This window comes from Hemiscyllium ocellatum, unplaced genomic scaffold (genome assembly GCF_020745735.1).
Source record: "Hemiscyllium ocellatum isolate sHemOce1 unplaced genomic scaffold, sHemOce1.pat.X.cur. scaffold_150_pat_ctg1, whole genome shotgun sequence".
Taxonomy (NCBI): Eukaryota; Metazoa; Chordata; class Chondrichthyes; order Orectolobiformes; family Hemiscylliidae; genus Hemiscyllium; species Hemiscyllium ocellatum.
Genome location: NW_026867794.1, coordinates 179,554 through 299,750, shown reverse-complemented (window position 1 = coordinate 299,750; position 120,197 = coordinate 179,554). Strand labels below are relative to the sequence as shown.

Here is a 120,197-nt window from a genome sequence, read left to right as displayed (position 1 = left end):
GGAGGGCGAGAGGAGGGGAAGGGGGAGAGTGTGGTGGGGAGGACAGGGCAGGACCTTGGTGGACAAATCTCTGGATGTCTGAATATGTCAGCACAAGCAGACAGGGTGGGGAAGACACCTGAACTGAGAGCAGGAGGGGGGACCCATATCCTGGTGGGGAGAGTTGCTGGAGCTGCTCGAGGGGATTTAAACTCATCTGGCAGGTGTGTGGGACCCCAAACAATCGTAAGGCCAGAAAGAAATTTGAGGTTGGTACTGATGTTCAAGAGAGCAATATAAATAGACAAGGCAGGCAAGAACATAGCAGACAATGAGGGAAAATTGATGAATTAAACTGCATTTATTTCAATGCAAAGGGCCGGACAGATAAGGCAGATGAACCCAGAGCATGGATGGGAACATGGGACTAGGATGTTGTAGGTATTACAGAAACACAGCTGAGGGAGTGACAGGACCAGCAGCTCAATGTTCCAGGGGACAGATGCTGCAGGAAGGATAGAACAGGAGGCAAAACAGGGGGAGAGCTGGTGGTTTTGAGTGGGGGGGAAATCCCAGCAGTACCTAGAGGGAGTATTCATGCAGGATCGCCCAGTTAAGCGATATTGGTGGAACTGAGAAATAGAAATTGGTCTTCAGTTTGTTACAGTCGTACTACAGCGATAGGCAATGGGAGATGGAGGAGCAAATATGTCAGGAGATCTCAGATATTAGAATAATAGGGTTGTAACGGTAGGGGATCTTAACCTTTCCAAACCTGGACTGGGATTGCTACTGCATTAAGCATTTGGATGGAAGGAATTTGTTAAGTCTGTTCCAGAAACTCCCAGTCATTATGTAAATGGCCCAACTGGAGAATGGGGCTAAACCTGAACTCCCCTTGGGAAACAAGGTCGGGAACGGGACTGAGCTGTTAGTGGGGGAGCACTTTGGAAAGTCACCACAATTGTATTAGTTTGAAAATAGCGATGGAAAAGGCCTGGTCCACAAGTTCAAGTTATACATTGGAGCAAGATAGGATTAGACAGGAATTTTTAAAATAGATATGGGGAGGCTATTTGCAGGTAAAGTGAAGTCTGACAAGTAGGAATATCTTAAAACCGAGATAAAAGGAGCGTTCAGCACCAACGTGTTCCTGTTAGTGTGCAGCTCAATGCTGACCGAATTAGGAAACACTGGCTGAGTTTCAAGGTAATGGTCAGGAAAAAGGGGGCACATGCCAGATATAACTGGCTGACTCAAGGGAATCCCCTCAGGAGCATCAGGGATGTAGAAATATGCTTAGCATTGAAATCAGGAATGCAAAAAGGGGACATGAGATAGCTTTGGCAGAGAAAGTTAAAGAGAACTGAAAGAGATTCTACAAGTGTATTAAGAGCAAAAGAAGAGCAAGGGACAAAACCGGTATCCTTAATGATCAATGAAGCCAACGATGTGTGGAATTACAAGATGCAAAACAAATATTTCACTTTGGAACTTACTGTGGATAAAGACTGGGGAGCTCAGGGAACTAAACAGTGTTTGGCCCGATTACTATTGGAATACTGTGTGCAATTGTGGTCTCAATTCCATGTTGTGGAACATGAAAGGGTTCAGAAAAAATGTTGCCAGGGTTGGTAGGTTTGCGCTACAGGGAAAAGCTGAATAAGCTGGGGCTGAACTCACCTGAATATGGGAAGCTGAGAAGTTAACTGATAAAGGTGTTTAAAATCATAATGATCATTGATAAGGTCAATAGACAAGGTCTTTTCCCAGGCTGAGGGATTCACAACCGACAGGACATAGCTTTAAACTGCGAGAGGAACTTTTTAAAGGGACCTAAAGGACAATTGCTTCCTGCAGAGTGTATAGAATAAGCTGCCAGAGGAAATAGTGGAGGATGATAGAAATACATTTAAAAGGCATGTGGGTGGGTGTATGAGTAGGAAGGGTTTAGAGGGATATTGGAAAAATTCTGGCAAATGTGACTAGATACGTCATTCAGGAGTTTGTCCAAAGGATCTGTTTCTGTGCTATACATCTCAATGGCTCAATGTCTTGAAATAATTCCACATTATACAAGAGGAGGTGATGGAGGTTTTAAAACACAAAGGTAGGTAAATCCCAAGAACCTGATCAAATGTATCTCAGGACATTGTGGGAAGCTGGTGAAGAATTTGTAGGGCCCCTAGCAGAGATATTTGTACCATAGAGAGCTGCATGTGTTAGGATGATAGACCGGAGGATGGCATTGTGGACAGTGAAGAAGGTTTTCTGAGATTACAAAAGGCATCCTGATGAAATGTGTGAATGGCTGAAAAACTGTAGATGGAGTTCAATCTGAATAAATGTGAGGGAATGCGTTTGGTACAACAAACACGGGCAGGGCTTATACAATTAATGGTAGGACCTTCGGGAGTGTTGTTGAACTCAGGGTTCAGGTATATAATTGTTTGAAGTTTGCAACTCAGAGAGACAGGATGGTTAAAAAAAAAATCTTGTTTGCCACACTTGCTATCATTGCTCAATCTTTTGGATACAGGAGTTGGGAAGTCGCATTGACATTATACAGGGCATTGGTGAGTCCACTTCTGGATTACTATGTCTAGTTCGGGTCACCCACTTATAGGAAGGATATTATTAAGCTGCAGAGGGTTCAGATGAGACTTACTGGGATGTGGCTGATTATGGAAGTTTTCAGTTATAAAGAAAGGCTGGATAGGTTGGCATTTTTTCATTGAAACTAAATGTTGACAGATGACATCATAGAAGTTTATAAAATAATGAGGGGGATAGATAGAGTTAATGGGAGTTGTCTTATCCCATGGACAGGGGAGTTTCAAGACAAAGCACTACATTCGGAGTGTTACAAGGGGACATAAATTTAAGGTGAAGGGTGGAAGGTATAGGGGAGATGTCAGGGGTGGGTTCTTTACTCAGAGTGGTGGGGGCATGGAATGCGCTGCCCGTGAGAGTGGTAGAGTCAGAATCATTGGCGACCTTTAAGCGGCATTTGGATAGGTACATGGATGGGTGCTTAATCTAGGATAGAAGTTCGGCACAACATCGTGGGCCGAAGGGCCTGTTCTGTGCTGTATTGTTCTATGTTCTATTCTTAAGTTTAGAGGAGAGATATTTTTTTAAAAAAAGCACATGGGGACACATTGTCACACAGAAGGTGGGATGCGTGTGGAATTAACTTCCCAAGGAAGGGGTCAATGTGGGGACAATTACAATGTTTATAGACATTTAGATTAGTACAGGAATAGGATAGGTTTGAAGGGACATGATCCAGCAACAGGCAGGTGGTATGAGATTGATGTGGGTTATGAAATTTCTGCAATTAAGGGTTAACTGTTAAGGGTAAACTGTCAGGGTCAGGCATTTGCAAAGTCAGCATTTTTTTTATAAATCAAGACAAAGAACCACAGAAAGGCTGAAACTAAGTAGCAAAAGTTTACACGAAAAGCGTGTATGACTCACAGACGATGGGTGTTTAGACCAATTAGCAAAAGCTTACAAAATATGGTGATCACAAAAAAGCATGTATGACTCATAGACGATGGGTGTTTGGACCAATAAGGACGCTACACAAGTGAAGGACGCGTGGTTCGACTGATAAGCGAAGAAAATAATGTATAAATATTCTGGCTGTAAAAAGCTTGTGTGTGTGCCAGCAGCTCCGCACACCCAATCTTTAAAGATTGAATAAACTTCGCTGAGAACCTCACTTATGGGTCTCGACTGTTTCGATCTGCTATGGGTAAGATTTAGATGGAGGGTATAAGGGTCGGCCCCTAGGCTGGTCGGTGTTCTCCTTCCAAGGGGGTTCTGAACAGACGTCTACCTTAGACCGGTTGTTAAGAGCAGAGATCTGCCACGCAAAGGTCAGGTTTTGAAAGACGTTCTATTCCCTTTATCGGATCTGACGGAGGAGAAACTGACTGGCCCTTGATGGGATCGCACCTATAGTATAGTGCAGTCAGGGGTTAGGGTATAAGGGCTGATCTCAGGACGGCATACAAACTGACTGGCTCCAAATAAGAGATCACGCCTATAAGAATAATAATAACAAGATCAGTTTTAGAGTATTGTTAACCAAACAGTGCGGTATGACTCTTATGATTATAATGTTGTGTCATTAATTAAGAAAGGTTGCAAGAGGAAGCCAGGGAACTACAGACTGATGACCAGACATCAGGGTGGGTCAGTTGTTGGATGTGATTCTGACAGGTAGGACTTACATGCATTTGGAAAGATGTGGAATGATTACGGACAGCCTTCATGGCTTTGTGCGTGGGAAAACTTGTCCCACAAACTTGACTGGAGTTTGCGCAAGATGTGACCAAAAAGATAGATCACGGCAGAGCAACAGACGTTGCTTCTGGCTTCAGCAAACCCTTGGTCAGGGTGTAGCATGATACATTGGTCAGTAAGTGTAGATCACAAGGGATCGGGAGAGCTTACCAACTGGATACACAATGGGATGACAGTGGGACACAGAGTGGTGAGTGAGGGTTGTTGTTCAGACTGGAGGCCTCTGACCAGCAGTGTGCTGTAAGGATTGGTGCTGGGACCACAGTTGTACATCATTTACATAAACGTTTTGAGTGAAAATATAGGAGTTCCTGTTATTATGTTTGTTGATACCAAGATTAGTGGAAGAGTGGGCATAGAATATAGTTATCGAAGGGGATGGTAATCAACTGGGCCAGAGGGTTAAGGAATGAAAGATAGAGTTTAATTCGGGTATTGAATTTAGTTCAGACAAACCAGGGAGGACTAACACAGTTAATGGTAGGGCCCTGGACAGTGTTGTCGAAAAGAGAGAGACCAAAGGGGTGCAGTTACTTTGTTCCTTGGAAGTGACATCACAGGTGGACAGGGTAGGGAAAGCAGCATTTGGCACACTTGTCATCAGTGGTCAGAGCATTGAGGACATGAGTTGGCGATATTTCTAACATTGTCGTCAATATTTCCCCCAGGCAGAGGAAGCCACGGGGTGACCTTATAAAGGTTTATGAAACAATGTAGAGCCGATGTAAGGTGAACTGCCAAGGGTAGGTGAGTCCAAAGCTGGAGGCATAAACGTGAGGTGAGAGAGCAAGGATTTAAAGAGGGAGTTGAGAGGCAACATTTCCCACAGAGGATGGTGCAAACAGATGGGCTGCCAGAGGAAATGGTGAAATCAAGTACAATTACAACATGGAAAAGACACTGGGGCAGGTACATGGAGACGGGAAGATTTGAAGGAGAAGGGATTATGGGCCAAACACAGGCAAAGGAAATCACGGCCAAAAAGTCATGCCGCACAGAAACAGACCCTATGTCTCCAGTTATTGGAGGAGGAGACTATCGAGACAAGGAATGTTGAAGAGACTGAAGCAAGTTCCAGCGATATGGATGGTCAACTGTGCTGGAGTTTTCAAATATGTGAAGTAATTGGTGAGAGGGGTGGAGATGACAGAGATAGGAACTGTTATAGAAGTTAGAATGATTGAAGACACTGGTCCACAAGGTAAGCCATTGATATAGTGTTGGAGGGAAATAGGGAACAGAAAGATACCAGGCATCATTACTACCCTCTCATGGAAGGCATGCTTTCCCCTCTGTTGTCCTGATGCTCACCAAGACAGTACACGCCTGGATTGAAAAATGGGAACTTCCTATGCTGTCCCAGTACAACAAAACTTAAAGTAAAGCTGGTGCTTGAGCCTGGGGTGTGTCTATACTGTCTTTCCCCTCCAGCACTATATCTATGTCATGTCCTGTTAGCTGATGTTTGGAGCCTCTCATTGCTCTCTGCTCTGTGCACTGTGAATGATCTTACCTGACAGCAGGATTTATTGAAGTCTCCCGACCTCCCTGACCTTTGTCTCTCTGGCTGACCAATCATCTTCCCAACCAGCAGTTGGCAAGTCTATTGAGTGAGGAACTCCCTGAGTACCTGTAGAAGACACAGAAATAAGCAGAATGGGAAATTAGACTGATGCTGTGAGGGTGACACATGTAGAATGGCAGTGAGCCCACAGAGATCTGGAAAATCCCAGTCTCCATTCCGGGCCTGTGCTGCCTCATCTCTCTGGAGTGGAGAATTTTATTGGCTCAGGATCTGGAGTAGCTGCAAGAGTGAGAGACGCTGACAGAGGCAGCAATTAGACCCACACAGTGAGGCATCCCACATGGAGAGATACTGAGTGATATCACCAGAGTTCAGGATCAAATAATTGTGCAGGAAGAAATGGTTTCACTGGGATGCTCAACCTGTGAGCAGGCGAAGTGATGGCCTAGTGGCATTATTGTGAGGCAATTTATCCAGAAACTCAGCAAATGTTCTCTGGACACAGGTTCAAATTCCACCATTGCAAATGATTGAATATGAATTAAATACTTCAAAAAAGATATAATTAAAAACCTGTAAGTGAGTATTAAACAATTGCTGATGTTAAGAGAAATCCATCGGGTGCATTGATGTCTTTAGTGAAGTAATCTAAGATGGGACTGGGATATTCCAGGTATTACAGAACAACAGCTGAGGGAGGGACAGGACAGGCAGCTCAATGCCCCAGGGGACAGATGCTGCAGGAAGGACAGAAGGGGAGCTGAGAGAGGAGGAGAGCTGCTGGTTGTGATTGGGGTGAAACATCACAGCAGGGACTGAGAGAGGAGATTCCTGCGGGACCGCCCAGTGACGCTGTGTTCATGGAATTCATCAGTAACAATGGGGCTTCCCTTTCCTCTGATTGTTCTACAGACCCCGATAGCCCCGCCCTCCTGCACCGTGACCTTCTCAAAATGGCGGCGCTTGGGGCCGCACTCCCTCTTCCCTCAAACAAATGGCGGCTGTGACCCTGGGTCCCTTCCCTGATCAGAGACCGCCACCTCCTTCCCCGGGCCTGGAGGGGCTTTTTTGTTTTTTTTTAACCTGTATCCGGGACTTGTGAATTCTCTCCGCTCCTTTCTCCCAGCGAGGCTCCCACACCCCGGCTCTGAGCGCCGCTCTCTGAAGCCGATCGCAGCCGCTGCCGGAGAAAGCAGCTCCATGTCTCTGTGTCCTGACCAATGTGACACTGCGCATGCTCCACATCGGAACCAAACTGCGCATGCGTCTGAGGTTATCAGTGTTTATAGAGAATATTCATAAATGCACGGAATCATGGGAGAAATATACATCATTAATAATTTTTCTGTCGAGATAGAGACATAGAGATGTCTAGCATCCAAGCAGATTGCTCGGTCTAACTTAACCATACTGGCCAGGTGTGTAAATTATCAATTGTTCTGGGAGTTTGAAAATAAGCTTCTTACTCTAGTTGTGTAAATCGATTGGAAATATGTACGTTATCAGACTTACATTTCAACTACTTCTTAAAATCTCACATTGATTAATGAGAGAGGTTTAATGCCCCACTATGGAGTGAGAATGATCACAATCGTGCAAAACAGTTTGCTTTCTGACCAATCATTCCCTTAGAATGTATTGGCCCCGCCCCTCACTCACTCTGGTTGGCGGACCGGCCTCTGTTCGGTCCTCCAGTTCCGCCCCTTCCTCCCAATTGCAGCGTTGATTCAGGCGTAACTCAGCAGGCTGAAGGACAAGGGAAGTGAGAACTGATGGCTTGTGATGTGAAAATATCCCGAATCTTTGACTGAGAGACCTGAGTTCAATTTACAGTTTGTGCAATAACAACTTTGAACAGGTTCATTTGGAAAAACAAGGGAAGTCAGGAACGGATTAAAAACAAAAGAAAGTGCATACAATGTCGTGGTGCTCTCAATGCTGACATGAGTTTAGTCTTTAGGGTTTCAGGGCCCCAGTGGGTCCCAGTACAGACAGTTCCACTCCTCGTGCACAGCCGGATACCACGACTGAGGGGCAAAGTGTTGTGGTGGGATATGGAGCTGCTTTTCTGGAACTCCCTCAGTTTTGGAGGTGAAAATAGATGAAAAGGAGCAGGGTTTTGTGTGCGGGATTACCTGTTCCCCACCTTTTGCAGCATCTTATTATTGCCCTGACTTTACCTCGTACATGTTTGGTAGAGATCAGTGATGTTTCGTAAGCCCACAATATAAGATCTGCCACTCTGTTTAAGATGGCAGAAATCTCTTGTAGCACAATAGTCATAGAACAATACAGCGTAGAGCAGGCCCTTCAGTCCTTGATGTTGCGCCGACCTGTGAACTGTTCTCAGCTCGTCCCTCTACACTATCCCAAAATCACACATGTGCTTATCTAAGGATTGTTTAAATCTTCCTGATGTGGCTGAGTTGTGTACATTAGCAAGTAGTACATTCCACGCCCTTACCATTCTCTGAGTAAAGAACCTGCCTCTGACATCTGTCTTAAATCTATCACTCCTCATTTGCAGTTATGCCCCTCATGCACACTGACATCATCATCCTAGAAAAACCCTTCCACTGTCTCCCCTATCTAAGCCTCTGATAATCTTGTATGTCTCTATCAAATTCACTCGTGGCCTTCTTCTTGCCAAGTAGAACAGTTTCAACTCTCTCAGCCGTTCCTCATAAGACCTCCTCTCCAGACTAGGCAACATCCTGGTTAGTCTCCTCTGCACCTTTTCCACTTCTTCCATGTCCTTCCCGAAATATGGGGACCAGAACTGCACACAATATTCCAAGTGTGGCCGCACCAGCGTTTTGTATATTTGCAGCATGATATTGCGGCTCTGGAACTCAATTACACTATGAATGAAACCTAACTCACCGTATGCCTTCTTAACAGTACTATCCACCTGGGTGGCAACTTTCAGGGATCTATGTACATGGATTCCAACATCCCTCTACACATCCACACTACCAAGAATCTTTCCATTGACCCAGTACTCTGCCTTCCTGTTATTCTTCTCAAAGTGCATCACCTCACTTTTAGCTGCATTGAACTCCATTTGCCACCTCTCAGCCCAATTCTTCAGTTTATCCAAGTCCCCCTGCAACCTGTAACACTCTTCCACACTGTCCACTACTCCACCGACTTTAGTGTCTTCCACCTATGCCTGCGACTAAGTCATTTCTAAAAGTGACAAACAGCTGTGGTCCCAAAACAGATTTTTATGGCACACCACTAGTAACTGGACTCCAGTTGAATATTTTCCATCAACCAGCACTCGCTGTCTTCCTTTAAAAAACCAGTTTCTAATCCAAACTGCTGAATCACCCTCATTTTCGTGTATCTGCATTTTCTCCAACAGCCTACGATGTGGAACCTTATCAAAAGCTTTACTGAAGTCCAGGTATACCATGTCAACTGCCCTACCCTCATCTACATGCTTAGTCACCTTCTCAAAAAACTCAATGAGGTTTGTGAGACATGACCTGCCCTTGACGTAACCATGTTGATTATCTGAAGTCAAATTGTTGTTTGCGAGATGATTATAAATCTTATCTCTTATAATCCTTTCAAAACCTTTCCTACAACAGAAATCAGGCACACTGGTCATTACCTGGGTCATCTCTACTGCCTTTCTTGAACAAAGGCACAACACTTGGAATTCTCCAGTCCTCTGGTACTAAACCTGTAGACAATGACGACTCAAATATCAAAGCCAAAGGCTCTGCTATCTCCTCCCTAGCTTCCCAGAGAATCCTTGGATAAATCCCATCCGGCCCAGGGGACTTGTCTACTTTCACTCCTTCTAGAACTGAAAACACCTGTTTCTAACTAATATCGATCCTTTCTAGTCTAATATCTCGTAACACATTCTTCTGCTCTACAATACTCTCCTTTTCCTGAGTGAAAACCGATGAGAAATATTCATTTGCACCTCTCTGAGCTCCACAGGGTACACACTCAACTTTCCTTTGATTGGATCTATTCCTACCCTATCCTCTTATTCCTCACATACGTATAGAAAACTTCAGTGTTCTCCTTTATTCTATTTGTTAAAGACTGCTCGTGTCCTCTCTTTGTTCTTCTTAACTCTCTCTTTAAATCCTTCCAGGCTGATCTGGAACACTCCACCTCCCCATCTGAACCAGTTTGCCTCATCAACACATAAGCCTCCTTCTTCTTCATATCAAGCGATGCAGTTTCTGTAGTAAACCATGGTTCCCTTACCTTATCACTTCCTCCTTGCCGGACAGGACGCACCTATCAAGAACATGCAATGTCTGTTCCTTAAACCAGCTCCACATTTCCATTGTCTGCATCCCCTGCATTTTGCTACCCTATTCTATGCATCCTAATTCCTGCCTAATTGCATTATAATTGTCCTTGCCCCATTGATAACTCTTGCTCTGTGACATGTACCTGTCCCTTTCCATCGCTAAACTAAACGCATCTGAATTATGGTCACTGTCTCCAAAGTGCTCACCTAAAACTAAATCAAACACCTGGTCTGGGTCATTACCAAGCACCAGATCCAATGTGGCCTCCCCACTTGTCGGCCCTTCGATATGGTGTGTCAGGAAACCCTCCTGTACACACTGGACAAAAACTAATCCATCCAACGTACTAGATTTATAGCATTCCCAACCAATGTTTGGGAAGCTAAAGTCCCCCATAATGACCACCCTGATATTTTTGCTCTTACCCAGAATAATTTTGCAAATCTTCTCTTCCACTTCCCTGCAACTCTGTGGAGGCTATAGAAAAATTCCAAGCAGTGTGACCTCTCCTCTCCTGTTCTAACCTCAGTCCACACTACCTCAGTAATCAAGTCCTTATCAAAAGTACTCTCAGCCACCGTTATACTATCCTTGACTAATATGACTTGCATGGACCCATTGCAGTGCTTCAAACTCCATGAGTAAAAAGTGAGGTCTGCAGATGCTGGAGATCAGAGCTGAAAATGTGTTGCTGGTTAAAGCGCAGCAGGTCAGGTAGCGTCCAAGGAACAGGAAATTCGACGTTTCGCGCAAAAGCCCTTCATCAGGAATCTCCCTGATGAAGGGCTTTTGCCCAAAACGTCGAATTTCCTGTTCCTTGGATGCTCGCTGTTCTGCTGCGCTTTAACCAGCAACACATTTTCAGCTTCAAACTCCATGAGGCAGCCATACTGTCTATGACCAACAGACTCAGTCTGGAACCTCCTCTGTCCTTAAGACCTTATACACTGCTTGCACTCCTCCATTTCCCCTTTGCATGTTCCCTTTCCAAACCACCCCACTTGCATGACTCTACAATTGGAGCTGTCAAGGGCAGAAATCTGTCAAATAGTCTCCCTAACATTTTCTATTCTCCTTTAAGATTTTTAAAAAATCATTCTCCTTAATCAATGTTTTGATCATCCATGAATCACCTTAGGAGATTTGCCATTGGGAAAGAATCAATACGATGCAAGTAGTTGTTGTTATTGCTGTACATTAGGAGAAACAGGAATGACACATTCAAAATTCTAACAAGGAAGTCGCTGATAGGTGCAGTGTATATGCCACCAAATAATAACATCACATTGGGATGGGCAATAAACAAAGAAATAACTAATGCCTGTAAAAATGATACGGTTATTATCATGGGTGATTTTAATCTACATGTAGATTGGTCAAGCCAGCTCAGTCAGGGTAGCCTTGAGGAGTTCTTTACGTGTATCCATGATAGTTTTTTTTTACCAGTATGAAATGGAACTGACAAGGGAGCAAGCTATCCAAGATCTGGCCCCTGTGCAATGAGACAGGAATAATTAGTACCTCAGAGTTAGGGATCCTCTCGGAAGAAGTGATCACTGTATGGTTGAATTTAATACATATGGAGAGTGTGAAGATAAAACCTAATACTTGGATCCTGTGCATGGACATGGGGAACTACACTAGAATGAGGAAGAACCTGGAAAACATAGACTGGAAACAAAGATTTTATGGTGGGACAGTTGATGAGCAGTGGAAGATTTTCAAAGACATTTTACAAAGTCCTCAGCAAAGGTATATTTCAGTCAATGGGAAGGACTGTAAGTAAATGTGTTCTCTGTAATGGGTATCTAAGGAAAGTGATCAAATGGAAAGGCATACAAGGTGGCCAAAACCAGCATGAAACTAGTACTGTGAAAACTTTATAGGTCAACAGAAAGCCACAGAAGAGCTACAAAGATATGTAAGATAAAACATGAGAAAAATAAACTAGCATAGACTATAAAGACAGATAGGAAAAGTTTATATTAACATACATAATGAGAAAAGAGTGGCTAAAGTAAATGTCGGTCCTTAGGAAAATGAGGAGAAGCATTTAGTAATGGGACATCACAGTGGAGGATACTAATATCTTGCCAGTAATTAACAAAGAAACAAACGTAAGTGAGGATTTGGAAACTATCATTTTAACAGAACACCTAGTGTTGGACTGTTGGAGGTAATTGACCTAATAATAGAAAATTCTCCTGGCCATGACAGAATGTATCCCAGGGTACTAAAAGAGATGCCAGGAGAAATAGCAAATTAACTGACAGCAATTTTCCAAAATTCACTGGACATTGTGGCAGTCCCAGCAGATTGGAAAGCAGCAAAAGTGACACCACTATTTTAAAAAGGAGGTGGACAAAAAATGGGGAATTATACCCCAGTTAGCTTCTTCTCTGTAGTGGGAAAGATGTTTGGGTCTATTATCAAGGAAGAAATAGAAGGGACTTGATAGAAATTGTCCCAAAGTGCAGGTCATGTTTGACAAATCTTTTGGAATTCTATGAAGACATTTCGAACAAGGTGGACAACGGAAACCAGTGAATGCAGTGTACCTGGATTTCCAAAAGGCCTTCAACAAGGTGCTGTGCAAGAGGCTGTTTCATAATATAAGGGTGCATGGTGTTAGGGGTAGGGTATTAGCATGGATAGAAGATTGGTTGACTAACAGGAAGCAAAGTGTGGGGTTAAATGCATATTTTTCTGGTTGGCAATCAGTGACTAGTAGTGTGCCTCAGGGATCAGTGTTGGGACTGTGATTATTTAGAATTGATACAGATGATTTGGAGTTGGGGACCACATGTAGGGTGTCAAAGTTTGCATATGAGACTAAGATTAGTAGCAGGACAAAGTGTGTGGAGGACTGTGATACTTTGCAGAGGAACATAGATACATTCAGTGAGTGGGCAATGGACGGTCATATGGAATATAATATTCATAAATGTAAAATCATACTGTTTGGCTGGAATAACAATAAAAAAGAGATTATTACTTGAATTTTAAAAAGTTGCATTATTTGCTATGCAGAGGCACCGGTGTATCCTACTGCATGACGATTGGTCACCAGGTACAAAAACCAATTCAGAAGGCAAATGCAATTTTGTCCTTCGTTGCTGAAGGGATTTTGCTCAAAAGCAGAGGTTATGTTCCAACTGTATTGGGTGCTGGTGAGGTCACACCTGGAGTACTCCATGTAGTTTTTATCTCCTTCGTGAAGAAAGGATGTACTGTTACTAGAGGGGGTGTAGAGGAGGTTAACTAGGTTGGTTTCAGAGTTGAGAGGGTTGGTTTAACAGAGACTGAGTAGATTGGGATTATACTCATTGGAATTCAGAAGAATGGAAACATATAAAATAATGAATGAAATGGATAAAATAGAAGTAGAGAGGATGTTTCCATTGGCAGGTGACCCTAGGACAAGATTAGAGGCAGCAAATTTAGGACTGAATTGAGAAGGAACTTCTTAACCTCAATGGAATTCATTGCGTAGGGAAGTAGTTGTTGCTAGTTCAGTAAACGTTTTTAAAGCTAAGATAGCTTTTTAAAAAAAAAATAATTAATGAATTAAGGAATACTGTGAGAACTTGGATAAATGGTCCTGCATCCATGAAATGTTCAGCCATGACCTTATTGAATGGCAGAGCAAGCTCAAAGGGCAGGATGGCCTTCTCCTGTTCCTAGTTCTTATGTTATACATTCCTCCCTCACTCGTGACTTGGAGATGCTGGTGTTGGATTAGGATGGACAAAATTAAAATTCCCAGAACACCAGGTTATAGTCCAACAGGTTTATTTGGAAGCACTAGCGCTGCTGCTGCTTCATCAGGTGGTTGTGTGTTTTTAACTTTGTCCCTCACTCTTGTAACTTATGTACAGCACCAAAAGCCAGGAAGCAGTGCGCATGCTCCAGCCAACAATGGTCCCCGGATGATTGATGTCAGCGGCGGACCAATGGAAGGACAGGGGCTGGTCTGGAGGACCAGGCGGGGCAGTTGGCCCTCCGACCAATCAGAGTGAATGAGAGGCGGGACCTGATTATACCACGTGATCATCCTCGCGGACAGCGCGGCTGTGCGGGCGGAGAGCTGTCGGTAAGGAAAGAAATAAACAGCAGGAAGCGGGAGGGAAATGGTGTTGGTCTGGGCTGAGAGGTTTTGCAAACGTTTGGTGCACATCGGAAAATACAAATTTGAAACTTACAGTCTCGTTTTTGCAGTAAACAGGAAAATGCCTCATCTCGCGATTGACTCGAGTAAATGCCGCCATCTTTATTCGGGGCAACGATTCACTGGACTCGTGCAGCCGCCATCTTTGTAGGGGGCAAAGTTCAGAGGGGAGTGTGTGGGAGAGTCATGGAGCAGGATTTACACAGAGCATTTTCTCTGGATTTGTTTTGTCATTCATTTAAATGATTTGGGTGTGAATAGAGACGGTACAGTTAGTAAGTTTGCAGGTGATACCAAAATTGTTGGTGTTGTGGTCAGTGATAAAGATTATTTCAGAATACAATGGGATATTGATCAGATGGGTTTAATTTAGATAAATGTGAGGTGCTGCATTTTAGAAAAGCAAATCAGAGCAGGACTGACACACTGAATTGTAAGGTCTTGGAGAGTCTTGTTGAACAAAGAGGCCTTGGAATGCAGGTTCACAGTTCCTTGAAAGTAGAGTCACAGGTCGATAGGACAGTGAAGAAGGCGTTTGGTATGCTTCCCTTTATTGGTCAGAGCGTTGAGTAAAGGAGCTGGACAGGACATTGGTTAGGTCACTTTTGGAATAGTTTCTGCAATTCTGGTCTCCCTCTTGTTAGAAGGAGGAACTGAAACTTGAAAGGTTTGAGAATTGATTTTCAAGGGTGTTCCCAGGGTTGGAGGATTTGAGTTGCAGGGAGAGGCATAATAGGCTAGGGCCATTTTCCCTGGAGTGTCATAGGCTGAGGTGATGTTGAAGAGGTTTATATAATAGTGAGGGGCATGGACAGCCTGAATAGACAAGGTGTTTACCCTAGGGTGGTGGAGCCCAGAACTAGAGGATATAGGTTTAGGGTGAGAGGTGACAGGAGCTGAAAGAGCAACAAAAATTGTAACATTTCAAAGACATTGGAATAGGAAGGGTTCAGAGGGGTGTTGGCCAAGTGCTGGCAAATAGGAATAGATTAGGTTAGAATATCTAGTTGGCATAGACTGGTTGGACTGAAGAGTCTGTTTCTGTGCTAGACGTCTCTGACTGTGGGATCATAAAAGTGAGCACTGCTCTGATTCGCCTCTGAGCTCCTTGATGTCTACTTGTTCACTATCTAGCTTCCTCAGTCTCTGAGTGTATTTTTGCTCTGTTTAGTATTTTACTATTATGTTCACAGACCTTTCTGTAAATGAATTGTCCACTGCTGCCTGGCCATATTACAGAGGAGGTAGTACTGGATGGTTAGGAAAGGCCAGGGAACAAGAGAACAGTGAGCCTGAAGTCAGTGGCAGGAAAGTTGTTGGAAAGAATTCTGAGGGATAGGATTTACATGTAGTTGGAAAGATGAGGAATGATTCGGGATAGTTAACATGGCTTTGTGTGTGGGAAATTTTCTCTCTCTCTCTCTCTCTCAAACTTGATTGAGTTTGATTGAAGATGTGACAAAGATGATTGATGAAGGCAGACTGTGGACGTTGTCTATATGGACACTGAATGATGTTCCACAAAGCAGACTGGTTCGTAAGGTTAGATAACGTGAAGTGTTGGGAGCACTATCCATTTGGATGCAAAACTGGCTTGAAGGTAGGAGGCAGAAGGTGTTGAAAGAGGTTTGCTTTGTGGACTGGAGGCCTGTGAGCAGCAGTGTGCTGCAGGAGTGGATATTGGGTACTTAAATAATTGACTTGGATGTGAATATATGAGATACGATCAGTAGGTTTACAGAAGACACCAAAATTGGAGGTGTAGTGGACAATGAAGAAGGTTAGTTCAGAATTCAACAGGATCTTGACCAGATGGGCCATTGGGGTGAGGAATGGCAAACTGGGTTCAATTTAGACAAATGTAAGCTGTTGGATTTTGGAAAGGCAAATGAGGGCAGGACTTACACACTTAATGGTAAAGTCCTTGGGAATGTTGCTGAACAGAGAGACCATGGAGTGCAGGTTCATTGTTCCTTGAAAGTAGAGTCGCAGGTAGGCAGACTAGTGAAGGTGGTGTTTGGTATCCTTATATTTATTGGTCAATGCGTTGTGAGTACAGAAGCTGGGACGTCAAACTGTGGCTGGGCAGGACATTGATTAAGCCATTTCAGGAATTCTGTTTTAAGTTCGAAATTCCCTATTCTGATATTGTGAATCTTGAGAGTTCAGACAAGATTTACAAAGACTTTGCTGGGTTGGAGGATTTGGGCTACAGGGAGAGGCTGAATTTCCCTGGAGAGTCAAAGGCTGAGAGGTGACTTCATGGAGATTTATAAAATCATGAGGGGCATGGATCAGGTGAACAGCCAGGGTCTTTTCCCCCAGGTTAGGTGGGTTCAAAACAAAATCGCATGGGCTTAAAATGAGAGGGCAAAGATTTAAAACGGATCTAAGGGGCAAAGTTTTCAAGCTGTGTGTGGTGTGTGTGTGGAATGAGCTGCCAGATGATGTAGTGGAGGCTGATACAATTACAACATTTGAAAGGCATCCGATTGGGTACATGAAGAGGAAGAGTTTTGAATGCTACGGACCAATTGCTGGCAAATGGGGCTCCATTTGTTGAGGATTCCTGGTTGGCATGGACAAATTGGACCAAAGATCTGTTTCTGTGCTGTACATCTCTGACACTAATAAATGAAAATTAGATGTGTTCCTCTTTTGTGGAAAGCTAGCAGTAGCACAGATAATTGTTCTTGGAGATGAGAAGGTTAAGCAGTGATTTTGACCCAGTACAAATTTGTTTCTAGGATATTTTCATTTGCAGAGAGAGGGGAATCGTTCACAATGTCACAATTTTAGTAACTATTTTCAGGTAATTAGCAAATAATATGTGAATATGTGAACATTATTTTATTCAGTATGTTCTGAGCATCTGGAACAGTCTGAATGGCAGCTGGACACAGACTCAGCAGTTATTCATAAACAGATTTGGAATTTTACATTTTAAGGGAAGATTTGGGAGGCTATGGGCAAATGGGAAGGGACTTGGGACCGATTTGCAGCATCTCCAGAGGGAGAGGATACATCCCAAATGGGCTGAATAGCCCCCAGCCTCTGTGCTTTGTGATACTGCTCCATTGTCTGTGAATGTTGAAGCTCATCCCAGGGCAGAGAGAGGGAGGATCCCACCACTCACCTCACAATCGGCCCCGGATGATCGATGTCAGCGCAGGCCAACAGGGCCAGAGGGCAGTACTGGAGGACCAATTCGTCCAACCAGTCGGAGTGAATGAGGGCATTCTCAAGGCTGGATCTAAAGAAAGGCACATATCGCAGAGATTTGAGAAACTGGAGACATGAGATAGGGAGTGTTCTGTGGCTGGAGAGGAATTATATAAATAAGGAAGAGTTGTGAGGCTGGATGAGGTGACCGTGATAGGGAGAGTTGAGGATGGAGGAATTTAGAGTTAGTGAGAATTGGAGTCATAATGTTATATAGCAAGGAAACAGGCTCTGTGGTCCAACTAGTCCATGCCGACCATAATTCCAAACTGAACTAATTGTACCGGCCTCCGCTTGGTCCACATCCATCTAAATATTTCCTATTTATGTACTTACCTGAAAGTTGTTGTGGTTCTGTTCGCCGAGCTGGGAGTTTTTGTTGCAAACGTTTCGTCCCCTTTCTAGGTGACACCTTCAGTGCTTGGGATGTCACCTAGAAAGGGGACGAAACGTTTGCAACAAAAACTCCCAGCTCGGCGAACAGAACCACAACAACAAGCAGCCGAGCTACAAATCTTCTCTCAAACTTATCTGAATGTCTTTTAAATATTGTAATTGTATTCACAGCTACCACTTCCTCTGGAAGTTCATTCCACACATTTTTTTTTGAAACCTTAATGTCTTTTCTCAAACCTTTCTCATCTCTTCGCAAAATGAATGCACCCGAGTTTTGAATCCCCCTCTCCCCTGGCCATTCACATTATCTACACTCTTTCCGATTTTAAAAAACTCTCATAAGGTCACCCCTCAACCTTCTGCACTCCATTGAAAAATTTCCCAGCCTATCCAGCCTCTCCTTAGAACACAATCCCTCCATTCATGGCAACATGCTGGTCAATCTCTTCTGAACCTGCTCCAATTTAAGAATATCCTTCCTATAACACCACAACCAGATCTGGACAGAGTATTCCAGAAGGGGCCATCCAATGTCCTGTACATCCTCAACATAACATCCCAACTCCTGTACTCCAAGGTCTGAACAATGAAGGTCAGTGTTCTAAACACCTTATTAACCACCCTGTCTACATGTAACACAAACTTCAAAGACGTGAAGCCCTCGGTCTCTTTGTTCCCACATCACTACTCAAGGCCCTACTTTTATTGAGTGTAAGTCCTGCCCTCGTTTGTTTTGTCAGGATGCTATATTTTGCATTTATTCCAATCCAAAAAGTCCTTTTGAGTATAAAGGCAATAGGAGTATAATTCAGAGGGAAATCAGCAGGCAAAAAAGGGACGTGAGATAGCTTTGGCGAATAGGGTTAAGGATAATCCAAAGGGCTTTTATAAATATATGAAGAACAAAAGGCTAACTAGGGAGAAAATAGAGACCCGCAAAGATCCGCAAGGCAGCTGTTGTGTGGAGCTGCAGGCGATGGGTGAGATAGGGAAACAAGTATTTTGCATCAGTGTTTACTATGAAGAAGTACACGGGAGATACAGAATGTGGGGAAATAAATGGTGACATCTTGAAAAATGTCCATATTATAGAGGAGGAGGTGGTGCTGGATGAGTGGCTAAGGAACTGGTGCAGGGGAAAAGGATTCACGTTTTTTGGATCGTTATGATCTCCTCTGGAGTAGAGTTGACCTGCATAAGAAGGATGGATTGTACCTGAATTGGAAGGTGTCTAATATCTAGGCAGGGAGACTTGCTGGTGATACTCGGGAGGCATTAAACCAGTGAGGGACTGGGTGTAAACCCAAGAAGATAGTGAGGAAAGAGTATGTCTGAGACTGGTACAGTTCAGAAGTCAAATAGTCAAGGCAGGCAAGGGCAAGGCACAGAATGAAGTCGGACTGAGCAGTTGCACTGCATTTACCTCAATAGAAGAGGCCTGACAGGGAAGGCAGATGGGCTCAGGGTATGGTTTTGGACATGGTACTGGGATATTATAGCAATTACAGATGCATCACTCAGGGATGGATAGGACTGGCAGCTTAATGTTCCAGGGTATAGATACTATTGGAAGAATAGAAAGGGGGACAGGAGAGGGGGAGGAGTGGCATTTTTGATTCTGGATAGCATTATGTTTTTGCTTAGGGAAGATATTCCTGGAGTATGCCCAGTGAAGTTATTAGCTGGAACTGGGAAATAAGAAAGGGATGACCACCTTATTGGGGTTTTCTGCATGGATTTTGTCCGGGTGCTCCGGTTTCCTCCCGTAGTCCAAAAAGGTGCAGGTTAGGTGGAATGTCCAGGCTGAATTGCCCATAATGTTCAGGGATGTGCAGGTTGGCTGGCCCTGGGAAATGCAATGTTTCAGGGGGAGGTTAGGAGGCTCTCCAGGTCAGTATCCATGTGATGGGCTGAATGACCTGCTTCCACACTTGGGATTCTCTGATTATTCTACTAGTTTTAAAATAGTTACAGAAAATAATAGACCAGATCTACAAGTTAAGGTTCTGAATTGGGCAAAGGCCAATTTTGATGGCACAAGGCAAGAACTTTCATCTGGCCCCTCCAGCCTGCTCAGCCATTCAATAAGATGAGGGCTGATCTTTTCATGGCCTCAGCTCCACTTTCCTGCTCTCTCACCATAACCCTTAATTCCTTTCCTGTTCACAAACCTACCTTTTGCCTTAAAGTCATTCAAGTTGGTAACATCAAATCCTGCACTCGGCAGGGAATTCCACAGATTCATAACCCTTTAGCTGAAGAAGCTCCTCCTGAACTCAGTCCTAAATCTGCTCCCCCTTATTTTGAGTTATGCTCTGTGGTTGGACCCGCTCCCAGGGGAAATAGCCTCCCTGCTTCTGTCGTATCTACTCCCTTCATAATTTTATTTGTTTCCTCTCCAACCTCCCATTCTTCTAAATTACAGTGACTATAGAACCAGCTTTCTCAATCTCTCCACATACACCAACCCTCAACTCCCAACTCTCACTAGTGACCCTCCTCTGCACTCCCTCCAGTGCCAGTACATCCTTGCTAATGTAAGGGGACAAACCTGTACACAGTACTCCAGGTGTGGCCTCCCCAACACCCTGTACAGCTGCAGCATAACCATCCCTCTAGCAATGAAGGACAATATTCCCTTCACTGCCTTAATTACCTGCTGTACCTGTAACCCAGCTTCCTGTGATTCATGCACAAGGACACCCAGCTCCCTCTGCACAGCAGCCTGCTGCATGTTTTCACCATTTCATCATCCAGTTTGCTGTTAGTCCGACCCAAATGGATGACCTCACATATCCCAACATTGTCCTCCATCTGCCAGATCCTTACCCACTCACGTAACCTCTCTGTATCCCTGTGCAGACTGACAGTGGCCTCTGCAGACATTGCTTTACTCATCTTTGTATCAAATGTGAACTCTGACACCGTACACTTGGTCCTCAACTCCAAAACATCTGTGTAAATTGCAAAAACCCATTTATCCCTATTCTTTATTTTTTGTTGGTGAACCGATCCTGTATCAATGATAATTACCCATAATGCTGTGCAACTTTACCTTATACAGCAGCCCTTTGTATGGCAACGTATCGAATACCTTCTGGAAATCCAGGTACACCACTTTCACCGATTTCCCCCTTGTCCAACGCTCTCGTATCCTCAAATAGCCCCCGTAAATGCGTTAGACATGACCTGCCTTTCATGAATCCATGCTGTGTCTGTTAAATGAGATAATTTCTACCTAAATATCTCACCACTACTTCCTTGAGAGATCAAGCATTTTCTCCACTACAGAAGTGAAGCGAACGGGTCCTTTTTGAAAACTAGTGGCACCACATTTGCAGCTTCCAGTCTGTCAAAACCACCCCAGAATCCAACAAATGTTAGTGATTTATCACGAGTCTATTTGTTGTTTCCCCCCCCCCCGCCCGCCATCTTCTTTAGTCGCTGGGATGCAATCCATCAGGGCCAGGAGACCCAGCTACCTTGAGGCTGTTATCTTTCCCAACATTACTTTTTTACTGAGAATGATTGCTTCTCTGTTCTCATCTGCCATTGCCTCCATAGGCCTGCGACAATGAGAGTATATAAACAGTATGTTCCTGTTAAGGCCAAGGCTGGGAAGTGGAGAGAATGCTGCCTGTTGAAAGAAATTGAGGGCCTGGTCAAGAAAATGAAGGAGGTATATGACAGGTACAGAGAGCTGTGTTTGTGAGAATCCCTAGAGGAGTATAGGGGCAGTAGGAGTATACTCGAGGTAAACCAGGAGGGCAAAAAGGGGACATGAGATAGCTTTAGGAAATAGGTTTAAGGAGAATCTAAAGTGATTGTACAAACACACTAAGGACAAATGAGTAACCAGGCAGAGAATAGGTACCCGCAAACATCAAGGCTGTCTGTGGAACCGCAGGAGGTGAGAGAGGTTCTGTGTGAGCGGAGAGGTTTTACAAACAAAATGTGCACATCGGAAAACACACATTTGAACGTCCCAGTCTCGTGTTTTCAGTAAACGGGGAATTGCCTCAGTGTGGCTGCAGGCATGAGTACGCGTCACCATCTTTATTCGGAGCAAGAATTCACTGGACACGTGCGGAGCCATCATCTTTGTAGGGGGCAAGGTGCAGCCAGACGCATGTGCAGCCTTTCTCTGGTACAGAGTCATTGGGCAGGATTTACACAGAGCACATTCAAACTCAGAGAAATGGATGTTTATTTCTGAATTTGTTTCGTCATTCGTTTAAATGGTTTGGTATTGTAAATGAGTTTGCAGGTCATACAAAATTGGAGGTATTGTGGATAATGTAGATAACGTTGCCTTAGATTACAATGAGATATTGATCAGATGGGGTTTAATTTAGATAAATGTGAGATGCTGCATTTTGGAAAAGCAAATCAGCGCAGGACTTATACACTGAATGGCAAGGCCCTGGAGACGTTTGCGGAACAAAGAGACCATAGTCCTTGCAAGTCAAGTTACAGGCAGATAGGATGATGAAGATGTTCAGTTTATATTCTTTTATTGGTTCGAGCGTTGAGTATAGGATGTGGTAGGTCATGTTGCTGTACAGGACGTTTGTTAGAATATTATGTGCAGTTCTGACCTGCCTCCGATCAGAAGGGTGCTGTGAAACTTGAAATGTTTCAAAAAAGAATGCTGTTAGGGTTGGAGGATTTGAGGTTGGAGGCTGGGGCTGTTTTCCCTGGAGTGCCATAGGCTGAGCGGTGATGTTATGGAGGTTTATACAATCATGGGGGACATGAATAGACTAAATGAACAAAGTCTTTTCCCTGGAGTGGTGGTGTCCAGAAGTAGAGGGCATTGCTTTATGGTGAACGGATAAAATTTCAAAGGGGCCTAAAGGACAACTCTTTCTTGGGTGGAATGAGCTCCCAGAGGAAGTGGTGGAGGCTAGTACAATTAAAACATGTTAAAGGCATCTAAATAGACACATGCTATGATTAGGAAGCATTTACAGGGATATGGGCCAAGTGCTGGCAAATGGGAATAGATTAGGTTCGGATACCTGGTTGGCATGGGTGAGTTAGACCGAAGGGTCTGTGTCGGTTCTATACATCTCTCTGACTGTGGGATCATAACAGCTTATACTGTTCTGCTCCATCTCTGGGCTCCCTCATGACCGCTTTGTCAATATCTAGCTTCCTCAGTCTCGAACAATGGGTGTATTTTTGGTCTGTTTAGTATTTTACTATTACTTTTTACAGACATTTTTGTATGTTAATTTTTCACTGCCGCCGAGCCCCTGACCATGTGCTGCTTATTAATACTGTTCTAGAAAATCTTTGACAGTCAAGAATTCTTTTTTCCAATAAACATGTGTATTTTCCTTCCATTTCTGACGATCAAATTCTGCACCATTTTCATCCCTGTAATCCGTTTTGCACTCCCTGAAACATCAACTGTGTTTCTCCTTCCACAGATCCCAGTGATTAATGCCAAATCCCTGTTGCCAGTGGAGAGGGTGATGTTTGACTTTCTTAAACAGCTGCAGTTTGTGTGGTGAAGGTGCTCCCACAATGTGGTTGGGTAAGAGACATTACAGAGTATTCATTACAGCAACAGTAAAGATCTGAAGATAATGTCCAAATCAACAACACTTTGCATTTTTATTATCATGCTTATAGTTTCACAAAAGTATTATTGAGAATTTGAGACATCAGGCCAGAGATGGTGATATTAGGTCAGCTGACCAAAAGCATTGCCAAGTAAGCAGGTTTTGAGGAATGTCTTCAAGGAGGAAAGCAGACCTGAGGCTTTGGCTGCGAATTTCAGACCTTGTTGCTTTGGCAACTGTAAAAGCAGCCACCCAGGTGAGGTAATGAATTACCAGATCATTGGGAGCTCGAACAGAATGGGTTGTCGAGGTCTCAAAGGGTGTGTGATGCAGCGAGCTAGGGATGATCACAACCAGGAATTACATCAAGGGTGAGAATTTTAAATTGAGGGATGTGGGCCGGATGCTGGCAGGTGAGACTAGATTGGGTTGGGATATCTGTTCGGCATGGACGGGTTGGATTGAAGGGTCTGTTTCCATGCTGTACATCGCTGTAGCTCTATGTTGTTGATTATGAATAGCAGCCTTTTGATGGATCAACAAGTTTTGGTACGAGGGAGTACTTGGGTAGCAGAGATTTAGTTTTTCTTGAGATTATTGGGATGTTGAATGTGGGAAGCTGGCCAGGAGTGTGTTTGGATAATGAAGTCTGAGAATATATGAGCTGAGATGAGGATAGAATCAGCTAGAAATAGTGGTGTTGGAGTGGGACTGGGCTGTCCCCCTCACCTCACCTCTGGGATTCAGCTGGTTGTCAGGTTGTGAATCAGGGTGTTAACACAATCGGGAGCTGAGTGGCCCTGGGGGAGCCTAAAATGGCTGTTGCTGAGCAGCTGCTGCTTGGTAGCCCTGTTGATAACATCTTCCATCACTTTACTGCTGATCGAGTGTGGACTGACAGAGGGAAATTTCCTGGGTTGGATTGCCCTGTGTTTTTGTGTTGAACATCCCTGGACAATGTTCCACATTGTCGGGTAGATGCCAGTGCTGGAGCGGTATGTGGCTTGGTGGATGGCAAGTTCTGGAACACAAGCCATCTGTATTATTGCCAGAATATTGGCAGGGCTCATAGCCTTTGTACTACTTAACCATTTCTTGATGTTATTCAAACTGAATAGAACTGGCTGAAAACTCACATCTGTGATGTTAGAAACCACTGGAGAAGGCTGAGATGGATCATCCCACTTTGCACTTCTGGCTGCAAATGCTGTTGTCTTATCTGGTGCATGGATGTGTGAGGGCCCTCCATCAGTAAGGGTGGGGATATCTGTGATGCTTCTTCCAGTGAGTTGTTTTATTGTCCATCACCGTTCACAACTGGTTGTGGCAGAACTGCAGAACTCTAATCTGATCCATTGGTTGTGGGATCACTTAGCTCTGTTGCTTGCTGCTGATGCTGTTTGAAATGCAGATAGTCCTGTTTGGTAGCTTCACCAGGTTGGCACTTCATTTTTAGGTATGCCTGGTGTTGCTCATGGCATGCCCTCCTTTCCTGCCCATTGTGATGGGTGAGTGCGGGATGTACAAACCCATGAGATTACAGATTGTGCTGGAGTACAGTTCTGTTGCTGTTGTTATCCCACAGTGCCTCAGAGATATCCATTTTGAATTCCTACATCTGTCCCATTTAACACGGTGATAGTACCACTCAACACAACAGAGGTTTTTCTCAGCTTTAAGGTGAGTCTTTGTCTCCAAAAGGACTGTGGGATGGTCGCTCTTACCGATACTGCAATGGACAGATGCATTTGCAGCTGGTAGATTCATAATGATAAGATGTAGGATCTTTTTCCCTCCTGCTGGTTCCCTCACCAGCTGCTGCAAACCCCATTTGAACAGTTCTGTCCTTGAGGACTGAGACAGCTCAGTCTGAGCTACTCTCTCAACTACTGAGTTAGACTCACCTTCCCAGAAGTCCTTCGCTCCTACCTCGCACCTCTAATATTCCATGTCTTTTTTTTCACTGGAGAAGGATGTGAAAGCTAGAGAGTTTGAAGAAATGAATAGTGATAACTTGAAAAGTGTCTGTTACAGAGGAGGAGTTTCAGGATGTCTGAAATTCCATCAAGGTGGATAAAGCCTTGGGACCTGATCAGGTGTTTTCCAGAAATTTGTGGGAAGCTCGGGAAGTGATTGCTGGGCCCCTCCCTGACATATTGGTATTATCGTTCGTGACAGGTGAGGTGCTGGAAGACGGGTGCCATTCTTTTTTTAAAAATAAAGGTGGTAACAAAAGGCCAAGGAACACGAGAACAGTGAGCCTGAAGTCAGTGGCAGGCAAGTTGTTGGAAGGGATTCTGAGGGACAGGATTTACATGTATTTGGAAAGACAAGGAATGATTAGAGAGTCAGCATGGCTTTGTGCGTGGGAAATTGTCGCTCTAACCTGATTGAGTATTTTTTTTTTGAAGAAGTGCTAGAAAGATTGATGAAGACAGACAGTGGACATTGTCTATATGGGCTTTGAACAAGGTTCCACAAAGCAGACTGGTTAGCAAGGTTAGATAACATGGAATGCAGGGAGAACTGTCTATTTGGATACAAAACAGGCTTGAAGGTAGGAGACAGTGGGTGGTGATGAAGGGTTGCTTTGTGGACTGGAAGTCTCTGAAAAGCAGTGTGCTGCAGGAATGGATATTGGGTCCTTAAATAAATGACTTTGAGAATATATGAGGTAGGTTTACAGAAAATACAAAATTGTAGGTGTAGTGGACAGTGAAGGAGGTTAGTTTAGAATACAACAGGATCTTGATCAGATGGGCCATTCGAGTGAGGAATGGCAGATGGAGTTCAATTTAGACAAATGTGAGCTGCTGCATTTTGGTAAGGCAAATCAGGACAGGGCTTAATGTATTTAATGGTAAGTTCCTGGGGAGTGTTGCTGAAAAAAGAGGTACATTGTTCCTTGAATGTAGAGTCGCAGGTCGGTAGTTGGTGAAGGTGGTGTTTGGTTTGCTTATATTTATTGGTCAACGCATTGAATACAGAAGCTGGGACGTTATATTGTGGCTGGATAGGACATTTGACAATGAGAACCTTTTTCCATGTATGGAGTCAGCTATTACGAGGGGGCATAGCTTTAAATTAAGGAGAGGTAGGTATAGGACAGATGTTAGGGGTAGATTCTTTACTCAGCGAGTCGTGAGTTCATGGAATACCCTGCCAGTAGCAGTGGTGGACTCTCCCTTTTTATGGGCATTTAAACGGGCATTGGATAGGCAAATGGAGGATAGTGGGCTCGTGTAGGTTAGGTGGTCTTGGGTCAGCGCAACATCGAGGGTCAAAGGGCCTGTACTGCGCTGTATTTTTCTATGTTCTTTGTTCTATGATAAAGCCATTTCTGGAATTCCGTTTTCAGTTCCAATGTTCCTGTTCTGAGAAGGATGTTGAGAAACTTGAAATGGTTCAGACAAGATTTACAGAGATTTGCTACAATTGGAGGATTTGGGCTACATGGAGAGGCTAAATAGGCTGGGGTTAATTTTCCTTGAGAATCAAAGACTGAGAGGTGACGTTTGGGAGATTTATAAAATCACGAGGGGCGTGGATATGGTGAACAGCTGGGGTCTTTTCTTCCCCCAGGTTAGGTGAGTCCAAAACAAGACCATGTGGGTTTAAGTTGAGAGGGCAAAGATTTAAAAGGGATCAAAAGGGCAACGTTTTCAAGCTGAGTGTGGTGTGTGGATGGAATGAGCTGCCAGATGAAGTAGTGGAGACTGATACAATTACAACATTTAAAAGGCATCCGATTGGGTACGTGATTAGGAAGGGTTTTGAGGAATTCAGACCAATAGCTGGCAAGTGGGACTCCATTAATTTAGGATTGCTAGTTGGCATGGGCGAATTGGTCCATTGTTTCTGAGCTGTACATCTCAGCACAGATAATTCTCCTTGGATCTGAGAAGGTTAAGCAGTGATTGCGACCAGGTGCAAATTTTTTTCTGGGATATTTTAATTTGCAGAGAGAGGGGAATTGTTAACAATGTCACAATGTTAGTAATTACTTTGTTAAATGGAAAGTAATGTGAATATGTGACCTATATTTTACTGAGTACCTTCTGAGCATCTGGAACAGTCTGAACAGCGGGTGGACACAGATTCAGCAGGTGTTCTCAAACAGATTTGCAATTTTACTTTCTATGGAAAGATTGGGAGGCTGTGGGTAAATGCGAGGGGAGTTGGGACGGATATGCAGCATCTGCAGAGGGAGAGCGTACAGCCTCAATGGGCTGAATAGCCCCCCAGCCCCTGTGCTCTGTGATACTGCCCTATTCACTGTGAAGTATGAAGCTCATCCCAAGGCAGAGAGAGCGAGGAGCCCACCACTCACCTCACAATGGGGGATGGCTTGATTGATGGCAGCTCCACACCAATGGGAGGTGAGTCTGTGTGGTCCTGCAGCCAATGGGAGTGAATGAGGGGTGTGGCCAGCAAGACGACACCTGTCCATGAGCTGTGCAGGTGCAGTGTCACTGGGTGGGGGTGGGAGAGACAGCAGAGACTGGGACAGAGGCTGTTGGACCTGAATTACAAACTCCCGGTAAATTAAAACCAAAAGAACTGCGGATGCTGTAAATCAGAAACAACAACCAGGAGGTTCTGGAGAAGCTCAGCAGGTCTGGCAGCATCTGTGACGAGAAATCAGAGTTAACGTTTCAGATCCGGTGTCCCTTCCTCACAGCTGATGTTACTGTGAGAACAAATGTTGGTTTATATGCAGAAGGTAGGGTTTAGGGAGGATGTAAGGAGTAAAGGATAGGTAGGGATAGAGCGAGAAGAACGGTTGGATAAAGGAGTAGATAACTATCTGGCTGGGGGAGGGTGACTAGCTGTTAATGGAGACTTAGTGGCAAACCATAGGTAGTGTGTAATGAGAACAAGGCCTGGTGTGTGGGGTAGGGGGCTAGGACATGGGATTGTTAAGCTATGGTTAACCACTCACTGTCTCCGTTGTAAGCTGTTCCCCACATACATCACTCCACGATTGGAGCTGCAGATGGGCGGCACAGTGGTTAGCACTATTATATCACAGCGTCAGAGACCTGCGTTCAATTCCCACTTCAGGCAACTGTCTGTGTGGAGTTAGCACATTCTCCCCGTGTCTGTGTGGGTTTCATCCGGGTGCTCCGGTTTCCTCCCACAGTCCAAAAGTGTGCAGATTAGGTGAATTGGCCATGCTAAATTGCCCGTAGTGTTAGATGTAGGGATTGGGTCTGGGTGGGTTGCTCTTAGAGGGTTGGTGTGGGCTTGTTGGGCCAAAGGGCCTGTTTCCACACTGTAAGTAATCTAATCTTTAAAAAACCTCTTGAATATCTTTCCTAATCCCCTCTGTCCTCCTTAAATATGTATCTTAAAGTTTTTCTCTTTAATCAATGTTTCCAGCATTCGTGAAACTCTTTCGGAGAATTGTCAATGTGAAAGGCTCCATACAATGCAGGTAGTTGTTGTTAATGTCTGACATCAGGAGAAACAGGAATGAACCCTCACTCTTCTCCCTCTTTTATAAGAAGATGGGGCTGGGACTGGAAGACCAGGCAGTGCCTGTCGGTCCTCCAACCAATCGGAGTGAATGAGGGGCGTGGCTATAAGCAACCACGTGATCAGCTTCACTGGCAGCACAGTGTGTGTTGTGACCAAGGCATTGGAAATGTGTGAAGGAGCAGGGCAGGGGAAAGGAAAGACATAGTGACCAGGAAGAGAAGGAAATTTTAATGGAACGTGCTGAGACGTTTTACAGAACTTAGTGCACATCCGAAAACACAAATTTGAAATTCCCAGGACCGTGTTTGTGGCAAACGGGAAAATGCTTCAAATGGTGAATGGTGCGAGTGAGCGCCGCCATCTTTATTGGGGGCAGTGGTTCATGGGACATGAGTGTGGCAGCCAACTTTGTGAGGGGCAAGCTGCAGGGGGACACATGCACAGCTTTGCCTGGCAGGGAGTGATAGGGCAGGATTTAGAGTGTCAGAGTCAGGGTGTTTTCAATGTCAGAGTGTGATGCTGGAAAAGCACAGCCGGTCAAGCAGCAGCCAATCGGTGGGAAGGAAGATGGACAAGAATGTGGTGCAGAGTTGTAAGGCTGGATCTGGGATAAGGTGGGGGGGAGGGGAAATGAGGAAACTGGTGAAATCCACATTGATCCCATGTGGTTGGAGGACCCGAACACAGAAGATGAGGCGTTCTTTCTCCAGGCATCAGATGTCTGGGATTTGGCGGTGGAGGTGGCCCAGGACCTGCATGTCCTTGGTGGAGCGGGAAGGGGAGTTAAAGTGTTGGGAAACAGGGTGTTTGGGTTGTTCAGTGTTTTACTGTTACTTTCATAGACCTTTTGTAAGTTAATTTTCCTCTGCTGCCCAACCCCTGACAACGTGCTGCTCTCTAAACGGACTAAATGTTCCACAATCACTTTACCAGTGAATAATTCCTTTTTACAACAGAAGAGTGCATTTTCCTTCCATTTCTGACCACCAAATTCTGCAACATTTTCATTCCCTGTAATGCATTTAGCACTCCCTGAAATATCAACTGTGTTTCTCCTTCCACAGATCCCAGTGATTAATGCCAAAGCCCCATTGCCTGGGGAGAGGGTGATGTTTGACTTCCTGTACAGCTGCAGTTTGTGTGGTGAAGGTGCTCCCACAATGTGGTTGGGTAAGAGACATTACAGATTATTCACTCAGCGACAGAGAAAAGTTGAAAATGTATGTGCAAATCAACAACAGTTTGTATTTTTATCATTTTTATAATTTCACAGAAATACATTTTGATAATTTCTGACATTAGGCAACAGATGGGTATATTAGGTCAGGTGATCAAAAGAATTTCCAAATAAGCAGGTTTTCGGGAATACCTTAAAGGAGTAAAACAGATATGAAAGGGTTAGGATAGGAATTCCAGACCGTGTTGCCTTGACAACAGTAGAAACAGCCAATCCAGTGAAGCAATGAATAAACACACCGTTGGGAGTCTGAAAGAAAATGAGTTGTTGAGGTCTCACAGGTTGTGTGGTGCAGGGAGACAGGGATGTTCACAGCCAGGAATTACATCAAGGTTGTGAATTTTAAGTTGCTTGTAAACGGGAGCCTTTTGTTGGATCAACAAGTTTTAGAGCAAGTGAGCACTTGGGCAGTAGATTTTAAGATATTCTTGAGATTATATGTAAGTTGAATGTGGGAGGCTGGCCAGGAGTGTGTTTGGATAATGAAGTCTGGAGATAACACAGGGATGGAGCAAGTATTTCAGTAAATGAGCTGAGACTAGGGTGGGGTTGGGTGATCTCACGAATGGAGAAATAGAATGTAGAGTCAGGCTCCTCCTCCTCATCATCATCATCATCACTCCCCCTCACCGATTCACAGATATTGTTCCTTGTTCTGTCTGTCTTTTCTGGTTACGTCCTGCTCACACATTCTGCTACCAACTAATATTTTACTTCAAGGTTGTTGGAAAATCCTTCTCCATCTCCACTCTCCCTTTCCTTTCTGAAGTCCTTGTATTCGGTGTCCCTCAAGGATCTATCCTTGGTCCCTCCAGTTTCTCACCTACATACTGCCAGGAGGTGACATCGTCCAAAAGCACTGTTAGGTTTCACATGTACACTGACCATGTCCAGCTCTACCTCCCCATCATCCCTCTCCATTGCTCCACTGTTATTCTGTTATCAAACTGCTAACCATGCTCCCACTACTCGATTAGCTGCAATTTCCTCCAATGAAACATTGCAATGGTTCAACCCATTGCCTTCAGTTGATGTTACAAATTCCTTTCCCTCACTGCTGAGCCCCTCTCTCACTGGGAACTGAGACAGAGCTACACTCTTCACAATATTGCTCTTCTATTCTGACGCCAAGGTGACCTTCTGATCAGACATCTACACAATCACCAGCACCAGGAATTCCAATCTGTAAAATGTTGCTTGTCTCCCCCTCGCCCCAGCTCCATTGCTACTGAAACCCCTTACCCGTGTTGGTGTTGCATTAAAGTTGACAAAACTAAAACAGAACCCTTGATTCTGCGACTGACCCAGAGTCTGGTTCTAGGTTCCCTCATGCTGGGACACATCCTGTCAGTCTTTACCTTGTCAAACCCCTGAGGAAGCCGATATGTTTGAAAGAGTTCACTTCTCATTCTTCCCAACTCGAGTGAGTAGAGTACCGACTTCTTCAACCTTTTCTTATAAGAGAATCCCTTCAAGCCAAGGATCATCCCAGTCAATCTTCTCTGAATGCCTCCGATGAAGTGATGTATTCCCTTAAATAAAGGGAGCAAAACTTCTCATTACTCCAGAAGTGGTCTCACTAGCACTTTATAAAGTTGTTCTCAGGTATATACTTCAAACACTTATACTGCAAATCCCTTGAAATCAGGAGCAATATTCCATTCCCCTTCCTGATGACCTGGTGTAACTTTGTGCTAGCTTGCTTTGTTTCCCGCACATTTACCTCTTGGTCCCTTTGTGGTGCAGCTTTCTACAGTTTCCACCAATTAAATAGTCCTCTGTTCTTTTATTATCTCCTCCAAAATGAACAACTTCACATTTTCCCAAGTGATACTCCATTTGCCAACTTGTTGCCCACTTCTCCAATGGATCCCTCTCTGTAAACTATTTATAATCCTTTTGGAACTTTACTGTTATGCCTTTCCTAGGAGATTTTCCCCATCATTCTTCTAAACTTTTCCTGGGAACACTGGGCAGTGGGAAGCATGCAGAGTTCCTGCCTTTTAAGGGATACTCTATGGAATGACTGGGAGGAGCTTGCTGCCTGTTTGGTCAGAATGGTGACAACTTGCCCATCAAGCTGCATGAGCCATTCACCCCCCTCCCCCCCCCCCCCCCCCCCCATGTCTTATTGCTGAGGCACAGCGGCAGCACGGAAGGAAAGCAGCAGCAGTAAATCCTGCTCTCCACATCTCACTAACACTTGGAAAATTCTCTCCCATGTGTCAAAGATCTGCCCTGTTTAGTCACATGAAGTCCCAAGATGGAAACTAATAGAAACCCAAGTAGATTTCCCCCTGAATGACAGCTGCCCTCCACAAGGGGTAATGTGTCCAGTCATCCTGGGCCAGGAGGAGGGGATGATGAGAGTTTCTAACCTGATCTGACAGTGACGGTTTTATAAACTTGTAATACCGGTGGGCATTCAGATGGTAACCTCAGTATTTGTAACACCACACTCTGACAGAATTACTCAATTCATCAGGACCTGGATATTTGCATTTAGTTGTGAGTATTGTGTTCCAGCTCATTCCTATTTGATGCATAAAAGTTCTCCTTTGAATCAAACCATCTTGTCAATAGATCTCCCTCCAAGTCTTTCATATATGTCTTGTCAACAGTGTATGATGAGCTGATGAGTGTAAGGTTGATTATTCTAATGTATAATTTCTGTAAACCCCTCTGTCACAGGGCAGCCACAATTTCCTCTGCTACAAGGAGAACAACCTCAGTTTCCCCAAACCCCTGATTCCCCAATGTCTGTTTGCTCTCTATAAGGTACACATCAGGATTGTGTTGGAACATTCTCCACTTGCCTGCATCAGTGCAGCCCCCAACAATATTAAAGAAAGTGAACATCCTCCAGGACAAAGCACTGTGCCTGAGTGGTGTCCCATCCCCCACCTTCAGCATTCCCTCTCCCCACCCCGGGGTACAGTGGCATCACTGTGTAAAAGGGAAAGGCAGCATTGTCCCCCCAGACCATAGGGCTGCTCTCTCATTAGGGAGAGATGGCTGGTGGGGGGTTTAACCTGAAGGTTACCACAGCCCAGGCAAGGGGAGAGGTTAGAAAGGAGAGTCCATCTATTGTAGATGGATATTCTTGACCTGTACCATTAACACCCATGTCCCTGCAACTAAAATCCGCCATTCCTTGTACCATCCTGGTAAATCTCCTGTACCCCCTCTCAGGGACCCTGCCATCCTTCCCAATGTATGGGCGCTCTCTGGTTTGCACAGACCCAGCTGCTCTGTGTTCCTGTGGGTGATGTCATCATAGAGCAACAGTTGCAATAAACCTCACTGTCTGTAAGGGTGGGAGACACAGAAATCCCGAAAACATTTGAGATGTTTTTAGTGTGCACTTGCGATGCCATGATAGATGAGACTTTTCCACAAGTACTGGAAAGTAGATCAGGATAGTTCGGTGGTAGTTTTCTTTCTCACAGATGGATCACCAGAGCCTTTTTCTGTTCTGTATACAGCTGAGATGTTTATTATAGGAATATGACAGGCTCCATTGGACATCAGGTCAGAAAAGGTGATACTAGAGTAGATGGCACATGGTTGGTCGATGTTTTTGGGAGGTAAGTGAGACAGAGTGTTTTAAGATGAAATTCAGAAGCTCAGCTCAGTGGTTTACAATGACATTGATTAGATACTCATTAAGAGAGATCAGCTGGCAATTATAAGCTGTTTGCAGGATTATTGAATTGATAAAGGAGACAGACGTGCAGAGATTTTTTTGGAAGGCATTGCTTTTTCATTCAAATATCTCGGATGTTCAAGAGGTCTATGTAGCTGTTCATTGGTTCTCTTGTCCAGACGCTAATTTATAATTCATATCGCTTTTATTGTGCCCGGAGTTTTGAGATTTGTATCGGATTAAGAAGAAAACGTGAAGCTATTAAAATGAGAACTTGAGTGAATAGAAAGCGCAGTAAATTTATATTACCGAGGAAACAGAGAGTATTTGCTCCAAATAAGCAGACAAATATTTTTTATATCGAAAGTGTGGTGGTGGAAAAGAGAGCCGACCAGGCAGCATCCATGGAGCCGGGGGATTCACGATAGAACATAGAACAATATAGCACAGAACAGGCCCTTCAGCCCACGATGTTGTGCTAAACATTTCCCCTAGATTAAGCACCCATCCATGTACCTATCCAATTGCCGCTTAAAGGTCACCAATGATTCTGACTCTGCCACTCCCACAGGCAGTGCATTCCATGCCCCCACCACTCTCTGGGTGAAGAACCTATCCCTGACATCCCCCCATACCTTCCCCCCTTCACCTTAAATTTATGTCCCCTTGTAACACTCTGTTGTACCTGGCGAAAAAGTCTCTGACTGTCTACTCTATCTATTCCTCTGATCATCTTATAAACCTCTATCAAGTCACCCCTCATCCTTCGCCGTTCCAACGAGAAAAGGCCGAGAACTCTCAACCTATCCTCGTACGACCTATTCTCCATTCCAGGCAACGTCCTGGTAAATCTTCTCTGCACCCTCTCCAAAGCTTCCACATCTTTCCTAATGTGAGGCGACCAGAACTGCACACAGTACTCCAAATGTGGCCTAACCAAAGTCCTGTACAGCTGCAACATCACTTCACGACTCTTGAATTCAATCCCTCTGCTAATGAACGCTAATACAACATAGGCCTTCTTACAAGCTCTATCCACCTGAGTGGCAACTTTCAAAGATCTATGTACATAGACCCCAAGATCCCTCTGTTCCTCCACCTGACTAAGAACCCGACTGTTAACTCTGTATTCCGCATTCTTATTTGTTCTTCCAAAATGGACAACCTTACACTTGACAGGGTTGAACTCCATCTGCCACTCCTCAGCCCAGCTCTGCATCATATCTGTTGCAGCTGACAACAGCCCTCCTCACTATCCACAGCTCCACCAATCTTCGTATCATCTGCAAATTTACTGACTCACCTTTTGACTACCTCTTCCAAGTCATTAACAAACAGCAGAGGACCCAGGACTGATCTGGGAACTCCACTTGTAACTGGGCTCCAGGCTGAATATTTACCATCTACTACCACTCTGACTTCAACCAGTTAGCCAGTTTTCTATCCAACTGGCCAAATTTCCCTCTATCCCATGCCTCCTGACTTTCTACATAAGCCTACCATGGGGAACCTTATCAAATGACTTACTAAAATCCATGTACACTACATCCACTGCTCTACCCTCATCCACATGCTTGGTCACCTCCTCAAAGAATTCAATAAGACGATGAAGGCTTATGCCTGAAACGTGGTTTCTGCTGCTCCTCAGATGCTGCCTGACATACTGTGCTATTCCAGCACCACATGCTTGTCTCTGATCTCCAGCATCTGCTTTCCCTCACTTTCTCCAAGTATTTGTAATGGACATGAACAGGAAATGTTAGCCTCGGCAGTTGAACAAAACTAAATTTACACTTTCTTTTTGCAATATTTGGACTGAAAACCTGTTTGTGACCATGCAACACATCAGGACATATGAACATCTCTTCTATTAAAATCCTTGGCCATTCATAATAAAGAATAACCACTGCTCTGAACAACCAGTATCGTGTGTAATTACTGAACTGAAATACCAGAGGACAGCTATTGCATTTATTGGAGGGAATAATAACAGATCCTTACTGTGGCAGTGGGGATTGATCTCAGGAACAATCAGATAATTACTCTGATTATTCCCCTGAACAGTAATTAGATGGTCATGGGGACCTTTGTGTGACCTCATGTTTAGTGTTTTGTGTGAGCATTGATTTCAAAAAACATTGAGATATTTTAAAAGATTTAGGAGCACATTGGTAATCAAGTATTAAACATATTAACTGACGTCAAATTTTGACAAAATGTTAGAATTGCTTAGAGAAACACAACTAAACGATTGTAGAATTCCTGTTAGCACAGTGTGGTAACAGGCCATTTGGTCGAAAAGAAAATGACCCTCCAAAGAGTAACCCAGCCAAACACATTTCCCGATCATATTCCTCTACATTTCCTGCTGACTAATTACACACATCCCTGAACACAATGTGCAATTTAGCATGGCCAGATCACCGAACCTACACATCTTTGGATTGTGGGAGGAAACCACAGCAAAGTCATGTCGACATGGGGATAACATGAAAATTCCACACAGGCAGTCACCCGAGAATGGAATCAAACTGAGGTCTCTGGTGCTGTGAGGCAGCAATGCTAACCACTGAGCCACCGTGCAACCATATGCTATAAGTAAAGTCAGTGATACATATGCAAAGACATATTTCAAATGAACACACTCCGATATTGTCAAAGGATGTCAAATTTACATTCAATATGAATAGATGAATGGAAAATAATAACAAACGAAAATTCACGAATGAACATTAATTAGAAATTTAATTTGATCAAAGGCCATAACAACATTTGGACGAATTGCAATTTTTTAATAACAAACGTAGGTAATTAGCTGACTAATGAATAATTGGAAGTGGCATATATTTATTTTACAAATGAAGAAAGCGACTTGTTTTACACGTTTGAAATACTGCAGAATGACAATGTATGGGTTCGAAATGTTTGAATCAAGCTCTTTTGAACAAAACAACCTGATCACTTACGATCACTTAGCCCTTTCACCTTTAAGACCACAACATTCTCAAATATTTTCCACGGATTTAGAACCAGCAGAACTAGTTAATTTCTTTTGTTGAGAACTGGAAGAGAATAAACAGCAGATACTGTGAATTAGTGATTCCATGCGAGCATTCGACTGAAGACAACATTCCTTCTTTCCAAAAATATATAACTTACAAAAATCCAAAATTTATTGTTATTTTTGAATGAAACAATAAAGAGATGTTAATTCTTTATCATTCGACTTTGTTGCATGAAAAATCCTTAAGTCTTATTGTGCTCCAAACATGATAAATCTTAGCATTGAAGTGAAATATAATTAAATGAATTCAACTATGTTTCCACAGGTAAAATAAAAATTAATATTAACAATGATTGTGACATTGTACCCTGCAAAATCTTTACAGTAGTTCATGTACTGTGTCGTAATTCCACATTTGCACAATGTACTGGATTGAATGAGTATTAAAAATTATTAGATAACAACAACAATTAAATCGTCAAAGTCTATCAATGTATTAAGTAATAACGAGAAACCTCATTTTGCTATGGGACTGAGCGATGTCTGGAAATGAACTGGAATTAATTCAGTGAAAAGTAATTACAGTTCCCTGTATTTTAAGGCTGAGATTAAGGCTGATCATTCTAATGAGCAAACATCAGATATTTGCAATGATGTTGGATGGAAAGTCATTGGTCCTGTTGTGGGATAGGTGACCTGCAAAATAAATGCATTTTCACACTGGAGTATTAGTACTAAGCAACAATGGATTAAATTTAAATGTGAATCTTACTATATTTGTTCAAAAGGCTTTCTTAAAAATTGTGCCATTATTGTAATGACAATGTCTTGCTAATTAGTGTTGGACATGAAGAATTAAAATGATTCAATATTTCAAAAGCACTTTGCTGTGATGTTGATTGAATATTTATTAAGATCAGTAAACTGAGGAATAGGACCTAGTTTTATGGATTGAAGATAGAAAAATGAGGCCATGCAGTGATTATTGAACAAGATTCTTCTTTTTAACACAAAAATATACATTATACAAGAATTGTGAATTTCCATCCACTGAACTCCTTGTAGAGATGTGTTACATTGATTTATATGATTAATATTATGATGAATGTTTAAACATTTGTGTCAGAATTAGGAAGAGAATTAGTAGATCATGAAAGTGAACAGGATTAGATTAGATTAGATTTACAGTGTGGAAACAGGCCCTTCGGAACAAGTCCACACCGACCCGCCGAAGCGAAACCCACCCATACCCTACATTTACCCCTTACCTAACACTACGGGCAATTTAGCATGGCCAATTCACCTGACCCGCACATCTTTGTGACTGTGGGAGGAAACCCACGCTGACACGGGGAGAACGTGCAAACTCCACACAGTCAGTCGCCTGAGTCGGGAATTGAACCCGGGTCTTCAAGCGCTGTGAGGCAGCAGTGCTAACCACTGTGCCACCGTGCCGCCCAAAGAAATTGAACAAACAATGTAGTCAACAACATGTGGTATACAAAGCAATTTTAATAATTTTGTCATTATTGTACAATGATGAATAACGTCAGAATAGAAACGGCAAAAAACAATCGACGTGATCAAAGCTGTTCTTTTCTTACAATGAAATGAAAGCAATAATCATTTTGTAGCACACATGATTTGAAAAAGCAGTCCTTTAATATGAAACATACCTTTTTGCAAAAATGTAGGAATTTCACAAATTTGAAATGAAGCGTTTGTTGAATTGCAACAAAATGGTTATAATTTGAATTGTCTGTTGCACACAACAAAAAGCTTAAAAATTGTTAGAATGACAAAACGTTTGTTCCCAATGTTCTTGAATTACAGTCAATGTCCATGATAAAGTAGAATTATTGGTTGAAACAATATAAATCATCATTGATGACTGGACTGAAACATAAGATATCAATTGCACTTACTGCAGGGAATAGTAGACAAATGCTTACTGTTGTTATTAGTCTCAGGAACAATAAGGTATTTACTCAGTAATCAGGTGGTGATAAGGACCTTTGTATTGCTTTATGTGCAATGTTTTGTGTTAACATTGATTTCAATAAAATAAAGGTATTTACATGAATTAGGAACAGACTGATATTTGGGTGTGAAGGATCTTATTTAAGATTAGACATTTCTAAATATTTACTAGAATTGCTGAGCAAAACACACTTAAGACATCATGCAATAAATGAGGTAATTGAGAAATATGTAAAGTCAATTTTCAAACGAACACACCCTGATATTTTCACAGCATTTCAATCTTACATTCAACATAAATAGGTGAGTGGAAAACTAAACATTTCACACAATTCACAAACAGATCAATAACTAAAAAATGATAAATAATAGCAAGTGGCATTTGTTTATTTTACTGAAGAAGAACAATATTATTTTCTAATATTTGTAGCACTGGAGCATCAAGTTCTATGTGTTGTCCGAACTAAGCTCTTCAGAACAAAACAAAATCAATGAATATAATTACTTCTTATATTTCATCCTTATGACTGCAATATTTTCAAATATTTTCCAAGGAATATTGATTGAGTGGAATTAGATACATTCTGTTATTAGTGACCTGAAAAAAGTAAATAACAAATACTGTGATTATTGGAATGAACAACAGATGTAAGCATATCGAATATTGATTTGGAAGGCAATTCAATTGATTTTTAGATATTTTCGAATCAGAATTCTGTACAAGGTGGGAATTGAAACTGTGCCTACTGGTGTGGTAGCAGAGACAATAACAGAGCTGCACAAGATTCCTTCATAACTTTCCCAACCATAATGGGCAAGGTGACAATCACACGCTTGTTACAAATTCTAAGCTAAAATGTTGTGTAATTACTGTAATTGATAATTGTTTCTAAAATCCTGATAGATAAGTTGACTTAATATTTTGAATGCGCTTTGCTCTGATATCGATTGTATATTCATTAATACTAATAAACTCAAAATTAACATTAAAAGGTGGCTTTAATAATTAAGAAACACTGACCAACAATCGATTTTTTTTGTAGAGTCATGTCCATTTAATTAATGCCATTTTTACCGTGACAAATGTTTCGACATTTATGTCAGAATTAGGAAGACAATAATCAGAGCTGAAAATGTGTTGCCAGTTAAAGCACAGCAGGTCAGACTAATTAGGCCAGGAAAGTGAGTATGATTGGGAAGGAAAGGTAGTGTTAATGACATTTGGTCCCAGGAGTCATTTCGTACCAAATGACTGATAATTGTGGGATTATTTTTCATTGACAACTAATGTTGGAAGAAAAAGAAACGATCTCAACATTTCAAAAGCAGTTTCTTTTTCTGCTTATGAAATTAAATAAATATTGTTTTGGAGGTCATAGGATTTGAAAAATAGAAACAGCCATTTAATGTGAGATTTGAGCTGAAGAATCGTTCTTTTCACCCCAGTGTAGTGTTTCCAATAAATTAAAATTTAGTGTTAGTTGAACTAAAGAACAAATGGATGTACCTACATTGTTTTTTTGCACACATAAAAAGTAAAACAATTTTAACATGGAAATTATTTTGCTCTGAAAGTAATAATTTCACACAAAGTAAGTGTTTATATTGAATTGAAGTGTCAGCATAACTGCAGGAGTGGTTTCCACTGAATGAAGACTCAGAAGGCAGGCAGAACTCTGGGAAGTGGAAGATGTTTATCTATGCTGCAACAAGTTAACATAGAACATAGAACATTACAGTGCAGTACAGGCCCTCCGGCCCTCAATGTTGTGCCGATCTGTCATACTAATCTGAAGCCCATCCAACCTACACTATTCCATGTACCTCCATATGCTTGTCCAATGACAACTTAAATGTACTTAAAGTTGGCGAATCTACTACAGTTCCAGGCAAAGCATTCCATAGGAGTAAGTGAGGACTGCAGATACTGGAGATCAGAGCTGCAAATGTGTTGCTGGAAAAGCGCAGCAGGTCAGGCAGCATCCAAAGAACAGGAGTATTGATGTTTTGGGCATAAGCCCTTCTTCAGAAATGAGGAAAGTGTGTCCAGCAGGCTAAGATAAAAGGTAAGAAGGAGGGACTTGGGGGAGGGGCATTGAAATTGCGATAGGTGGAAGGAGGTCAAGTTGAGGGTATAAGGCTGGAATGGGGTGGGGAGGAGAGGTCAGGAAAAGATTGCAGATTAGGAAGGCGGTGCTGAGTTCGAGGGATTTGACTGAGACAAGGTGGGGGAGGTGAAATGAGGAAACTGGAGAAATCTGAGTTTATCCCTTGTGGTTGGAGGGTTTCTAGGCGGGAGATGAGGCGCTCCTCCTCCAACTGTCGTGTTGCTATGGTCTGGCGATGGAGGAGTCAAAGGACCTGCATGCCCTTGGTGGAGTGGGAGGGGGATTTGAAGTGTTGAGTCACGGGGTGGTTGGGTTGGTTGGTCCGGGTGTCCTCTGAAACATTCCGCAAGTAAGCGGCCTGTCTCCCCATTATAGAGGAGGCCACATCGGGTGCAGCGGATGCAATAAATGATGTGTCTGGAGGTGGAGGTGAATTTGTGGCAGATATGGAATGATCCCTCGGGGCCTTGGAGGGAAGTAAGGGGGGAGGTCTGGGCGCATGTTTTGCATTTCTTGCGGTTTCAGGGGAAGGTGCCAGGAGTGGAGGTTGGGTTGGTAGGGGGTGTGGACCTGACGAGGGAGTCACGGAGGGAGTGGTCTTTTCGGAACACTGATAGGGGAGGGGAGGGAAATATATCCCTATGGTGGGTCCGTTTGGAGGTGGCAAAAAAGCATTCCATACCCTAACTACGCTCTGAGTAAAGAAACTACCTCTGACATCTGTTCTATATCTATCACCCCTCAATTTAAAGTTATGCCCCCTTGTGCTCCCCATCTTGGAAAATGCTCTCCCTGTCCACCCTATCTCACCCTCTGATTATCGTATATGTCTCTATTGTCACCTCTCAACCTTCTTCTCTCCAACGAAAACTGCCTCAAGTCCCTCAGCCTTTCCTTGTAGGACCTTCCCTCCATATCATCCTAGTAAATCTCCTCTGCACCCTTTCCAAAGCTTCCACATCCTTCATATAATGCAGTGACCAGAACTGTACACAATACTCCAAGTGCAGCTGCACCAGAGCTTTGTACAGCTGCAGCATAACCTCATGGTTCCAGAACTCGATCCCTCTATTAATAAAAGCTAAAACACTGTATGCCTTCTTAACAAGCCTGTCAACCTAGGTGGCAAATTTCAAGGATCTGTGTACCTGGACACTGAGATCTCTCTGCTCATTTACACTCCCAAGAATCTTAGCATTAGCCCAGTACTTTGCATTACAGTTATTCCAACCGAAGTGAATCACCTCACACTTGTCCACATTAAATTCCATTTGCCACCTCTCAGCCCAGCTCTGCATCTTTTCTATGTCTCTCTGTAACGTACAACATCCTTCCTCATTATCCACAACTCCACTGACTTCAGTGTTGTCTTCAAATTTACTAACCCACCCTTCTACGCCCTCAGCCAGGTCATTTATAAAAATGACTAACAGCAGTGGACCCAACACCGACCCTTGCGGTACACCACTGGTAACTGGACTCCAGGATGAACATTTCCCATCAACCACCACCCTCTGTCTTCTTTCAGCAAGCCAATTACTGATCCAAACTGCTGTATCTCCCACAATCCCATTCCTCTGCAGTTTGTACAATAGCCTACTGTGGGGGACCTTTTTTAATGCCTTGCAGGGATCATCCCCCAAGGCCAATCTCAGAAAGTAGGTCCATGACACACTGTAACGTGTACAGTAAAAAGCAGTAATTGTACACACTTGCTGTATTACAATGGCCACATGCAGTGTGGTTACAATCCTTCACTCCTTATACAGACATCCGATCCTGTAGAACACCTAATCTCAGATGGACATTGTTATGGATAGCCCCAGCTTCCTATTGTTTCATGATGTTTAAAAGCTCCTAAAATCTTCCGGCATTGGTATCTCTCAATGTATCTTATTTCTTCAGTTTACAAAGTTAATTATTACACTCCTTCCAGCCTCAAACTCTGCCTTGTCCACAATTCTCAAGAATCTGCAATTAGAAGTATTTTTAATGTTCTGAGCAACTTTAAAATAGTAACTGTTTCTGACAAATGAACCCTGTCTGTTGCCCTGATAGCTGCTGTGAAAGTTAACTGGGCTGTATGCTGCAGCTGGTGTTTATTCATTCACTGGGACAATTATTCTTTCATTAATGAATGTCAGGGTTGGTCGTTTTTCTGTATCTGGCATGTTCTTATTACTGTCTGGAATATTACTGTCTGGACTGGCATACTTATGGACTTGGAGTAGGATTTTACAAAATATTATTTTCTTTCATCAAGATTGGAACAGACTGTTAGTTTATCTCTCCTCCGCCATCTTGTGTTTTAATTCTAGGGCAGGTTGCGTCTTTTTGTTTGTCAGACATTTCGTATGAGCCAACATAGGTCATTCTATTCCAGATGGGGCAGGGCACCCCTACAACAGCAAATCAACCAGGATTTCAGTATTAAAATACAAATCTGCATTCGCTACCATTAGGGAACAATACCGTGCAATATGCCTACGTCACTGAGACTTAATTCCACACTTAAAGCCAAATATAATGGATTTCATCAATGATTAAATATTAGATATAAGGAAAAAATTGTCTTAAAACAGGTTACTGCAAACTTAAAATAATTAGAAACTTCATATTGCTATCTGTAACATGTAGAAATGAACATTAATGATTGGAGTCTAAAACAATTAGACGTATCTTCATTTGTAATATTAATCCAATGATTTCTCTGAACATTCAAATGAGAAGGCATCAGATATTTCCTGTGAGTGTTGGATGAGGAATCATTGCTTGGTTCATGGTTGTGTTGACCTGGAAAAAAGATCCATTTTGCTGTGTAAAATTGGCACGACGAAATAATGGTTTAAATTGAAATGTGAATCTCATGATATTTGTTACTAAACTTAAACAGAATTATTGTGTGATGTTGGTCTAACAATGAATTGGTAATTTATTTTAGAATGCTGACACATTAAATGATTCAATATTTCCAAACGAGTTTGCTCTGATATCGATGACACAGTAATTAGTATCAGTGAGCTGAGAACTAGAATGCTGGCATGATGGTTTGGAAAATACATTCGATATGCAGTGATTATTGATCAGAACTGTTTGGTCATTCAACATTCTCAGATACTCCTGCAATCTTTACTTGCTGTCTCAGCTTTTCTTCTGTGGAAATACAATATATAATCCATTCAATTTTCCATGTCATCAATATTCAGTCATTTGTGTCAGCATTACAAAGAAAATAAATCGATAAGGAACATGGTTATTATAGCGAAATACAGTCAACAGCATTTAAAGAGGAAATGTTTCAATAGTGTCTCTGAGTAAACACGTGAAAAGGTTTAATGGGGATCTGTTCACAATGTACTTAGCCACAATTACATTTTCTTAACATGATGACTGGAGGGAACTTATCAGAAAACTCGCCTATATTTAGGAATTCCTTTATCTCGATACATGTTACTTTCAGCATCCTCAGTCACAAATAATGAAGTGTGATTATTGGCATGGGAACATGTGGTGTGTAAATTATAAGAAGGTATCTCTTGCATATCTTTGGGATGATGTGATAGCGTGCTGCCTGCTGTGTTTACTTATCCTGAGAACAATATGATACTGACAAAAGGTTTTTCACTGAACAATTATCGGGTGGCCTTGAAGACCATCTTATGGCTTTATGTGCAGTGATCACTTTGATTTCAAGACCTTTGATATATTTTCCATGATTTGGAAAGTGATTAGATTACTTACACTGTGGAAACAGGCCCTTTGGCCCAACAAGTCCACACGGACCGACTGAAGCGCAACCCACCCAGACCCATTCCCCTACATTTACTCCTTCACCTAACACTATGGGCAATTTAGCATGGCCAATTCACCTAACCTGCACATTTTTGGATTGTGGGAGAAAAGCGGAGCACCCAGAGGAAACCCACGCAGACACGGGGAGAATGTGCAAGCTCCACACAGTCAGTCACCTGAGGCGGGCACTGCACCCGGGTCTTTGGCCCTGTGAGGCAGCAGTGCTAACAACTGTGCCACCGTGCCACCCAATGTTCAATAGTTTTGTGACAAATGTCTAATGTGGTCATTAGCTGGATTCAAAGCATTCAATGTGTTGGTGCAAAAACCCTTCATTGTTGACACTTTCAAGAGAGGTATATAATGCTCAGGCATTGGCTGGAAGTCAAGGTGTTAGAAAATTTGGGTCATCCTGGAACTGATTGATTCTCGCTGCTGTTTGACTTAGTTTGATTAATTTTGTGTTTGTCCCGATTTATCTGGCTGTAGGTGAATTTAGAATGTATAATTTCTGTCCAAGGGTCACCTCACATCACTGGAGAGTGAAAATATAGTTTACATACAGTGATAACAATGAATTGATAATTAAATCTTGTGTTTTAACAGATAAAATGATTTATTTTTTCCAGTAGGTGTTAGATATTGATTAGATATTTATTAAAATAGATAAACTGAGAATTGTAATCCTGCTGCAGGATTGTTGAATTGTTAAAAGGTACATATGTAGAGTGTTTTTGGAATGATTTGGTGGTGCCAGTGTTAGATTGGGCTGTACAAAGTTAAAAAAATCAAGCACCACCAGGTTATGAACCAACAGGTTTATTTTGAAGAACTAGCTTTCAGAGCGCTGCTCCTTCATCAGTTGGTTGAAGGAGCAGCACTCCGAAAGCTAGCGCTTCCAAATAAACCCCTTGGACCATCACCTGGTTTTGTGTGATTATTTAACTTTGTTTTTTGGAAGGAATTGTTTTTTTCATTCAAATATACAGGCTGTTCAAGAATTCTATCTAGCCTTCCATGGCTTTCTTTTAGAGACCACACATTTATAGATTAGATTAGATTAGATTAGATTAGATTACTTACAGTGTGGAAACAGGCCCTTTGGCCCAACAAGTCCACACTGACCCTCCGAAGAGCAACCCACCCAGACTCATTTCCCTACATTTACCACTTCACTACGGGCAATTTAGTATGGTCAATTCACCTAACCTGTCCATTTTTTTGGACTGTGGGAGGAAACCGGAGCACCCGGAAGAAACCCACACAGACACGGGGGAGAATGTGCGAATTTCACACAGACAGTTGCCTGAGGTGGAATTTGAAACAGGGTCCCTGGCGCTGTGAGGCAGCAGTGCCACCATGCCACCCACAATTCATATAATTTTCACTGTAATCAGTATTTCAAATTTGCATTAGATTTAAGATGAAAATGAGGACCAATTAACGAGTGCTTCCATGAATGGAAAACACAGTAAATTGAATTTACAGAAGCAAATTCAAGTTTGATCCGAATAAGCAAATCAATACTTTGAATGGAAATGATCCGAAAATGTTTACATCTACATTTGAACTAAGTCAAATGACTCTTTTTTTGAAATAATTGGACTGAAAACCTATTTGAAAACATGTACAAATCAGGACTATTGACAAGTCTTGCTGTTAGTGCTCTTGGCCAATCGTAATAAAGAATAAATACTACTTTGAGTAACAAGTATCATGTGTAATTGCTGGGCTGCAAAGTAAGAGGATAGCTCTTGTATTTATTGGCAAGAATTATAACCAAATGTTTACTGTGGTTACTGCACTCAGTAACAATAAGATCAAGATCAATGGCTGTTAGAATCCTTGGCCACTCGTAATGAAGAATAAACACTGCTGTGAGCAATACGTATCTTGGATAATTACAGAACAGAAATTTCAGAACACACTCATTGTATTTACTGGAGGGAATGATAATCAGATGCTTACTGTGATGATTGATCTCAGGAACAATAAGACAGTTACTCAGATTATTCCACTGAACAGTAATTAAATGATCATGAGACCATTGTCTGGCTTTATGAATAGTGTTTTGTGTGAGCATTAATTTCAATAACATTGTCATAGTATACAAGTCTGCAAGTTAGGTGAGTTGGCCATGCTAAATTGCCCATAGTGTTCACGGATGTGTAGGTTAGGTGCATTAGTCAGGGGAAATGTCGAGTAATAGAGTAAGGGAATGTGTCTGGGTGGGTTACTCTTCGGTGGGTCGGTGTGGACTTGTTGAGCCAAGTATCTGTTACAACACTGTAGGGATTCTATGACTCTATGATTCTTTGATTTAGGAATAGATTGATAAGCGAGTGCTAAAGATACTATTTAAAGTCAATAAAATCTTTATGTTGAGTAGAATTGCTTAGCAAAATGCATTGAAGCCATCATACACAAAGTGAGATAAGTGGAAGTAGTAAGGTATTTTGATTAAATAAAATGAATGTCATTAGTTAGATATTTTAAATTTGAAAAACTACAGTGTCCTCAAATCTAAAATTTAGAGACAATGTAATGTGATACATACATTTATTAATGACTGAAGATAATAAATTGCAGATTCTGTGATTATTGGAATGAACAACAGACAGAGCAAATCCAAAATTGGATTGAAAAGCAATTCAAACTCTGCTTAGATATTTTCTAATCACCATTCGAAGCTGTTTTGGTGCATCTCTGTTGAAGATGGGAACTCAACGCACACTTCCTGGTCTCGTGGGAGACACTCTACTGGAGTTCCACAGGTTCCTTTCATTGTGTTCCCACCAAGGAAGGGTGGGATTATAATTAATTGTGATTACTCAAATGAAAACTAACCAGTGTCCACTCCTATAATTGGGCTGGGAATTAATTCGACTGTTTCTATGCAATGGACTGAGAATGAAATGGTAATTCACAATAATGATGGTACTAAGTATATAGGCTCTTACGTAAAAATTACTATCGTGACAATTGAAGGACAAATAAATAGACATATCAGGCGCTTATTGTAAATTCATGAAAAATACAACTGCTGAATATGTTTAAAGCAATTTTTCTGATAATGAAAAGATAAGTAGAATGCTTAGCACCAGGTGGAATCACCAAAACAAAAATTATTCACTGTGACTATTCAGCTGCAGGCAGCTCCCCTTCCTTACACAAATGTACATCTTCCAACAATTCAAAATGTACTCTGATTGACAAAGGGAAGAACAAACACATGTACGTTTTTTTCTCGTGTTTACAAAAAAAAAGTCACAAATTTGAATATTTTTAGCTTTAAAATATTTAACCCTTGCTGAGATCAGAAATACAATAAGCCTTCATGTTGAAGAAAAATGTAATCAAATCAAATCAAAATATACATCAATATTCACAATAATTGGGAGAGTGAACACTGCAATATCTTTCCATCAGTTGATGTACTGAGCCATAATTCCACTTTTATATCCCTTACTGGATTGATCAGTTATTAGATTTTAGCAATAACTAAATTATTAATATGCTGTCAGTGAACTGAATATTAAAGAGAAATCTCACATTGCTGTTTGAACATACAATGTTCTAAAATAAACAGTAATTATTGGTGAAATGTCATTAGATATCTCTGAATCGATGAGGCTATGGTTACTTTGATTGTTGAAATGAGTGGCATTCAGATATTTCCAATGAGCATGGGATGGAAAATCAATCTTTTTGGTATAGACGTAAAAAAAAAGTTTTATTGGAGTATTGTCAATAAGAAATATAGGATTAAATTATGATGTGCATCTCACCTTACCGAATATTTTCAAGTTTTCTAAAAGGTTTCTAGTCCAACCATCAGTTTAAAAGGGGTCATTTTGGTTCAGCAGATCAGTAACTGCAAACATTTTCAACACATCTCCATCAAAGCTGATAATTCAGAAAAAAAATACCAAAGCATTACCAAATGATAAAATATATCTTTAGATTAGAGTCAAGTTCATTCTCTACTTATTTTATTCCTATTTTTGACACCAGTGACTAAATATTGATTAGATTAAATGTCATATGTGTTAGACATGAGTTTTCTCTCAAAGATCTGTGCAACACAGGAATGGGCCCTTTGGCCCATAACGTTGTGCGGAACATAATGCAAAATAAACTCACCCCTTCTGTCTACCCTTGGTCCATATCCTTCCAAATTATCTAAATGAACATTTAAAAAGCCCTAATGTATCTGCCTCTACCACCAACCCTGGAAGTTCATTCCAGACACCTACCACTCCCTTTGTAAAAAACAAATTGCCCCTCACATGCCCCTTGAACTGTCTCCCCTAACCTTAAACACATGTCACATACTTTTGACGTTTCAACTCTGGGAAAACCATTTTGACTGTCAGCCCTATTTACGTATCTCCTGATTGAATAGACTTGCATCAATTCTTCCTCCATCCTCCGCTACTCCACAAAAAAGCAACCTGAGTTTTTCTCACGTCTCCAAATCCAGGCAGCATCCTGGTAAATGCCCTCTGTACCCTCTCCAAAGCCACCATACCCGTCCTATAATGTGGCGAATAGGAGTGAATACAATACTTTAAGTATGCCTTAACCAAAGTCTTATAAAGTTGCAACATGCCATCCTGACTCTTGTAACCAGTTCCCTGACCAATAAAGGCAAGCATGCCATTTACCTTCCTGACCACCCTATCTACTTGCATGGTCACTTTCAGGGAGCCATGGTCTTGAACGCCAAGATCCCTTTGAACAACAAAGCTGTTCAGGGCCCTGCCATTATCTACTTTTCCTTAATATTTGAGCTCCCGAAGTGAAACACCTCACTGTTGTATGGATTAAACTTTGCCTTTAATTTCTCTGCCCATATCTGCAATTTATCTTTTTCCTGCTTCATTCTTTGACAGCCCTCTACATTATCCACAACTGCACTGAACTTTGTATCATCTGCAAACTTATTAACTCACCAAATTAGATTTCAATCCATGTCACTTATATATATTTATCCCGCAAACAGAAGGGTTCCAGTGCAGATCCCTGTGGGAAAAAGACAGAAAATGAGGAAAATGCAGAATTCTTGAATAAATGAGGTTTCTTTCAATGTCAAAACTATTCTGATGAATAATCTCTGAAGGTGTGATTTTTGTTTTGAAATTAACCCAATATTTTAATTCTCAGTTTACTGACCTTATTGAATATCTAGTACAAACTGCTGTGAAAATATTGAATCATTTTAAGCGTTTAGTTCCAACATTAATTATTCTTTAATGGTAATTTCAATTATCACACCATCATGAGAGTTGGATCTATTATTTCTTAGTGCCAGTATCATGATGAAATATTTACACTCGTTTCAGGTCAACACACCTGCAATCAAGCAAAGTTTTCTCACCCAACACTCATAGTAACTATCTCATTCTCTTTCATTTGAATTCTCATATTAATTAAATGATTATTAATCAGCCCTATCAATTAAGAGATGGCAAACTAGTTTTCACATCAATATTTCAGTTCTTTCCAACAGATTGCACAATTACATTGCAGTAAGGGGTTTCTCATCATTCTTAAATTTGTTATCAGCTATTTTTGTTTCTGATGTCCAGTATCCACTGTTTTTTTTGCGTTCTTGTATTGATTGTATTTCATTTCAATGCTAACATTTCTATATTTCTGATTATTACAATAAGAGCTAAGTATTTTTCATGTTAAACATTATATTAATTTCACGTGTTTCTTGTGTATACAAACCAGAATTAACAAATGTTTGCTCTATTCTTTTACAATAAATCTTGAATTCTTAGAAATCACAAGTTTGTGAAAATGAGGGAAATTATCTTTCGCTTAATAGTCACTTTGAATGACTAATGCTTTATTTCCAAGTCATGTGCATTACAAAGCAGTTTAATTTTGAGTACATAAATAACTGCTTCAAACATATTTAATTACTTGATTATCATGAGATTTATATTTATTTCAGATCATTGTCGCTTCGTTCCACCATTTTTAGAAATTACTAATTCCTTTTATCAGTCCATTACACACTGGAATTGTCGAATACAACCCAGTCTGATTATCACAATAAATATTTGAGCAGTTTTCCCTGTGAGTAACCACAGTAAGTAAGTGATTATAGTCCTGCCCTTCTTGCATAGGAAGGGCTCTGGTAATGTCTGTCCTGAAAGACCAGGAGGTATGGGTTCAATTCCAACCTTCAACAGAGATGTGTCAAGGCACCTCAGAGTTGATTAGAAAATATCTAAGTGTCTTCTGAATTGTTTTTCAATCCAACATTTTCTCAACTTGTATCCGTTGTTCATTGTAATGTTCACAATATCTTGAATTTATTTGCTTCCGTTCACTGACTAAACTATGAATGTTATTGTGCTGCTTCTAAGTACCTCTCAACTTTTAATAGCTTTGCAGTCATAAAGATTCTATAGTGTAAATTACATTTAAGGTAAGGGGGAAAGATTTACAAGGGATCTGAGGGGCAACTTTTTTCACAAAGTGTGTTTGGCTCACATGGAATGAGCTGTGAGAGGAAAGGCGGTGGCTGGTACAATTATAACATCTAAAAGACTTTTGGACAGTTACATGGATAGAAAACGTCCAGAAGGATATGGAACAAAATGGGGCTAGTTTAGTTTAGGGAACCTGGCCGGGCTGCCTGAATGGCCTGTTTCCGTGCTGCATCAAGCTAGCATAGTACAATTCAAACTTGACTGCGATGGGTAAAGGAGAGAACAAACGGGTGTTGATTCGATTTTGCGTCCATAAAAAAGTGACATGAATTTTAAATAATTTTGTCACAAGAAATAGTTCACTCTTATTGTGATCAGAAATACAATGAATGTGAGCATTGAAGTCAAATATAATTAAATCAATTCAACTGTGTTTATATGGTTAAAATAAAAATTGATATTCACAATCATTGTGAGTTTGTACACTGCCATATCTTCACATTACTTCATGTACTGAGCCATTATTACACATTTATACCCCCTACTGAACGGAACAATAATTAGATGTTAGCAACACTTAGATTTTGAAAATCTATCAGTGCACTTTGAAGAAGGAGAAATTTATATAATTTTATCCTGATCGATGATCCGACATTTGTGTCTGAATCAGGAAGAGAGTAAGGAGATAACCAAAGTGAATATCAGAGTGACCACAAGATACAGTCCATGACATTTGATAGAAAAAAGAATTTGCATAATCTCATGGTTATTGAACGTTAATAATTAATTCCCTCCGCAGCTACTGTACCAGTCCAAGTCCAAGTACAACAAGATCTGGACAATATCCAGGTTTGGGCTGACAAGGGGCAAGTAACATACATCCCACACAAATGCAGGCAATGATCATCACGTATAAGAAATAATCTAACCAACATCCCATGACATTTGATGGCGTTGCCATCACTGAACACCCACTATCAACATCCTGGGAATAATCATTGATCAGAAACTGAATTGGTCTCACCACATAGACACAGTGGCTGCAAGAGTAATTCAACTGCTGTCTCCTGAAAGCCTGTCCAACAGCTACCAGACACAACTCAGGAGTGTGATGGAATACTCCCCACTTGCCTGGATAATGCTGCCCTCACAACACTCAAGAAACTTGATACTATCTGGAACAAAGCAGCCGGCTTGAATGACACGGCATCCATAAGTATCCACCCCCGCACCACCACTGATGCTCCGTAGCAGCAGTGTATACTATCTACAAGATGCACTGCAGGAATTCACTAACCAGCACCTTTTAAACCCATGACCACGTCCATCGAGAAGGACAAGGGCAGCAGCTAGATGGAAAGGCAACTATCTTCAAGTTCCACTATAAGGTACTAATCACCCCAAATTGGAAATATATAGCTGTTCCTTCACTGTCGCTGGGTCAAAATCCTGGAAATTCCCACCCCAAAGGTATTGTGCTGTATACCCACAGCAGGTAGGCTGCAGCGGCTCAAGAAGACAGCTCACCACCAATTTCTCAAGGGCAACTAGGGATGGACAATAAATGCTGGGCTCAGTCAGTGACACCCACATCACATCAAATAAATATTTTAAAAATGTGTACAAGATAAAACCAGCTCCACACTGTCCTGGCTGCAATCTCTGCCCCTTATTGACAAAGATAAAAGAATCTGACCTTGCTCAACTTTCTCATCAAAACCAAGTACAGTATTCACCCCAGCCCTCTCTTACATGAACCAGCAGCATTTCCATCACCAACAGTAGATCCACTTAAAATATTTTGTCAGTAACTTTTAATTAACTGGTTACTACAATTACAATGCAATCTGTACAAACAGACCAAATACCTTTTATGCAACAACAAATTTTCTAACAACTTTTCTCGATCTCTGTCATTCTTTTTAGTTCGATGAGGTAGGGAGGGATGGAAACACGACAGTGATGTAAGATATATGTAATACAGTGAGACAGGGAAGCTAGTATGGCTCATGTTGACTCTTAGACCCCACACAGTGAAGCAACACATTCACTGCATAATAAACATAACATAACATTTCAACCCCACTCACACCCGGCGTGACAGAAATAAAATGTGGATCGGTTGGACAGGATAGGTTTGTTACAGTTAGAGTTTGGGAGAGTGAGGGGTGACATGACTGAAGTATCTAACATCCTGAATGGTTTGATAAGGTGGATGTGGAAAGGATGTTTCCACTTGTGGGTCATTCCTGAACTGGAGGGAACTGCTTTAAAATTGGGTTCACCCTTTCAGGACAGCGATGATGATATTTGTTTCCCATCAGAGGGCTGTGCAAATTTGGAACTCTCTGCCCCAGATGGTCGTCTCACTGAGTATTTTAAGACACAGGTTGATAGATTCTTGTTAAGGGACGTTGGGGGGGGGGGGTGATGGAATATAAATTACAAACAGATCAGGCCTGGTCTTATTGAATGGTGGAGCAGGCTCGAGGGGCTGAATGGTCACCTTCTGCTTCTCTCTCACATGATCCCCAGACTGAGAGCTTTGTTTAAAATTCATTCACTGGGATGTAGGTGCCACTGGCTGTGGGCAGCATTTATTCCCCAGAGGGCAAATAAGAGCCAACCACATTGCTGTGGGTCAGGAGTCACATGTAGGCCAGACCAGGTCAGGATGGCAGCTTCCTTCCCTAAAGGACACCAGTGATCCAGATGGGTTTTTCCTGACAATCGAGAATAATTTCATCAATAGACTCATAATTCTAGATGATTATTAAATTGAAGTTCCACATCTGTCGTGGTGGGATTCAAATGAGGGACCCCAGAATATTCGCTGGGTCTCTGCATTAACAGTTCAGCAATGATACCACAGGACTGTTCCCGAGGTACAAAGGGTGGGAACCAAAACCTTGATCAAACTGGGAGAATTAAGGAGCGTTGAAGGGAATGGGGGAAGAGAATGACCAAGTTTAGGTTCAAGGCAACTGAAACTAAAGCCACCAACAGGGAGGAGAACAAAGTAAGAAACCCTCACACAGCTGGAATTGGATAAGTGCAGACACCCCAGGGAGGTGTGGAACTACACAGGGAGGACAGGGAGAAGGCACGGGTAGGTTTAAAAGCAGTGAACCAAATTTTGAAATTTTCTTCATGAACATAATGTAGATCAGGTTAAAACTGAGGTAGGTGTCTGACACAACTTGCTGCAAGGACACAGACAGTAGAATCTGAAGTGATCATGAGGTAATGGAGGTAGAATGTGGGAGACAAGCTGGGACTGTATTGGAATAGTCATGGTGAGAGGGAACAAATGCTGGATGCAGGGTTTCAGCAGCTGATGGACTGACGCTGAGGTGAGCCATCGGAAACTGAGCAAGTGAGCACCATCTAATAGGACAGAGAAACTGATCCATCAGCCTGAAACTGACTGACCACGTGGCTGTCAGTGGCTCCAACACAAGTGAATGGAAACATTGCTCAGAGCCTGTTTCTGTAACATTCAACACAACCAGGAAATAAAAAAAATGAATAATTAGCTGAAAACAAGGCAACTGCTCTGTTAGAGTCTAAACTATTCAATGTTCAGTTATTGAACATTATTGATTCACAGAATATTCTAACCTGCACAATCACAGTAAAAGGGGAAAGTAAACAACATTCTTGGCAAAGACATAATGAAACAACTGCTTGTATAAAACAGCTGAGAACAAAGGGGCTAAATTCTCCACAAACTGACAAACACAGGTACCATCGGTTTATAGATAGACAATGAAATTCTTCAGAAAAACCCTTCCCTGCCGATGCTGTGTGAACTGCCACTTATTTCCTTTGAAAAGAGTCGCTGTTTCCCCTCAGAAAAGCAGGTGTGTCGCGCACTTACAGACTGACTTACAGACAAAGGAAACCTGATCTGAGACTCGCAGGTTAATGAAGCTATTAGTGACAGTCCATTGCACACAACAAGAGCTTAGACCACAACAGATTCTAGTGAAACCAACAATGCAATGAAAAAGGTGAATTAGTCTTTATAATCATGCAGACTCTCTCAATCAAATAATCACAGTCAACCTCCAAACATTTTTAAACTATTAATCCCTAATTTCCTCCAAAAATATATCTAATTATTCTCTTCAAAGTACATTTTAAATGGTCAATTCATAATCACATTTCATTTCCAGTTATTCTTAGAGCCAAACAACTTGCAAACTAAAATAGTTTTCATGTCAATAATGACACTGGAAACTTTGTTATGTAGTTTAACCATATTTCCAAATATTGTTTTGGTTCATTATTGCAGTGAAGCTAAAATTAAAGTCTATTGATTTTCTCTGATATTCTTCCATTACTTTATTCCCTAATAACAATGCCCATGGTGTAATGGGTGACAAGCATTAAAATAAAATCAAATTTTCATTGCAAGAACTGGTACAAATGATCACATATTATTCAGTTCATTCATTGTCGTTGACGTTAAGAGTTATTTTCACTGTATGATCATGTTAAATTCACTTAAATAATCACAGTACAATTCTCACCTCTATAGATCTGTAAAGTGAATGTCAAGTTATAAATATTTCAAGTAAAACCAAATTCACATTTTGTTCTGTGTTATTCCTGGAAGGACAGAATGTGTTACATTATTATGGGGAATAGGAACAAGTGAAGGTGGTGCCTCTCAGACGTGAGGCCTTAAAGCCAAAGGGCCAGCTGGCAGTCACAGTGGGGGATGTATCTAGTGCCCCGCTCTCCTCAGAAGGCAGTGAGGATGGTGACACTGGGTAGAACAGGTTAGATGGTGAAGCGCCCACGTATGGACAGAGGGACGGCAATGGGTGGGATGACCCACTGCCCTGTAAGGCCCAGAAGGCCGTGTCCATGGCACCGCTCGGCATCAAAGCTCAACGTGGCTAGACAGTAGGGAGCAACAAAGGGAACTGACAGAAACCAAACCTGAACCGTTTACCCGGCTGAACGACAGGTGTTGGTGAATGAACACCCAGCCTGATAGAGAAATGGTATTAATGGGCCTTATTGAGACAATATGGATTATTTAATTGAGGTACATAGTCTCACCGATGATGGTGTCAGCCAAGATCTCTCAGGCCAAGATACTCTGACGTGTACATCAGAAGCTGTCCCTGCAATGAGAGGGTGAGGGTGTGAGTCGGTCCCCCCCAGTGCACAGCTGACCAGTGCCTCCAGGCATTTACAGATATTGCAGGGACACACTGGGGAGGGGACAGGCTGAATGGTCTAAAATAACCTTGGTGACTCATGGAGCCAAGGGTAATATCGAGGATCATACAGAGAGGAAGCCTGAGGTGTGTAAGGACCACGGGGGATTACCAAACCCCAAAGTGTGATGATGAAATAGGTTTGATGTGTTTAAAAGATGACATGGGACCCCATTTAACTGTAATTATAAACATGGGACTCCCAGTGGGAGATAATTCTAACCAAATGCTGAATTGGTCATGAGAGCTGAGGCAAACGCAGAAACACAGAAGAATAGATTCAATACAGGCAGGGTAATCAGACCCACAATATTACAAGGGAAGCAGGAAAGGGCACATAGCCAAGGAACGGAGGCAGAGAGAGGGAGATAGATGTTCACATTGTGTGTGGCATGTGCTCACGTAGGCACATGCATAGCCCATGAATATTTATTGATGCTGTGTTTGCTGTATTAATAAATATTAATACAGAGCAGCTATATCAGTTACCGATATGGATTTGCCCCCACCCTCTCAATTACTAAAATGAGAGCATTTGGAGAGGGAATCGAGGAAGCTGGATGAAATAATCCGATGCAGATCACCGATATGGCAAAATATACTCAGATATGGGAGTGTGAAACTGAGGAAGGGACCATTCTGGGAGTTGCCATTTTAGAACAGCTCGGAGCAACTATTGATGTAGAGACCTGAACTGTAATATGGGAACAACCTGGACAGGCCTGAGACAGGAAGCAAAGGAGAGGCGACATCTTCAGAGTAGTTGCATTGCAGGGAGACTGGAACAGTCAGGGAATCTGGGGAGTTATAGCTAGGTCCCAAACAGCAGTGTGGGGAACTCAAACAGGAATGTGGATTATTATCTGTGGATCCTGTAAAGATCAAGGGCCCTCTCACTCCCCACACACACAGGATCCCATTAAAGCTGGGGCTGAGGAGGCAGTCATTGTGACAGTAACAGATTGAGAGAAGCAGGGAACAGTCAGACCGACAGTATCCCAGACTAATTCACTGAATCCAGACGGCTCATCCCACCTCACTATTGATTATACCTCCCTCAGTAAATCCGCCTCTAAAGAGTATCCTACAGTAGCAAACCACACCACTGTATTTAATGGATTGAAATCGCAACAGGATATAGTCTCAGCCCTTGATATTGTGAATGGGGTCTGGTCCATAATGGCAGAATAAGCTGATGTTTACTATCAAAGGAAAACAGTACACCTGGATCCAGTTATCTCAGGGATCCCATAATATTCCACCGATGTAAGGCTGATGGAGTTAGTCTATTTAATCTTACCAACACCTCATTACCTCAGTTGGTGAGAAAGAACATATCCAAATATTAAACATAGTATTGTGTCAGTTCAGGCAGGCCGGGCTTAAAATTAACCCACAGAGAGTGCAACTGGGAAGGTAAGTAGAGGCGTACCTGGGACATCATATCAGGGAGATCAAATCAGGAAGGCAGAGGGGATAATCCCATTGGAACAAAAGACCATGATTTTAAAACTATCCATCTGCACATCGCGAAGGCGTAAGGCAAACTTTAGATTGTTTAATTATTGGAGGCCTTTTGTGGAGGCCAAGATTGGCAGAACCATCACAAGCCCTGACAGAAGCACGGACATTAGCCAGGGGTCAGGGAGTCAGCATATACACAGTCAGTCAGCATGCCTTTGGTATTGTTCATGACCATGTGTTGGTCTGGGCTCGGTGAGGGTACATCACCTTGTCTGGGGGCCACATAGAGCATGAGGAACCGGTCAGAGAGTTAGTGGAAGCAGCTAACTTTCCCAATGAAGCAACAGTAATAAAGATTAGAGCTCACAGGAAAGTAGAAACCCCACACCAACAGGGCAGTGAGTATGTGGATAAGGCAGGTAAAATACTGACTGAAACAGTGCAGACATTTGAGGAGATGGCAGTGGCAGGAGCTGCAGAAGTGAGAGAGGAAGGTTTAAAGATATTCCCAGAAACAGTCCCACAACAGGAGAAAGAGGAATGGGAAAAAGGTGGGGCAGTAATAGGACAAGACAGAGTCTGGATGATCCAGCAGTGCCACCACACTGTATAAGGCAAACATTATTAAAACCATATCATGGGTCAGCCCATATTTAGCAGGATACAATGCAATATCAGATGCTCCACTACAGGGGAGGCCTGGAACAGGGAGAGATAAAGCAAGGTTTTGTCGAAGGTGTGTAGTGTGTTCACAGTGTGAGCCACTGAAAGCAATCAGGATAAAATGGAGGCAGCAGCAGGGACCCAGGGGCCCATGGGAACAATTACAGATGGATTTGACACAGACACCCATCCCAATCCCAGGGAAGGAAATCTTGCTGCGTCTTAATAAACAGGTTTACGCAGTGGGTGGAAGCATTCCCCTGCAGATTTTGACCAAGGGACACATGTTACAGGGAACGTAGTTAAACAGCTCTGTGGCCTGTTTGGTACTGAACAGAAATCCCATCTCCCATCCCACCCCCAGAGCTCAGGTACAGCAGAAGAAATGAAGCAGACACTGAAAGCTAGTCTGACTAAGGCCCTCCCAGAGACAGGCAGAGATGGGTTAGAGTACTCCCCACCATCCTAATTAAATTAACATCAACTCCAGCAAAGGGAACAAGGCAGTCCCCCTTTGAATTAGTGACCGGATGGACTACGCAGGTGCCACAGGGTGTGGCAGTGGGAGTGCCCGAGATGTCCAATGGCAAGGATAGGGTCAAACAATTCTTGAATGAACTGGCAAAGCAACTGCATGAGCTGAGAGGGGAAGTTGCAGAGGGACAGCGAATCAGAAACTGGGAAAGGGAGCACAGAAATATTCTGTGAGCTAACATTCCAAACCCAGGAGATCAGGTCGAGTGAAAATATTACCGGAAAGCATGAAGGAAACCCAGCTGTACTTGGCTGGGGAAGCCACAGAGTTCTCGAGAGGGAACTCTCCCACCATGCTTAAATGAGGAACGCTGTATAAAGGTCACCGCGCTGCTAAACTCAGGCTCCTCTTTGATACTTCTCCCAGCAACAGTTGTGCAGGGGTATGTTGCTGGCTGGAGGTCTGTGGCCAGTGCATCTGTTCCACAAGGATCAGAACTGGGACATCTGTTGTTTGCAACATATATCAGTGATTAGCAAGAAAATGTAAACAACTGAATTAGCAAGTTTGTAGATGGTACAATTGATGAAGCTGTGAACAGTGAGGAATGTTGTCAAAGGACACAGCAAGAAAGATCAGTTAGAAGGTTATACGGAGAAAATACAGATAGATCTGATTTGGACAAATGTGTGGTGATGCATTTTGGGAGGCACATTGCAAGAAGAATGTATACACTAAACGGAAGGGCCCTGAGCAGCATTGATATACAGAGGAGATCTTCAGGTGCACGTTCACAGCTCCCTGAAAGTGGTGAAGGAGGTGGATGGCAGGCTTGCCTTCTTCTGTCAGGGGAGTGAATATAAAACTGTAATCAGGCCACCTTTGGGGTATTGTGTGCCGTTTTGATCACCACATAAGGAGGATGTGGAGGCTTTGGAGAGGTTGAAAACAGGTTTACCAGGATGTTGTCTGGATTGGGAGAGGTTGGAACATCTTGGGTTGTTGTCACTAGAAAGTCAGTGGCTGCGGGGTGAACCAAGAGGCACAGAGTGAATAATCTGAATCTTTTTCAAGGTGGAAATGATAAATTCTAGAGACCATAGGTTTAAGGGGAGAGGGGGGACGTTTAAAGGAAATGAAAACCAAAACAACTGCAGATGCTGTAAACCAAAAACAAAAACATTTTTGTGAAAAGTTCAGCAGGTCTACCAGCATCTGTGAAGAGAAATCAGCGATAACGTTTCTGAGGAAGTGTGACCAGACCCGAAACATTAACTGATTTTTCTTCACAGATGCTGCATGACCTGCTGAGCATTTCCAACAATGTCTGTGCAGGTTTAAAGGAAGTTATGTCAGGCAAGTTTCTTATGCAGAAGGTGGTCAGTGACTAGAATGTACTTGCCTGAGAGATGGTAAAAGCAGAAACAATCACAATGTTTAAGAGGCATTTGGGCAGACACATAAGCAGACATGGGTTGGCAGGGATATGGACCATATACAGGCAGATGGAATTAGTTTGGAATGGTATCATGATCCGTACAGACATAGTGGGCCGATTATCCCAGTGCTGTCCTGTTCTGTTTTCTGGGGCGTGTAGAATGTGTCGAGCAAGAGATAATATTTTGAGTGGAATATGTCTCTTCATTAGAACACACAGTAAGTTGATGCATTTTGAGAGAAGCAGTGCAGAAAGGGAATATATATTTGATTGGAACAGACACAGGGAGCAGGACAGCAGGATGGGGACAATGTGTACAAATCATTTAAGGAGAGAGAACACAAAGTGTTTTGAGTAAATGTATAGGATACTGGGCTTCATTAATAGAGGGAATGATAACAAACTCATGGAATAGATGCTGACCATTGACAAAGCTCTAGTTAGGTCACAGTCAATCATTGCATCCAATTCTGGTCACCAGATTCCTGGTCAGAATGGGGAATTTAAAATACCACAGAGGGGCCAGTTCCATACTTTGCTTTCTTTCAGGATGCATTGGCGACTCAAGGGTTAAACATTCTCCTGCCAAAAGCCTTACTGCTGCATTGTAACAGTACGAGGCCTGTACTCTTACAATACAGACAGAACACCTCAGTAGGGGGAGGCGGACTGTACCTTCAAAATAGAACGCATTGCAGCCACACATGTGGATTCCCCCGTAACCCCAGACAGAGGAATTTGCCCTTTCCAGACAAGACTGAGAGCCCTGGGCACAACCCTGTTAAACTGCCTCCCGCTCCCATTGTCTTACCTCCCCTCCATATTAGCATAGGTAAGTGAATCCCCCATTTACTGAAGGAAGAACCCTTCTGCCTTAATCTCTTCCCATCAACACATAATCATGAACAATACGATAATCAGTTTCTGTAATCCATTCACACTTTACCACAGGACATCGCCATTCATCAAGCTTTGTAAGGTCATAATTACCTGCTTTAAACTATGTAATGACAATCACCCATGTGACTGATATGTCTTTGTCTAATTCCTATTAAATATACTGTCTCTGTGGGTAAGGCAGAGATTCACGAAGAACAGTCTCTGCAAGTAGACACTCGGCTACTTTAGAGACATTTTGAAACTCCCGCCAGCTGTCCAATAATAAAACTACTGCTGTTGTGCAGAAAACTTGTCTCGTCTGGATTTGTGGAACAAATTAGACATCAATATTGAATGATATGAGTGATCTTCAGAGTGTGGAGTACAGACTTACTGGTGTGGTTCACTGATGAAGAAAATGCACTCAGTGAATTGATTTGAAGAAACTTGTATTTTCTTTGAATTAAACAAGTTGAATATATTTTTGATAGAGCTATATAAGATTATAACACACCTAGATATAGCAGACAAAAAATATCTGTATTCAATAGGTGATCGCACAAGAATTAAGATCAGATGTAAAGTTTTGATACAGCGGGAGATGAGCAAGTGTTTCTGCTGACTGTATTGGCTGGAAATATGCAGAACATGCTGCCTATTATGGTAGTGCAAGCAGAGAAGATGAATGATTGATAAAAACAATTAGATCAGATCCGAGGGAAATAAAATTGCAGAGTTTGGGGGAAGTATGGGGAATGAGAATATTGGATTCTGCTACAGAGAGCCAGCTTGGATTTGATGGGCCTCTCTCTGTGCTATAATGCATTTTATGTGGACTTGCTTAACGTGCTCTGGTCACCGATTAAATTGTCATTGAGGTAAATCTGCTCAGTGTTCCTACTCAGTCTAACACAGGCTGTCCTTCCTCAGCAGGAGATAATGTTTTACTGCCTTACACTGGGTTCTGGGAAGGGGAGGGGAGGGGGCGGTGGGTGGGGTGCGTAATGGTGTGTATAACAGTCTGCCAGCACTTATCTGAAATCAAAACACTAGTGCAGCCACACTAGGGACAGACTCTGGAAATGTGGGGAATGCCAGAAGGGAATTCTTTACCCATTCCCACCTGGAAACGGGCAAAACCAGTCAGACTGGGGAGAAGCTGTTCACCTGCTCTGTGTGTGTCTGTGTGTGTGTGTGTGTGTGTGTGTGGGGGGGGGGGGGGGGGGGTGGGAGGAGGGTAAGGGATTCCCTCAGGCAGCCATCCTGCTGAGACACCAATGAATTTACTCATAAACACAACTTGAAGGACTTTTTTTTCTCTTTTCACACCAAGTAATGAACAATGGTATTGGCAGTCCTTCAAGTTATTTTGCGTATAGAGAACTTAGCTTTGGGAATGTTCACAGCATTGTGGAACATGTACACATTCACACTGGGTAGAGACTTTTATTTTCCTTTATTCATTCACAGGATGAGGGTAGCGCTGGCCCTGCAGCATTTCCTGCCCATCCCTAATTGCCCAGAGGGCAGGTATGAATCAACCCCATTGCTGTTTATATTGATATTAATCAACACGAATGTCAGACTAAATTAATTACCGTCAAACTCAAATCCATTTGATATTCATATATTTACAGTGTTCAATTCACCAAATGTAGCTGAAGATAATAATCTTCAAGTAATTCTAACAGAGAAGATACCTGAATACTTGTTCAGCAAATTAAAGCCTGTTGTGTTTAGATAGTAATAATTTTAAAAAAGTAACTTGAGAATAATGAAAGAAGTTGATTATTTGGTAACTGATAATCTTGTTTTAATCTGAAGTTAATTTAGGATTAGTTAACAAATGGTAGGGAATCCCAGCCCCATGGAGTGCACATCCAGTTCCACGTGGGAAAACCAGAACACTTCTTGTATCAGCGACAACCACAAGAACACGGAGGTGACACTGGAAATGTCAGGAACACAAGTTAATCCATGATTAAGGTACTGCACTCACTCCGCGTCCCCACGTTGATGTGTTCTCACCAGAGAGGGTACAGAGGAGATTGATCAGAATGTTTCCGTGATTGGAGAATGTCTGCTCTGAGGAAAGGTTGGATAAGTTGGGGATGTTTTCAGAGGAGGATGAGCTGAGATTTAATTGAAGTGATAAGATGCTGAGGAATCCAGATCGAGTGAATAGGAAGGAGCTATTCATTAACAGAGAGGTCAGAAACTGGAGGTTTTAGATTGAAACTAATTCTCAGAAAGAAGGGGAGTGGATGGTGGGGGGCAGGAACTCACTGATGGGCTGGTAGAGGCAGTAGCCAGCATCACATTAGAATAAAAGGACATGGATGTAACTGAAACGCTGGAACATGCAGGGCTATGGACTAAAGTCTGCAGAATGGGATCATTGCGATTTATTTGACACTTCTCCAGAATATTAAACTCAAGTAAATTTGTCAGGAAGTTACAGCACAGATTGAGGCCACTTTGTCCATCCTGTATGTGTTGGCTGTAATAGAACGATCCAGGTTTTACAGCGTTCTGTACTCACCAATGACAGCAGCAATTTCAGACTGTGTACTCTGCCCTCTATGTGATTATGATCTGTTTTTTCAATGTATTTCTTTGGCAGCTGCTCACCTTGCTTCCTTGTTTCTTTCCCAGCCCTAACTCCATTCCCCGTGGCCTTGAGGGATTACATTTCTGCTGCTTAATCTCTCCGGTCTTCCCCCGAGTGACAGACTGTCCTTTTGTCCTTGTCTCACCCCCACCTTGCTCACAACCTGTTACATTTCTGATGGTTCCCAGACCTCTGTAACTTTCACCGCGCCCCCTGGGTCAATGGCATGAGTTTTGAATTCTCTTCCTCATGAGATAATCAGAAATCTTTCCGGTTGCAGTTTCCCCCAGATTTTATTTTGGAAAAAAAAAGAGCATTTGTGTCAGAGTCAAGTGTTTGTGAGCCTTCATCCACAATCCTGAGCACTTAGACATAATCTATGACCCTCCCACAGATGTGCAGGTTTGCTGGATTGGCCGTGCTAACACGGCCTGTAGTGTGTAGGTTAGGTGGGTTGGGCTAACCATGGAAAATGTGGGGTTATGGAGGTAGGGTCATTGCAGACTCGATGGACCAAATAGTTTCTTTGTGCGCCTCAGGGATTCTGTGATTCTAACTAGTTGTGATTGTCGACACGTTTTCCTCATGCCAGGTTCATTCAGCTCAGGTACACACGCTGCCTTTGTGTTTCTGTTGGTTCTCACTCAATCCTTTCCTTCTGTTTTACAGCAATTTCACACTGTATGTGAGGGTGAGAATGAATTTGTCAATACAAATACTCCAACCGAAACCCGCACAGCTCAGGACCTGTTTCTGCTGCTGATGTCGCTCACAGGGAACAGGAAAATAAAGGTTCAGTCATACATCGTACAAGGACACAGAGGTTACAATCACCAGGAACGGGTACACAGCTTAAACCTCTTTTCTCAAGAAATAAAGGACGCTGGAGAGACAGCCTGGTACAAGTAGGAAGCTTTGTGTCTGTATTTTCAGAGATTTGAGGTTGAAATCATTGGATTTGATTCATGTTTCATTGCCCCAGGTCATCAAAGGTGCGATCTAAATGTGCAGCTTTCTTTCTGTCTTTTTGTCTGAGTTAACAATCTGAACCATCTCCTGGGCAGTTAGAATGGATGACAAATGCTGCCCCAGAAAGTGATGCCGTGATCCCATGAACAAACAAAACAATCCAATCGCTGTGGTTAGTTGTGAACTCGCTGGTGTTATTGGAATGTTTATGGGGTAAAGGGAGAAGAATGGCATTCGGTGAGGTGTTCCTTTGGAGAGCTGATCAGCCAATCAGCCTCCTTTTGTACAGTAACAATTCTGTGAATAATTAATTCTGAGCCCTCTAAGGAAATATCAGCGCAGGGTTTGTAAAGAGGTCAGATTGAATGAGTGTCTCGATGAACACAAGTGAGACACAGGTACAGAGATGCTTTGGGATGGATTAAATTAAATTTTATACATTTGCACCGTCATCAAAATTACAGCAGTGACAAATGGGAGTGATCGAGAGAGTGGAATTAGAGCAGCAAATAAATCTTCAACATTTATGTAGCTAAAGGGGATGCTGGGTAAAGATACTGTAGTTAGTGCTTATTTTATTCCAGGCACACCCGCCTAGGAGCACATCCTTCTTGTATCTATCCTGTCGAGCTCTTGACGATTTTGATCATTTGAAGTGTTTCATGTTTAGATACTTCAGAGAAGACAGCTTCAAGCTCCTCAATCTCTCCTACCAGGGCAATGCTGCTGTTAGAATTCAATTCACTGGAGCATGTAACTGGCTGCTTCATGGACTGGAACTGGCAATTGAGACTGAAAGGTAAGTGAGCACTGCTGCCACACAGCGTCAGGGACCCAGGTTTTATTTCAGCCAGATGCGACTGTGTGGAGTTTACACGTTCTCACCATGTCTGCGTGGGTTTCCTAGGGTGCTCGAGCTTCCTCCCACAGTCCAAAGATGTATAGGTTAGGTGTATTGCCTATGCTAAATTGCCCACAGTGTCCATGTATGTGCCGGTTAGGCCATTAGCCATGGGAAATGCAGGGTTACAGGGACAGCGTGGGTCTGAATGGGATGCTCATCATAGGCTGGTGTGGACTCGATGGATGAATACCCTGTTTCTGCACTGTAGGGAATCTATTCTATTCTCATGAAGAATGTACTTGTCTCAATGTGTTGCAAATTTGTGGAATTCCCTCTTCAAAATGCGGTGGATGCCAGGACAATGAGCAGATTTAATGAAGAGATACAGATGTTGAATTTGCAATGAGATGAAGGGTGAGAGAGAGCAGGCGGGAAAACCCAGCTGAGACCGAGGTGAGCTCAATCATCACCGTATTAAATGGTGGGGCTGGTTCGAAGGGCTGCATTGCCTCTCCTGTGCCCAGTGCTCATCTTCTTACAGTAATAACTGGAAAGCTGAATCCAAAACTCTCCACATTCACCAAAGGAGATTTTTGGAAAAAGCAGGCTAGTCAGGTGGGTGAGCATTCCAAACTTAGATAGTGAGGAAGCGTGTAGGAGATAATGATTTTGCAATTTGAAACTGAGGGGAGACAGTGATTTATGGTTTTAGACTGTGAGGACATTCACACCGTCCAGAATACTCTGTTGTGAACATCCATCCTATACTTTAATACGACAATGTAACACAAAACACCCAGGAAACTTCGCCTCACCTCGTAATCTGGTAAAAGACTTCTGATAAATCTGGTTGAACTTAGAACACAGCTGGAAAGCTGGAAGATTAAATCCAATCCCAAGATCGAGTGCTTAAACAAAAGAGACTACAATAGGATGAGGCAGGAGTTGGCTAATGTAGACTGGAAGCAAAGACTTTACCGTGGGAAAGTTGACGGACAACGGGGGAATTTTTCGAAGTGCTCAGCAAAAGTATATATCAGTGAAAAGGAAGGACTGTAGGAAAAAGGAGTAATCTGCCATGAGTGGCTCAGGAAATAAGGGAGTCTATCAAATTGTAATAGAAGGCATACAAATTGGCAAAGACTACGGAGAAACTAGGAGATTAGAGAAACTTTAAAGATCAACAGAAAGCTAGATGGGATTGGGGGAGAAAAGTGATGAGTAACTGTCCCCAGGGCCGGAATAGCAGTTTACACTGCTGGAGAGGAACCTATTGTGTGGGGAACATATGGTCTCTGGAATTGTTGAAGCACTTAACTGTTACCATAGAGATAATCCTGATCAAGTTACAAATCACAGCACACTCCAAAAGCTTGTACTTCCAAATAAACCTGTTGGACTATAACCTAGTGTTGTGTGATTTATAAATTTGTCCACCCCACCCCAACACCGGCTCCTCCATAACAGAATCCTCATATACAGCCCCACTGAAACTGAAGTGCCTGTCAGATACTTGAGGGAGCCGCAGGGGTGTATGTTTTAACCACAAAGTGCGAAACTGAACTAGACTATCTAACTGACCGTTGCCATGGAGATAATACTGAGAGAGACTCTCTATTCAAAGTCCCAAACCACATAGGTATAAGAATGGCAGCTTTACATCGGACAGGCGGGAAGTTACCTGATGCTGCTTGGAGGTGTTCTGCATGTACACTATCCAGGTAACTGCCATGTCTCATCAATAAAGACTCAAAGAAGACCTCTCAGAGTTCTGTACCAAGTTATTGCTATCCAGCAGGGTTTAGGAATGAGTACACCGCAGTCAGTCTTCACAGTGGAGGATACGAAGAACATGCCAGTAATTGATAAGGAGATTGAGGAAGGTGAGGACCATGAAACAACGATTATCACCAAAGCATTAGAGCTGGGCAAGCTAATGGAGCTAAAGCTAGATAACTCTCTTTGCCCTGATGGAATACATCCCAGGGTGCTACCAGAGATAGCCGGAGAAATAGTAAATATACTTGGAGTCAGGGTCCTGCAGCAGAGACAGGCCCTTTGGTCCAACTGGCCCATGCTGACCAGAATGTCCATCCACACTAACCCCATTTCCCTGCACTTGGCCCATCTGCTTCTGACCCTTTCCTATCCATGTATTTGTCCAAATGTCTTTTACCTGTTGTGAGAGTGTACCCACCTCAACCACTTCCACTGGCTGCTCAGTCCATATACATACCACCCTGTGTGTAAAACAGTTGCCCCTCAGCTTCCCTTTTATTCTTTCCCCTCTAACCTTCAACTGATGCTCTCCAGTCCTTGATTCCCAGGGAAAAAAGATTGAGTGCATTCACCTTATCCATGCCCCTCATGGTCTTACACACTTCTAGAACAGTACCCCCTCAGTTTCCTCTGCTCTAAACAAAACAATCCTCGCTTGTCCAACCACTCCCTATAACTCAGACCCCTGAGCCCTGACAACATCCTTTTAAATTGTTCTGCACTTTTTACAGTTTAATAACTGAAACCTACACTGCATTCATCATATTTCCAGTATTTCCCCATGGCGCTGGAACCAACGTGACAACGCCAATGGATTACAGTCCATGATCGAGAATGAACTCCTTTACAACAATCCCGTTTTCATAGTATTCCCATGGTGCAGGTATCCTTGTGTCTTTCTGGTTGTATGGTTAATTAAAGACTTGTCCTTCTACAAAGCAAAGCTGTGGCTTAATTGTTCCTGGGAAACATGCCATGATTTTTCAGACTTCTAAAAACAAACGAACTCTCTCTCCACAGTCACCACCCTAACATGGACTTGGCTGTACCTCAGTATTTTTTTCCAGTCACACTGAGATTTGAAATATTCGCCCACGGACAGAATACTCCCCTTTCCTTCCACAGGAAAAGGCCAATGAATATTCAGATCGGCACGGATCAAGTAACTATCAGATCTGAACATGAAGTTCAATTTGAATTTCTCATCCACAAATCCACCCTTTCGGTACCCTACAACTGAGAAAACAACTCACCATATTAATACAGGATGGATCTTTATAAGACAATTATAGTATTAAATTGTAGTTTCATGTTTCCCAAAGTTTTAACTCTCAATCTAACAATTTCTTTCTTCTGTGAACTGAAATCCAAACCAACCTCCTCACTCCTTTCCTCCACACCCAGTTCTCTCAGTCTCTGTCCTCTCTTTGAATTCAGTTTCCTAGCTCTTGTCTGCGGACTAAGAACCAAACCAATGAGTCTGATTCTGAGTCCACCGGGGGGGGGGGGGGGGGGGGGGGGGTGAGGGGAGTTGTTGGTGAATCCTCTGATGACAACCACCCTGCATACACTGCTTCCTGCACACTCTGGCCAAAACCCGTCTTACTAAAATGAACCAAATTAGAACTCAAATTGCAGGTCCATCCTTGACATTTTCCATAAAAACCCTGAATCTTCACAAAAGAGTTCTGATAACTCTCTGCAAAATGCTGCCCCACTGATAGTCTGATCACATGTCAGGGTACCAGGAAATAGGCCATTCCCCTGGGTCCTGCTCCCAGAGGGAGGAAGATGCCAATAACAGATTAATCCCTCACAACCACAGCCTCCTTCCCAGGCACTGTGCATACTCCCACAATAGGCCAGCACTGTGCCCATACACTGGTCTCCCCTCCTACAGCACGTGCTCCCAATCATACAGGAGTCCGGGAGACTGACAGCAGCTGCTGCCCAATATATCAGAATCCCTACAGTATGGAAACAGGCCCTTCGGCCAAACAAGTCCATACCGACCCTCCAAACAGTAACTTGCACAGACCCATTCCCCTACCCTATATTTACCCCTGACTAATGTAACTAATACTATGGACAATTTAGAATGGCCAATTCACCTGTCCTGCCCATCTTTGGATTGTGGGAGGAAACTGGAACACCCGGAGGAAACCCGCTCAGACATGGGGAGAATGCACAAACTCTGGGTTTGGCTGGAATCAAAACCGGGTACCTGGTGCTGTGAGGCAGCAGTGCTAATCATTGAGCCGTCTCTATGGGCTGGAGAACTGGGGTAATGGATTGTAAACAATGAATGAATGTGGAGGACACTGGGGGATGGACAGGTCAGTGAGCGACAGGAGCAGTGCAGCAGCAGGAGGGAATCCTGGACAAACTGAGCAATGGGAGAGTCTGACAGGAGAGAAACTACAGGAAGGTTCTGTTTAGAGGCTGAGGCAGGGACAGCTGGGAAACAGTATGGCCTGGTGGCTTGGGCAGGTTTTCTAATCATCCTCTTCAAAGATGCTGTTCCTCAACGCTGAGCCTGACCCTCCTGGTCCAGAGGTAAGGACACTGCCACCATTTCCTGGTGGGCAAGGGATACGGGGACTGCCTTTCAAAAGGTTTCAAAAACCGGTGTTGGTAACATTAACAAGACTCAATACACAGTCACTGACAAAATGCTGGTGTACATGAACTTCATCCAGAATATTAACACCTATAACTGGGTAACGCAGACCCCGATGTACAGAGTTAAATCCTGGATATTAATAACAGATATGTGCATGGGAAATCATGTCTCATGAATCTGACTCAGTTTTTTTGAACAAATAACAAAGAGGATTGCTGAGGTCAGAGCATGGACATGATCTATATGGACTTCAGTAAGGCGTTCCTCATGGGAGACTGGTCAGCAAGGTTAGATCGTACGGAGTACAGAACTGGCCCGAAGGTAGAAGGCAGAGGGTACTTTTCAGGCTGGAGGCCTGTGACCAGTGGAGTGTCACAAGGATCGGTGCTGGATCCACGTTTCGTCATTTATATCCATGATTTGGATGTGAACATAAGAGATCTTATAAATAAGTTTGCGGATGACACCAAAATGGGAGGTGTGGTAGACAGGGAAAAAGATCAGAGTACAAGGGGATCTGGATCAGATGGGTGATGGGCTGAGGAGTTCAGTTTAGAAAAATGCGAACTGCTGCATTTTGGAAAAGCAAAGTTTAGCAGGACGTATACAGTTAATATAAGTTCCAGGGGAGTGCTGCTTAACAAAGTGTCCTTGGAGTGCAGCTTCATAGTTCCTTAACAGTAGAATAGCAAGGAAATTAGGATAGTGAAGGTGGCAGTTGGTCTGCTTGTCTTTATCGGTCAGAGTGTTTAGTATAGGGGTTGGGAGGTCATATTGCGGCTGTACAGGACATTGATTCGGCAACTTTTGTAATATTCCATGCAATTCTGGTCTCCTTCCTGTCAGATGGATGTTCTCAAAATTGAAAGGGGTCAGAAAAGAATTATAGGATGTTGCCAGGGTTGGATAGGCTGTTTTCCCTGGACCGTCAGAGGCTGAACGGTGACCTGAAGGAGACTTTTAAAATCAGGCCGGGCATGGATAGGGTAAATAGACAAGATATTTTCCCTGCCGGGGGTGGGGGGGGGGGGGGGGGGGGAGGGGGGGGGAAGGGAGTACAGAACTAGGGGACTGGGAGGGGAGGGTACACAGAGAGGGTGGGTGGATCGAGAGGGTTGGGACAGAAATGGGTGGGGACAGAGAGGGGAGGCACAGAAATGGATGGGGCCAGAAAACAGGATTAGAGAGGAGGGGAACAGACTGGGGGGCGGGGGGGGGACAGAGGGGGCGACCGACAAAGAGTGGGAACAGACTGAGGGCGGGGGGGGGGCAACCGACAGAGGGGGGAAAAGAGACGGGTGTGCGACCAACAAGGGGGCGACTGACAGAGGGTGTGACAGATTGTGGGACAGATCAAAGGGGGGGGGATGCACGACCGACGATGTGGGGGGGCTGACAAAGGACTGACCGACAAAGGAGGGGGGGGTAAAAGAGAGTGGGGGGAGACGGGGGGGAACACAGAGGGGGAAGATGGAGAGTTATTTTATAGATCTACAACTCAACCCTGTTTGTGTTTTCTCCTCCTCACCTTACTTCCCTCTGAAGGGCTCAGAACAACTGCATAGTTCCTGGAAAGTGGGGTTTCAGGGAGATCAGGTGCTGAATGTGGCATTTGGGACACTGACCTTTAATGGAATGCGCTGGTCAATAAATGGACTCTGGTTCGACTCCACTGTCTGTGTGGTGTTTGCACATTCTCCCTGTGTGTCTGCGTGGGCTTCCTCTGGGTGCTCTCAATTTCCTCCCACAAATCCAAAGCCATGCAGGTTAGCTGGATTAGCTTTGGGTAATGATAGGTTACTGAGTTAGGGTGGAATGCTGTTCCGATGGTTGGTATGGTCTCATGGGCCGAAAGGCCTGCTTCCACACTGTGGGGATTCTGTCACTGAGTACAGGGATTAGGAGGTCACGTTGTGGCTGAGTAGGGCATTGGTGAGGCCAGTATTAGAATACTGCATTCAATTGTAGTCTCCCTGATTTCAGAAAGATGTTACCAGTATAGGACTCAACCTCTTAATAGCAATTCCTGGGAAGTGTTGACAGACAAACAGAACGTGCAGTGTGGGTTGATAGTTCCTTGAAAGTGTGGTTGAAGGGAGACAGGTCGGTGAAGGTGGTGTGCGGTATGCCAGCTGTTATTGGGCAGTGCATTGAGGATAGGAGTTGGGAGATCGGGTTTCAGTTGTACAGTTTATTGGCTCGGCCACTTTTGGAATCCCCAGACTGCTTTCAATTCCAGTCTCCCTGTTACAGGAAAGATGTTGGGAAACTTGCACGAGTTCAGAAAAGTTTACTAGGGTGTTGCCAGTATTGGAACATTTGAACCATAGGGAGAGGCTGAATAGGCTGAGGCTATTTCCCTGCAGCACTGGACACTTTAGGTGGCTTTATCGAACTTTATAAAATTATGAGGAGCAATGATAGGGTGACTAGTCATGGTTTATATTTTTCCCCCAGAGTCGGGGAGACCAAACAAATGTGAATCTTTTTTTCAAGGTGGAAATGACAAATTCTAGAGGAGAGATGGCAAGTTTAAATGATATGAAAACCGAACCAACTGAAGATGCTGTAAACCAGGAAGAGAAACAGAAGTTTCTGGAAAAGCTCAGCAGGTCTAGCAGCAGGTGTGAAAAGAAATTAGAGTTAACGTATCTGAGGAAGGGTGACCAGACCCGAAACTTTAACTGAGTTTTCTTCACAGATGCTGCATGACCTGCTGAGCATTTCAACATCAGTGGAAGTTTAAAGGGAGTGGTTTGGAGTATATACCTGAGAGGAACTTTATGAAGTTTATAAATTGAAGTGAGACCACATCTGGGAGTAATGACAGAAGTTTTGGTCCCTTTATTTAAGGAAATACATTTCATCAGAGGCATTTCACAGAAACCTGACTGGGATGAACCCTGGTTTGCAGGGATTATCTTTTAAGAAAAGGCTGAAGTAGTTGGGACTCCACTCACTGGATTTGGGAAGAATGAGAGGTGATCTCATTGTAACATGTAGAATTCTTAAGGAATTTGACAGGGTAAATACTGAGAGGATGTTTCCCATCATGAGGGAGTCTGGAACCAGATTTTGGGTCAGTCACGGAATCATGGATTCTGTTTTAGATTCGTCAAGTTTAAGGCAACACCGACACAGGTAAGGGGTTTCAGTAGCAATGGAGCTGGGGTGAGGTGGAGACAAGCAACATTTTAGAGATTGGAATTCCTGGCGTTTGTGATTGTGTAGATGTCTGATCAGAAGGTCAACTTGGGGTTACAGACATGACAGCAATATTGTGAAGAGTATGGTTCTATCTCAGATAGTTCCCAGGGAGAGGAAGGGGGTTAGCAGTAAGGGAAAGGAATTTGTAATAGCAACTGAAGGCAATGAGTTTAACCACTACAATGTTTCATTGGGGGAAACTGCAGCCAATCGCGTAGTGGGAGCGTGATGAGCAGTTTGATAACTGAGTAATGGAGAGGGATGATGGGGAAGGAGAGCTGGGCATTGTCAGTGTACATGTGAAACCTAACACGGTGCTTTTGGACGATGTCACCTCCTGGCAGTATGTAGGTGAGAAACAGGAGGGACCAAGGAGAGATCCTGGAGGGACACCAAATACAAGGAATTCAGAAAGAAAAGGGAGAGTGGAGATGGAGGAGGTGTTTGCAACAACGGTGAGGTCAAATATTAGTTTGTAGCAGAATGGGAGAGAAGGACATAACCAGATAAGACAGACAGATAGAACAAGGAACAATATCTGTGACTTAGTGAGGGGGAGTGATGAGGAGGAGGCACAGTCTAACACCAAAAACACTATTTCTACATTAGTGACGTCACCCAACTCCACCCTAGTCTCAGCTCATTTACTGAAACACTCGTCCATCCCTGTGTTATCTCCAGACTTCGTTATCAAACACACTCTTTGCCAACCTCCCACATTCAACTTACATGCAATCTCAAGAGTATCTAAAACCCTACTGTCCAAGTGCTCACTTGTACCAAAATTTGTTGATCCATCAACAAGCAACAATTTAAAATTCTCACCCTTGATGTAATTCCTGGCTGTGAACATCCCTGTCTCCCTGCACCACACAACCTGTGAGACCCCGACAACTCATTTTCTTTCAGATTCCCAACGATGTGTTTATTCATTGCTTCACCTGTCTGGCTGTTTCTCCTGTTGCCAAGGCAACACTGCCTGGAATTCCCACCCTAACCCTCTCAGACCTGCTTTCCTCCTTTAAGGTATTCCTGAAAACATGTTTATTTGGCAGTTCTTTTGATCACCTGACCTAATATCCCCATCTGTGGCCTTATGTCAGAAGCTCTTAATAGTATTTCTGTGGAATTATAAACTTAAAAAAAAACAAACTGTTGTTGATTTGCACATACATTGTCAACTCTTCACTGTCGCTGAGTGAATAATCTATAACAGCTCTTACCCAACCACATTGTGGGAGCACCTTCACCACATGAACTGCAGCTGTACAGGAAGTCAAACATCACCTTCTCCCCAGGCAATGGGGCTTTGGCATTAATCACTGGGATCTGTGGAGGGAGAAACAGTTGATATTTCAGGGAGTGTAAAATGCATTATAGGGAGGGAAAATGGTGCAGCATTTGGGATTTTCAAATTTGTGTTTTACAATGTGCACTACGTTCTGTAAAACCTCTCATGCCATACCGTGAAAATTTCCTTCTCTTTCTGGTCTATGTCTTTCCTTCCCCCTGCCCTGCACCTTCACACATTTCCAATGCCTTGGTCACAACAACACTGTGCTGCCAGTGAAGTTTATCACGTGGTTGAGTATTGTCCCGCCCCTCATTCACTCCGATTGGTTGAAGCAACAACTAGCACCTCTAGCCCCCGTTCCCCCATTAACATCAACAATCCGAGGCCCATTGTGGGCTGGAGCATGCTCAGTGCTTCCTGCTTTTGCTGCTGTTCATCAGGTATGAGAGAGAGAGGGCTCATCCCTGTTTCTCCTGATGTCAGACAATAACAACAACTACCTGCATTGTATGGAGCCTTTCACATTGACAAATCTCCTAAAATTCTTCACGGATGATGGAAACGTTGATTAAAGAGAACGATTTTTAGATACATCTTTAAGGTGGACAGAGGGGGTTAGGGAGAATATTCCAAAGGTTTGTGTACTCGGCAGCTCCAATTGTGGAGTGATATAGGTGGGCAACAGCTTACAATGGAGACAGTTAGGGGCTAACCATAGGTTAAGAACCCCATGTCGAAGCCCCCTACCCCACACACCAGACCTTGTTCTCACAGCCTGTCATTACACACTACCTATGGTTAGCCACTAACTGTCTCCACTAATAGCTAGTCACCCTCCCCCAGCCACATTATTATCCACTCCTTTATCCAACTGTTCTTCTCACTCTATCCCCACCTATCCTTTACTCCTTATATCCTCTCCCCACACTATCTTCTGCAAATAAACTGACTTTTTTTCCTCAGTAACATCTGTTCTGTGGAAAGGACACCGGATCTTAAACTTTAACTCTGATTTCTCTTCACAGATGCTGCCAGACCTGCTGAGATTTTCCAGACCCTCCGGGTTGTTGTTTCTGTTTTACATCTTCCGCAGTTCTTTTGGTTTTAATTTACCGGAAGTTTGTAATTCAGGTCCAACAGCCTCTGTCCCAGTCCCTGCTGTCTCTCCCACCCCCACCCAGTGACACTGCACCTGCACAGCTCATGGACAGGTGTCGGCTTGCTGACCACACCCCTGATTCACTCCCATTGGCTGCAGGGGAACACAGACTCTCCTCCATCATTCACAGTGAAGAGGGCAGTATCACAGAGCACAGGGGCTGGGGGCTATTCAGCCCATTGGGGCTGTACTCTCTCTCTCTGGAGATGCTGCAAATCTGTCCCAAGTCCCCTACCATGAGCCCATAGCCTCCCAAATCTTTCCTTAAAAAGTAAAATTCCAAGTCTGTTTCAGAATACCTGCTGAATCTGTGTCGTTCAGACTGTTCCAGATGCTCAGAACTTACTGAGTAAAATAGCGTTCACATTTTCACCTTGTATTATTTGCCAATTACTTGAAAATAGTTACTAAAAATTGTGACAGTGTTAACAATTCCTCTCTCTCTCTGTAAATTCAAGACCTTGCAACCAAATCTGCACAAGATCGAAATCACTGCTTCACCTTCTCAGCTCCAAGGATAATTATCTGTGCTTCAGCTAGCTCTGCACAAAAGAGAGGAATGCATCTTAAATTATCAACATCAAAGAAACAGACCTTCGGTCCAATTCGTCCTTGCCAACGAGGAATCCTAAACTAATGGATTCCCATTTACCATCTATTGGCCTGTATCCATCAAATCCCTTCCGATTCGTGTATCCAATTGGAAGCCTTTTAAATGTTGGGATTTTATCAGCCTCCACTACTTCATCTGGTAGCCCCTCCCATACACACACCACACTCAGCTTGAAAACGTTGCCACTTAGATCCCTTTTAAATCTTTGCCCTCTAAACTTAAACCCATGTGCTCTAGTTTTGGACCCACCTAACCTGAGGAAATAGGACGCCAGCTGCTCACCTTATCCACGCCCCTCGTGATTTTATAAGTCTCCATGGAGACACCTCTCAGTCTTTGACTCACCTGAGAAAATAGCCCCAGCCTATTCAGCCTCTCCCTGTAGCCCAAATCCTCCAATCCTGGTAACGTTTTTGTAAATCTTGTCCAAACCTTTTCAAGTTTCACAACATCCTTCCGAGAACAGGGAAATTCAAACTGAAAACAGAATTCCAGAAGTGGCTTAACCAACATCCTGTCCAGCCACAATATGGCGTCCCAGTTTCTGTATTCAATGCATTGACCAATAACGGAGAGCGTTAATGGAGTCCCATTTGCCAGCGGTTCACCCTTATCCCTCTAAATCCTCCCTCTTCATGTACCAAATCAGATGCCTGATTCCAAGAACAGGGAGATTGGAACTGAAAACAGAATTCCAGAAGAGCTGTAATCAGTGCCCTGTCCAGCCACAATATGACGTCACAACAGCTGCATTCAATGCATTGACCAATAATGGGGAGTGTACCAAATGCTGCATTCACTACCCCGCCTACCTGTGACTCTACTTTCAAGGAACTATGAACCTGCACTCCAAGGTCCCTTTGTTCAGCAACGCCCCTCAGGACTTTACCATTAAGTGTATAAGTCCTGCTCTGATTTGCCTTTTCAAAATACAACAGCTCACATTTATCTAAATTGAACTCCGTCTGCCATTCCTTGCTCCAATGGCCCATCTGATCAAGATCCTGTTGTATTCTGAGCTAACCTTCTTCACTGTCCATGACACCTCCAATTTTGGTGTCTTCTGTAAACCTACTGACCATACCTCATATATTCACATCCAAGTCATTTATGTAAGGGCCCAATATCCATCCTTGCAGCACATTGCTGCTCACAGACCTCCGGTCCGCAAAGCAACCCTCCATCATCCTCTGTCTCCTACTTTCAAGATAGTTTTGTAATGGCTTGCTCTCTCTGCATTCCATGTTATCTAACCCTGCTAACCAGTCTGCTTTGTGGAACATTGTTGAATGTCCATATCAACAGCATTCACCGCCTTCCTTATTCAATTTTTTCGTCACTTCAAAATACTCACTCAAGTTAGTGAGACCCAATTGTGCATGTACAAAGCCACATTGACTCTACCTGATCATTTCTGTCCCGCTGCGCCTTCCTTGTTCAGTCCACACCCTCCCACCAACCCACGCTCCACACACTTGACCCTCCCTTACCACCACGGGAGATGTAAAACATGCGGCCACACCTCCCTCTGACCTCTGTCCAAGACCCCAAAATGATCTTTTCACATTAGGCAGAGATTTGCCTGCACATCCCAAAACCTCATCTTCTGAATATGGGAAATTTAACATGGTTCATCCAACTAAACTACACATCTTTGGACTGTGGGAGCAAACTGGAACACCCGAAGGAAATCCTCACAGACACTGGGGAGAATGTGTCAACTCCAACACAGACAGTTGCCCGAGGCTGGAATCAAACCCAGGTCCCCGGTGCTGAGGAAGCAGCACAAACCACTGAGCCACAATACTGTGGGATCTTTGATGCTGATGAGCTGCCCCACTAATACCTCAGTCACTCACCCTGCCTTGTTTCCTAAGAGGCAGTGATGATGGGGTGAAATCAGACAGTTAATTCAGAGACCCAGATAACGTTCTGGGGACAAGGGTTTGAATCCCATCACGGCAGATTTTGGAACGTGAATTCAATAAATATCTGGAAAAAATAATCTAGTGATGACAGGAATCCATTGTCAATTGTTGGAAAAACCAATGTGGCTCACTCATGACCTTTAGGGAAGGAAAATGCCATCCTTACCTGGTCTGGTCTGCATGGGACTCCAGACCTATAGCAACGCAGTTGACTCTTAACTGCCCTCTGGGTAAACGCAGCAATAAATGCTGGCCGAGCCAGTGACAGCCTCATCCTGTGAATGAATAAAGAAAACAGGTCAGGTTTTGTTCCTTTTCTCGTCGGTACATCCTACAAACTCAATCAGAAACGTTCTCGTACACACTGAACAAATACCTTTCCATCCAAGCCCTTAACACTACAGCACTCCGAGGCCATGTTGGTAAAGTTAAAACCACTTATCATTGCATCCATATTATTCTTACAGATAACCGAGGTCTCCTGGTAAAATTGTATCTCAATTCCCTGCTGACTATTGGGAGAGGGTCTATAACACAATTCCAGTAAGATGGTCATCCCTTTCTTATTTCTCAGTACCAACCAAATAACTTGCCTGGATGTACTCCCAGGAATATCCTTCCGAAGCCCAGCTATAATGTTATCCCTAATCAAAAACACCTCTCCCACTGCGCTGTTGGTCCCTTTCTATCCTTACTATAGCATCTATACCCTGGAACATTAATCTGCTAGTCCTATCCATCCCTGAGTGATGCCTCTGTAATTGCTGTAATATCCCAGTCACATGTTCAAAACCATACCCTGAGCCCACCTGCCTGACCTGTCAGGTCTCTTGCACTGAAATAAATGCAGTGTAACTGGTCCGTCCCACCTCATTCTGTGACTTGCTCTTGCCTGCCTTGACAGTCTGACCGGTGAACAGTACCAGCCTCAGACTCACCTCTTTTCTCACTATCTCTTTAGGTTTACCCCGACTCCCTCACTGGTTTAATGCCTCCCGAGTGGCACTAGCAAATCTCCCTGCTCATCAGGACCCCATGCTTTCCCCTTCCTATGCCATTGGTACCAATGTACAATGTCCTCCCACTGGTTATTCTCCCTTTTGAGAATATTCTGCTCCCTCTGTGAGACACTGGCACCAGGGCAGCACCACCCCATTCTGATGTCTCACTGTCAGCTGCAGAAATGGCAGACTGTGCCCCTGACTAGAGAGTCCCCCATCACTATCGATCGTGTGGAAATGGATATACCTCACATTATGTTAGAAGCCAGTTTCAGTACCAGTAACTTGGCTGTCAGTGCTGCATTCCCCTGAAAGTCTATTACCACCTACATTTTTCAAAACCGTGTAATTGTCTGAGATGGGGATAGCCAGTGGAGACTCCTGCAGTACCTACCTACCCCTCCTAGCTTTCCCAGAGGTAACCCATCTACCTGACTGTATCTGCAGCATCTTGCAATCCTGAGACGGCCACATATCACACCCCCCGGCTCCTGTCAATTCCTCACTGACTTTAATCACTTCTCCACCAATCCATGCGTTCCAATAGGATTTGCAATCACACTTCCTGCAGACATAATCATCAGGATCATTGAGACTCTCCCTAATCTCCCACATCCGACAGGAACAGCACGCCACTCTACAACAGGCCATCTCTCCGCCTTCACAACCTACAGACCATGACAAAGGCACAGTCTTACTGCTCAAAAAATACTGCCCGAGATTAGCAATGCTTACATTTCATATCTTAAACATTTAATCAAGAGACCCAAAGACATTAAAAAGAAATCCTCACCTTACTCACTACTGTAGATTTAATAAAATAAAACTGACTAAGATTGATATTTAAAGAGACTGAAACGCACTGAGCTGATCCCCGGCTCTGAGTACTTCCAAGGGTGAGGTCTCTCTGAGGGCAGCTGTGAAATGTCACTGTTTCTCTTCTCTGCCCACTCCATTTCCAGAGAGGTTTTTAACTTCACAGCAAGTCAGCTCAGAGAGGTCACTGCTTGGTTTTATTCACTGGGAGTTGCCTTTGCTGCCCAGACCAGTATTTATTGGCCACCTTCACTTGTCTTGGAGAAAGTGGTGGTTAACCGCCTCCCTGAAATGCTGCAGTCCATGTACACCACAGTGATGTTTGGACAACAGTCCCCCTCTGGCCCCACAACCCTCCCTGTCTCCGTAATCCCCCTCCGCCTTCAGAAATTACATGTCCGTGGCATCAGATTTTTATTTAGATTCATTTTTGTTTAATAAACACCCCTCCCCCCAAAAAAGTGAAATAGTTCACTCCCAAACAAATTTCTGTTGATTAACCTTTTGGAGAGGCCGACACATGGACGTTGCACATTGTTCACGTAGAATGATGGAACTTGCTTTAAACATTGCTAAAAAGGGGAGGCAATGGCTTAATGGTATTCCTGCCAGATGAGTGACATGTGCAATGTTCCGAGGATTAGGGTTAGAATCCCAACATGGCTGTGCGGACATCAGAATCCAATACAATCTAGAGTGAAAAGGCAAAGGATGACCATGAAACTATTGCCGATTGTTAGAAAACCCATCTGGTTCACTCATGTCCTGTAGGGAAGGAAACGGTCATCCTCACCTGGTCTGGCCTACATGTGACTCCAGACCCACAGCAATGTGGGTAACTCTCAACTGCCCTCAGGAAAAATACATTAAACACTGTTAACAAATACTCCGCAGGAATCATTGAAAAACTGTCTGTTCCCTGAACTAAAACTGAGTTTCAGCTTCACCTTCTCCCTGTCTCCCCTCTCCCTGTTTACACCCAACTCCAAAACACACTCATTGAGCCAAGCAGCCCTCACAGTGCAGCCCTGTCATTTTCATTGCCTGCTCATACCTACACTGCCCTCAGCCTCCTGTACTGTTCCAATGTATCTCAATGGGAGCTCAGGGACTGCATCTCATCTTTCAATGCAGCCCTTTGTAACCCCAGAGTCAACATGGACCTCAGCAGTTTCTGAATGAACAGACCGTTGTCAGAATCTAGAACATTCCACCTGAAAAGGTACTGGAATTCGAGTCCAAAAGGACTTTTGATGGGAAGTTTGCAGTTAATTGAAAATATGAAGTTTACAGGTTAACATCATGAAGTGAGTGATTGTAAGATCTCTCAGATTTAGACCCAAAGAGACCAGGTGTAATTTGGATAAATCTGTGCTCCCTCTCAGGCCAATAGCTCCTTCCTCAGCTGCAGGGCCCACAACATAGCGCACACCCAAAGGGTGATCCAACCACGAATTTGTACATCTTCCTGCTTAACAAAAATATTGGAGATATTTTCCACAAACCTTTCTCCTTCCACATTTAGACGTCAATGATATTCAGATCCTGATGACTCCATTGACTGTAAAAACTTACTTTTGAGATCCCAGCCTCAATTATTCTGATTTAATATCCTATGAAATGAATTCTCAAAACAAAACTCAGAGCCAGTGCAGGAAGAATACAAGACATATTTTTTTCTTGGTATGTGACTGATGTGTAAATGCCTCTCTTCAAATCGTACACCACCCTCCCCCCCCCCCCCCCGATCCTAGGAAGAGGACATGTCCATGCCCCTCACTGTACCTTGCCCCCAATAAAGATGGCGGCCATATCCCAGGACCTGTCACTGCCTGAGGGCCGCAGCCATTTTCCCATCTGCTGCAAACACGGGAAAGAGTTTCTAATTCAGATTAATGATCTGCACAGAGTGTAATTAATACTTCCCAACCTAAAGTGACTCATTGTCTCCGTCTCCGAGGCCACTCTCCCCTTCCCTGTTTGTGTCACCCACATTCACCAACAGCCGAGTCACGTGACACTGCACAGGCGGAGTTACTGGTGACGTGTATTCCCACTGGTCACGCCCCTCATTCACTCCCATTGTTTGGATGACCAGCTGGTTCCACTTTGTCCACCAGTCCCACCACCTTTTCCTATTGGTCCGAAGCTGCCATCAATCAGCTGCACCCCATTGTGAGGTCAGTGGTGGGATCCTCCCCCTGTCTGAATCAAACCCGGAAGGTTCCGCGGTTACGTTAGGGTCCGGGTGTCCTTGGAGAAGGAGCACGCGGTGTCCACCAACACCCTGGAGTTGTTCAGGGAGAGGTGGGCGCCGCAGGGAGTGGAGTGCATCATTTCCCCCTCCAACTCTATTTTGATTTAGTCCCTGCCCTCCCCTTCACTGTTTTGATCACACAGCATTGCCCTTTGATGTGAAGGGCACTGCTTGTCACAGGCCACTCGGGTGTTTTCCTACTTTTCCTGGTGGTGGAAATTGAATAAAGATTTGTACACCTTGTCTCTCACTGTGTCTCACACCTGCACAAAAAAAAATAAAACCTGGGGAAAAAAAAGCACTGCCGCATGGAGGCGGTAGTGTGGGGGAAATTGGAAGAAAAGAAAGGAGATAAAATAAGCACTACCGCAGTTAGGCGGTAGTGTGGGGGTTAATTAAAAAAAAATTAAAAAAATTTTAAAAAATCAAACCCGGAAGGTGGATGGATGGTGTCAATCAGGAACAACAAGCAGGAGGTGCTGGGAAAGCTCAGCAGGTCTGGCAGCATCTGGGAACAGGAATCTGTCCAGTGGCCCTTCCTCAGAACCGATGGGAGCTGGGAAAATTAGAATCCTGACAGAGTGGAAACAGGCCATTCGGCCCTAAAAGTCCACAGCGTATCTCCGAAGAGTATCCCACCCAGACCCATTCCCCTACCCTATTACTGTATATTCCTCCTGAATAATGCACCTCACCTACACATCCCTGAGCATTATGGGAAATTTAGCTTGGCCAATTCAACTAACCTGCAGATCTTTGTACTGCAGGAGATAGGGGTTAAAGAGCAAATAATGGGCAGGTACAGAACCCAGAGAGAGACAGGAACATTTGGAAAGACAAAGGAGTGGATTATGATCTAATTGGGAGAGTGCATAGCTGTTAATGGAGGGGACAGGAATCTGGGTCTGGCAGCATCTCAGTGGAGGTGGCGGAAATGGCAGCTGATGATCTACGTTTTGCTGCAAAAACAGACCCGAGCTTCCAGCTGCCTGCCACTTTAACACACGAGCCTGTTCCCTGGCCAACGTCTGTCTCATGCTTACTGCAGTGTTCCAGTGAGGCCAGAACATACCAAATGGCCCGTATTTCAAGGACTGCAATTTCCCCTCCCATGTGGTCAATACCATCCACTATATCTCCTCCACTTCCTGCACCTCTGCCTTTGAAACCCACACCTCCAACTGCAACAAGGATAGAACACCCCCCTCCCCCCACCAAGTCCTTAACTTCCACCCAGATACAACACATCATCCCCTGCCATTTCCACAACCTACAATCAGACTGCACCACCAGATTCTTAAGGGGTTTGACAGAATAAATACTGATGTGTCTGAGGGTAAATACAGAGGGGGGAGTTTGAAACCAGATTCTGAGTCAGTCACAGAATCAAGGGTTCTGTTTCGGATTCATCAAGTTTAAGGGAACACGGGTAAGGGGTTTCAGTAGCAATGGATCTGGAGTGAGGAGGAGACAAGCAACATTTAAGAGATTGGAATTCCTGGTGTTTGGGATTGTGTAGATGTCTGATCAGAAGGTCAGCTTCACATCAGATATAACTGTAATAATATTGTGAAGAGTGTAGTTCTGCTGCATCGTTCCCAGTGAGAGGGAGAGGCTCAGCAGTAAGGGAAAGGAATTTGTCAGACAATGGGTTTAACCATTACAATGTTTCATTGGAGGAAACTGCACCGAATCGAGTAGTGGGAATGTGGTAAGCAGTTTGATAACTGAGTAACAGTGGAGTAACGGAGAGGGATGACGGGGAGGGAGAGCTGGGCATCGTCAGTGTACATGTGAAACCCAACATGGTGCTTTTGCACAATGGCACCTCCTGGCAGTGTGTACGTGAGATACAGGAGGGGCCAAGGACACCAAATGCAAGGAATTCAGAAAGGAAAGGGAGAGAGTGGAGATGGAGCAGGATTTTGGGAGAGAAGGATAAAACCAGAAAAGACAGAACAAGGAACAATATTGGTGAATCAGTGAGGGGGACTGATGAGAAGGAGGAGGAAAGAGAGTTGGAAAGTCTATAGTTTAGTGAAATTAGGGTAAAGGGTCAAGATGAGTTCTGATAAGGCTTGACAAGAGACTGGATGAAGATGTAAGTTTAGGACAAAAACCAGGAACACCATGTGAGGCAGTTTGGCTCTGTGGGCTAGTGAGAGGGAGGGAAGCAGCAGATTGGATTATCTCAGTCTTAGTGACAGAGAAACGCCATGTGTTCCAAACTCTTCTTGTTGGATGGAGGAGACAGGAGGATGGACAGTGTTTCACAAAGAAACAAAACCTGGGTAAGTGATATTTAAAGTGATTAAACAAACCTAATATATTTAACTTTTATCCAAAATATTAAAACAAATGACTGAAGTCCTGGTTCGAATCCCAACTTGGCAGATGGTGGAATCTGAATTCAAGAAAAAATAACTGGAATTAGGAATTTCCTGATCTCCATGAAACCATTGTCAATGGCAAAAAAAAATCCTGCCAACGCGACAGTGGCCCAGCCAGCTACTCACTGTATTAATCACTGCAAAGTCTCAACAAAGGAATGAAACTGGGTGGACCACTCGGTATCTAACAAGGCACCAGAAAATACAGCCACAGAATCAGCCCTCTGGATGGTGCAACGTCCTCCAGACTAACATCTGGAGTTTGGTGTCAAAATGTGCAGAGCTGTCTCACAGACCAATCAAGGAACAGCCTGACATTCTCATACTCATGAAATCAACCCTTACAGACAATGACCAGACACCAACATCACCATCCCAAGATATTGAGATTGTGGTGATGGAAAAGCACAACAGGTCAGGCAGCATCCGAGGAGCAGGAGAATCGACGTTTCGAGCCTAAGCCCTTCATCAGCCTGACCTGCTGTGCTTTTCCAGCACCACACTCTCGACTCTGATCTCCAGCATCTGCGGTCTTCACTTTCTCCTGAAATCTCTGAATATGTCCTGTCCCACCGGCAGGACAGACCAGGCAGAGGTGGTGGCACAGACAGGGAGGATTTGCCCTCTGAGTACTCAGCATTGACTCCGGACACCAGGAAGTCTCATGGCTCCTGTTGATTACTAGGTACCGTCCTCCATTGGCTGATGAATCACTTCTCTTTCATGTTGAACACCATTTGGAGGAAGCACTGGGGAAGTAAAATGGTGTCAAACGTACTCTGGGTACAGGATTTCAATGTTCACAATCGAGACTAGCTCTGCAACAGAATTACTGACTGAGCCGGTCAGGTCCTAAAGGACACAGCTGTTCAACTGAGTCTGCAATGGGTGGTGAGGGAACCAAGAGGGAAAAAACATACTTGATCTCATTGTTATGAATTGACCAGCTGCAGATACATCTGTCCATGACAGTATCGGACAGGACACATTCCTCTTGGAGACAAAGTCTTGGCTGAAAGTTGAGAAAAACCTCCATTGTGTTGAGTGACACTATCACCGTTCTAAATGGGACAGACTTTGAAGAGATGTAGAATCTCAAACTGGATCTCTGAGGCACTGTGGGACATCAACAGCAGCAGAACTGTACTCCAGCACAATCTGTAATCTCATGGGTTTGTAAATCCTGCTCTCACCCATCACAAAGGACAGGAAAGGAGGGCATGCCAACAGCAGCACCAGGTGTACCTAAAAATGAAGTGCCAACCTGGTGAAGCTACCAAACAGGACCATCTGCATTTCAAACAGCATCAGCACCAAGCCACAGAGCTAAGTGATCCTACATGCAATGGAACAGATCGGAACTCTGCAGTTCTGCTACACCCAGTTGTGAACGGTGATGGACAATTAAATAACTCACTGGAGGAAGCATCACAGATATCCCCACCTTTACTGATGGAGGGGCCTCACACATCCATGCACCAGATACGACAACAGCATTTGCAGCTATCTGTATCCAGAAGTGCAAAGTGGGATGATCCATCTCATCCTTCTGCAGTGGTTTCCAACATCACAGATGCGAGTTTTAAGCCAGTTTGATTCAGTTTGGATAACATCAAGAAATGGCTAAGTAGTGCAAAGGCTACGGGCTCTGGCAATAATACTGACAGAGGAGGTTCCAGACTGAGTCTGTCTGTCATAGAGAGTATGGCTGCCTCATGGAGTTTGAAGCACTGCAATGGGTCCATGCAAGTCATGTTAGTCAAGGATATTATAACGGTGGCTGAGAGTACTTTTGATGAGGACTCTATTACTGAGGTAGTGTGGGCTGAGGTTAGAAACAGGAGAGGAGAGGTCACACTGCTTAGAGTTTTTTTTAATAGGCCTCCACAGAGTTCCAGGGAAGTTGAAGAGAGGATTAGCAAAATTATTCTGGGAAAGTGCAAAAGTACCAGGGTGGGCATTATGGGGGACTTTAGCTTCTGTGCAGAGAGGTAGCGAGTCTGTTTGAGAACGTGGCTGAAGAGCTTATGGGGGACTTTAGCTTCCCCAACATTGACTGGGAATGCTATAACTCTCATACGTTGGGTGATCAATTTTTGTCCAGTGTGTACAGGAGGGTTTCCTGATACAGTATGTCGAAGGCCAACAAGGGGGGAGGCCACATTGGATCTGGTGATTGGTAATGAACCAGGCCAGGTGTTTGATTTAGTTTTAGGTGAGCACTTTGGAGAGAATGACCATAATTCAGATATGTTTAGTTTAGCAATGGAAAGGGACAGGTACATGCCACAGGGCAAGAGTTATCAATGGGGCAAGGACAATTATAATGCAATTACGCAGGAATTGGGATGCATAGAATAGCGTAGCAAACTGCAGGGGATGCAGAGAATGAAAATGTGGAGCTGGTTTAAGGAAGAGATATTGCATATCCTTGATAGGTATGTCCCTGTCAGGCAGGGAGGAAGTGATAAGGTAAGGGATCCGTGGTTTATTACAGAAATTGCATAGCTTGTTAAGAAGAAGAAGGAGGCTTATGTGTTGATGAGACAAGATGGTTCAGATGAGGAGATGGAGAGTTACAGATCAGATAGGGAGGATTTAAAGAGAGGAAAGAAGAGCAAAGAGAGGACACGAGCAGTCTTTAGCAAATAGAATAAAGGAGAATCCTAAAGTTTTCTATAGGTATGTGAGGAATAAAATGATGATTACGGTAGGAACAGGTCCAATCAAAGACAGAATGGGAAGTTGAGTGTGTACCATGTGGAGATCGGAGAGGTGCTAACGAACATTTCGCATTGGTTTTCACTCAGGGAAAGGAGAATATTGTAGAGGAGAAGAATGTGGTATGAGATATTAGACTAGAAAGGATCGAGATTAGTTAGAAACAGGTGTTATCAATTCTAGAAAGAGTGAAAGTAGACATGTCCCCTGGGTTGGATGGGATTTATCCAAGGATTCTCTGGGAAGCTAGGGAGGAGATAGCAGAGCATTTGGCTTTCATATTTGAGTCATCATTGTCTACACGTTTGGTACCAGAGGACTGGAGGATTGCAAATGTTGTGCCTTTGTTCAAGAAGGGCAGTAGAGATGACCCAGGTAATTATACACCAGTGAGCCTGACTTCTGTTGTAGGAAAGGTTTTGGAAAGGATTATAAGAGATAAGATTTATAATCATCTTGCAAACAACAATTTGATTTCAGATAATCAACATGGTTTCGTTAAGGCAGGTCATGTCTCGCAAACCTCATTGAGGTTTTTGAGAAGGTGACCAAGCATGTAGATGAGGGTAGGGAAGTTGACGTGGTATACATGGACTTCAGTAAAGCCTTTGATAAGGTTCCACATAGTAGGCTGTTGGAGAAAATGCAGAGGCATGGAAATGACGGTGATTTAGCAGTTTGGATTAGAAACTGGCTTTCTAAAGGAAGGCAGCGAGTGGTGGTTGATAGAAAATATTCAACTGGAGTCCAGTTACTAGTGGTGTGCTACAAAAATCTGTTTTGGGACCACCACTGTTTCTCATTTTTAGAAATGACTTAGAGGCAAGCATAGGTAGATGGATTAGTAAATTTGCTGATGACACTAAAGTCGGTGGAGTAGTGGACAGTGTGGAAGTGTGTTACAGATTGCAGGGGGACTTGGATAAACTGCAGACTTGGGCTGAGAGGTGGCAAATGTAGTTCAATGCAGCTAAATGTGAGGTGATACACTTTGAGAAGAATAACAGGAAGGCAGAGTACTAGGTCAATGGAAAGATTCTTGGTAGTGTGGATGTGCAGAGGGATGTCGGAGTCCATGTACATAGATCCCTGAAAGTTGCCACCCAGGTGGATAGTACTGTTAAGGTGACATATGGTGTGTTAGGTTTCATTCATAGAGTAATTGAGTTCCAGAGCCGCAATATCATGCTGCAAAGATAAAAAAGCTGGTGCAGCCATACTTGGAATACTGTGTGCAGTTCTGGTGCCCATATTTCGGGAAGGACAGGAGGAATTGGAAATGGTGCAGAGGAGATTAACCAGGATATTGCCTACTCTGGAGGGAAGGTCTTACGAGGAAAGGCTGAGAGACGTGAACCTGTTCTCCTTGGCAAGAAGGCTAAGAGGGGATTTGATAGAGACATACAAGATGATCAGAGGCTTAGATAGGGTAGACAGTGGAAGTCTTTTTCTAGGATGATGATGTCAGTATGCACGAGGGGGCATAACTACAAATGAGGAGTGATAGATTTAAGACAGATGTCAGAGGCAGGTTCTTTACTCAGAGAGGGGCAAGGTTGTGGAATGTACTACCTGCTAATGTAGACAACTCAGCCAAATCAGGAAGATTTAAACAATCCTTAGATAAGGACATGGGTGATTTTGGGATAGTGTAGGGGTGAGAATCAGTTCACAGGTCAGCGTGACATCAAGGACTGAAGGGCCTGTTCTGCGCTGTATTGTTCTATGACTATTGTGCTACAAGAGATTTCTGCTGTCTTAAACAGAGTGACAGATCTTGTATGTTGGCTTACAAAATGTCACTGATCGCTACCAAAAATGTACGAGGTCAAGTTAGGGCAATAATAAGTTGCTGCAACAGGAGGGGAGCAGGTAACTCCATACAAAACCCTGCTTCTTCTCACCTATTTTTACCTCCAAAATAGAGGGAAAGCACCTCTGGATCCCACCACAACAATTTGCCCCACAATCCTGGTATCTGGCTGCGCACTAGGTGGAGTGGAATAGTCTGTACTGGGACCCATTGGGGCCCTGAAACACTTGGGAAAGACTAAAATCATCTGAGCACTGAGAACCCCACCACATTGTATGCATTTTCTATTGTTTTTACTCGGTTCCCTTGTTTTTCCGAATGAACCTGTTTAAAGTTGTTATTAGACACACCTGCACCCGCTGTGAATTGAACCCAGGCCTCCCGGTCAAGATTCGGGATATTTTCACCGCATCACAAGACATCGACTCTAACTTCCCTTGTCCCTTAATGTTTCTGGTGCTTAGCTGCTGAGTCACGCCCGAATCAACTCTGCAAATGGGAGGAAGGGGCGGAACTGGAGGACCAAGCAGCGGCCGGTCCTCCAACCAGAGTGAGTGAGGGGCGGGGCCAAAGCATTCTCGGGAGTGAACGCGTCAGGATTGGTCAGAATGCAAACTGTTTTGCAGGATTGATCGTTTTCACTTCATAGTGGAGTGTTAAACCTCTGTCATAAATCAATGTGAGATTTTAAGAAATAGTTGTGATGTAAATCTGATAACGTACATATTTTCAATCGATTTGCACAAATTGAGTAAGAAACTTGTTTTCAAACTCAGAACGACTGGTAATTTACATACTTGGCCAGTATGGTTGAGTTGGACCGAACAATCTACTCTCATACTAGCCAACTCTATATCTGTAAGTCGACAGAACTGTTGTTAATGACAAATATATCACCCATGATTCTCTTCAGTTATGAATAATCTGTATAAACTCACCGGAAACCTCAGACGCACGCGCAGTTTGGTTCCTATGTGGCACATGCGCAGTCACACTGATCGGGACAGGGAGAGGGAGAGACACGGAGCTGAATTCTCCGGCAAGTAGCTGCGATCGGCTTCAGAGAGCGGCGCTCAGAGCCGGGGTGTGGGAGCCTCGCTGGGAGAAAGGAGCGGACAGAATTCACAAATCTCGGATAGAAGTTAAAAAAAACCAAAAAGCCCCTCCAGGCCCGGGGAAGGAGGTGGCGGTCTCTGATCGGGGAAGCGGCTCAGGGTCACGGCCGCCATTTGTTTGAGGGAAGAGGGAGCGCTCTGGGCCGCCATGTTGTGAAGGTCAAGGTGCAGGAGGGCGGGGCTATCGGGGTCTGTAGAACAATCAGAGGAAAGGGAAGCCCCATTGTTATTGATGAATTCCATGAACACAGCGTCACTGGGCGGTCCCGCAGGAATCTCCTCTCTCAGTCCCTGCTGTGATGTTTCACCCCAATCACAACCAGCAGCTCTCCTCCTCTCTCAGCTCCCCTTCTGTCCTTCCTGCAGCATCTGTCCCCTGGGGCATTGAGCTGCCTGTCCTGTCCCTCCCTCAGCTGTTGTTCTGTAATCCCTGTGATATCCCAGTCCCACCTTAGATTACTTCACTAAAGACAGGGATGCAACCGATGGATTTTTCTTAACCTCAGCAATTGTTTAATACTCACTTACATGTTTTTAATTACATCATTTTTGAAGCATTTATTTCACATTCAATCCACATTCAATCATTTGCAATGGTGGGATTTGGACTTGTGTCCAGAGAACACTTGCTGAGTTTCTGGATAAATCGTCACACAATAATGCCCCAAGGCCATCACTTCACCTGCTCACAGTTTGTATATCTCAGTGCAACATGAATTAAAACCCTTTCTTCCTGCACAATTGTTTGACCCGGCGCTCTGGTGTAGTGACTCAGTACCTCACCGTCTGGTATCCCTCACTGTGTGCGTCTAATTGCTGCTTCTGTCAGCGTCTCTCACTTTTGAAGCTACTCCAGATCATGAGCCAACAGAATTCTCCGCTCCAGAGAGATGAGGCAGCACAGGTCAGGAATGGAGACTGGGATTTTCCAGATCTCTGTGGGCTCAGTGCCATTCTATATGTGTCACCCTCAAAGCATTAGTCTAATTTCCCATTTTGCCTATTTCTGTGTCTTCTACAGGTACGCATGGAGTTCCTGACTCAATAGACTTGCCAACTGCTGGCTGGGACGATGGTTGGTCAGCCAGAGAGACACAGTCAGGGAGGTCGGAGTCTTCAATCAACCCTGCTGCCAGGTAAGATCATTCCAGTGCACAGAGCAGAAAGTAGTAAGAGGGATCCAAACATCAGCTAACAAAACAGGACAGAGAGAAAGTGCTGGAGGGGGAGCACAGTACAGACACAACCCAGGCTCAATCACCATATCTGCTGCAAGTTTTGTTGTAATGAGACAGCATCGGGAGTTCCCAGTTATCAGTCCAGGCCTGTGCTTTCTTGGGGAGCATCAGAACAACTGAGGGGAAAGCAGGCCTCCCATGAGAGGGTGGTAATGCAATCTGGGATCTTTCTGTTCCCTATTCCCTCTCCAACACTATCTATGGCTTGTATTGAGGACCAGTGTCTTCAATCATTCTAACTCCTATAACAGTTCCTATCTCTGTCATCTCCCCTCTCACCAATTATTTCACATATTTGAAACCTCCAGTCCAGATGACCATCCATATCACTGTAACTTGCTTCAATCTCTACAACGTGCCTTGTCTCAATAGTCTTCTCCTCCTCCAATAACTGCAGATGTAGGGTCTGTTTCTGAGCGGCATGATTCTTCGGCCAAGGTTTCCTAAATGAAATGAGTCACATTTGCCTGTGTTTGGCTCATATCCCTTCAAACCTTCTCCTCTCCATGTACCTGCCCAAGTATCTTTTCCATGTTGTAATTGTACTTGTTTTTACCATTTCCTCTGGCAGTCCGTTCCGTCTAAGCACCATCTTCTGTGGATAATGTTGCTCCTCAGCTCCCTCTTTAAATCCTTGCTCTCTCACCTCACGTTTATGCCTCTAGCTTTGGACTCACCTACCCTGGACTATTCACCGTACTTAGGCCCTACATTGTTTCATAAACCTTTATAATGGCACCCCGTGGCCTCCTCTGCCTGGGGGAAATATTGATGACAGTGTTACCAATATCTCCAACTCATGTACTCAATGCACTGACCAATGAAGACAAGTGTGTCAATTGCCGCTTTCAACACCCTGTCCCCCTGTGATGCCAGTCCAAGGAACAATGTAACTGCACCCCTTGGTCTCTCCCTTTTCTACAACACTCTCCAGGGCCCAACCATTAACTGTGTTAGTCCTCCCTGGTTTGTCTGAATAAATCCAATACCTGAATTAAATTCCATCTTTCATTCCTTGGCCCACTGGCCCAGTTGATTAACATCCCCTTCGATAACTATATCCCCTGCCCACTCTTCCACTAATCTTGGTATCCACAAACATACTAACAGGAACTGCTCTCTTTTCACTCAGATTGTTTATGTAAATGGTGCACAACAGTGGTCCCATCACCAATCCTTACAGCACACTGCTGGTCAGAGGCCCCAGTTTAAACAACAACCCTCTCCCACCATCCTCTGTCTCCCATTGTCATCCCATTTTGTATCCAGTTGGCAAGCTCTCCCTGATCCTTTGTTGTCTACCGTTACTAACCAATGGATCATGCTTCACCCTGAACAGGGGTTTGCTGAAGCCAGAAACAACGTCTGTTGCTCTGCCTTCGTCTATCTTTTTGGTCACATCTTGAGCAAACTCCGGTCAAGTTTGTGAGACATGTTATTCCACGCACAAAGCCATGCTGGCTGTCCGTAATAAGGCCTACCTCTCAGAACGACCTCCAACAACTGACCCACCCTGATGTCTCGCTCATCAGCCTGTAGCTCCCTGGCTTTCTCTTGCAGCCTTTCTTAATTAATGACACAACATTATAATCATAGTCAGAGAGTCATACCACACTGTTCGGTTAACACTAACCATACTCTAAAACTGATCTCATCCCACCTACCTGTTCCTGGATCATATTCCTTCATACCTTTCTTATTCCTGCCCTAATCCAAATGTCTTTTAAACATTGTAAACGTCCCCACATTCACCCCTTCCTTGGGAAGTTCATTCCACACACAACCCATCCTCTGTGTAACAATGTGCTCCTCATGTCTTTTTTTTATATGTCTCTCCTCTAAACTGAGAAATGTAATGCCTTGCCTTGAAACTCCCCTGTCCATGGGAAAGACAACTCCCATTAACTCGATCTATCCTCCTCATGATTTTATAAACATCTATGAGGTCATCTGTCAACATTCAGGTTTCAGTGAAAAATACCAACCTGTTCAGCCTTTCTTTATACTGAAGCCTTTCATACCCAGCCACATCCCAGTAAATCTCCTCCCAACCCTTTCCTGCTTAATAATATCCTTCCTATAACTGGTCGACCAGAACTGGACACAGTATTCCAGAAGAGGACTCACCAATGGCCTGTATAATCTCAATATGGCTTCCAACTCCTATATCCAAAGGACTGAGCAGTGAAGGCAAATGAGGCAAGCACCTTTTTTTAAACTATCCTGTCTCTCCATGTTGCAAATTTCAAAGAATTATGTACCTCAACCCCGGGGTCCCTCTGTTCTACAACACACTACCGAAGGTCCTACTATTAATTGTATAAGCCCTGCCCGTGTTTGTTGTACCAAATGCATTCCCTCACATTTATTCAGATTGAACTCCATCTACAGTTTTTCAGCCATTCACACATTTCATCAGGATCCCTTTGTAATCTCAGAAAACCACCTTCACTGTCCACAATGCCACCCTCCAGTCTATCAGCCTATCACATGCATCTCTCTATGGTACAAATATCTCTGCTAGGGGCCCTACAATGTCTTCACCAGCTTCCCACAATGTCCTGAGCTACATTTGATCAAGTCCTGGGGATTTATCTACCTTTGTGTTTTAAACCCTCCAGCACCTCCTCTTCGATAATGTGGACTCATTTCAAGACATTGAGTCATAGAGATATACAGCATGGAAACAGGCCCTTCAGACCAACTCCTGCATGACGTTTCTAGTCACATTTGCCACAAGTTTTGCCAATATCCCTCTAAATCTTTGCTAGTCATACACCCATCCACATACCTGCAAATCGCCTCCCCAGATCTACTTTAAAAATTCCTGTCCAATACTATCTTGCTCCATTGAATAACTTGAACTTGTGGGCCAGGCCTTTCCTTTTCCATCACTATTTTCAAACGAATACAATTGTGGTGACTTTCCAAAGGGCTCCCCCACTAACACCTCAGTCCCGTTCCCGACCTTGTTTCCCAAGGGGAGGTCAGCTTTAGTCCCATTCTCCAGTTGGGCCACTTACATAATGACTGGGAGTTTCAGGAACACACTTAACAAATTCCTTTCATCCAAATGCTTAACTTAGTAGGAATCCCAGTCCAGGTTTGGAACAGTTAGGATCCCCTATCATTACAACCCTAATATTCTAAGAGATATCTGAAATCTCCTGACATATTTGCTCCTTCATCTCCCATTGCCTATCGCTGTAGTCCGACCATAGAAAACTAATGGCCAATTTTTATTTCTCAGTTCCACTAATATCGTTTAACTGGGCGATCCTGCATGAATACTCCCTCTAGGTCCTGCTGGGATGTTTCCCCCAGTCAAAACCACCAGCTCTCCGCCTGTTTTGCCTCCTGTTCTATCCTTCCTGCAGCATCTGTCTCCGGAACATCGAGCTGCTGGGCCTGTCGCTCCCTCAGCTGTGTTTCTGTAATACCTATGGTATCCCAATCCCATGTTCCCATCCATGCTCTGGGTTTATCTGCCTTATCTGTCTGGCCCTTTGCATTGAAATAACTGCAGTTTAATCCACCCGTTTTCCCTCATTGTCTGCTATGTTCGTGCCTGCCTTGTCTATTTATATTGCTCTCTACAACATCTGTACCAGCCTCAAATTTCCTTCTGGCCTTACGACTGTTTGGAGTCACACAGCCCTGCCAGACAAGTTTAAATCCTCTCGAGCAGCTCCAGCAACGTTCCCCACCAGGATATGGGTCCCCCTCCTGCTCCCAGTTCAGGTGCCTTCCCAGCCCTGTCTACCTGTGCTGACACCTTCAGACATCCAGGGACTTGCCCACCAAGGTCCCTGTGTCCCTCAGTACTCCAGGAGGACCGACCATTCATGATGGATATCATTCATTTATTAGACTTCCCACAGTGCATTCCCTCACAGTGATCAGAAGTAAACTCTGTCTGCCATTACTCTGCTCAGTTTATCATCTGATGGACATTAGACTGCAGCCTGAGTCCATCCCCCTCACCATGGACAACACCCTCACCTTTCATGTTATCTACAAACCTACTAATGTTACCTTCTGCTTTCCCATCCGAGTGATTAATGTCCATAATGTCCAGCAATGGCTCCTGCACAGATCCCTGTGGTACACCCGCTGGGCAAAGGCTTTCAATCACAAAACCAACCCTCCACCAATTGTGGAGCCACTTTACCAACTGACCTTGGATCCCATGGGATCTTCCCTTTTGGACCAGCCTTCCGTGTGGGACCTTGTCAAAGACCTTAATGAACTCCATGTAACCCACATCATCTGGACTGCCCTCATCAATATCAGAGTATCACTGTACAAAGTCTAATCTAAGGGATTATGATTTTTGTACATCAGCAATGGTTTCATATTTGTTTATGGATTGTTAATTGCTATTTTTAAAATTATTGATTTTAAATTCCACCATATCTTATGATTGGATTCAAACCTGCCTCCCCTGAGCACTAACTGAGGTTTTGGACAAATGCCCTAACAATAATGTTACTGGGTCATCACTTCACCTGCTCACTGGTTGTTCATCCCTGAGCACTGATACATGAAGCTAAACCCATTCTTCCAACATGATTGTGTGATCCTGAAGTCTTCCAGCACTCCGGTGATATCACTCAGTCTCTCTCCATGTGGTATCCCTCACTGTGTGGGTCTAATTGCTGCCTCTGTCAGTGTCTCTCTCTCTTGCAGCTACTCCAGATCCTGGGCCAACAGAATTCTCCACTCCAGAGAGACGCAACAGCACAGGCCAGGGATGGAGCTTGGGATTTTCCAGATATCTGTGGGGTTCATTGCCATTCTCCTTGTGTAACCCTCACCGCATCAGTCTAATTTTCCATTCTGTCTATTTCTCTGTCTCCTGTAGGTACTCAGGAAGTTCCTGACTCAATAGACTTCCCAACTGCTGTGTGTCTCATCCATCACCTTATTAAAGATGGTCGGTCAGCCAGAGAGACAAAGGGCAGGGAGATCTGGAGCCTTCAATAAATCCTGCAGTGAGGTAAGATCACTCACAGTGCACAGAGCAGGGAGCAATGGGAGGGCTGCAAACATCGGCTAACAATACATGATATAGATACAGTGCTTGATGGGGAGCACAGTATAGACACACCCCATGCTCAATCATCACATCTACTTTAACTTAAGTTGCACTGAGACAGCATCGGGAGTTCAGAGTTATCAGTCCAGGCCTGTGCTGTCTTAGTGAGCATCAGGACAACAGAGGGGAAAGCAGGCCTCCCACGAGAGGGTGTGAATGCTGCCTGGGATCTTTCTGTTCTGTGTTCTCCCTCCAACACTGTATTAAGACTCACTACTCTGCAACACTGTATCTGTGCATGGCTTGTGCACCAGTGTCTTCAGTCATTTTTAACTCCTATAACAGTAGTTGTCCCTGTAACCTCCTCCCTTCCCGATAGTCCCTCCACATATTTGAGATGTACTGCATTCCAGACTACCATCCCTATCTCTGTAACTTGCTTCAGTGTCTACAACATGCCTTATTTTGGTACACTAATCCTCTTTACCTGGATACAGAGTGATACAGCACGGAAACAGAACCTGTGGTCCTACTCCTCAATGCTGCCCATGTTACCTCAACTGAATGAGTCTCATTTGCCTGCTTTTGGCCCTTATCTCTTCAAACCTTCTCCTCTCAATGTACCTCCCAAATATCTGTTCCATGCTGTAATTGTTCTTGTTTCTCCCATGTGCCTGAGGCAGTCTGTTCCATCTATGCACCATCCTCTGTGGATAATGTTCCCCGTCAGCTCCCCCTTCAAATCCTTGCTCTCTCACGTCCCGTTTATATCCTCGAGTTTTGGACTCACCTACCCTTGGCTATTCACCATTCTTAGGGCCACCCCGAGGATTCATCTGTCAATGACGGCAAATTTGCCAAATGTCGCTTTTCCCACCCTGTCCATCCGGTATGCCACTTCTGAAGAACAATGAAACTTGCACCCCCTGGTCTCTCTCGCTCGCTCTCTCTCTCTCTCGCTCTCTCTCTCTCTCTCTCTCTCTCTCTCTTTCTCTCTATTCGACAACCCTGGCCAGAGCCCTTCCATTAACTGTATTAGTCCTCTATGGTTTGTCTTAACAAAATCCAACACCTGAATTAAACTCCATCTTTCATTGCCTGGTCCACTGACCCAGTTGGTCAAGATCCCCTTTGATAACCGTATTTACTGCCCACTACACCATTAATTTGATCATCAACAAACTTACGCACAATCACTTCTATATTTTCAACCAAATCATTTATGTAGATGATGCACATTAGTGGACCCAGCCCTGATCCTTTCTTCAATAATGGAATAAAACCATATTCTTGTCATAGAGCCATACAGCATGGAAACTGACCCTTCAGCTGATACCCACCATCATCTAAAACTCAACTCTTCCCAGCTGCCTGTTGCTGGCCCATAGCACTCCAACCCTTCCTTATTCACCTGTTTATCCAAATATCTTTAAAGTGTTGTAATTGTACCCACATCAACCCCTTTCTCAGGAAGTTCATTCCACACTCAAACCACCCTCGGTGTAGCAAATTGCCCCATATCTTTTTTTTGAACATCTCTCTCCTCTAACCTTAAAAATGTGGCCCCTTCTCTTGAGACTCTCCCATCCTGCGGAAAAGGCAGCTACCATTAAATGGATCTATATACCTCATTTTTTTCATAAACCTTTATAGTATCATGTCTCAACCTCCAGGCTCCAGTGAAAAAAGACTCAGCCTATCCAGCCATTTTTCAGAACCCAAGCCTTCCATACCCAGCAATATCCTGGTAAATCTCTTCTGAATCCCCTGCAGCTTAATAATATCCTCCCTATAACTGGGCAACCAGAACTGCACAGAGTATTGCAGAACAGGCCTCGCAAATGTCTGTGCAATCTCAATGCCGCTCATACCGCTCATGTTCATATAAGCCTCTGTAAGGTCATCCCTAAGTCTCCGATTCTCCAGTGACAGTAACCCCAGCTTATTCAGCAACAACCCGGGCAATATCTTGTAAAGCTTTTCTAAGCCCTTTCTAGTTTCACAACACCCTTCCTGTAGCAGGGAGACTGAAATTGCAGAGGACTCCGAATGTGGTCTCATGTATTACTCTTGTTCCCTGAGTTCCCCAGTCTTTGTCCTCAGTAAGTTCTGGAGTGAAAAAATTGTTTAGGATCTTAGCAAATATCCTGCAGTCCCACACATCGATGGCCTCATTGATCTTTAATGGATACTATTTTGTCCTGAGTTCCTTATGCACTCCTAATATACTGATACAATCACTTTTGGATTCCCCTTTCCTTCTCTGCTGAGGCTATTTCATTGAGCCTTTCTCCATTCCTGTTTTCGACTCAAAGTGTATTCCTACAGCCCCTGTATATCCTCAGGGATTCCCTTGATCCAGCTGGCTATACCTGACATGTGTCCCCTTTTCCTTGACCAGACCCTCAATAGACAGCCAGTGTTTCCGAATGCTGTCAGCATTGAGCTGCACACACACAGGAAAATGCTGGCGCTAGTCGATCAGTTTATCTCACTTTAAAGATATTCTCACTTGCCAAACTTCCCTTTCCCTGTAAATAATTCCCTTCCCCAATCACATTTTGAAAGTTCCTGGCTAATACGATCAAGATTGGTCAGGCTCCATTTTATAACTTGCACTTGTGGACCAGGCCTGTCCTTTCCCAAAGCTGTTTTCAAACTACTAGAACTGTGGTCACTTTGGCAAAATGCTTTCCCACTCACATCTCAGTCCCCTTCCCTACCATGATTCCCAAGGGGAGGTCAGGTTTTACCCCTTTCTCTTTTCAGGCCATTTACATATTGATTGGGAGATCCTGGAACACAATTACCAAATGCCTCCCCTTGCAAACACTGAACACTGGCAGTCCCAGTCTTGGTTTGGAAAGTTCAAAAACCCTACCATAACAGCCCCATTATTATGGTTGATATTTAAGATGTCCCGATACATTTGTTCATCAGTCTGCCATGGATTATTCGGGGTCAGCAGTCAGATCGTATCAACGTGATGACCCATTCTTATTTCTCAGTTCCACTAACATAGCTTCACTGGGCGATCCCACAGGAATATCCTCTCTAAGTCCTGCTGGGATGATTCATACAATCAAAACCCACCACCACACGTCCTCTCCTGCCTCCCCTTCCTGGAGCATCTCTACCTTGAAACAATGAACTGCCAGTCCTGCCCCTCCCTCAGCTGTGTTTCTGTAATAACTATAATATCCCAGTCCCATGTTCCAATCCATGCCTTGAGTTCATCTTCCTTAGCTGTCAGGCCCCTTGTATTGAAATAAATGCAGTTGAATCATCAGTTTTCCCCCATTGCCTGCTATGTTCTTGCCTGGCTTATCTGCTGAAATTGCTGTCTTTAACACGTGTACCAGTCTCAATCTTCTTTCTGGCCTTACGTTTATTTAAGGTCCAACACCCTGCCAGACTAGGTTATGTCCTCTCAAGCATCTCTAGCAATTCACCCCAGCAGGATGTGGGTCCCTCTCCCGCTCCCAGTTGAGGTGCCTTTCCCACCCTGTAAACCTGTGCTGACACCTTCAGGGATCTATGAACTTGTCCACCAAGGTCACTGTATTCCTCAGTACTCCGCAAAGTCCTACCATTCATTATGTCTGTCCTTCGCTTATCGTACCTCCCACAGAGTATCACCTCACTTCAATCAGAACTGAACTCTGCTTAGATTTTCATCTGATCGACATCGAACAGCAGACGGAGACCATCCCCCTCACTGTGGATAACACCCTCACCTTTCATATCATCTGCAAACCTACTAATGATACCTTCTGCTTTCACATCCGAGTCATTAATGGTCAATGGTTCCTGCACAGATCCCTGTGTACACCCGTTGGTGAAAGTATTCTACCCACCAGTTTTGCATCCAATTTGCCAACCTGCCTTGGAACCCAGTCCTTTTGGACCAACCTTACATTTTGCATCTTATCAAAGGACTTATTCAAGTCCGTGTAACCCACATCATCTGCACTGCCTTCATCAATATACTTCAGCACCATTTCAAAAACCTGAACTGAATTCCTCAGACAGTACCTTCCTCTGCCAAATCTGTGATGACTAAACCAAGTTGATCCTTATCTTTGCAAGTGTGGATTCATCCTCATAATTCATTCCAATAATTTCCCTCCCCCTGCTGTCAGACTATCTGCTCTGTAATTACCTGGCCTATCCCTGCTGTCCTTTTTGAACAAAGGAACCACATTTGCGATCCGCCAAGTCATTCAACACTTCACCTGAGTCCAGCAAAGTATATATATCCACCAACAATCTCTGGGTAATTAGCATGGGGTCAAAGAATGCTGGTCCAGGCAGTAACACCCACATCCCATGAATGAATAAATAAAAATAAATATGTCCCTCCCTACCTCTGCAAACCCCTCCAGCTGCAGTAATTCGTACTGGCTTTGTAACACCGTTCAGGCCCTGACCACTCTCTGTAACTCTCTCACTACCTCCAGCATCTTCATCTCTCCCTGTTCCTAACGTATCAATAAACCTTGACAATGTTTCCTCTTCCCATTGCCCTCCTCCTGCTAGCAGACCCATTGCAATCCCTTTAAAACTTACTCTAAAACTCTCACTTGAGGATTTTAAGTATTTTGTGGTGATCTTCTCAGCTTCCTAATCTAATATGATCCATTTTGTCCTGAGTGAGGGACCGGTGGGGATTTCTTGCTGAGTTTTTGTCTGTTTCAATGGAATGTCCTTTTGTTGAGTGTTTTACACTGTTCATTCAAATGTTTTCCACAGTTCATTTCCAGACACACATATTTCAGTCTGTGTAGCCTATTTACCTTGGTCAGTTTTCCTCTCAAACCCATGTAATTGGCTATTTTTGTTTCTATTTGTAGCTTGTCCTTTCTGTGATTTACTTGAAAACTTTATTTTTCTTTAAACTGCACTTTATCACAATTTTCCTGAGGATCTCTCCAGAATGACATAACTCATTCACTAAGTTTTCTCACACAACAGTCGCTCTGAGACAGTTACGTCCCTCGCCGGTTGCACAATGTGTTATTCTAAGAAATACTGAAAAAAATTCTCTGAACTCCTCTTCCAATATCACTGTTGTCCGTGTGACTGTCCCAGACTTTGCGAATATTGAAATTTCAATAAATGTTCACCATTCCTTTATTAAAAATTCCAATGAGTTCCTGTGTAATGCAGTGATTAGCAAGGGAATGCTGTTCAGTGGTCTAAAACTGTTCTGCTGCTTGTGTCCTTGGCAAGGAGTAGCCAGAGGTTACATTCAGACTGACTCTACTTCATGATCTGAGACCAAATGCTTTCTCTGTAATGCCCGTCTTACCCATTATTGTTAGTGTTACCCATTTTGCCTGAGTTTGCACAATGTTGCGAAACATTGAATATTTATGTCCACCTTTTGTTCGCCCTGTAACCACATCTCTCTGGTGTCAAAATCTCTTTTATCTCTGTGCCACAAATCCATCTACCTTGTTGCAGAGACTTTGTCCATTAATAAAAAACATAATTTACTCTTTCCCACAATTTCCTGTCACAAATGGTTTTGCTGATCTACAGTTTTAGTTAAAATTTGGCCCATCCTGTTCCTTCATTCTGCTTTACAATATAATAACAACCCCAATATAGAATTTAAAAACAAACTACTAATCGATTCTCCAAATTAACAAACCATAAAATAGGATATCCTACATTACTAAGACTAAACAAAAGGAGAAAAGAAAATAAATAAGTAAATAAATAACTAGATACATATGTTTTAAAAATTATATTAAGTCATAACAGAACCCGTATTGATGCAGGATTCCACCTCCCAGGAACCCCCGATCCAGCCAGAACCATCCCCATGGCTAAGCAAAGGCCCTGAACAATATGGCTGATATATCTGTGTCAATGTAGTTCAAAAAGGTGTGCAATGTTCTACAAAATAATTCCGTATTTTGGTTCACCATATTTGTAAGGAAGTCAAGGGGGATATATTCCATGACAAGCCTCTGCCAATTTGGAAGTCCACGGGGACCTTATGATATCCAATTCACTAAAATATATTTGCCCGGACAAAAGAAAAGGATAATCAATAATTTCCTCCCGTATACATCCGAAGAAAGGAAATTTGGGGGGCCCAGAAGTAGAGGCGCTGGATCCCACCCAATCTCAGTACCCATAATCTTTGCCAAGGCATTCACTACTCTGACTGAATACATGCGGATCTTACAGCATGTCCTCAGACTATGCGTGAGAGCACTAACTTCTATTTTGCATGTAGGACACATTAGAGATGTTCCTGCCTTGAACTTTGCAAGTCACTCAGGTGCCATTTGAGCCCAATGAAGTAACTTCAATTGGATAGCCTGAGATTTGTTACAGATAGACATCTCCCTGGCGTTTTCCCAGATGTCCTCTCACATCTCTAAGGAGATTTCCATCCCAAATTCTTGACTCTAGGTTTTATATAACGGTTCCATGTCTTTTGATACCTTATTAAATGGTTTGTGGTAGAGAGTACTGGCTACGGGCGGACCCACCGGCCGAAGCACCGTCCTTTCCCTATCCGATTTATGTGGATTAATTCTCAATGTGGTCTTCTTTTGTATAAAGTCTCCTATTCGAAAATATTGAAAAAGATCTTTACTAGGCAGCCCAAATTTCTGACGAAGCTGTTTGAAGGGCATTATGACATCCCCATTGAACAGGTCTCCCAAACAGGAGATTCCTCTGGACTCCCAGGTTCTGAATACAGCATCAGTCAGCCATGGCTGGAATCCCAGCAGTCCCACTATAGGGGTATGGTGGTGGGGCTTTGATTGTATTTAATACAGTAGGATTTTTACAATGATCCGTAATAACTCTCACCTTGTCCATAAATAGTAGATTGATCAGGGAATATTTTGCCAGGGAGGCCTCATTATCTAACCAGATTTATTGTGGGTCACAAGAAACCCAATCAGCTATGTTGGATAATAGAGAGCTCAATTGGTACCTTCTGAAATCTGGGAAATCCAGCCCACTCCTTACTTATGAAAGCTGTAGCTTTTCTGATGTATTAAGGGGCCGTCTATGACTCCAAATAAAGGAGCCGAGCCAACCATAAAGCTTACGCAGCGCCTATCTCGGCAGCATCAAGGGGAGCATTTTCATACTGTATAAAAGGCGAGGTAGGATAATCATGTTGAACAAAGCTATTCTACCTAGCCAGGATATCGGGAGAACCTCCCAGAGTTGAAGGCCCTATCATAATTTCTCCAATAAATGTTTATTATTGACTTTATATAGCTGATGAAATGCTGGAGTATTGAAAATACCTAAGTAAAGAAAAACTCCAGTGACCACCGAAATGCAACACGGGATTCATCCGGAAAATTGGATATACTAGCAAGAACTCCCAGCGGCATGGCCTCTGATTTCACAAATTGATTTTATAACCTGAGGACATACCAAATAATTTAATCACTTGAATTAAGCGGGGCACAGATGTCAATGGATCATTTAAGAAAAGGAGGACATCAACTGCATAGAGAGTAATTTTGTGCTGACCTGATCCAACCTTCGGAGCCTTTATATTAAGGTCAGCTCATACAGATTCCACCAACGGCTCAATCACTAGCGAAAATAATAATGGTGAGAGAGGGCATTCCTGACGACAATCTCTGCCAACGCGAAAGCTATGTGAACTTTAACTGTTGGTGATCACCGTTGCTTTAGGATCATTATATAATACTGTAACCTATTAAGTAAAGACCTCTCAACACCAAACCGTTCCAGCGTATAAACGAGATATGGCCATTCTACCTGAGCGAATGCCTTCTCTGTCTCTAGGGAGACAACTAATCCCGGTATTGCACCCTGCTGGCAGGTTTGTACCATATTTAAGACTCTTCTAATGTTCTTCGTTGATTTGCGACCCTTTATAAACCCCATCTGGCCTTCTTCAATAATGAATGGCAAAACCCTCTCCTGTCTTAATGACAACACTTTTGAGAGATTTTTAAAATCCACATTCAACAAGGATATAGGTCGATATGAAGAGCAGTCATCTGGGGCCTTTTCCTTGTTCAGAATGAGAAAATATTTGCTTCTCTCAGAGAAGACAAGAGGCAGCCCTGATTATCTGAATAATTATATATATTTATAAGTGGCCCGACTAATTCCCCAATCAATTCTTTATGGAACTCAGCCTGGAATCCATCTGGTCTGGGCGCTTTGTCACTCTGAGCTGCCTCACTGTCTCCTGTATTTCCTGGGTTGCTAGGTGGGCATTCAAGAACAACACCTTCTACCAGGTTAGGCCCGGGAGGGCAAGATTTTTTTTTAAATAATGACTCTATCTTCCTTGTTCTATCCTCACAGTCCTGTGACCTATACAATTCGAAATATAACTTTCTAAAGGCTGCATTGATCTTTTTACCATCACAAGTCAGGGTACCACCACTCTTTCTAAAGATGTAATGGCTTGGGGAGCCTTTTACTCTCTCGCAAGGTATGCTAGCTACCTGCCAGAGCTGAAAATGTGTTGCTGGAAAAAGGCAGCGGGTCAGGCAGCATCCAAGGAACAGGAGATTCGACGTTTCGGGCATAAGCCCTTCTTCAGGAATAACCTGCCAGGCTTGTCACCATATTCAAATAATCTCTGCTTCGCGAGTAATAGCTTTTTGAGTAAGTGTGGTATTCAAAGTTTCCCAAAGGGCTGTGATCCGCTGTAGTTTAGTTTTGGAGGGTTTATCCAAATACACTGTCTCAGCCACCTTCAGGCGAACCTCGAGCACACCCTGTTGTTCTCCCTTTTGTCTTTTCCGGGGCACAGAATATGAGATAACCAAGCCTCACACACAGGGCTTACCAGTCTCCCACATCACCGAAGAGTTACTGGCCGTGTTGGAGTTGATATCCCAAAAGGTTTTAAATTCCTGTGAGAAATATTTTATGAACTTACTATCCTTCAATAGGAAACGTCCATACGCCAACGTCGGGAAGATATCTCATTATCACTAGTCTTAACCTCCATATATACTGTGGCATGGTCGGAAATAGTTATATTACCACTTTACAAAGCAATATTGACTTCAAAAGTGTCGAGGGGACAGATGCATATCGATTCAGGTATGGCACTTGTGTGGATTAGAATAAAAATCGAAGTCTTTACCGTCAGGGTGAAGGCACCTCCACACATCTACTAGCCCCAACTCCCTACTCAGATCCACCAACTGCCTAGAGCTCAAAGATACGCCCGCAGAGATATTAGGTATTCTGCCCACCGCTGGGTTGATGATACAATTACAATCTCCCCCTATAATTGTGTGGTGCACCCCGAGACCCATCAACTTGGAGAACGCTTCCATCACAAATTTAAAAGAGTGCGCCGGGGGGCAATAGATAATCAAAATCCCATATTCTTCTCCATATATTAGGGTTTTAATCATTATATACCATCCAGACTCATCTTTTATTGGCTTAGCATTTGGAAGGGAAGATTCGTCTGAATAAGAATGGCTACTCATCTACTTTTTGAGCTCAAAGATGAAAAGAACACCTGGCCAAATCCACCCTATTTCAGCCTCGAATGCTTCTTATCAAGTAAATGCGTCTCTGTAGAAATGCTGCATCCACCCTTTCTTTTTTAAGACTTGATAATATCTTTTTCCTTTTGATTGGTGAGTGGCTCTCCTTGACATTCCCGGTGCACCACCTAAATGAATGGCTAGCCATGATCGTCCAAGCAAGCCCGAGACCCCGCAGGAAGACTAACCCCACCCAAAAGACATTGACGAAAAACCAAAAACGATTCACACGTAAACACTCTTTAAGCAGCGAAATTTTAAAAAACTGAGAACTACTCCTAAAAACAAATGGCACAAAACATATTTAAAAGGATACTGTCCCCCTTGTTCACAAGGGGCACTACTAGCTTCCAGTAATCCCACCATAACATTCCCCAGCCAGAACCATGCCCTCGGCCCAGGCATTACAAAGTAGAGTAAATAAATTCCAATACCTTACAAGACAGAGGTTATAAGGATGGGAGCTAACCCACCTCTCCACCACCACACCATCTTCGCCTCATCAAATGCCTTCCTCTTTCAGACCACATTATCCTGGAGCCCTTGTATATCATGGCATGGGGATCCTTCCCCAACACTGGAGGTCTCGAGCAGCATCTGTTTTTCCCTGTAATGTTGAAGTTGAACTAGGACTGGGCGGGGGCGATGGTCCGACCCGGGCCGGCGCACAGTAACCCGGTGGTCCTGTTCAACCCACACCCGGCCCAGCTCTGACTCCAGTTTCAGCATCTGTGGGAGCCATTGCTTCAGGAAAGCAAAACGCCGGGCTTCCTCCTCCCATTCGGGAAGGCCCAGTAATCGAATATTTTTCCGATGACCTCGACTTTCGAGTTCGTCAATCTGTTCCTCTAAGGTCGGGACTCGATGTTCCAGAGCCCAGACCTGACCCATGGATAACTCAGCAGTGTTCTCGGAGGCCGTGGTCCATTGCTCTGCATCTCAGACACTCTGCCCGAGTTTCTCGATCTCTCCGTCATGTTTCTGCAGCATGACCGAGACTGACTCCCACCTGGACTGAGTCTCTTCAATGGACTCATCAATCTTTTCTAGGAGTTTAACAAGCTCCGAGATCAGGCTCGCCTCTGCAGGTGAGTCCCCCGCGGCGGCCGCAGACGTCTACCTTGCTGCGAGGTGGGGGGACATGGTGTGGGCAGGGGTCTCTGCCTTTGTAAACAGCGAGTGCCTTTACCTTTGGTCATTTAAAAAGCGTTAAATTATAAAGTCTGATGTAGAATGGCCAAGGCTGCAGACTCATACCATTTGGTCGCCGCCATCTTGGATCTCACTGACACCCTGTTTCAAAGGGGAATAAGGCCAAAGGCTGAAAATTATATACTGATTGTGAAGGATGAGATTTGTGAATAATTGCCGGTGCATGGTAAAGTAGGGCGAAGTCAGTATGGTTTTTTCAAGCGGAGGTCATGCTCATGAATCTGTTAGAATTGTTTGAGGATGTAACAAGAAGGTTAGACCAAGGAGAGCTAATGGATGTTATCTATCTGCACTTCAAGAAGGACGTTGACAAGGTGTTTCACAGGAGGATGCTGAGTAAGATAAGGCCCCATGGTGTCAGAGGCAAGGTGTACAGAAACTGGACTGTCTGGCAGAAAGTAGAGAGTGGGAATAAAAGGGTCCTTCTCTGGATAGCAGCCGATGACAACTGGTGTTCTGCAAGGGAACCAAAACTTTTTACTTTGTACATGAACAATTTAGATGAAGGAACTGAGGGCACTCCGGCGAGACTTTTAGATGATGCAAAGGTAGGTAGTGGGACAGGTATCATTAAGGAGGCAGGGAGGCTGCAGAAAGATTTAAAGAGGGTAGGAGAGTGGCCAAACAAGTGGCAGATGGAATACAACCTGAGAAATTGCACGGTGATGCACTTTAGTAGGAAGAAAAGAGGCATGGACTATTTTATATTTGGGGAGAAAATTCAGAAGTCTGAAGTACAAAGAGTGTTGGGAGTTCCAGTCCAGGATTGTCTCAAGGTAATCGTGCAAGTTGAGTCAGTAGTTAGGAAGGTGGTGTGTCTGCCGCACAATGTGTTTGAAATCTTACATTCATCAAAAGAATTGAGTCAACTCTTATAAACAATAATATTTGTTGATTGAACACAATTAATATTAGAACAATAAAACGCACTATAACGTAATGCAAAACACTACAAATTATCTTATGGTTTCACTTAACTTTGGATGATCACATACCACCCCACTAGACGATGACCGGACTCCACGTGGTGAAGTCGTCTTGTTCTTGTGATGGTCTTGGAGGCGTCTTCTCTTTCAGTGGTTATTCTCGAGTTACCACTCTCTGAGGGGCTTTACGGTGATTCTTATCCTTCCGAGTCTTCACACCTTTTTGGAGGGTGTGGAGGATCTGCCAATGAAATGATCAGGTTCATTTACTCTGATCAATCAGACTCAACAAAGTGTTGTCACATTTTTGGCCCAAGTGCGACATTCCATCATCCCATTCAGGTCCAACTTCTGTTGCTTCAGGTTTCTTTGCAACTATTTGTGGGGAGCTGCAGTCTGTCTGGCTTCTGCAGCATGTGCATGAGCACAGAGACTTTGGTCAAGGTGGAGTTCTACTTCCCAGCATGCTTTAATCATTGTTCATTTTTATAACTCCATGGTAAATTTATTATTGTCCATCGTAAGATTATTATTTCATGTGGTTAATCTGGTCAGAAAGGCAAATGCAGTGGTGGCATTTATTTTGAGAAGACTTGAATATTACACCAGCGATGGATTTCTGAGGGTCTATCAGACTCTGGTCAGACCACATTTGGTGTATTGTGTACCGTTTTCGGCCCCACAACTCAGGAAGGATGTACCACCCCGGCGTATGTTCAGAGGGGCTTCATACGAATTGTCCTCCGAATGAAAAGCTTAACATATGAGGTCTCTGGGTCTATACTCGCTGGAGTTTATAAGGATGAAGGTGGATCTAATTGAAGCATACAGAATACTGGTTGCCTGGTCAGAGTGGATGTTGGGAAGATGCTTCCACTGTTAGGAGAGAAAGGACTTAACGACATAGCCTGAGAGTCAAGAGGAAATCTTCAGAAAGGAGATAAGGAGAAAAGTCTCCAGCCTGAGAGTGGTGAATCTACGGTAGAACGGCAGTTTCATTCCCTAAAGGACATGAGGAACCAGGTGAGTTTTGCTTGGCAATCGATTCATAACCACCATCAGTCTCTTAATTCCAGATTTGAATTTAAGCTCCGCCACTTGCTGTGGCAGGACTTGAACCCAGGTCACTCGAACATTATCTGGGTTTAACACGTAAGAATTTAGTGATAACACCACGAGGCCACTGACTTGCCCAATCCTCCACACTGTGACTAACTTGTGCAGTATGATATGCACTGGGATTTTCCTTCATGTTATCTTTTATTTCCTTAACGAGATAGGGATGATTTTTGTTCGTAATGAATTCCTCTGCGGTCTTTAGCATCTCCCTAATTGTTTGCCAAATTTTTTCAGTTGTCCTGCCTTTGATTGTTTTTTACTCTCTTCACCCCCACCCCGTCCCCTCCACCCCCAAGATCACCTCAGGCAATTCCTTCCTTAGGCCAGCATAATTATCATTGACTAACACTGAATCTCTCATGTACGACTCTGTCATTACTCTTTCAATCTGAATGTGAAACTCCAGCATGTTGTGGTCACTCTTTCCAAGGCAAAGCTCATCCACAAATCCTTCCTTGTTACATAATATCCAATCAAACTTAGATTAGATGCCCTACAGTATGGAAACAGGCCCACACCGACTCTCCGAAGAGTAGAGCACCCAGACCCATTTCCCTCTGAGTAATGTACCTAACATTATGACCAATTTGGCATGGCCACTTCAACTGATTTGCACGTCTTTAGACTGTTGGGGGGGGGGGGTGCGAAACCCACGCAAATAGGGAGGAGAATATACAATCGACACGCAGACAGTCCCCCGAGGCTGGAATCGAACCTGGGACCCTGGTGTTGTGCTAACCACTGAGCCACCGTGCCGCCCCATTGTCTGGTTGTTTCCAAGACGTTCTACTCGCAGAAATAATCTCTCATACACTCTATAAATCTTTATTCAAGGATATCACTGTCCAGTTGATTAATTGAGACTATTTGCATGTTCAGACCACCCATAGTTACTGTTGTGCCCTTGTTAAAAACCCTCACTCTTTTCTACCTGAGAAGTACTTTGGAGGGACAGTGGCTGAAAATTACTCTTCCCAAGAGGTTTCTTCTCTTGCTTTTTATTTGCACTGAGACGGCTTTCAAATATTTTTTGGCACAAAATACTTTGAAAAGGTCTGAGTTCCCACTGGCACAAACAAATGTTTATTTTCTTTTCATTAGCTGCATTTCACAGTAAATATCGAGGATTTAAGAACGCTAAAAGTGGTCATGAGATATCGTTAGCAAACAGACTTGAGGAAAATCCCAAAGACTTCTTTTCATTTATAAGGATCAAGAGGGTAACTAGAGAAATGATTGGCCCACACAAGGACAAAGGAAGAAAGTTATGCATGAAGTCAGAGAAAATGGGTAAGTTTCTTAGCGAGTACTTTGTATCTGTATTCACCAAGGAAAGGGATGTGACGGATGTTGAGGTTAGGGATAGATCTCTGAGTACTCTGGGTCAAGTAGGCATAAAGAGGGAGGAAGGTTTGGAGACTCTGAAAGGTATTAAGGTAGACAAGCTCCCAAGTCCGGATGAGATCAACCACAGGTTATTGAGGGATATGAGTGTGGAAATAACTGGAGCTTTAACATATGTCTTTGCAGGATAAGTGAACATGGGTGAGAACCCAGAGGAATGGACAGTTGCTAATATTGTCCCCTTGTTTAAGAAGGATAGCGGAGATAATCCAGGTAATTGTAGACTGGTGAGCCTGATAGGGAAGCTGCTAGAGAAGATACTGAGGGACTTGAGTAAGGCGTTTTATTAGGTTCCCCATGGTCGGCTGACGGAGATGTTGAAGTCGTATGGGGTCCAGAGTGTTCCATCTAGATGGATAGAGAACTGCCTGAGCAACAGAAGACAGTGAGTAATAGTGGAAGGGGATTTCTCAAAATGGAGACCTATGACCAGTGGTGTGCAACAGTGATCTGTGCTGGGACCACTGTTGTTTGTGATATATATCAATGATTTGGAAGAAGGTATCTTTTGCCTGATTAGCAAGTTTGCCAAGATTGTTGGAGTAGCAGATAGTGAAGGGGACTATCATAGAATACAGCAGAATATAGATACATTGGAGAGATGGGCACAGAAATGGCAGGTGGAGTTCAATCTCTGCAAATGCGAGGTTATGCTTTCCGGAAGATCCAGTTCACGAGTGAACTTTACAATAAACGGAAATTTCCTGGAGAAAATTGACATATAGCGAGATCTGGGTGTTCGGGTCCATTGTTTTGTGAAGATGCCAACACAGGTCAGTAAAGTGGACAAGGTGGCAAATGGCATGCTGTCCTTCATTGGTTCAGGTGTTGAGTGCAGTTGCATAGGACTTTGGTTAGGCCACATTTGGAATACTGCATATAGTTCTGGTCACCGCATTAACAAAAGGATGTGGATGCTTTGAGTAGGGTACAGAGTAGGTTCACCAGGATGTTGCCTGGGATGGACGGTGCAGGTTATGAAGAAGTATTGCGTTAATTATGATTATTTTCATTACCAAGACAAAGGTTGAGGTCTACAAAATCAAAACAGATATACACAGGGTGGATAGCAAGAAGCGTTTTCCCCCAGATTGTGGAACTCAATTACTCGGGGTCATGAATTTAAAGTGAGAGGGGAAAGGTTTAGGACAGATGTATGTTGGAAGTTCTTTACACATAGGGCGGTAGCAGCCTGGAACATGTGGCCAGCGAAGTTGGTAGGGGCAGGAACGATAGCGTTATGTATTTCGACAGAAACATTAATTGGCAGGGAGCAGAGGGGTACAGACCCTTAGAAAATAGGTGGCAGGTTTAGAAAATAGGAGGGTCTGGGTCAGCACAGGCTAGGAGGGCCGAAGGGTCTGTCCCTGTGTTGGACTATTATTTATTCGTTATCATTCATTCTAAAAATAGCAAGTTTTCAACTTATTGTCTGTAACAATTTGATAATATAAATGGTTTAGTTATTTGATAGTGCATGTCAAATTACAGTCACAGGGTCAAAGAGATGTATAGCATGGAAAAAAAAAACCTTCGGTACAACTTGTCCATGCCGACCAGATATCCCAACCCAATCTAGTCCTAGCACTCAGCTCATATCCCTCTAAACACTTTCTATTCATATACCCATCCAGACGCCATCTAAATGTTGCAATTGTACTAAACGCCACCACTTCCTCTGGCAGTTCATTCCACGCACGTACAACCCTTTGAGTGAAAAAAATGCCCCTTACATATCTTTAATATTTTTCCCTTCCCAACTGAAAGCTATGCCCTCTAGTTCTGGACTTCACCACGCCAGGGAAATACCTTGTTTATTTACCCTATCCATGCCCCTCATGATTTTATAAACCTCTATAAGGTCACCCCTCAGTCTCCAACGTTCTAGTGAAAACAGCCCCAGCTTGTTCAACCTCCAGCTATAGCTCAAAGCCTCCAACCTTGGCAACATCCTTGTAAATCTTTTCTGAACCCTTTCACTTTTCACCTGATCTATCAGGTCCTGTGGACTTTTTCCACCTTTATGCATTTCAAGACATCCTGCACATCTTCCTCTGTTATATGGACATTTTCCAAGATCTCACCATCTATTTCTCCGGATATCTATATCTCCCATGTCCTTTTCCTGAGTAAACAGTGGTACAAAATACTCGCTTAGTAACTCTCCCATCTCCCGTGGCTCCACACAAAGGCACCTTGCTGATCTTTGAGGGCTCTATTCTCTTCATGTTCACCCTTTTGTTCTCAATGTATTTGTAAAATCCTTTTGGATTCTCCATAACTCTATTTTCCAAAGCTATCTCATGTTCCCGTTTTGCCTTCCTGATTTCCCTCTTTAATATACTCCTTTTGCCTTTATACCCTTCTAAGGATTCACTCGATCTATCCTGCCTGTACCTGTCATAACCTTCCTTCTTATTCTTAACCAGACCCACAATTTCTGTAGTCATTCTGCACTCTGTATACCTACCAGCCTTTCCTTTCACCCTAATAGGAATATACTGTTTCTGGACTCCGGCTATCTAATTTCTGAAAGCTTCCCATTTTCTAGCCTTCTGCTTACCTGCGAACATTTGCCACCATCAGCTTTTGAAAGTTCTTACCTAATACCATCAAAATTGTCCTTTCTCCAATTTAGAACTTCAACTTTTAGATCTAGTCTATCCTTTTCTATCATTATTTTAAAACTAATATAATAGTTGGCAAATAACTGAAGCTCACACATTTCAGGCGAGAAATTAAATTGATTGATTAAATTTAAATGTGTAAGAGTAAGAATTCTATTTAATTGTTCAATCATTTGCTCACTCTGAATATTGAATCAGTCAGAGGTCAACCATTTTACAAATGATAGAGCGACAATGTATGCATTTGAAAACTGAGATTCAATGTGTAATTTTAATCATCACCACAGTCAGGTGACATGTTCTTTATCGATACAAAACAAAATGTGCATTCTTTACTTTGTATCATAAAAGGTCGTTCGATGTTTATATTTTAATTCAGTTATTATTCAGTTGAATAATTGCAGCTCAACCTTATTATTGCCCAATTCACAAACATGGCAATCTCCTGACTATTGTTCAGGTCAGTGAACCCATCACTTTGCATCATGACCGACATTAAATGTGGATTCCAAAAAGGTGAATTCAAGTACAGTGCTACTGGACCTCACAATTGCATGTAGCACTCAGAGAGCCATTGGCCTGGTCCTGAATCTGTGAAGAGAGTTTCCAACCTGTGTCAGGGCAGTCATAGAAATATTCCCTCACAGAGAACCATTTGGAATCCACCTTGAGCAGGAGAAAACTAGCCAACAGGCTATCACTGCTCTCAGTGTAGGTACAAATTCTGTCTAAATTAGATACCAATGACTGACCAGGAACCATGCCTTACAAATTCACCCTCAGTCATAGCCTGGCCCAGGGAGCAGATGTATGGACACGGAGTGTCAGAATCACATTGCAAAAGTTACTTATGGTGATGACAACTGGCACGTTACCCAGACTCCGTACATCTGCACCCTGGACCAGACACTGGGTGAAAACGTTTACAATTGACAGTCTATAGCAGCATTTTGTGTCTCACAGTAAACCCTCTGAAACTATATCCAATAAATGTACCTTCACATTCAACAGTATCAAAATAAAATTATACATGTCTGTGGATGGTCAGATACTAATCCATAGGTCACCCAGCAGAATGCATCTGAAGAAACTACGAGCAAACGGCAAGCCAAAAATCGTTTTAATAACTGAACTTGGTGGATTTTGTCTGGTCTAGATAACCACACATATTGTGCTGACACTCAGGTGAATGTAACAATTACATCAAAACTGGAAGTCTTGGTCTAACGCCTTTAACCCTCTATTCTTTATGGAAATGCAATCTTCCAAAATAAATTGCTTCACACTTTATCAGGTTGAACTCTACCTGCCACTTATCAGCCCAGCTCTGCATGCTGTCAATATCCTGATGCAACCTACAATCGGCCTCCATACTATCCACAACCCCACCAACCTCCGTGTCATCGGCAAACTTACTAACCTACTTGTCCACTTCCTCATCAAAGTCATTGATAACAATCACAAAGAGCAGAGGTCCAAGAGCTGATCTCTGTGGAACACCACAGGTCACTGAGATCCAGGCTGAATACTTTCTATCAACTATCATCTTCTGTCTTCTATGAGCCAGCCACGCCCATATCCAGAGAGCCAAATTTCTCTGCGCCCAATGCTTCCGTACCTTCTGAATGACCCTACAATGGGGAATGCCTTGCTAAAATTCTTGTTCACCACATCTACTAGTCTACCTTCATTCACGTGTTTTTTTTTATATCTTCAAAGAATTCAATAAGGTTTCTGAGAGATGACCTGCTCCTCACAAAGCCATGATGACTATCTCTCATCAAACTATCATTTTCTAAATAATTGTAAATACACTCCCTCAGAAACGCCTGCAATACTTTTCCCACTATTGATGTAAGACTGACTGTTTGGTCATTCCCAGAGTTATCCTTATTCCCTTTCCTGAACAAGCAAACATGGTGGATTATATATCGAAACTAAAACAGTTGCAGAAATTCTGAGCGTCATATGCTCTGAAAATTAGACATGCAAATATCATGGATAGTGCAGTCTTATTGGATGGTCTCAAGTTGCATCACAACTGCGTTAACTAAGTGACTGCTCATGCTGTGAAAAATAAATTCCCTAAATGTATATCAGATGGGTTGAAGAGTATGTATTGAAAACAAATTAGAGATCAAGTTTTTTTTTGGATTTGTTGTGTGGTCATGTCCTTGCTCTGATGCAGCTTTGGAGGAATAGTGACATTAATATGTTGTATTTTACACAGCGTCTGCATACAATATAGAATGTTTGTACATTTTGGTCAAACATGATGGAAGCATGGAGCCGAGAGGGTCAAGCATGTTCCAGTGAATTGGGAAAATACAAAATAACATTCAGTGGGAGATAAGCAATCGGTTGTTAGAGTCATAGAGCCCGATAGGCCCTTAGGCTCAAACTGATCCATTCCCACCAAAATGTCAATTCACACTAACCCCAGTTCCCAGCCATTGCCCTGTATCCTTCTAATCCTTTCCGATCCTGTATATGTCAAAATGCATTCTAAATGTTGAAATGTACCCACCTTAACTACTTCTGCTGGTAGCTCATTCCATATGCGTATCAACCTGTGTGTATAAAAGTTTGCTCCTCAGGTTCCCTTTTATTCTTACCCCTCTGACCTTAAACTGATGCCCTTGAGTCCGTGATTGTCCAATTCCGGCAAGTAAAGGCTGAGTGCATTCACTCTATCCGTGCCAGTTATGATCTTATACCCTTCAATAAGATCCTCTCCCCAGTTTCATACACGCAAAAGTAAAAAGACCTAGCTTTTCCAACCTCTCCCTATAACTCAGAGCCTTGAGTCCTTGGCAACATACTTGTAAATTTCTTCTGCACTCATTCCAGTTTAATAACATCATTCCTATAGCAAAGTTAACAAAACTGAACATAACACTGTAGTATGGCCTCAACCGTGCCCCGTATTCTGCAGCATAGCTCCCCAAATTCGCTACTTAGTGCCCTGACTGATAAATGCCAGTGTGTCAAAAGTCTTCTTCATTGCCCTGTCTACCTCTGAATCAACTTTCGGACAACCATGCACCTGAATTCCAAGGCCCCCCTGTTCCACTACGTTCCTTAAGACCCAGCCATTCACCATAAAACTCCGATATTGATTTGAGTTTCTAAAATGCAAGAACTTACACTGATCTGCATTAAAATCCATTTGCCATTTCTCGGCCCACTTCCTCAGCTGATCAAGGTACTGCTGTAAGTTCTGAAATTTCTGATAACCTTTGTCATTCTCCATGTAACCGCCTATTTTATTGTCACCTTCAAAGTTACAAATCATGCACGTACATTCTCATGTAAATTATGGATATATGTAATGTATAGTGGTGCCAGCATCTCCCCGATGCATTCCATTTTAAATGGAAATGAAACAAGGGCCATGAAATTGATAAGGAAATCAAAAACAGAACATGAATGCTAACAAACAAGAACAAAAACACTGCATAAATCTACAATCTGTATTTCAAAGGAAACAAAGTAAAAGCAAGGTCAAATATGGAAAATTGTAATCGGGAGAGGAGAGTTTATTGTGAAAAACAGGAAATGGCCAAGAAAATCACCAGTTATTTTGCATCTGTCTGCATAGATGAATATCCACAAAATCACCCAATAATACCCAGTGATCATGTCGGGCTTGTGCAACTGAAGACATAAAGTCAACTTATATCAGTAACAAGGTGGTATTTGAGAATGTAGCTGGATTGAGCATTGCTAAGTCTGACAAACCTAATGTACTTCATATTAAAATGTCTGGCATAAATCGGCAATAGAAATATTAATTGCACTGTCAATGACTGTTTTTCATTTTCCTGTGCATTCTGCAGAGGCTGGAAGCCATTGTGGATAAATGGAAGTTAGCAAACGTGGTCCAAGCAGTATAGATTAATGAAAAGGAATCCAAGCATCTATAAAGGGAAGAAGACATAGTTTGGAGAACTGCCGAACAATTAACTTGACATCTGCAAGTTGGAAACTGTTGGAATCTATTATACAGCATGTGATATTGGATATTTAGGAATGAACAGCAACAATGGAGAAAATCCATATGTATTTCTGACAGATGTGAAACTCGATGTGCTATTAGTTTTTAGACCCCATCAACCACCCTCTGAGAAAAGGAACAGGAAGTGACTTTGCCACAGGAAAAGCATCACCAACACAAAGAAATCCAAACATATAAATGGAAAGCAGGAATTTTAAGGATTGTTTCGCATGAGGTCCACTGAAGATGTTACCTAGTAAGATAACGAAACCTCTGGAAATGTAGCGAGCAAACCTACATCCATTGTGTAAAGTGTTGGTGACCCAATCTGAGAAAAGAATATACTGACCACAAAAAAGTGCAATGGACATTGTCCAGATTAATCCCTCAGATGGCGAGATTGCCTGATGAGGAAACTCGGCCTGTGTTCTTTAGAGTTTGAAAGAATGAGAGGAGGGTCACAATGGAACTTGGAAACTTCACAAAACATTTGCAAGTTGGAAATAAACAGGCCGTTTCCCTGGCTGTCAGTTCCACATTCAAGGCAAATAATTGCAGTTTCACAGACAGACCATTAAGACCGCAATAATGAGGAAATTCTTACTTGGTGGGAACTGCCTAAAACAGGGGCATAGAAAACTGCTGGTAGGGCAAGATTAGGGAGAATTCCCCAGATATTCTGCAAGTGTGTCAAGCGGAAAAGAATAACAAACAAAAAGGTCGGTGTCATTCGTGACTTGCCAAGTTGCATCCAAATCACCTTACTGTTAGGAGACAGAGGGCAGTGGTTGAAGGCTGTTAGTGTGACTGAGACCGGTGTCCAATGGTGTATCACAGGGATCAGTGCTGCGTCCCTTATTATTTGTGATAGGGAGGTGTTGGTGTTGGACTGGGGTGGGCAAACTTAAAAATCTATAACACCAGGTGAAAGTCCAGCGGTTTATTCGGAGGCACGAGATTTCAAAGCGCACAACCACCTGATGAAGAAGCAGTGCTTCGAAGCTAGTGCCTCCGAATAAACCTGTTGGACTATAACCTGGTGTTGTGTCATCTTTTAACCTGATTATTTTGTATTCATAAATGATGCAGCTGTGAATATAGACAGGGGTGACGGGAGTGCGACAACTAAGTTTGTGTTTGATACAAAGATTGGCCGGTGGTTTGGCAGTGAGGAGGAAGTCTTATGTTACAGAAATACAGATGGAATGGTCAGATGGCTGGATCAATGGCACATGGAATGTAACCCTGATGAATATTAAATGACGCACTTTGGAAGAAGGAACTGGACAGGGGAGAACTCAATGAATGGCAACATACGAGGAAGCTCAGGGGCTGCTTCCCACATATCCCTGAAAGTGACTAAACTGGTTAATGCACAATTTGAGAAGCATAGGGACAGTAAACATAACCTTTATTCATCAAGGCATAGATTATAAGAGCTACGCGGAAGTTTGCTTTTGCCAAGATGCAATACTGATTGTAGTTCTGGGAGCCACATTACAGGAAGGAACTGATTGTAGTGGAGGGGGTTCAGAGGAGATTCACCAGGATGTTCCTTGGTATGGAGCATATTAGCTATGGAGAGAGGCTGGATAAGCTCGGGCTGTTTAGTTTGGAGGAGAGAAGGCTGAGTGGGCTGAAATTTCAGAAGGATAGGATTACGAGGGACATGGACAGAATGGATAGATAGCAGCTGTCCTTTTAGTCAAAGGGCCAAGAACAATGGAGCACATTTTAAAGTGAAGGATTTGAGATGTGGAGAGGAATTAAGGATTGTTATCACTCAGAGGGTGCTGGGGTCAAGAATGCACTTCCTGAGAGAAGAATTGTCATGGTAACCTCACAACCATTAGAAAATACACAGTTGTGAGCTTGAAATGCTATAAGGTTCATGGCTATGGCCTTGTGTCGAAAGTGGGGCTAATGTAGACCATGCTGTATTGTTGATGGGACAAAGTCTGTGCTTCTGTGTTTGTATGGCTGTGGAAGGTAAATCATTGCGTAGCTTAAGGTAGGAATTGATGGATTTCTGAAGAGTATATTAACAAGGGTTTTAAGATTGAATTTGTAATATCTTCTGAAAATATGTCAATGCCAAAATTAAGGGGGAAAAAAAATGGTGCAGCTTTCTTACAGTCTGATACCAGAGAATTGAGGACAGGGAGAAGGCAGAACTGTGGACCAAATACTTCAGTTATGTCTTCACATAAGAAAACAAAGAAAAATGAAAAACTTCCCAACAAAACTCGTGAACATTAGTCTGTTTAGAAAAAAGGGAGTAGAATGAAATTAGCAACTGAACGGTTTTAGAAGAAGTATTGGAACTGAAAGTAATGAGCACAGACAAAGTCAACAGAGATTGATAAAATGGGAATCATGTTTGAGGAAGTGCCTTTATACATAATTATAGAGAAGCAACCAATGAAATATGAGTGCATTTTCAGAAAGATTTTTGATAAAGCCTATTATGCAAATTCAAATTCTATGGGACTGGGACTAATATAGCTTTAGAATGGGAGACCTGGCAGGAAGCAGTGAGTAGAAATAAAACAATGTATTTTTTTGAATGGACGGTGGGAGGATATGGCAAAGGGTGGATTTTGGGCTCCAGCGATTCCCCATACACATTATATATTTGATTGAGTGGATC

General features: G+C 43.3%; 3 long non-coding RNA genes across 4 annotated transcripts; 2 read left to right on the top strand and 1 right to left on the bottom strand.

The window, feature by feature from the left end:
* Window positions 1–14,152: 14,152 nt before the first annotated feature.
* LOC132810064 (uncharacterized) lies at window positions 14,153–30,104 on the top strand. The gene is made up of 3 exons (XR_009642678.1): window positions 14,153–14,194; window positions 23,323–23,429; window positions 30,003–30,104. It is a non-coding gene; the product is annotated as an uncharacterized LOC132810064 (long non-coding RNA).
* Window positions 30,105–38,627: 8,523 nt separating this feature from the next.
* Window positions 38,628–89,754, bottom strand: LOC132810063 (uncharacterized). Of its 2 annotated transcripts, none has more exons than XR_009642677.1 (6): window positions 89,683–89,754; window positions 78,501–78,609; window positions 74,564–74,669; window positions 49,661–49,730; window positions 48,494–48,611; window positions 38,628–39,403 (listed from the first exon to the last, which is right to left on the bottom strand). It is a non-coding gene; the product is annotated as an uncharacterized LOC132810063 (long non-coding RNA). The 2 variants fall into 2 exon arrangements; XR_009642676.1 differs by lacking the exon at window positions 38,628–39,403 and adding an exon at window positions 43,603–43,706.
* A 1,719-nt stretch (window positions 89,755–91,473) lies between these two features.
* On the top strand, window positions 91,474–104,451 carry LOC132810065 (uncharacterized). The gene is made up of 3 exons (XR_009642679.1): window positions 91,474–91,583; window positions 96,550–96,684; window positions 103,981–104,451. It is a non-coding gene; the product is annotated as an uncharacterized LOC132810065 (long non-coding RNA).
* Window positions 104,452–120,197: the final 15,746 nt, after the last annotated feature.